General features: G+C 40.1%; 1 protein-coding gene, 1 long non-coding RNA gene and 1 pseudogene across 3 annotated transcripts; 2 read left to right on the top strand and 1 right to left on the bottom strand.

The window, feature by feature from the left end:
- Positions 1–2,743: 2,743 nt before the first annotated feature.
- Positions 2,744–28,047, top strand: PRRC1 (proline rich coiled-coil 1). Of its 2 annotated transcripts, XM_037028483.1 has the most exons (10): positions 2,744–2,898; positions 6,187–6,327; positions 7,574–7,699; positions 8,507–8,893; positions 10,572–10,732; positions 15,499–15,601; positions 18,835–18,998; positions 20,086–20,189; positions 22,360–22,462; positions 25,249–28,047. In XM_037028483.1, the coding sequence occupies exons 3-10, from the start codon at positions 7,594–7,596 to the stop codon at positions 25,456–25,458; spliced, it is 1,338 nt and encodes a 445-aa protein (XP_036884378.1). In that variant the 5' UTR covers positions 2,744–2,898; positions 6,187–6,327; positions 7,574–7,593; the 3' UTR covers positions 25,459–28,047. The 2 variants fall into 2 exon arrangements, with proteins under 2 accessions (XP_036884378.1, XP_036884382.1); XM_037028487.1 differs by lacking the exon at positions 6,187–6,327.
- On the bottom strand, positions 18,960–79,604 carry LOC118974924 (uncharacterized). Its single transcript, XR_005063977.1, has 3 exons — positions 79,580–79,604; positions 61,912–62,004; positions 18,960–19,014 (listed from the first exon to the last, which is right to left on the bottom strand). It is a non-coding gene; the product is annotated as an uncharacterized LOC118974924 (long non-coding RNA).
- On the top strand, positions 79,572–79,724 carry LOC118975448 (uncharacterized; annotated as a pseudogene).
- The last annotated feature ends 42,172 nt before the right edge of the window (positions 79,725–121,896 follow it).

Genomic DNA, 121,896 nt, shown 5'->3' with positions numbered 1-121,896 from the left:
GTTATATATCAGAAACTTCCTGAAGGCAAAACTTCCTAAGTTCTGTCAGCAACAACTAAAACAGACAACTAAACAAAACAATGAAGCCATCTTTGGTCTGTCATTAAGCTGTAACTTTTCCATTGATGCCCTTCATTGCCCTCCATCTAACACATTCTCTTACCTTACCACCCCAAAAGCAGGCAAGAAGTTGGGGTGCAGCTAAAGAATGTTGAGTTCCAGTTCCAGGTTTATGCAGAATTTTCAGAGCCTTAGTTTCCTTAGGAATAATAACTCTTAATATTGGAGTAGTAATAATACCTGCCACATAGAATTCTTTTGAAATTTAAATAAGTGATGAATAAAGCAAAATATTATAAGTGGAAATCAAGGTTAACAACATTGAAAACTATCTTTTTATTTAGTTGATTCTTGCCTCTCATGGCCCATTTGGTGGTGTAGTTCTCTACCCTCCCCCGCTACCCACCCCATACACAAAAAGATATATCCACCTAGAATTTGTGAATGTGCCTCTATTTGGAAATGGGGTCCACCTCCCCAAGGATCTTGAGATGAGACCATTAGGGATTTCAGGTTGGCCCTATATGCAATGACAGGTATTTGTATAAGAGAAAGGCAGAGAGAGCTATGAGACGCAGAGATGCAGGGGAGATGGTCCTGTGAAGACAGAGGCAGCAATTACAGTTATGGCGGCACAAGCCAAGGAAAATTTGGCTCTACCAGAAGTGGGAATTGGCGAAGGATTCTCTCTAGAGCTTTCATTGAGGCCCTCCTAACCCTCAATTTTGGGCCTCTGTCCCCTACAAATGTATTCTGTGAGAGAATACATTTCTGTTGTTTTTAGCCATACAGTATGGTATTGTTTAGGCAGTGTTAGGAAACTAATAAGAGTCCACATCCAATCCATAGTAAGTCATGACGGCTCAACCTTCAAAATGTGTCCAAGGCCATGCACCACCCCCTCCTGCCCCGTTAGCTACTCTGAACCACCATTTTCTCATTCCTGGACATTCTGCTTTAGTCTTTGCATGCCTTAAAGTTATACTTCAATCTGAGTGTAATTTAAAACTGAAGTAAAGTCTTGTCAGTCCTCTGCTCAAATCTTCCACCTGCTTCTCATTTCTCTTAGAATATAACCCAAAGACCTCATCACGGACCACAAGGCTGGATATGATCCGGCTCTGCTATTTCTCTGAGGTGATTTCTTACCACTTTCTTGGTCCCAGTTTCCTTACTGTTCTGCAAATGTGTCAAGCACCCTCCCTCAGAGCTTTTGAGTGCTTTGCTTTCTATCCAGATATCCTCAGGCCTGCTTCCGTGCAGGTCTGTTCTCCCACCTCCCCAGAGAAGTCCCTCACATTCATCTTATGGGAAGTGGCCTACCCCAGTTAGTGTATATTACATCACCCAAATAATTTTCTTCAAAGTGCTCATCACAAACAGTACTTGCTTTGTTATTTTCCTGTTCATAGACTCTCTCTATTAAGAGAATGAAACCTCCCCAGGTGTTAGGACCTTGTCTGTCTTGTTCATTGCTACATTTTTGGTACCAATGCTCAGCACACTGCAGCCACTAGTAAATGTTTGGTGAATGAATGAAGAAACCAACAGACCTTTTAGCTATTAAGGGTGTTAACCAAAGAGGAAAGAGATGATAACTATTTTCGGCACCACCCCAAACAGCTCTTTCGGGAGAGTAACCCAGATAGCCACCTACACACATTCTCAGTGGATAGGATAAGTGTCACCACCAAAGGGAACAACCCACTGTAGTTGCAAAGTGAGATCTGAAGTCAGAGCATAGTTAAATAGTATTAACTCTTCTGTGAGGTATTTTAGAATGTTTAAAACTGTCAAGTCCAAGATGTAAATTAATGCTAAATCTAAGAATGAGTTCCTGAAGGGATTTGGGAACAACAAAAACAATTTTTCATGCATTCAATACTGTTTAAAAAGTGCTCTCATATGGCTTATTTTGATTCTTACCTGCCTGAGTAAGAGATGACAGATAATAATATTATCATCCTACAAATGGGAATATGGAGATTACGTGGCCTATGCAAGATCGTGCAACTGCACAACTGGCATTAGGGTAGTCCCAGACCCAAACCAGGACTTCTGACTTCAGATTTCTTATTTTTCTCCATTGCATACCATTCATCGATTCATTTAATGTACTATATTACTGAGCACAGACTGTTTCGGCACTGTGTTGAGTGGAACATAATGAGGTTAAGAAAGTTGATAATCTTTGTCTTCGGTTTTTCATTTTTTAAAAAAAGTGTAATACATGTACTACTTGCGGGGAAATCGGTACAGTAGCTACTACCTTGTGCCCACCCCTCTCTCTCCTGATGCAACTGATGTTATCTGGAAAGCTTTGAAAATACGTAGGGTAAGTCCACGTTTCTGGAGTGAGGTCCTTCCGGTAGGTGGGGCCTGTCTAAATAACCTTGGCTGGCTTACCTGCATCCCTGAGGGTGGCCAAGGCACAGGATAAGTGAACTACTACTCCTAATAAGAAGGGTGTCATTCTTGCGTGTTGGGGTCGTGGAGGGGAAAGGAGGGCAGTTCTGGGAAATGCTTCTGGAGAAAGGCAGTGTCAAAGCTCAGCAGGCAGGACATTCCGACGCCGGTAACCAGGTTTAACTCGCGGCCTGAGGGCGGGGTTTCCCGCCGGACAGGGCGTGGCAATGGGCGGGGCGGTGCCCGCCGACGTGGCAGCTGCAGGGGCATGCGCGCCTGGTGGCCATCTTGGAGGTGGGGACTCGCCACAGAAGCTCCTGTGTGCATCTTCCTGGTCTCCTCTGAGCCGTAGGCTTAACACCCGTACCTCCAGTACCTCAGTCCGTGTCTCCCACTTTTCAGCTGTTACACATCACTCTCTTGGGTTCACAGGTGAGCGTCAGCTTGGGAGCGACGTGGGTGCATGCAGGTGGGGGCGACAGTGGTAGCCCGGGGTGTGGGCGCCAAGGGGCGCAGTCCCCGCCAGGTAGGCGGGCCAGCAGGCCCCTTGGTGGTCGAGGGTCTTTACTGAGACCCAAACTGTGGTTCATTTCCGGCGCGGCTGTGGGAGCGTTCAGGACGCAGCCCAGGCTCTGGTGCCCTTGGTTAGGCAAGCCTCGGCTTGTACCGTGGGTACGTTTCGGGGGTCTTGTTCTGGCACTTTAGTCTTGTCCAGGCACCGCTGGCTCCACCTTCAGGGCGCTGGCCGGTGTTAGAGACCAGTGGCTAGCACCCGCTGACCTTAGCCCAGCCCAGCCGGGCCTGGAGACGTGGCAGAGCCTGGGGGGAGGCCGCTCCCGACCTGGCTGGGTCAACAGACCAGAGCAGCAGTGGGAAGAGGCTTATTTTCCCGTAGGTTCTCGGGTCAGTGCCTAACACCATTCTAGCGGCTTTTGTAGTCTGCTCTAGTTCATCAGCAGCAATTGCTTTTATGGTTGTTAAAGCTCCGTTATTCCATTTCTTTTCTTGTGTACGTATACTGTGTAACGTTGATACATGTTACTTTTTGTGTCTAGATTTGAGCACTAAAACTTTCACCCACCTTGACATTTCACTGTTGTTTTATCACTGTAGCTTTTCTTCAGTGGAAGGTAGTACATTTATGTATACAAAATTTACCCAATAATGCCAATAAGCCAGTTCTCAAGTAGTAAAGCTTTTAAAGGCTGAAATAAATGAACAAATTATTCCATGTTATGGGTTGTATTCATTGTGCAAAGTTCTTTTGCCAACACACTTGTTACTCTTAGGAATGAGGGTCATCTTTAAATATGACTTCCACTAGCCACTGTAAGAATTTGGTAGCATCTAAAGTAGGAAATGAATGACCAAGAGAAAAATGGGGAGCTGCAGAGATGGCTTTGGGAAAGCATGGTGCATATTTGCCTCACCTCTCACTGTTCAGTGCAATTCAGACTGACTTCTGTCCCCACTCCAGCTCTCACTACATTCATCTCCAGTTAAACAATTCCACTGAATTTTTCAGATGCCATCCTCTTTGGTGTCTCTGCAGATTTGATATGGTTGCCTACTTCTACCCTGGAACACTCTGACTTTGGGACACCACAGTCTTCCTGGTTTTCTTCTTATCTTTCCAGTCATCTCTCATTCTCTGTAGCTTGTTCTACCTGGGTACTCTTCAAGGATTGGTTGGGTCATCCTTTCTTCTCACTCTTTTGAGTAAACTGAGGGAACCCACACTTAAATGTGGTTTCTAGGCTGCAAACCAAGTCATTGTCTTTCTTTGGATGTTTCAAGGGGCTTATTATATTCAGCATGCCCAATATAAACATTGTATAACCTGCACTTCAAAGATGCCAGACAAATACCTTGACCTCTTCATTGTTCCCTAAGTGAACGACACCACCATCTCTGTCCAGTTGTGCCGGTCAGACATCTCCCCATCATTGTCCCATAGCCAGTCTACTCCTGAGTCTTAGTGCCTGAACATCTCTTGAATCTGCTGTTCTTCATCTCCACCATCACCACCATAGTCTAGGCCAGCGATTTTCAACCAGTTTGCTGCACTAATTTTGAAAACATTCAGTACCTGACTATGGTCAGGGGCACAGACCTCTTTTCCCTTAGACTGTCAAATAAAAAAGTGACAACAGCCAACACAACAATAGCCATCTGGTGTGAATGAATCAAAATTATATCTATTTTTTGTCAGATAGGCAAAAATACACTTTTTGGTGTGCTGCAGAATGCTAGCAATTAGTTTGTGTGTGCTGGGAGATGGAAAAAGTCGAAAATCACTGGTGCAGGCCAGAGTTTTTCACCCTTGGCATTACTGATATTTGGGGCCAGATAACTTTTCCCTTAGGGTGGGAAAGGGCAGAATCACCTTCTTCCCCACCTCCCTAGGAGTCTGGGGTGTTATTACTTCTTATTTGAACTACTTCTATATCCTTAATGGTCCCTGCATTTACTCTGACTGTCCCATGGCCCAATCTGCATATTGTCATCAAAATAATCTTTCAGCACAAATATGAATTGTCAAAAGCTAGACTCAGCCTAAATGTTTTTTAACAGATAAGTGGATAAAATTGGCGCAGCTAGAAAGTGGAGTGCTATTCAGCATTAAAAAGAATGAAGTATTGATACATCCACAACTTGATGGATTTGAAGGTACCATATTTTGCCACATAAAACATGTTCCCATGTATCACACACACCCATGTTTTTGGCCCAGACTTTCAGGAAAAAAATCTTTTGTTCTAATTTTTAATTCAGTTTTTTGATTTATTAATATTTAGAAACAAAACTGATTATTGTATTCCAGGGTATTATTTTACACATGAGCATGAATAAAAGCATTAAAAGCATTTACATAGATCACGGGGTTAGTACTGCCTATGTATAATGCACATCCTTATTTTTCCCTCAAAAATTTGAGCAAAGATGTGTGCATTATACACTGCAAAATATGGTAATTATGCTGAGTCAGAAAACCCAGTCTCAGAAAGCTGTATGCTGTGTGTGATTCTATTTGCGTAATGTTCACGAAATGAGAAAATGTTAGAGAACATTTTGTTGCCAGGGCTTATGGTCGGTGGAAGGGTGGGGCAGAGGAGCCGCTTGAGGTGTTCCTTGGGGGAGACAGAACAGTTCTGTGTCCTGATTGCTGGGGTGGTTACGTGAGTCGGTGCATATGATGCAACTTCATACAATGACACGCACAGACATACTCTCACATGTGCACAAACATAAAAATGGGTGACATCCAAATAACATCTACAGTTTAGTTACCAGTGTCGTACCAATGTTAATTTCCTAGCTTTGATCATTGTACTATAGTTATTATAAGATACTGTTATTGGGAGAAGCTGGATTAAAGGTAGTCGTGAACTTTGTTCTATTTTCGCAACCTTATTCTGAATGTAAAATTTTTTCAAAAAGTTAGAATAAAAGACAAGAAATGTCACTCTCAGCTTAAATGCCCCATGGAGACTTTCCATCCTTAAAAAACCTGGTCTGTAAGGCTCAACACGTCCTGGGCTCCTGTTGTGTTCCATTCCTCATTTCTTTTCTGATCTGTGCTAAATGGGCTTTCTTGGATGTATCTTGTTCCTGCTACCTTACTAGGAGGGCCTTTATCTTTCCTGTACATTCACTGTTTTTGAAATTTGCCCCCTTATCTCCTTTCTCTTGCCTAATTAAATTCTGTACCCTCTTCAGATCCTTGGGGAGGGGACCCTTTCCTCACCTTCAAGTCAAAATTGTATTCCTGTCAAACAACTGTTCCTGCTCTCAGCACGTCATTCGGGCTGCATTCGTTGCACACTGGCATTCCTCTTTGATCACCTCCTGGGCTGGTCTGTAAGTATCCTGATTTCGCTTCCCTTGTGTTTCCAGAGGCAGCAAACAGTGCTTGGCAAACAGTTGGCTTTCACTGAATGTTAAATGAATAAAAACATCAAAAAACAACTTTGGTGTATTTAGAAGTTCTGAGTTTACTCTGGTGACAGGCTTGAAAGTTTGTAATTTTTAAGGGAATTTTTCCATATTTTGTAATCATAATCATCTGTTAGGACCCTGGCGTCTGGTGGCATTTTTGCTATTGTAACTTTTCTAAAAGCTGGGACATATCATTTAGCAATTGTTGGGATGTTTTAGAATGTGAGGAAGCAGAAAATTGAGCACGTTTTATTATTATTTTTAATGTTAACATTAAAGGAGTAGCCCACATACGATGCTTTATGGGAAGAGAGGAACTGTTTCAAAAATACTTCAATATTTTTATTTTTAATATAATAGTGACCAGAACCTAGATATCAATCTAATATTCATTAATGTGGCAGAAATCAGTAATTTATTATTTGAAATATATTGGGCAATTAATTACATAGTTTATATAAAAATCATAATGATTTATTATACAGTTAGCATAAAATTATTTCCCAATACTAAGCACATTTATGAAAATATCACAGGTTTTCTGCATATTTGGCATTCTCACTAACTTTTCCCCAAGGTTTATTTACTTGTTTTTAGAGAGAAGGGGAGGGAGGGAGAGGGAGAAAAACATTGATGCACGTGATAAACATTGATCTACACGCTACCAACCAGGGACCAACCCAGGTGTGTACCCTAACTGGAAACAACTGGAGACCTTTTGGTTCACAGAGTGACACCCAACCCACCGAACCACAGCAGTCAGGGTCTGACTGACTTCTTTTTTCAGGAATTTTCACAGACTTTTCATCTGCAAATAAGTGGCATTATGAACATGCCCTAGCTGGTGTGGCTCAGTGGATTGAGTCCTGGACTGTGAACCAAAGTGTCACAGGTTCGAGTCTCAGTCAGGACACATGTCTAGGTGAGGACCAGGTCCCCAGTGAGGGGTGTGTAAGAAGCAACTACACATTGATGTTTCCTTCTCTCTCTTCTTCCCTCTCTTCCCCTCTCTCTAAACATAATAAAAAATCTTTTTTTAAAAGAGTTTAAAAAATAAACATAAAGACATGTCTCTTAATGATTATTTATAAAATTATTTTCTAACTATACAAGCTTTAAAAATAGGCTTTTGACTAAGGTGTAATACTGCATTTTAATATTTTTACAGTATATCATCATTGAAGAAAAATGATGGAAGAGAGTGGGATAGAGACAACACCACCCGGGACCCCTCCACCAAATCCTGTAGGACTGGCTGCCGCCGCTGCGATGTCTCCCACCCCTGTTCCTCTGGGTAAATGGAGTTGTCTGGCATCTCGGAGGGGTGTCCAACCTGCGGCCCACAGGCCACATACAGCCCAGGGTGGCATTGTAAATTTACTTACAACGTTTGGAGACATGTTTGTGGTTATGTCACAGATACGTATTTGTGTATTTCATGTGTGGCCCAAGACAACCCTTTGTCTTCCAGTGTGGCCCAGAGCCGCCCGAAAGGTTGGACACCCTGCTAGTGTATTTTGAGTATAGTAGAGAGACTGTTATTTTTTCTCACTCAAATAACAAAAGAATGCATATATTAAAACTTCTCTGATCTTTGCCAAGATGAAGGGAGACAGCCTTTTTTATTTAAGCCCAAAGACAGAAAACATGAATGTTTTGCTTTACAAAGGTAAACTTTTGTTCTTTTTATTCATATTTACTGTAAATCATCTTTCTTATGACAAAATATTCCAAAAAGTTCTGTCTCATGTTCTGTGACTTTGTGGTCAATAACCTTCTGAAAAAGGTTTTGAGCCTTCAGTATATAGGTTTTTATATTCATAGCAGCTTTATTTTGTTCAAACACATTGAAACAAGCAAAAACACAAAGATCTACTTATGAACAGTACCGTAAGTTAATTTTATGTAGCTGCTTCTTTTACTTATGGGACTTGAAAGTCACTTGTTGTGTATGTTAAACTACACATTTAAAAAATAATTCTTGGGATATGGTCTGTTACTTTTTTCAATAATTTTGCAAGAAGAAAGTAATAAGATACTTTGAAAATTTAGGTGAAAAACATTTCTAATTTTGTGTTTTTTTCTCCCCCGATTTTTCTAGCTACAACCAGTTCTTTTTCTTCTCCAAATGTCCCTTCTATGCAGTCCTTGCCACCACTCGCATACTCCACCCCTCAGCCATCCCTTCCTCCTGTGAGGCCTGCAGCATCGTTGCCTTTTGTGCCTCCTTCATCAGTTCCTTCCCCACCACTTGTGACTGCTGTGACGCCTCCCGTTTCTCCACCAACTGCTGCTGCCTTCAGTAGTCCTCCTTCATCCCTCCTCCCGCCTTCAACTTCTGCCCCAAGTACTCCTCCATCTGCGCCCCCTCCGGGTCCTCCTACCTCTGGGTTTTCGGTTGGTTCAGCATATGACATCACAAGGGGACATGCAGGAAGGGCTCCCCAGACACCCTTGATGCCGTCATTTTCTGCACCTCCAGTAACAGGTAATTTGCTTGTACTGATACTTTGAAACAAATGGCTATAGCTAATATTTTTTTAAGTTACAACTTTATTAAGATATAACTTACACACCACATGATTCTCACATTCAAAGTGTACATTTCATTATTGATGTATTTAGAGTTATGCAATCATCACCACAATTTTTAGAACCTTTTTAAATTCTTTGTTAAGTATGTATATATGTACTTATTGGAGGGAGGGAGAAAGAAGGGGAGAAAAACATTGATGTGAGAGAAACATTGATCATGTGCACCCCGACTGGGGACCGAACTTGCAACCCCCAAAAGAAACCTCTGAGCTTACTAGCAGTCACTCTCTACTTTCTCCTCACAGTCCTAAGCAAACACTAATCTACATTCTCTCTCTATGAATTTGCCTAGTTTGGACATTTCACATAAATGGAATCTTATGTAGCATATACATCATCAGTACTTCATTCCTTTTTGTGGCTGGATAATATTCCATTGAATGGGTGTACCACATTTTGTTTATTCAGCCCATCAATGAATTATTTCTGGTTTTTGGCTACTATGAACACTGCTTTTCTGAACATTTGCATACAAGTTTTTGGGTGGATATATTTTTATTTATCTTGTGTAGCCATGGAATTGCTTACTTGAAAAACCCACAAACCGTTTTCCAAAGCAGCTTTTTTACCAGCAGTGTAAAAGATTCCAGTCCCTCTGCATTAATGTTTTAAACTCATTTCTTTGACTTCTAGAGTTTTCAGTTCTCATGTTTTTGCCATATTAATTATTAAAATAAAGCTGATACAACCTAGTGTATGATTTTTATATGTTGTAAAACTTAGTAGTACATTAGTATGTACTATAAGGAATGTCAAACAAAATTCCAAATTTTGTCCTAACATTTTGTGTACTTAGAGCGAAACATCAAGGTGAAATTTGAGAATTTTTTTTAAAGCTTCACTTAAAAAAATGATCAGGACTGAATAGCCTAAGGAGTAGTTTTATTTAGCCAAGTAGAAATTCAAAACCCAATAAAAGTTCTTGTGTTGCTGTAAGTTGGTGGTATTGGGCCATTTCCTTTTCTAGGTTGGCTGTAGCTGTTACACAGTTGGCCTCTCTGGAATGGTTGTTGGAAACCATTATCAAAACTTCAGCTGAGTCATTTTCTGCCTATTATTTCTCATTATAGGAAAGGAAGCAACTTTATTGTAATTTTTATTGTCAAAGTTTGTGTATCTGCCTTTACCAATAAAAATTTTTTGGCAGAGTATAAGTTTTATACCCATGTTTATCTGTATGGTTGTTTTTAATTAAAATAGGGTATATAGAGTATGTGTACTTACTGCTGTATGCTTTTATATGATGGGCTAGGGTGTTCATATCAATTATTTTTATGCATTAGAGAGATTAGAATTATAGCTGTTATATCAAGGTACTAAATAGAGAAAACATGAAGTATTTTCTGATTGTTATTTTTTTTTCCATTTTCAAGACAGTTGGTGTAAGCCTATGAAACAAAAAAATATCTTTTGGAATTTCGTTTTACTTGTATTTTATAAAATAGTTATAAGAGATTCTTTGAGTTATATTACTTCAGCTAAACTACATGTCTTTTATGTTTCACTTCCTATTTTATAGGAAATAATTTATGGACTAAACTACATAGTTAAATATTTTTGCCATTAACTAGGTATTTTGCCAGCCCCTATTACTCAGCAAGCCAGTTTGACATCTCTAGCCCAGGGAGCTGGGTCCACATCTGCCATCACATTTCCAGAGGAACAAGAAGATCCTAGAATTGTGAGAGGTCAGGATGAAGCATCTGCTGGTGGACTCTGGGGTTTTATTAAGGTAAGCTGCATTTACTTTAAAAACCATGCTTAGTTTTTAGCTTACAGCCAAGATAGAGCTATAGGTAGATACACTTTGCTTTCTAGCACAACCAAAAGGACAACAACCAATTTAAAAACAAAAAAAACAACTAGAACTGCCAGGAAGTTGAACTGTATGAAAGTCTGACAGCAAAGGAGTTAAAGGAGAGACATTCATCTGGACTGTTAGGAGGAGCAGAGACAGGCAGCTGGGGTGGAGGGGTCATGTGGCAAGGCAGCAGCTGGTAGACTGGGAGGTTCCACATTCGCCTGTGGATAAACCAGAAGGAACACCTGGGGAGTGGGACAGACTACACAACCTGGGGTCCCAGTGTGGAAAACTAAAACCTCAAAACCTCTGACTGAAAAAATCTATGGGGGTTGTGGCAGTGGGAGAAATTCCCATTCTCACAGGAGAGTCCATTGGAGGGACCCATGGGGTCCTAGAAGGTATACAAACCCATCCACCTGGGTATCAGCACCAGATGGGCCCGATTTGCTTGTGGGTAGTGGCGGAAGTGACTGAAAGCAGGGTGAGAGCCAAGCAAGGGGCATTGCTCCCTCTCTGACCCCCCCCCCCCAATATGCAGCACCACAGTGCCGCCAAGTGGGTTACCCTGTCCTGGTGAACACCTAAGGCTCTGCCCCTTACAGCATAACAGGTGCACCAAGACAAAGAAATACAGCCCAAATGAAAGAACAGATCAAAACTCCAGAAAAAGAACTAAGTGACGAAATGGTAGCCGGGCAATCAGATGCAGAGTTCAAAACACTGGTAATCAGGATGCTCACAGAAATGGTTGAGTATGGATGCAAAATAAAGGAAGAAGTAAAGGCTACACAAAGTGAAATAAAGAAAAATATACAGGGAAGCAACAGTGAAGGGAAGGAAACTGGAACTTAGATCAATGATTTGGAGCAGAAGGAAGAAATAAACATTCAACTGGATCAGAACGAAAAAACAAAAATTAAGAAAAAATGAGGAGAGGCTGAGGAACCTCTGGGCCAACTTGAAATATTCCAACATCCAAATCCCAGGGTTGCCATAAGGAGATGAGGAAGAGCAATAAATTGAAAAGATAATGAAGGAAAACTTCCCCAATTTGGCAAAGAAAGTGGGCATGCAAGTTCAGGAAGCTCTGAGAGTCCCAAAGAAGTTGGACCTAAGGAGGAACGCACCAAGGCACATCATAATTAAATTACCTGAGATTAAAGATAAGGAGAGAATCTTAAAAGCAGCAAGAGAAAAGGAGAGAGTTACTTATAGAGGAGTTCCATATGGCTATCAGCTAATTTCTCAAAAGAAACCCTACAGACAAGAAGGGGCTGGAAAGAAGTATTCCAAGTCATGAAAGGCAAGGATCTACATCCAAGATTACTCTATCTAGCAAAGCTATAATTTAGAATGGAGGAGCAGATAAAGTGTTTCCCAGATAAGGTCAAGTTAAAAGAGTTCATCATGACCAAGCCCTTACTATTGAAACGTTAAGGGGACTTAGTCTAAGAAATACAAGATCAAAACATTTTACGAATAGTAAAATGACAGCTCACAACTATCAACAACTGAACCCCCCCAAAACAAAAACAAAAACAAACTAAGGAAACAACCAGAACAGAAATAGAATCACAGAAATGGAGATCACATGGAGGGTTGCCAGCAGGGAGGGGGGAAATAGGGGGAAAGGTACAGGGAATAAGAAGCATAATTGGTATGTACAGAATAAACGGGTGGAACTTAAGAATCATATAGGAAATAGAGAAGCCAAAGAACTTACATGTATGAACCATGAACATGAACTAAGAGGGGTGGGGAATCCTGGCAGTGGGCAGATGTAGGGCGGAGAGGGATGAAGGGAATAAAAAAATGGGACGATTATAATAGTATAATCAAAACATGCTTTAAAAAACCTTGCTTAATTTTTAAAAAGATTTTATTTATTTATAGAGAGAGGGGAAGAGAAAGAGAGAGAGAGAAACATCAGTGTGTGGTTGCCTCTCACATGGCCCCCACTGGGGACCTGGCCTGCACCCCAGGCATGTGCCTTGACTGGGAATCGAACCAATGACCCTTGGTTTGCAGGCCAGCACTCAATCCACTGACCTACACCAGCCAGGGGAAGAAAAACACATTTAATTTTTAAATTATGAAACTAATAGATGTGCATTAGAGAAAACTTCGAAAATAAAAGGGCGTAAGGAGAAAATCTGTTCTTTTTACTAGTTTTCTATAGTTCCTCAACCTTTTTGTATGTGCATATCTATGTAGATGTATCACTTTTTAAATAAAAATCAAATTGGGATAGTAACATGTGGACACATACTATTTTGTGTCTTTGTCTTTACCTAGCATATATCCAGAATATCTTCCTAGCTATAAAATATCTTAAGAAATGTTCTCATTTCTGGCTGCTTTGCCCTATATACCATGGCATTTATTTCCCTTATTTTATTTTGCTAATGTGCTTTGACATTTTCTAATTGTGATTCTTATCAGTAAAACTGTGATGACCATTCTTATATGCAGATATTTGTGTTCATCTCTGTTGTATCAGGATTAATTTTTGATGAATGTCAGAGTGAACATTTTAAAAATTACTGTCACATATAAGCTGTCCAGGAAGGTTATACCAGAATACACTGTCACGGTGGTTTTTCCTTTGCTAGCACTGATGAATAAACTTGAAGTACAATATTTTCTAATTTGCTAGGCAAAAGTGATACCTGATTTTTATTTGCATTTCATTGTTACTGAATTTGAACATTTTTCCACATGATTTATTTATCATTTATAGATTTTTTAAAAAATCCTCAGCTGAGGATATATTTCTTGATTTTAGAGAGAGAGTAAGGGAGAAAGAAAAATCAATGTGAAAGAGAAACATCGATTGGTTGCTTCCCATACATACTCTGATACAGTTTTCTTTTATGAAGTCTCTGTTCGTGTTGTTTGCTCAGTGTTGAATTGGGATGATTTTCTTACTGGATTTATATGACCTGTATAGTAAGAATATATTATTATGTACTATTATATATTGTAGTTTTTGTTATAATAAAGATTCTAAATTTTCAGGACTCATTTTTATCAGCCTACTTTCAATTTTTTCATGATAAAAATAACCTTTTCCCACAATATATTATTTTTGTTTGATTTCTTCTAATTCTTTTATTATTTTTACACTTACCAATTTAATGTAGCTGATGCTTTATTATATGAGATAGAAGTGGATTTTAATTTTCTTCCAGCCACTTAATTGACTCTTCCAACATAATATCCCAGTGATTAGATATGTCACCTTTATCTTAGTTACTGAATTGTGGGTTAATGTCCATTTCTGGGCTCTGTATTCTATTCCACTGCTCCACCTATCCTTGCAATAGTACCACCCTACTTTAAGTATTGTCATTATTATATTAATTATCGATAGCCTACTTTGCTGATGTTGGGGTAGGGGAGTATCATCGATGGGTAAGCTAGGTCAGTTCCAAGCTTCCACATTGGTAAAGACACATCAGCATTGGCTTGTGTAAGTCTGATAATTTTTTTCTTTAAAATTTTCCATTGATTGTTTCCTGATGAATTTTGGAATCGCTCTGTCAGGTGACCACCCCCCAACATTCTTTTGATGGTTTGGCAGCAATTTAATTGTATATTAAACATTTTTAGATCAGTAGGTGGTTAAGTGATTTATGGCATTTTTCATGTTGCATGAAGATGGCATTTTTCTAAGCTGTTTTTTTAATATCCCTCTGTTTTTTAAAAGCTTTCTTTATAGTAGGACTGTCACTTCCTTTCCTTGTTAAAAGTGTGTCATTGTGTCCTGTCATTTGAAACACCCAGTTCAACTCAGAGGTCTGTGAATAACTTATCAACGAAAGGTTGGTCGACAGTCCCATGTGTCAGTGTTAACAAACTTAATCTTTTTTCTGAATCACCTTAGCTTAATGGTAGGCAGGGCGAGGCGGAACCCTGGCTGTTAGCCACATGTCTTCTTGGGTCATTCTCCCTCTGATACCCCCAACCATGGGAGGAGTGGAGCACAGCCCACTCCTTCTGCCTCATGGTATGGTTTTACATCAGGTGGGCGCAAGCCAACTGGGGGGTTGCCCTGTAAGTTATGTCAGTGTCTCATCACTGTGCTGTGCACTGGAAACTAATATGTTGAATATTAACTCTAATTGAAAAAAAAGTCCAGAGGAATAGGTCTGTCTTAAAAGGGAGAATTTGCATATGAACAAAACAATCAGGGACCAGGAAAAAGAAGCTTTGATAGGATGTAGATATTTTATATGAAGGGTAATAGGTAACTGTTTTGGGGGGTAAATATGAGGAATGTTTTCACTCTTCATATTTTTATTAGAGAACAAAGTACAGGTCTGTGGAGACATCTGATTACAGTCTTTATTTGTGATCCTGACAGACGAGTTTTTTATGTAAGTAAATAGAAGTGAAATGAAATTATTACATAAAATGAAGTAAATAAATATACATGCACATATATATATGTATATGCAATGTACATACCTCAGAAGAGTGCTACTTGAAGTGTGTTCTGCATACCATTGTGCGTCAATGATGGATAAGCATTTTGAAACTTCATAGGAATTTCATATTGCCATCACCTTGTTTTTCTTACACTTTACAAAAGTGCCAGTCCATGATGCATTGGAAACCTAAAAAAATAATGTCTTTTATTATCAAGTTGTTTGCTTAGAATGGGCGTTTATATGTTAATTTGTTTCATGCAGGGTGTAGCCGGCAATCCTGTGGTGAAGTCTGTGCTTGATAAAACAAAGCATTCCGTAGAAAGCGTGATTACAACGCTGGACCCTGGCATGGCTCCATATATCAGTATGTATGAAACACAGATCAGCACCTGCCATACTTTCTAAGGTGTTAGCCACCGACTGTCATTCCACTGATCACTGGAAATCCTCTTATGTTCTTATATTAAGTTGATTGTGAAGTCGTAGTCTTAGTATTTTTAATTCATCTTTTTCTTAGTCACCATTAAACACACTTTGAAAACTCCTCAGAATGAACTTTGGAGGAGTAAAAAACAATATGAATTATTAGTATACGTCCTTACTGATTCTAGTTGTAAATGTGGTTAGCGTTGCTGCATATGATTTTTACTTTATTCGTCATTGATATTTGAAGTAATGCTTTGTTCATGATTTTGACATTTCTCCAGTTATCCATTTTTAATAAGGCTGGTTATGCTTAACTTACTTGTAATATTTTTAGGGGAAGTTAATCTGTTGATTAACACTATCTGATTATTAGGTTTTTTGGGGGAAAAAAGCTGCTTTTTGAAAAGCTTTCTTTTTGAAAGCTGTTTTAACCACTTTTGAATCCTCATTACCAGGAATCCTCCAGAAAGTTGACCTAGACATGTTGTCTGCCCTTTAATTTCTAATGTGTATATCGAGTATGTGAAAAAAAGACAGTTTAGCAGTATCAGTGATCAATTATTAGTAATTCTGTTGAAGATAACTTACAAGCCAAAGCTGTGTACCAGGTACCTGAATGCAGATTTTCAATGGCAATAAAAGGTCAGTAACCTTTATGAGTCTTGATAACACTTTACTATCTAGTAAATGTCCAGGAGCAAGATCTAACAATGACAGGTACCATTTATTAAGTGCTTGGCTTTGCCAGGCACTGATTCTCACAAGAGCTCTGCAAGGTAGGTATTATTTTCCTCAAGTTTTAGATAAGAAACCTGGGTTCAGAGAGATTTCAGTTATCCTATGTCACACAGCTTGGTGGGGCTAGATTGAACCATGTTCATTTTTTTTTTTACACCTAGCCACTTTGGTTCCCTGGAAGTAGAAAACTGAATCAGTCATTAAATCAGCTGAATTATCCTTGGTGTTTGTAACTGCCAAAGGATTTAGAAATCAGGCCCTATTACTATATTGATTTTATATATTCATAGTAATCAAGTTTGACAACAATGCATCATGTATATTTTCCACAGCTCCTATTTTGAATGAAAGGAAGTATTTTGGCAGCTCTTACTATTTTAATGGGTACTACATTAGACTGTAAAAACAATTATTTTATTTATTGTTAGAGCAAGCCCTGTGAAGAGATAGGTATTTTTCTATGGAACTATCTCATTGACTTCCCCAAGATAACAATGCTAGAAAATGGTAGGTAGGACTCAAATCCAAGACTGCTTCTCACGCTGATAGTCTGCATGACACCAAGAAGCGGGAGCAATACCAAGGCAAGGGCCAGGGGAGGAGAGATACAAAGTGAGGTTTTTGTCATTCTATAATATCATAACAGAAATCTTAATCAGTCAGCTTTAAAGGGTAATAATGAGTGTTGGAAAAGCTGACATTTTCTTGACAGGCAGCAAGACCATTCTTATCTAATAAAACTCAAAGGGAAACATGTTATTTGTAATCAATTATTCTAGAAATGACTTGATATAATACTTCTAAATGTATCAAAATGGCACATGAGTGATTAGAAATGGATTTTAACAGAATTTAACTTTCTGCATTCTTTTCATGCTCCTTTTGTTGTGAGAGGCAGCACTAAGCAGTTTTAGTGGAGTAGTTAGTGCTCAGCAAGGGGCAAGGAAGATGTCCCACATGGAGGAAAAAAATGAGAACAGTATACTTTTTTTCTCTTCTCTCTTATGTGAGCTAATTAGTTTTAGTACCTTCTGAAATTCTGCCAAAGATGGGATCTATGGAACATTATGTCATTCAGGAATAAAAGGTATCCATAATAGAAAACCCAGATACTTGGAAGATATTTACAACTGTTCCACAAGATACTAGGGAAAAACAAAGCATTGCTTTGGGGCAACATGTTTTATAATACAAATGTTAGGTCAGGCTTTTAAAAATAATTAGGCATATTTGATCAAATTAGTGTAGTATACCAGTTTTTAAGCAATTAATTGAAATATTAAAAATGTTTTTAAAATGTTTTAAAATGTTTTAATTTCATACTGCTCTTAATCTTTTTAAATTTCAAGTTTTATGAAAGTTGGTATTTCATTTTTTAATGTATGCTTGCATATTTGTGTTGGGTCGTAATGGGATATGTCATTTATAAATACTCATTTATTTGTGATATATGCCCTATTCTTTCAGTGATGGGGATGTATAATATAAAAGTTTAACTCCCACATTTTAAACTATTTTCTAAATAAAAAGCACATTTCATGGTAGTCCCTGTGCTGAACTTCTGTGCTGCTCTTTGACCAATCATCGTATCAGTAACAGTCATGTCCATTCTCTGTGAATAGAGTCAGAGTATCCTAAATGTATTTCACAAGCCAGAACGTTTAATTTCTATGATTGCTGAAGGACTAGCATCTGTATTTTGTTAGAATTTTGTGTATGATAGATGCCTGTCTTTATTAATTAGCAGCAGAAACAGCATTTAGATTTACAACCTTAAAAATGCAAGAAATTTGTCTATCTAAAATTTAAACTAATCAGAAAATGAAACTTGGCCTAAATTAATAAAGTCCTATTGTAGAAAAACTGTTTTCAGAGTGGCCAATTTTTTTACATTAATATTAGGAGCTGTTATTAGAGGCTAAAAATGTGTTCTGTGAACAGAAGAAACATGGAAAGTACTGGGTTAAAGTCATGATTTTTAATTGTTGGATTTCTTAGAATCTATGCTAATTTGCATTGTAAATTTCCAAGACAGAAATACAGTGAGCATCACCTCCCAAGCTTGTTTGACCACAGCACACTGTTCGCAGGGAGAGCTACTGCTATATTCTGGAATAGTATTTCATAGAATACAGAACAGTGTGGTGCCATATTTGAGACAGATATGTAGTAATCAGAAATGTTAGAAGGTGTGTGCCATCTTCTGCTTGCAAATAGACTCCCTCAGATAATGCATTAAATTCTTATTTTTAAAACTGAGGAAAAGTGCCTACTTCTTGCTTGGCTAAGCTCTTACTGGAATAAGATGCCTATATCTTACATCATTCTTTGAGTTTAGTCATAATTATGTAAATAAAATGTTAGTTTATGGTAGTAATTATGAGAATTTCATTATTTTAACTTGGAATTGAAATTTTCTTCTGGCCTTTGTAGAGTCTGGAGGTGAACTGGATATTGTTGTGACCTCAAATAAAGAAGTAAAAGTTGCCGCTGTGCGGGACGCCTTCCAGGAGGTCTTCGGGCTTGCTGTGGTCGTGGGGGAAGCCGTTCAGCCCAACATTGCCCCCCAGCCAGTGGGCTATGCCGCTGGGTTGAAAGTGCGTAACGGAAGACCTGTGGGGTACAGAAATGGGCAGTTAGTCTCTTCATAGTTCTGGCAGTAATTCTGTGGTCTGGATGGGGCTAACTGGTTTTACGTAATGACCTGGGCACCTTGGTTTTAATTAGATAACTGTGGTATCATGAAGATACAGTGGAGTTTTAAAGAAACCTACAGTGGGTTTGACTATTGGGGAAGGGGAGGAAACACATGCGGGGAGCACAAAAGAAATAAGTAGTTAGTCCAAAAGAGACATTCTTAACCCAGTGTTAACATTCAGATCAATTACTAACCTATAATAACTGGAATCCCATAAGTTTTTTATTAATACTACTATTAATGATGCTTTAAAGTTGAGTATTTTTTTTTCATGGTTAAGTTCCAGTGAGCCTCTAGTCATAGCATTTTTGTCAGCCAGTCAGTGCATAACTTTGTTTTATGTCTACTTCTGTTTAAATCTTCTTTAATGTATATGTATCTGGTTTATTAACATTGAATTCTCACAGCTAACAACGTTATAACTCATGCCCAAATGAGGCTTATCTAACATTCATCCTGTCTCCATAAGGTACATCACGGTCTTCTGTGCTTAACAACGCTAGACAGTACTTCAGCCCTGTACTTGGGAGCTATTTTAAAACAGCAAAGTCACCTAGGAAAAAACAGGACTGAAAAACAGCACTAAACAATTTTACTAAAAAACCAATCATAGTTATGGCCATTGTTGAATAGTTTACATTTAATAAATGTAGGTGTAGTTAATACCTACAATTAAGAAACACATAGTTTCCTTATATTAGCAACAGTCTTTTAGAACATAGAAAATAAAAATAATCCATTTCACAGTAGCAACCAAAACAATAATGCACATTGAAATAATTTGGAAGGTACACTCTACACTTATTACTGAGAGGAACACGATGGGACTTTGTCACTTTTTGTTTTCTGTGTTGCTTGAATGTTTATAATGAGTATATATGCATTTGTGTAAATATATGCATGTATTGCCTGTGTGCCCATAAATTGGTATACTTCATAATGAATAACTTGGAACAGTTTCTAACGTGCGCTGTGGTACGATTCAGGGAGCCCAGGAGCGGATAGACACCTTGCGTCGAACCGGAGCGATCCATGAGAAACAGATTGCTGTGTCAGTGGAAAACTTTATTGCAGAATTGCTACCTGACAAGTAAGAGGCTTGCTTTTGTTTTCAGTTACAGATTTTTCGTGTAATGAGAACTCTTGAGATCTTTGTTAGCAACTTTCAGGTATACAGTATTATTAACTACAGTCAGCATGCTGTGCGTTACATTCCTACCACTTAAGTTAGAGCTGGAAGCTCGTACCTTTTGATCCCCTTCACCCACCTCCAACCATCACAGGTCTGTTTTCTGTGTCTCTTGAATTCCATTTTTAAATTTCTTTAGATTCCATATATAAGTCAGATCATACAATGTTTGTGTTTCTCTGTCTGACTTAGTTCCCTTAGCATTATACTTTGAGGGTCTATTACATATCACCATTAATGGCAAGATTTCCTTCTTTTTTATGGCTGAATAATACTCCAGCCACAGAATGTTACTCATCCATCAGTGGACACTTAGGCTGCTTCCATGTCTTGGCTCTTATACAGAATGCTGCATGGGGGTGCAGATATCTTTTAGTTCGTTTTACAAATGCTCAGAAGTAGAGTTGCTGGATAGGGTTTTCCTATTTTGAATTTTTTGAGGCAGTGTCATACTATTTCCTGTAGTGTCTGTACCAATTTATCTGCCTACCAACAGTGCATAAGGAGTCCCCTTTTTCACCACATTCTTCCTGCCAAAAGGTCTTGCCTTTTTGATAATAGCCATCCTAACAGGTGTGAGGTGGTGTCTCCTGTATTTTGGATTCACATTTTCCTGATGATTAATGGTGATAAAGCATCTTTTCAGGACACCTGGTGGTTTTATGATTCTTGTTAGTTAAAATGCTGGTGGTGTTACAGTTGACTTCACTTAAGTCAATTTAGAAGTATCTTTTAAATGGAAAAAGTTTTTTGATTTCATGGAAAAAGTTTGATTTCATGAAGCTATTTTCATCGAGTGATTCATTGTGAACAATTCAGAAAATGCAATAAGGATTTATTTCCTCTGAGCTTATTTTTTAATTTACTGATAATTCTTCTAGTTGGCTGTATATTAATGAGAGATGGTAATAGAATATTTCCTCAGGTGACATTTAAAATGTATTATGCATGACAGACTGTTTGTATGTTGTTGCATTACTTGACCTTCCTCAGTAAAGGTTGCCCCTCTTCCTTCTCTCTGGGGCAGGCGGTGAGGTGAAGGTGGAAGGAAGTAGTAAGAAGGTAGGGAACCGAACGTTTCCTCAGCCAACGCACTAGTGAAAGAAACAGAAGAGGTTGGGTGGACATGACAGGTATCGCAGTTTTAGACTTGAGGAGAACGTGATATCCAGGTTCAGGAGCATGACAGTATTGGGTTGGCCAGAAAGTCTGTTATGTTTTTCTGTAAAATAGTTTTCATTTTCACCAATAACTTTACTGACTTGGATATTTCGAGTATGTCGGTCGTCTCCCCCTGTTGGCTCTGGTGGGTAGAGGCCAGGGGTGCTGCTCAGCATCTTCCAGTGCATGAGGCAGCCCCTCAGCAAGGCAGTATTTAGCCAGAATGTCACCAGCACCAAGGAACTTCACAAACCACTTGTGACACATTCAATCAGTCATGGCACGTTCTTCATACACTGCACAGATCTTTTTTTTTGCGGTTCAGTTGACTTTTACCTTTCTTGAAATAATGAAGCATTATACACTGAAATGTTGCATATCTTCCATCTTCAATATTAAAATAGCTGTACAAAATACGCCAATTTTGATTTTTTTTTTAATGCACACGGATATGACAGCTGTCACAATACAATCTAACAAACTTGTTTCAAATGAAGTTACAGACAACTAAGTAAACTCTTAGGCCAGTCCGGTATTTTAGAGAACTAAGGAGCCCTTGGTGTTCTCTAAAGTGTAGTCACTGGCATCACTGTGAACACACGTTCAGGGCATTACTCGAGTCCTCCAGTCTCATTCATTCTCCATCTCAGCAAGAAAAGGAACTTGCTGTATTTTTGGTGTAGTGTTCCCCATTCTTTTTCTCCTATTGGAATTAAGCCAAAGAGGGGAATTTTATATATAGTTTTTGTGGATTCTCTTGAAAAATGAATAAAAAAAATTCCTTTTTTGGAATATTTTCTGCAATCTGCTAAGATTTTTGTCTGGATGATATTGCTTGTTATTTTTTTATTTTGTCTGTACATTAAAACTTTTATTTAGCACATAACTTGAAATTTGTATTCTGTCCTAGATGGTTTGATATTGGTTGTGTGATAGTTGAAGATCCTGGTCACGGCATTCATCTAGAAACATTTACACAAGCGACACCTGTGCCTTTGGAATTTGTGCAACAGGTTAGTTTTCTCCCTTTTTTTTCATTATGCCCCAGGGAAACTTGATACTATCTTCAAAATAAGTGTGGTTAGATTTTTTCCACTGGAAATAGTCTTTTAGCATTTTTCGTTTTCCTTCCTTCTTATTTCTTCTATGTTTTAGTACCCCCCTACTTTTGTTTTCCAACTGTCTTTGGAAGGGCAATAAATTATTACATGGTTAATCACTATTTTCCTCATTTTTTAAAATTTTTATGATTGTGTTCCTTATATTATGATGGAAAAGACTATCTCTTCTGCTGTTTTTTTTCCCACCTTTCCTTTAGTTTCAAACCCTTTATCTCAAATTTTATTTCCCTTATTACTTCATTCCCCTTATCTTGATCTTCATTTTGTTCATCTTCGGTAGTAAGTAGAAACCTTAGTGAAAGGCACGTGTCTTTACCTTTCCCCATAGTTACTAGACTATGATTTTGGTTCCTTTTACATTTTTGTACCTTGAATTCTTTTTGGAACAAGGTAGAATGCACTTCTCCATTCATAAAATTTCTATCACACCTGTACTCGTGTACATTGTCAAATGTCATCTCAAAACTTTCTCTTAAAGTTATTTGGGAATTTGAGACTCTGGTCAAGCTGTTGGATTCTCTCCCAAGCAAACACACATATTTACTCACATGTAAATTTGATGTATGTTCCTAGAATCCCTGAAAGCACCCTGTGGCTCTCTTACAGCTTTACACTGTACATGGAAACTAAGAATTCATGCTTAAAATATGGAAGTTTTATTGAACTGTTTACAAATATATATACTATTATACCAGTAAATTAGAAAAATCAGACAAAATGATTGATTTCCTAGAAAATTATAATTGCCACAGGTGATTCAGGAATAAAAGTATTAGGGTCAACCATTTGAAATTGCTGTCTTTTAAGTCAGAAACAGTTACATATGATTCAACCTTAATCACCTCAGTGAAGCTTTCCAAAAGTCATCTTACCAACATAAGACATCTTTGTAGTTTTTATCAGTTAGGAAATTACTAGAGTTTTATTTCTGGCAAAAACTGTTTGAATAGTGGAAAAAACATCTTGATACATGTATTGCATCAAATGGAGAGTACTTTGAAGGTGACTGAAGTTTAAACATGTAAGAATAAATACAAAATTTTTTATAAATTCTGGGCTTTTTGGGTCCCCCCTTGTATGTAGTAAAGTAAAAACTATATATACTAATATCAAAACTTAGGACATATTGCTAAGTAAAGACAAACTACATCTAGTATGGTCCATATGTACACGTGCACATGTACTTTAAAATGTATATAAATGAATAGAAAAAGGCCTGTAAACATACACAACAAACTGTTAATTGGCTAACTCTGAAGAGTGGTATTCAAAGGGTGTCAGAATGTCATTTGCTTTTTACTTGGCCTTTTCTTCCCTGTTTTTGTTGTCAGGAGGGTCAACGTGAAGATACGAAGTGTGCGTGTTGGGGTGCCTTGCTTGTACCCCTGCTGTTCCGTTCTCCCTGTTTTCTCCATCTTGAGAGTTTATTTCTGTGCTTCCTTATAGTTGAAGTTTTTAATTTAAGGAAATAGAAGTCAGCCCTTTAGGGAATTAAAATCAGCATGTAACATTAATAAAAATCTAGACAAATTTTACACAATTTTTATGTATTAAACAAATATAAATGACACCCCACCCCCAATTTAAAACTCAGCTATGCTGGATTTTTGCTGATAGTGTCAGATACCATGTCCCTCAAAAATGTGATTCTAGACCTAGCATCCTAAGTATCACCCGGGAACTTGTTAAAAAAATGCAGACTCTCGGGCCCTAACCCAGAGGTACAGCATTGGAATCTGCTGCTTCACAAAGTCATCGGGTGCTTCGTGTGCGTGTCGCCTTTGAGAAGCACAGTTGTGGTGACGTCTCTGAAGATCTTAGTGATTAATCCGCTGCCTCTCTTCTCTGAAACGTAGTGAAGTACTGATAGTGCAGTGTGCAAGAGAGGACTTAGAGCGGCCCCAGTTGCCGGGCCATTTGCACAAATTTACTGAGAAACTCTAAGTGTTACACACTTTCTCTTGGAACCTCCTGTGGAGTTCCAATTCAGTGATCTTAGGTGGGGCGTAAAAATTCTCTAATTTTCTAAAAATTAAAAAAGTGTCTGAGGTGATCATGATACAGAATGTATTTGGGAATTGCTGTGTAGAAAATTCATTTCTACATGTAGATATACCCCTCTACCTAACACCCTAAAACAGGAAAAATATATCATGAGCGATGCTGTCCTGGACTGAATATTATTTCAAAGCTATTAACTTACATGAAAATGAAGTATTTGGGGATACTCCTCTAGAAATTAATTGACCTTTTCTGAATGGGTTGAAGCCTAGGGTTTAGTTTCCCTCTTTCTGGTAGAAGTGTCCTGACTGTAAAATGATACCATGTTTCCGTTACAGCCTACTCGTATGAACCTGAAGTGACCCTGAATGTAGAAGTGAACTTAAACACTCTGACACCAAACTCTGTTAGAGGGAGTCATTAGATTTAAGACTCAGATTATATTTGAACAACAAAATGAGCTTAATGTGGACATTTTAAACGAGTTAGATGTGTGCAATATTATGTCGATTCGTTCATAGCCTTGTAACTTAATACAGCTGGCAGCATTAGCTCTGTTTCTCAGACTTTGTCATTATATTAAAAGGGACCTGAGAGACTTTGAGATGTCACTTACAGCTATTTTCAATGACATTTTGAATGTATTGTAAATAATAGTAATCTCACTTTTTCCATAGGCTCAAAGTCTGACTCCCCAGGACTACCATCTGAAGTGGTCCGGCCTGTTGGTGACAGTGGGAGAAGTCCTGGAAAAGAGTTTGGTAAACGTCAGCCAGACGGATTGGCACGTGGCTTTCACTGGCATGTCACGTCGACAGATGATCTACAGTGCGGCCAAAGCAATAGCAGGCATGTATAAACAGCGCCTGCCGCCCCGGACCATGTGAGAGAAGGCTTACCTAGGATGCTCAGACGTCCTCACTCTGACCTTGGTGGTAAAGAAGAGATGTTACTTTCTTCAGTTGGATGGCTTCAATGATCCAGCCGTTGTGGTTATTTTATTGTAGGCTGCAGTTTTTCTTTCCCTTTAGGAAGGCATGGTTTTATGTTAGTAGGTGAGACAAATCCTTTTTATGATCATAATTTCATGGAGTATAGTTCTCAAAAGAAGTACACAGTATACATATTTTTGTAGGCCAATTTGATATACCAAATTTATAAGGTGCAAATTCATGTGTTAAGACATTTAACTTAAAGATATGTACTTGATTATTTTTTAAGAAAGTTAATTAAAGGACTTGTTTACTGAATATTCTTTAAAAGCATTTTTCTTTTGATTCAGGATTAATCTCTTCAGTCTGAGGGGTTTCGTGTGTGCCCATGATCTCAGGGCTGGTGCTGAGCAGCTGCTCAACAATTTACCCTAAAGCTCCTACTCGCACGGGGATGGTGCACATTTTTATGCATATTTTTAACATGGGCCAAACTAACAGATTGATCACTTCCTTCTTAGTTATCATGAACACACATAGTCTGAATAATTCTGCATTTATCTTTTTTTTAAAATAAGTTTGGGATATTACAGATTTATACTCTGAACATTAGGGTAATACATTTTATTTTTTCATCGCTGTGTGACAACTAAATGGCAGATGATTTGAGCATTTTTTTAATTGGAAGCATTTGGATTATTAAACTGACAACAGCCATTAATTTCTGTTTCTACTCATATTTTCCCACTATAATAGAAAAAGTTTTGAGAAGGAATTACTTTGTTGTTCATGGGATTATATGTCTCTTATTTTAATTAACATTACTTCTTACTAAGTTTTCTTGAAACATTGCTTTTCTAATTTTGTGGTATTCTGCCTTTATTTTTTATGGAAGTTTTCAAAGAAACTCTTATATTCAGCCTGATTTAGTCCATTATGTTGATACTTAGTGAAAGCTTCTTTTTTTCCCAAATATATTTACCATTTGGGGATTTATATAAATCAAAATTAAATAGTCTTAACACTTTTGAACTCTATATATGCAAATTCAAATAACTTTTCAAGGATAGTTTATCTTCTTAGAAAAATGTAATTTAATTTTTATTTACTCTTCTGTGCAGTTCTTTAAAAGAATTGGCACAGCCTTACTAAGGGTGTTGAAGCTCTAACCGTGCACTCTCATTACACGTAAGGTTGCTTTGTTTCTTTTGTTTTCTGTTTTTATTTTATTATCTGGGGAGGAGATGAATGAGTAGTAATTTTCCAACTATAGTGTATGTTAATTTTCAAACACTACAATGATCGTTCAGTGAAATTCAGACTTGTGTGTCATTAAAAGTAATGAGAAAAAGATGAAGCCAGTTGTTGTGGCCTATTAGGGGCAGAATGCCTTTGTCTCCCTCTTTATTGAAGTTTATGGAACAGTTCATCTGTGTTTTCTCTGTTTTCCATAAATAAGGGAAGCCTTTCTCTACCATTTGTGTTTATCCTTTATTTTCAAAAACTACCCTTTTCTAACAGTATTTTTCATGGCACGGCCCAATGACTGACTAATTATGGATGAAGGAAAGAATTCCTTGTTACAGTATGTTTCTTCCTTCACTTCTGTTACTGGGAAGTTTCACAGATACTAAAAGTAATTCCTTATCTCTCACATGCCACAGCAGCGTTAGCCAAGCAGTCTGCTAGTGTAGATCTTTTGGCTTAAGATGCTGACTTGTCAATCTGAGACCCCGGTTCCCTTTACCGGTAATCCAGCTGGTTCCTTCTGCTCATCCTTTTACAGCTCCCACACTAGCATTTCTTAGAGTCAGACTAGAGGCTATTTGCTTTTTATTCTCCCTCAGGCTTCTTAGGAAGGAGCTCCAGGAACTACATACTGAATTTTATAAGCTTGTACATGTCTTTGTTTCAGTTAAGTAGTGTGAAAGAGAGCAGTAAGAAATGAAGGAAGAGTAATTTAACACCAACATCAGTCGCCAGAGGTCCTCAGATTGCTCAGTGCAAGATCTTCCTGTTACTGCGTCTGTCCAGTAGCCCTGGACCTCAGCTGTGCCCCAGACGTCCGAGTTGGTGCAGCTGTAGGCAGTACTAGTTTTCTCTTGAGTCTCTTACCACTTCTACTTCCCCATTCTTCGTTCCCCTCTCTCTCAAGGATCAATGAGGTAAGAAACTGAGGTGAATGAATATAGATAAAATGGTAGTATGATAGTAAGTCTATGTAGATAAGCCTATAGATGAATGTGGATTATGTACATCTATTAAAATTAGTAATATACTCAGGGTCAACCAAATTAATAAGTTGTTGGGTTTACTTTTTTCCTTGGCTAGAAAAAAATTCTTAACAGGTATCTGTATTCTGTGAAGCCAAACTTTCTATGTTCTAAAAGGTGTTGGGTTATGCATAAATTATTAAGAAATGTGGATTTTTACTCCCAGAATATGGTGTTCATTTTTAAGGTACTATGCAAGATGATATATTAAGTATAACCAATTTTGTAAGTATGTAAATATGTCATAAATAAATAATACCTCTACTTATTTCCCAGAGGTGTATAGTGATTTTATAAATGCATATTAATGTTTTATAAAAAGTACTTTTATTCCCTTTGATGTCTAAACTGGCAATTGGCTACCAAGAATTCTTAAAGAACAGCAACTTCAAACACTGCCCTGGCTGGTGTGGCTCCATGGACTGCCAGCCTGTGAACCAAAGGGTTGCCAGTTCAATTCCCAGTCTAGGGCACATGCCTGAGTTTTAGGCCAGGTCCCCAACAGGGGGAAGGTGAGAGGCAACCACACATTGATGTTTCTCTCTCCTTTCCCCTCTCTAAAAATAATTTTTTTTTAAATTAAAAAAAATTCAAGCACCATCTTTCAGGTGGGAACTATAACATTCAAATATACCAGAGTTACTAACTTTAAGGTCAAAGGACTCAGAATATTTAGGGGAGAAAATAATACACTGGAGGTAATTAATAGGGAAGGAGTTAATTAAAGTCTGTGTTCATGAGGAGACCTCTTGGTTGCTGAATTCCATATACCCCTGACCTCTACAGATGTCTTTAGGGGAAGACAGTGTAGTTGCAAACTATATTTGCTAGTCTGAGCCTATAGTCCCAGGAGGAGAGATTTTTGTTCTGATTTGGCATGGGAAGGGGTACTTATATAAAAGATACTGAAAAATTGATTTTGGGGGGGAGGGTGGGTTGTTTGCTTTCCAAAAACCAACAATATTGTCAGTAGCCCAGAAGAACACAGTTGAGGGCCCAGGAAGGGCCCTGTAAATTTATACTTTTTTTGCAGAATTAACTAGAGGAGGAAATTTTTGGAAAGAAAATTGACAAGGCTGAAATGGTGACTTATAAAATTTACAGATGAAGGAAATCTTATAAATTATCAAAAATTTAAAGAAGAAAAGGGGGAAATTAATATTTGTATAGTAAATACATTTGTTAGGCATTGGAGTAGGTTAGGTCACTAAAACAGATCAAGCTGTTTATCCGCTGTCCACACAACTGCATTTCAGAGATAGAGGTCCAACATTGAGTGACTTAATCTAAACCATTCTCTTCCAAAACTTCCTTAAGTACTTCCTTTAGGAAGTTGTGGGTCCTGATTAATCTTGTAAATGCCTGTCGAACTCAACTAAATTCAGATGATAGCATACGGACTTCGCTCCAGTGTGCTTTTAATTTTACAATATTATGTTTAAGGAAAACTGTTCTTATTCCCTTTTTTTTTTTTGTTTTTGAAAGTGCTGTTTGGGCTTTGCTTCCAGTATGAGAATATATTTGTGATAGTTACTCCCAAATTTGAGAAACCATAAGCTAAGTGTACCTTTGAGAGTCGTTTTTAGGATTAAAGCCAGAAATGTTCTAATTGTTAAACTAGTCTTCAAGCACGTACTGACCACATACATACCTGTAGAATATCTGAGGCTGCTCCAGCGGCCACACTTTGAGAACCACTGCTGTAATATGATTCCTGACGCAGCCTACGTGTCTGAAGATATTTTAGAGAGAGTAATGTCACCATCACCATCCATGTCACCAGGATGGTGACATAAGTCGTTTCTGATTGTTGTCTCCCTCACAAGAAGCGCTAATAACTGTTCAGTTACAAGACACCACCGAGAGAACGAGAGAATCCAATAACATGGGGGTGGGGCTGAAGCACCTTCCTGCACCAGAGACCAAGACACGACCGAATTACAAGGGTAAGAAGAGGGGCAATACGATGACCATATTGGCTAGCATAGCACTGTGCCAAGAAATACAACTTGGGCCTACAGCTTCCTTCAGTGGGAAAAGAGCCCAGGGTGGACCTCCAGCTCCCCCAGGGTTGTGGGTCACTAAGGAGCCTCCGTTTTGGTCTTGCTTCATGGGTATTGCAAAGAAATCTGCAGAGCTTAACCACTAGGCATCTGTGACAGAGAAGTGGCTTGTAGCACCCAGCATTCAGATCTTGGTGTACCAAGCTCCTACCTGCAATACCCAAGTAGTAATCCAAACTAGTGGCTTTGCTTATCTTCAAAACCAGAGTGGTGGTACAGTCTGACCAGGGTACAGGTATGCCTAAATTGGATCCCCAACTGAATAGCCTTACCAGCCTGGAGGCTAGTCTGCCCCCATCCAGGCAGGGAAGCAGAGTCATAGTCCAGCCACTGTTAAGTATAGCTCCTGGCTCCATCTAAATGGAAGAGCAGGCAAGAGTACCTGGAAACTGTGTAGCCTGGTAATGCTACACAGTATAAAATGTGCAACTGATTATGCACAGAACGAAGCCAGTGCTGGGTATGGAGAGTTATTCCCTTCCTCCCAGGCGGGGGAGCTAATTCATAGCCTGGCCCACTTCCCACCAGAAAGCCAGTGTAGTTCCCAACCACTTCCTACCAGAAAGTCTGATTGGGAAAACCTGGGAGGCTGTTTGAAGCTGGCCCTTCCCTCAGGGGAGCTGAGAATATCCCACCCACCATGGAGTGAAGCCCCCCTGACTGTCCAACCAGAAAGCCTGGCTGGACACCTGGAAAGCCAAGTAGCCCATCAACATTTGAGCATAGTTCAGCAGACAAAAGCTTACCGTCTGCAGACCAAAGCCAGCGGCCCTGTTCAGTGAGGGAACTTGAGTCCAGAACTTAAAGAGCCTTACCAGCTTTGGAGCTGGTTCTCTCACTGTCTGGATGGGAAAACTAATTTGTAACCCTACTCATTGCTGAATGCTGCTCTCAGCCTGCCCATCCAGAGAACTTAAACAGCATATGGGAAACAACCCCATCCAACAGTCCTCCTTATAGTCGAGCTTGAGCAGAGAGCATAGCAAAACTGGTGGCCTTGTCTGGCCAGGGAATTTAATGTACACCCTTACCTGATTGAAGTTCTCAGTCAACAAGCTGCTCGTGTTTTGGGCGATACCCTACTGCTCACAAGGGCAGGGTAGCTAGTTTTTAGCCCCATCTACTGCTGAAAATGGTACCTCATTCCGAACACCTAGTAAGCCTGACCAGAGAACCCAGACAACTTGTAGAACCCACTCTACCACGTCATTTGGGCAGAGAACCAAGTCAGTAGTCTTATCCAAGAGTTTTAGGACAATGACATCACCCCCTCCTCTACACCCCTAGCTTAGAGCTCAGAGAGTCAGCTCACTTCATAAATAGACCCTAATAGCAAGCCCTAGCGCCCCACGGATGTTACCAGTAGACACGTCTAGAAATACCCAGCTGAGCGTACAGGTGAAGAACCATCTCTGCCAGAGAAAACTCATGAAGTCTGGAAGAGGAAGGTACTCAAATGCACAAATACCAAAGTAGGGAATGAAGTATCATGAAAAATTAGGTAATGTGGTAGTACCAAAGGAAACTAATAAAAGATGGGGGAGGGGTGTGCAGGGTGGAGGGGAGTGAAGGGGGGAATGGGATAACTGTAATGGCATAATCAATAAAATATATATAAAAAGAAACTAATAAAGCTTCAGTAAGGAATCCAAAAGAAATGGGAATCTATGAACTGTCAGAAAAAAATTCAGAATAATATTCCTAAATGTTTAGTGAACTACAAAGACAGACAACTAAATGAATTAGGAAAATGTATGAATAAAACAAGTTCAACCAAGTAATAAATAGAAACTATCAAAAAAATTCTACAACTGAAAAATACAATGAACTGAAAAGTTCGAGGGAGCTTCAAAAGTGACTTGACAATGTAGAAGAAACAGTCTCACTTAAAAGAGAGGACATTTGAAATGATCCAGTCGGAGGAACAAGAAGAGAGAAAAAGAATCAAGTCTGTGGAAATACTTCAGGCCCAGATGGGATGGGCTTTTTTCTTTCATAATATTGAAAGAAAAAAACCTCAAGAACAGCTTTGCTGGCTATAGAATTTTTTGACTGTATAGAATACACAGTCAAAATTAGATTTTGTAAATGGCAATGGTGCACTAACATAATGCACTTACAACTGTAGTTTGAAATATTTAAACTCTCAGTCAAGATAACAGAGTAGGTAAACGTGGTAGTGGCATCCTCCCACAAACACATCAAACTTACAACTAAACTACAGAAAACCATCATTCAGAACCACCTGCAATCTAGTTGAATAGAAGTTCTGTAACTAAGGATATAAACAAGTTGTCACATAGAGATTTGTAGGATGGGCAGAGACACAGGATGGGCTGGACTCACACCCACATGCAGTGTTTAGAAATTGGGAGGAATATCTCAGCCACAGAAGTACCCCGTGAAGCACGAGGGGCCAGCCCAGGGTTCCAGTGCTGGAAAGATAAGTTCCTGTAACTTCAGGCTGTGAAAATCAGCAGGGATTTTGACTGAGTCGGAGGACTCCCGGAGTCTCAGGTATTCCTTTTATAAGGCCTGTGCACAGACACTCAGACTCGCTCTGAGCTCCATTGCTAGGGCAGCAGCTCAAAAGGTGCTGGGAACAAACAGGGAGAACTGAATTGTCTGGCAACAGGGCGAGAGCTGAGGGACAGATTTCTCCAAGACAGGGTTGCTGGGAAAGGCTCTGGTTCCTTTGCTGAGCCTTCCCTTCACAGAGCCCGTAGACGGGCACTGTACCTCAGTCTCCATAAACCTGGCTAACACTCTTCGCCCCACCCTGGTGATTCCAAGACCTCCTGCCACCCAGCTTGTGGGCCCGCTAAAGCCATTTCCAGGGGATTTTCAGCATAAATTACCTGTCCTAAACCCTCTCAGAGGCCCACAAAACCTAAACAAGCAGCATCTGGCTTCCGTTCTTTCCATACCTCTTGCTAAGAGGCCCCAGGCCCGGCACTAGTGGCAAACAGTCTTGGTTCACAGCTTGCCTTCTCCTGGGAACCTCCAAGCCCAGTACAAGTAGCAGCCATCAGAAGATTGCATTGTAGTTCATCCTGGGTGACCCCTGCATGTCTCTGGAGGCCCCAGAGCCCCTGGTGGACAGCTTCACACCACACCAGAGTACCACCTTCATGAGCATCGCACTCAATGGGTAGACTGATCAGGTGTGAGAACCCTTTTGAAGTGAGTCCTGCCACCGTGGGGTCATCCCCTGCATAGTAATTCTTCCACTGTAGTCATCACCAGTCTTTTTAGCTGATTGTCTTGGAGGTAAACCCTCCCATTGAAGTGCCAGCAACAATAAAGGATCAACTACAAGAGGGTGAGTGCAGCGTATGTGAGGAGGCACATCTGGAGCTCCCAGCTCCATTGACTGGGGAGGCTATACCACTGGGCCATACAGGATACCTGTCACTTCAGGGCCCTTTACCGTGTCTGGGTGACGTATTAGCTCTACCTAACATACAGAAACAAGCACTAGGAGGCAGCCAAAATGAGCCACAGATGTATGTCCCAAATGAAAGAACAGAACAAAAGTCCAGAAACAGAACTAAATGAAATGGAGACAAGCAATTTACTAGATGCAGAGTTACAAAAACTGGTTATAAGGATGCTTAATGAACTTAGAGGAAGAGTAGATGAACTTACAACTTCCACAAAGAGATAGAAAACATGAAAAAGAACCAGTAAGAAATGAATAGAATAACCAAAATGAAGAGTACATTCCCAGGAATCAATAGTAGGGTTGATGAAGCAGAGGAGAAAACCATTATTTTGGAAGATAAGGAAGCGGAAAGCACCCAATCAGAACAGCAAAAGAAATTCCCCCACCCCCATCTCAAAATGAGGACAGTTTAAAGAGCTTATGGGACAACTACAGGTGTATCAACATTTGCATCATAGAGGAGCCAGGAGAAGAGAGAGAGCAAGGAGTCGAAAACCTATTTGAAAAAATAATGATGGAGAACTTCCTAACCTGGTGATGTAAATAGACACACAAGTCCAGGAAGTAGAGTCCCAAACAAGATGAACTCCAAGAGGCTCACATCAAGAGACATAATTAAAATGCCAAAGACTAAAGACAAAGAGCGAACCCTAACGGCATTAAGAGAAAAGCAGTTACCTACAAGGGAGCTCCCATAAGACTTGTTGGTTGATTTCCCAACAGAAACTTTGCAGGCCAGAAGGGACTGGCAAGAAGTATTCAACATGATAAAAAGCAGAGACCTACAACCAAGATTACTCTACCCAGCAAAGCTATGATTTAGAATCGAAGGGCAGATGAAGAGCTCCCCAGGTAAGAAAAAGCTACAAGAATGTCATCAGTACCAAACCAATATTATAAGAAATGTTAAAGGGTCTTCTTGAAGAAGAAAAAGATAAAAAATATGAAAAATAAAGTGGCAAATAAGTATATGTATATCAAAAATTACTTTAAATGCAAACGGATTAAATGTTCCAATCAAAAGCATATTTTGGCTACATGGATAACAAGACCCTTACATATGCTATATGCAAGAGACTTACTTCAGACTGAAAGTAAAGGGATGGAGAAAGATATTTCGTGGGAATAAAAATGGAAAAAAAGCTGGGGTAGCAACACTTATACCAGATAAAATAAACTTTAAAACAGGCTCTTCCAAGAGATAACAGAAGACCCAGCTGTTCCACTTCTGCATAGTTATCTGAAGAAACCCGAAACACTACATATAACAAAGGCACACACGTTCACGTTGGCTGGATGGCTCAGTTGTTTGGAGTGTTGTCCTGAACACCAAAAGGCTGAAGGTTCCATCCCAGGTCAGGGCACATACCCAGGGTCGTGGGTTCGATCTGGCTGGGGTCCGTACAAAAGGCAACGGGGTGATGTTTCTCTCTGACATTGATGTTTCTCTCCCCCCTGCTCCCCTTCCCTCCCTTCTCCATCTAAAATCAAAAACATCCTTGGCTGAAGATAAAAGTAAAAGGTCCATACGTATCTTCAGTACAGCATTATTTACAATAGTCAGATATGGAGGCCACCTAAGTGTCCCTGAGTAGACGAATGGATAAGTGGTACAGATACACAATGAAATGTGACTCAGTCATAAAAAAGAATGAAACATTGCCATCTGCAACAACATTGATTCTGCTGAGTGAAATAAGTCAGACAAAGACAAATGCCATCTGATTTCAGTTATAAGTGGAGTCCAAAAAACAAAATAAATGAACAAGCAGACCAAACAGACTTACAGATACTGAGAAAACACTGAGGGTGGCAGTTGGCAGTTGTATTGGAGATGGTGGGAAAGGTGAACGGAGTAAGAAGTACGAATTGGTAACAGAATTGTCACGGGGATGTAAATTACAGCATAGGAAATAGTCACGAATACTGTAATAACTATGGGTGTTGCCAGGTGAGTATCGGATTTATCACAGCAGTCACTTTGTAAGTTATATAAATGTCTTATCACTGGGTTGTACATCTGAAACTAATAATACCATACACAAACAGTGATTGAAAAATAAAAATAAAAATTTGAAAAAACTTAAAATGTAAAAATAACCATAACTATAGTAATCTTTTATTAGTTATAAAACATTTAATATATGTATACCATGACATGAATAACATAGAATGTGTGTGAAATAAGTATAATTTTAAGTTTAGGAATGCTGTTGACATTATCAGTTTAAAACTGGGTGTTAATAACTTCAAGATATTGTATGTAAGCTTCATGGTAACCAAAAGGGAAAAATGTGTAGTGAGGACACCAAAGAACATGATAAAGAAGTCAAAGCATACTGATACCAAAATACACCAAACCATGAAAAAGGCAGCAAGGCCTGGGCTGGAGTGGCTCAGTGGAGTGAGTGCCATTTTGCAAGCCAAAATGTCACTGTCTCGATTCCCACTGAGGGCACATGCCTGGGTTGCAGGCCAGGTCCCCAGCTGGGGGTGTGCGAGAAGCCATGGATCAATGTCTCTCACACATCAGTGTTTCTATGCCTCTCTTCTTCCTTTCACCTCTAAAAATAAAATCATTAAAAAGTAAATCTAAAAAGACAGCAGGATAAGAAACAAGGAGTAATGGATCTACAAAACAGGAAGGATTAACAAAATAGCAATAGTAAGTCCTTACCTATCAATCATTTCTTTAAATTTAAATTCTCCAGTTAAAAGACATGAAGTGGCTGAATGGCTAAAAAATAAAAATAAGATCCAATAATATGTTGCCTACAAGAGACTCCATAGCCTTAAACACACAAAGTAAAGGGATGAAAAATGCTATTTCAAGCAAATGGTAACAAAAAAAAGTAAGGGTAGCTGTACTTACAGTAGATAAAATAGACTTCAAACAAAAACTGTAGTAAGAGATAGAACACTATGTAATAATAGTCCATTCATCAGAAAGGTATAACAAATATAAGTATGCACCTAAATATATAAAGCAAAACTAATAGAGCTAAAAGGAGAAGTAAACATCAGTATAATAATAATTACACACTTTAGTACTTCACTCAACAATGGGTGGATCATCCACACAGTACCAGTAAGGAATTGGTGGAACTGAGCATCGCTATAGGCTAATGGCCCTGACAGACACACACAGAACATTCTATCCACCAACAGCAAACACACATTCTTCTCCAGGGTCTGCAGAACATTTGCTAGGATAGACCATGTATTGTTAGGATATGAACACATCTTACCAAAATCAAGAAGACTGAAATCACACTAAGTATTTTTGCTGACCCTGATGATATAAATTTAAAAAATAAAATAGGAGAAAAACTCGGAAAGTCACAACTGCATGGAAATTAAGAGAAACTCTCTCCTGAATAAGCAATGGATCAAAGAGGAAATTAAAGGGGAAAATAAAGATGTACCTTGGAACAAACAAAAATGGAAACACACATCTCCAAACTTATGAGCTACTGCAAAAGTCATTCTGAGAAGGAAGTTCATAGTAATTAATGCCTACATTAAAAAAACAGACCTCAAACAACATAACTTTATGGCTTACGGAAGTAAAATAAGAAACTACTGAGGCCAAAGTTAATAGATGAAGGAACGAATAAAGATTAGGTCAGCAATAAATGAAATAGAAAACAGCAAAACAGCCCTGGCCAGTGTGGCTCAGTTGGTTGGGCATTGTTCTGGAAAATGAAAGGTCTCCAGTTCAATTCCTGGTCAGGGCACCAATGCCTGGGGTGCAGGTTGAGGCTCAAGACAGGGCATTGCAAGAGGCAACTGATTTACATTTTTCACATCGCTGTTTCTCTCCCTCTTATTCTTCCTCTCTTTCCCTCTTTCTAGAATCAAAAAAATTAAAAAAAGCAGAAAAGAATAAAGGTTAATCATACTAAAACTTGGTTCTTTGAAAAGAGAAAATTGGCACAACTTTAGCTAGACCAGTGATTGTCAAACTTTGTCTTCTCATGGCACACATAAACTAATTGCTAAAATTCTGCAGCACACTAAAATATATATTCTATTTTTTTCTGATCTGGTAAAAATAGGTATAATTTTGATTGATTCATACCAGATGGCTATTGTGGTATTGGCTGTTGCATTTTTATTTGACAACCTAAGGGAAAATGAGTCAGTGCCCAACTAGTTAGGTATTAACATATTTTAAAACTTCTTGCAGCACGTCAGTGTGCCACTTGCACACCAGTTGTAAATCACTGAGCTGGACTAACCAAGAGCAGAAGAGAGATGACCCAAGTTAACAAAATTATAAATGAAAAAGGAAACATTACAGCTAATACCACAGAAATACACAGGATCCTAAGAGACTAGTTACTATGAACAACTATAAAACAACAAACTGGACAACCTAGATAAAAAAGGAAAAATTCTTAGATGCAACCCACCAAGACTAAATCAGGAAGAAATGGAAAATATAGATAGATCAATATAGTAGAAAGATTGACTCAGTAATCAAAAGTCTCCCAGTGAAGAAAAGCCCAGGACCAGATGGCATCACTGGTAAATTCTACCACATATTTAAAGAAGAATTAATACCAATTCTTCCTAAACTTTTTCAAAAAATCAAAGAGGACCAAACACTCCCAAACTAATTTTATGAGGACAGCATTATCCTGATACCAAAAACCAGAAAAATACACCACCAGAAATGCCAATTTCCCTGATGACTATAGATACAAATATTCTCAATAAAATACATGCAAACATTGGGGTTCATGGATTCTTTTGAATTAGTGTTTAAGGATTCTTCTTTAAAAAGATTACCATGATCAAATGGGATTTCTCTCTGAAATGCAAACATGGTTAACCTATATAAATCAATGTGATAAATCACATTAATAATACGAAAGAAAAATATCCTGATTTTCTCTATGCCCACAGAAAAGGCATTTGAGAAAATTCAACATCAATTCATGATGTTAAAAGTTCTGAACAAAACAGGTATAGAAGGAATGTAACCTAGTAAAGGGCATATATGACAAGCCCACAGTTAACACCATATTCAACAGTAAAAGGTTAAAAGATTTTTCTATTAAGATCAGAAATAAGACAAAGGTGCACATTCTTACCACTATTATTCAACATAGTACTGAAAGCCTTAGAGCAATCAAGCAAAAAGCCAAACAAAAAAACACACAAAAACATTAGAATTAAAAAGGAAGGAGTAAAATTGTCTGTATGTGCAGATGACATGATTATACATACATACTTCTAAAGGCTCCACCAAGAAAACTGTTAGAGCTAATCAGACAATTCAGTACAGCTGCAGGATACAGAATTAACAAACAAAAAATCAGTAGTGGTTCTGTACACTAACAACGAATTGTCTGGAAAAAAAGAACTAAAGAAAACAGGTTCATTTACAATAGCATCAAACACAATGAAAAATTTAGAAATCACAATGAAATACTAAGGAATAAATTTAAACAAGGAGATTAAAGGCTTCTTTTTAAAAGCTACAACATTGATTAAAGCAATTGAAGAACACATAAATAAATGGTAAGATATCCTGTGTTCATGAATTGAAAGAATAAATATAGTCTGAATGTTGATACTGCCAAAAGCCATCTATACACTCAATGCAATGCTGATTAAGATTCCAAGTAGAAAAAACAATCCTAAAATTTGTATGGAATCGCAAAAGTCCCCAAATATCTAAAGCAATCCTGAAAAGGAAGAACAAAGCAGGGGGCATCATACTTTCTGATTTCAAGCTCTATCATAGAGCTAGAGTAATGAAATCAGTGTGGTCTTGACATAAAAATGGACACACAGACCAGTGAAATAATCAAAAGCCCAAAAATAGACCCAGGTGTATACAGTCAATTAATATTTGACAAGGGAGCCAAGAATACTTCATGGAGAAAAGACTGTCTCTCTAATAAATGGTGCTGGGAAAATTGGATATTCATGTGTAAATGAACAAAACTAGACCCCTATCTTACACCACTCACAAAAATTAACGAAATCAAGTAAAACTTAAATGTAAACCTGAAATCATAAAACTCTTGGAAGAAAATATAAGAAAAAGGCTCCTTGACATGGGCCTTGGCAACGTTTTGGGGGACATGACACTGAAAGCACAAGCAATAAAATAAAAAAATGGGGGAACTGCATCAAACTAAAAAGCTCTGAATAGCAAAAGAATGAACAAAATGGAAAGGCAACCTGCTGATTGGGAAAAAATAGTTACAAACCATATACCTGATAAGGGGGTAAATATCCAAAATATATAAAGAATTCATACTACTCCATAGCCAAAAAGATCATCCTATTAAAAGTGAGCAAAGGACCTGATTAGACATTCCACCATGAGATACATGAAAAGATGCTCAACAGCAGGAATCACTAAGGAAATGCACATCAAAACCATGGTGAGAGACCACCTCACCCATTAGAATGACTAGCGTCAAACATGTAGGCGATAACAAATGCTAGGCGAGGATGTGGAGAAAAGGGAACCCTGGTATGTTCTTGGTGGGACTGTGAATTGGTAAAGCCACCTGAAAACAGTATGGAGATTCCTCAAACAATTAAAAAGATTACTACCATACGATCCATCAATTCCACTTCTGAGAATATACCCAAAGGAAATGAAACAGTACGTGGAGAAGATGTCTGCACTCTCATGTTAATAGCAGCATTATTCACCATGGCCAAGACACAGAAACAACCCAACAGTCTAAGTGTCCAGCAATACGTAAATAACTAAAAAAGTTGTATGTGCGTAATATACACGGTGGGATACTATTCAGCTCATAAAAAGGAGCAAATCCTGACATTTGCAGTAATGTACATGGACCTTGAGGGCATTTTGATAAATGAAATTAGAGAAAGATGAATACTATGATCTCATTTACATGTGGAATCTAAAAATAAACACACCAAATACATAGAAAAGGGGTCAGACTTGTCACCAGAGGTGGGTGTGGAAGGAGGCAGGGAGGGGGATTGGATGGAAGTGGTCAAAGGCACAAGCTTTCAGCTGGAAGATAAAGTACTAAGAAGGTGTCTACCCCATGACCACTGTAATTAACACTGCCCTGAGATATACATGAAAGTTGTTATGAGAGTAAGTTCTAAGAGGTTTCATCACCCAAAAAAAAATGTGTTTTTTCTTTTTTGCGGAGGGAGTATCTATACTGAGATGATGAATGTAAACTAAATTTATTGTGGTAACATTTCATCATATATTCAAGTCAAATCATTATGCTACACACCTTAAATTTATATGATGTTGAATGTCCGTTATAATCTCAATAAAACTGGGAGGAAAAGATATTTTATCTCCTTAAATAAAATGTTTGGACTATCAGGTGTTTAATAAAGAGTTTCTATCATTAGTTAATTAACATGGAACAATTTTTTTTGTGGCTGTTACCATAGACCTTTCGCAAGGTGGTTGCTAACATACAGGAGAGCAGGCTACTAAGTAAGGCCCCGAAGTGATTAACGTGAGCCAGTGGTTGGAATGCCACACTGCTGGGTTCAGTATCGACATGGGCCAGTTGGGCACCAGCCTCCAGCCATGATTCTGGTTAGTTACCCCTCAGGAAGGATCTTGAAGGGAACTGAATGACAGTACAAATATTTAAGTGTGAATCCAGTATTAAATTTTTAAAAAGTGACTCAAGCCAGTGAATCACTAACATTTTAATATATGATTGATAACACATTTATACTTAGGTAGGTGGTTGGCATTAATTTTAATATTACTATTACAGAAAACAACCTTATTCATCAGAAGAATTTAGGTATATTTAAAAGTTTTGGTCTAAAGTAGTATGTACCAGAAAGGTTATTTACTTTCATATTCAGAATCAATTTAATCCTGTAGGCATCCTTATAGAAAAATGTAAATGCCTTTTGTTCACTTAACATTGGTACTACTTCTTAAAAGTCATGAGGGACTCAATGCTTCTACGTTAAGATGTTTATTTGATTTTGTTGGTAGACTTATGGACGAAAACTAGACTCCTTGTTGCATTGAAATTCTGTTAACATGGTTTAAAACTACCACCTCCTCACTGAAAACATTTTAATGCTAACTGTCCTTGTTAGTGTGTCCCACAGGGCACAATGTAGAAATTCTTTTCTGGTAACTGCACTTCAGAGAAAATTCTCAGGTTGAATGCTGTCAGGACACAAAGAGCAAATTTAAAATTTTACAATGTAAAAATACTTATTTACCATGATCATTTCATTTCATTTTTCCCTTTATCTTATGTTTTAAATTTAAAAATATGAAAGATTTAAGTAATATTTAGGAAATTGGGAGAGGCATGTATCATTAATGCTGAAAACACAAACTCCAAATGGTTTCACAGCGATGTGCGTGCACGCATCTAATTTTCAAGCCTAGCTACCTGAGAAAATGCACCCCGGTCTGCCGGAAGTAGTGCCATGTGACTCAAGGCCAGGTGTACACCGACCTGGTGCAGAGAGAAATGGCCCGTTTTACCTGGCGCTCCTCAGACACTGTACTGCGCTAATGAGACATTTAACACTGATTCTGCCAGCAGTTTTTTAAATACCCAAGGACAGCACCAGGATTGCAGAAACTAGCCCCTGGATGTATGTTACGTGACCCCCAGGTAGCCCTTAGCTTTAGAGTGGATTCCATAGGCACACACTTAGGCCAACTATAGGATACATAATATTTACTGTCTTCTTACTGCCTAAGATGTTTCTCAACTAATAGAAGTTGGAATTCTACTTATAGGCAGTAATGTAAGTACCTGTACACATGTTTATGATTTCGGTGTCAGATGTGTAGGCAACAGCCACTTGGGAGACAGGAGTCGTGCCTTGGATTCCTTTTGCACGCTCCTCTGTGTCCAGCACAGTGGTGCTCAAGCTATTGTTATATTGATTCAGTGAATGTTTACCAGGACTTCTCAAGGCATTCCATTATGGCATTTTTGTAGAAACAAGACAATTTGGAAAATTTTGCAAGCTTTGGAAACTTGACAAATGAAAGGCACTTGCCATTACTGATCATAACTCAAAAAGGTAGTGTTAAATTTAGGTTAGGGATGGTGATGGTTTCCTATGTCCCCACATGTGTAAATTGGAATCCAAGACACAGAATTAGGAGGACACTCTAGAAAACAGTAAGGGAGGGGTGTGAAGAATAGGCTAGAGTTAAATAAGTTGAAGATATAAAGTAACCTTCATAAAGAGAAAATATTGGGAAAGTGTGTAAAGTGATATTTATTTTTTTATTGTTGTTCACGTAAAGTTGTCTCCATTTTCCCACCACCACTTCCCCTGCCTCTCCCACCCCCACCTCCCACCCTCAATCTTCCTCACTTCGGCTTTGTCCATGGATCCTTTATATATGTTCCCTGACGACCCTTCTCTTTCTTTCCCTTGTTATTTAAAGAAAAAATAAATGAAACTCTTCTACTAAAATACAGCACAATGTTAGTAGGATTTGGGGAAAACTGAAAAATTTTTTACTTTTCCACACACTGTGAATTATAACTAAAAATTATATGCTACTCACAATGATTTGTTAAAATGCAAGAATTTTTTTTATTTTTTGAGGCTCAACAACTAGAAACTAAAAGATCATATCCTTAGACTTATATACTTAATTTTCTTACAAAGATAAGTTTAGTTACTATGGTAATATTTATCAGCAAAAGGTTTGGGATAACTATAGTATTCTTATGAGTGAAACAAGCTCACAAAATTATTTTTAAGTTTTAATCATGAAAAGATTGGAAAAAAGTGAAAAACCATAAGTATGATAAAGAAAAGGCAAATGTAAATAAAATTTACATGTCAAAACAGAGAAAGCCCCTAAGGCAAAAAAATAAGTATTTTTTGTATTAGAAAGTATTAGAAAGTATTAGAAAGATGCTCCAAAAATCAGCTACTGTCACAGGGAAAATTTTTATGAAAGCAATTCAAAAAATAAGCACATCTTTCTTTAAAATACACAGCACTGAATACTGACTCTGGGATACAGAAGTCCATCCTTATCCACAGGGGATACATCGAAACACCCTCCAGGATGCCTGAAGCCACAGATAGTACCACACTGTACATATACTATTTTTTTCTATACATATACACATATCTTTTCACTTAAGGGAGGTATTTACTGCTTGTCTTTGGTATGTCCACATTGCCAGCATCACTACTCGTGTTTTGGGGCCAGTAAGTAAAATGATGCGATCACTGGGGTGGCCACTAAGTGACTAGTGGGTGCGGGGTTGTGCACAGCATGGAAACACTGGGGAAAGATAACTCAGCATGGAAATGCTGGCCAGGGAAGTGACATGAGATTTCATCATGTCACTCGGGAAAAGGCACAATTCAAAGCTTAGGAACGGTTTACTTCTGGAATTTTTAATTTAACATTTTCAGACCTCAGTGGATGGCTGGTAACTGAAACCATGGAAAGCAAAGACCACTGGGTAAAGGGTAACTGCACTCCACGATGCCCAGTTAATCGTTATCAATAGTTTTCATTGTTTTTTTCTGAATGTTGTAGAAATCTATGATTTCTGTCCTTCCTATTGCAAAACAATTTTCTTAATTGTGAAAAATTAAAGGCAACCTTTAAAAAGGGAGAAATAAAGTAAAGAGACTCTTCACTGTACTATGAAAATAGAACATCTGTTTATTTTGCCACATCACATTAAAAAAATTTTACTGACATGTACTAGAGAAAAGTACACAAATAACAAACAAATTGGTGTGTTGTCCCAACCTAGATATAACTACTGCTCTGACCAACAAACAGACCTGCAAATAAGCTCTTAGGCCTCCTTGAAATCACAGTCCTTTACCTTTTTCCCAGTGGTAACCGCTATCTGGAGTTCTAACACCATAGACAGTTTTTTGCCTGTTGTTAAATTTTATGTAAGTAGAAACAGAAAATATGTACTTTAGTTCCTGACTCAATTTTTCAACATTATACTTGCTTAAATCATTTGTGTCATAGTTTATAGCTGCATTTGTTCATTTACATTGTGGCTGTCTGCATGTACCATGATTCATGCACATTCTTTTTTTTTAAGATTTTATTTATTTATCTTCAGAGGGGAAGGGAAGGAGAGAAGGAGAGAAATATCAATGTATGGTTGCCTCTCGTGAGTCCCCTGCTGGGAACTGGCCTGCAACCCAGGCATGTGCCCTGACTGGGAATCGAACCGCAATCGTGTGGTTCACAGGCCCGTGCTCAATCCACTGAGCTCCACCAGCCAGGGCCATGCACATTCTTTTTTGTTGAACTGCTGGGCTGCTTCCAGTGAGGTTTTTTTTTTTCTTATAATGAATAACACAGCTGAAGACATCTCCTACAACTATGTTGGTACACATACTTGGAGTGTTTCAGTTGTAAATAAACGTAAGAGTGGAATTGCTGGGTTGTAATATAGGCAACTGTTCAACTGTAGTCGGTATTGCTGAAACACGTTCCGCGTGATCGTTCCTATTTACAATACCTTCCCACCATCAATATCCAGCGTCCAGGAGAAGAAATGCCTGCTTGAGTGTGGTTGGGGGTGTAATAATATGGGTATAATAATCTATAGTTTCAATTTGAACATTTTACCTAAAATGTCAGAGTGTGCTTGAGTGTGATATTGTTGTTACAGAGCTACATGCTTATGATTCTGTAATAAAAGATTTTGTAATAAAAAAGGGGCGTTATTTGTGCTGGACCCTGTGTATATTTTACTTGTTCTCTACAGCCTGGCCAACACATGATACGCCTTTTTAGGTTTATTGTGGTTATAATTTGCTTTCCTCTGACATGGAAGATACAGTTGAGCAGCTTTTCTTGTATTTGCCATTTGGATGTCCTCCTTTAAGAGGTGCGAAGTCTCCTGCCTACTTTTCCATTGATCTTCCTCTATTTCTTAACAGATTGTTAGAAGTTCTTTGTACACCCTAAAAGTAGTCCATGTTGCAATTATCTTCCACTTGTCTTTTCATTTCCTTAATGGTATCTTTCAACAAAGAAGAGTTTAAATTGTAACACAAGACATGGTTGACACTTTCTTCCTTTATGGTTAGTACAATTTGTGTCCTTTTTAAAAAAATAAAGTCTTTTCTTTACCCAAGTTCTTAAACACATGTTGAATCCGTTAACTGTTTAATTTTCATGTCGGACGTTGACCACCCTGCAATCACTGTGTGTGAGAGAGAGAGAAGGGTGTACAGTAAGTGTTAAACGCACACCTGGCCTCCCCCCACCCATCCAGTTTTTCTGACACTTTATAAAAAGTTTATAAAAAGACCATTCTACATTTGTTGAGTTCAGAGCACATTAACTGGATTGGCATTCTTCTGCCATGTGTGTTTTCCTTTCCTTTGAAAAATTCTACATATATTTAAAATCTCCATATACATCATCAGTTTTATTTATAGTGTGAACATTCATTTCCATTTACCTCTGACGGACCCTTTCCTATTGTTCTCTATTCCTGTCTGTGTTCATGAGCTTCCTTCTCTGATTCTTCTTCTTCTTTACCTTGAAGACAACCCTTTTATAATGTGCTTTTTATTGTGAATTTCCTGGTGACATTCTTTTTGTTTTCAAATGCCTTTATTTCACACTTATTTTTGAAGGATACCTTCCGTTAACATAGAATTCTAGTTTGTCATTTATTTTCTTTCAGTGCTTTTAGGATAACATCTCCACATCCTCTGGCTTCTACTGTTCATATTGATAAGCCGATTGGCATTCTTATTGCTTCTTTGAAGGCAAATGAAATACCTTTCCCTCTGGTTGCATTTTAAAAATAGTTAATTTTTATTGTATTTTTCCCATTACCATTTATCCCCCTTATACTCTCTTCCACCTCTGCACCCCCCACAGCCATCACATTGGTCTCTGTTTCCATGGGCCTTGTTCTTTTCTGCTCACCCCCTGTGTCCTCCACCCCAACCCCCAGCCCAGAGCTGTCAGCCTGCTCTCTGTGAATCTGTCTCTGTTCTGCTGGTTAGTTCCCTCTGTGCATTAGATTCCACATATCAGTGAATCATATGGTGTTTGTCTTTCTCTGACTGGCTTATTTCACTTAGCATAAAGTTCTCCAGGTCCATCCACACTGTTGCAAAGGGTAGAATTTTCTTCTTTTTTACTGCTGAATAGTAAATATTCTATTGTGTAAATGTCCCCTAGCTGTTTTATCCACTCACCTACTGAGGGACACTTGGGCTGCTTTCAAATCTTGGCTATTGTATATAATGCTGCAATGAACATAGGGGTGCTTGTCTTTTTTCAAATTAATGTCTCAGGTTTCTTTGAATAAATCCCCAGAAGTGGGATCACTGGATCATAAGGCAGTTCCATTTTTAATTTTTTGAAGTAACTCCATACTGCTTTCCACAGTGGCTGCACAAATCTGCATTCCCGTCAAGAGTGCACACGGGTTCCCCTCTGTCCTCTTCTTGGCCAGCACTTATTGCTTGTGGATTTACTGATTATATCCATTCTGACAGGTATGAAGTGATATCTCACTGTGCTTTTAATTTGCATTTCTCTCATGATGAGTGACATTGAGCATCTTTTCATAGGTCTGTTGGCCATCTGTATGTCCTCTTTGGAGAAGTGTCTATTCAGGTCCTGTGCCCATTTTTTAATTGAATTGTTTAAAGGTTGGTTTTTTTTTTTTGGTGTTCAGTTCTATAACTTCCTATAAATTTTGCACATTAACCCGTCATCAGATGTATCAGCGAATGTGTTCTCCCATTCAGTGGGTTGTGTTTTTATTCTGTTGATGTTCTTTGCTGTGCAAAACCTTTGGCTGTGTTCAATATTTTTTCTTTGCCTTTGGGTATCAGCAACAGTAGTATGATGTGTGTAGACTACGTTGCTGCCAAATTCAGTGTCCCCTTTATCATAGGGCTGTAATTAAAAGTGTACTGACATTGTTACTGTGTCCCCTATGTCTCTTCTCTATTTCTGTTCCTGTGACTCTGAACTTCAGGTATTTTCTTTCAATTATCTGTTCCTTGACTAATTCTCTCCTCACCTGTGTCCACCCAGCTACTAAACTCATCTATTGACTTGATATGCTATTTTTCAGACTTAGAATTTTCATTTAATTATTTTGATAGTTTCTATTCTTTGCTAAAGTTCTCCACTTTGCCACAGGAATTGCACAGCAAAGGAAATGCTGGTTTGGGTTATTTTAATGATCATATTTGATAGTTCTATTTTTTGAAGCTCCTGTGGGTGAGTGTCTATTACCGGTCCTTTTTTTTTTATTTCTGGCAAAAACTTGTCTTCTTGTAATAGCAGGGTTTTTTTTTTTTTTTACTAAGGGCCAAATATATGAAAACTATTGTATATGAAAACTGCTGAGGGAATTTGAAACTCCAACTTCATTTTCCATCACAGAGAATGCATTTTTGCTTCTGGTGAGCAACTAGGTTGGGGGCACATCAGCTTAATCCGGTCAGACACTGAAGTCGCCAAGGTGCCTTCGGTCCTTTTGAGGCCTGGGCTGCTCTACTTCCGGTTCACTCTTCCTCTGCGGTTGTGCCTAGAACCCCCAGCAGGCCCTGCCTTCTCGTTTCTCTCTCCCTAGTCCCAATAGTCCGTCCAAAGCTCGGCTCAGTCTCCCACCTCAGCCAGTGCTTTTACACTTCACAATACACCTGGAGGGTAAAATGGTTGCCAGGCTGCGCCTGTCTCCACGTACATGGGAATGTACGTTCTCCCCTTACTCCTGGATATCGGTCCCACAAATTTTCTCTTCTTTGGTAGATTTCTGATGGTTTTGAACAAATGTTTTTCTTTTTTTAAAAAAATATTTTATTTATTTATCTTTAGAAGGGAAGGGAAGGAGAGAGGGAGAGAAATATCAATGTATGGTTACCTCTGCCAAGGACACACAATGTATCGTGTGTCCCCTGCCGCGAACTGGCCTGCAACCCAGGCATGTGCCCTGACTGGGAATCGAACCGCGATACTCTGGTTCGCAGGCCCGTGCTCAATCCACTGAGCTACAAATGTTTTTCATATAATATTTTGTCTGGCTTTTCCAATTGTTCTCAGTGGGTATGTTGGATCTAAAAACCTAGGTTGCTATTGCTAGAAGTGAAATGTACCTAGATATTGAAATGAAAGCTATTATTGGGTCTTTAAGCACAGAGACTGAGAAACTAAAGAATTTATGATTTAATAGAACTTTTCAAATACAATGTTCTTTGTAGACATTTGTTACATTCTAAGCAATTTCATTTCCAATGCGATGTATCAGAACAATAGAACTGTAAGGGAGTTAGGTTTTGTACACAGTCAGGACACACCTCCTCAGCCTGACTCCTCCAGGGGCTTCGCCTGTCGTTTGGGGAGGAAACAGTACTTGTGCAGCTTTGACTGGAGATGGGGATGGAGGCATTTGCTCTGGGCGGCCACTCTTCCGAGTGCAAAGTAAACTTCATGAACATAACGTGGTGACTGCTCATTATTCTGCCTCTTGTTCTGTTTAATTAGTATTATTATTCATCAATTTAATAATAACTACTAATAACCAAATAGTTTCTATGTGTTGGCCCTTTCTAGATGAAAAGTTCCAAATTTTTATTGCATCCTTGCAAAAATACGTGATAACACTTCCATTTCACATATTTTGTAAAGGTTACATCACTAGATCATAGTCCCTCTGAGCAATAGAAGCATGGCTGTCATGCACACCACATAACTCGGTGTCTGGTACAGTGATAAACACTCAGGAATTGAAGGTTAAGTATTTGGTGAATAAAAGAACTGAAGTCTAGCCTCATATGCTGAATTTTCTGTATCAGGCAGCATTATTGTTTAACGGATATTTTTTCTTCTCATTGAAAACACTTTGAAAATATCCAATGTAAGTCTGATTTTAAAACGGAAGTTAATCACTTCCAAAAGAAGCTACTGAAAATTTAGAATTGAATGACTGAGAATTGAATAGTTAAAATGAACTATTGAGGAATAGGAGAACTCAAGGTTAGACACTCTGAATTGAATAAATGTACACAGTTTTTTGATCCACTCATTTTGATGGGCACTTAGGTTTCTTCTAGCACTTTGATATTGTAAATTGTGCTGCTATGGGCATTGGGGTGCATAGGTTCTTCTGGATTGGTGCAGCAGAAAGGAAGGAGGAGCTCCTACCCTTTACAACAGCATGGATGGAACTAGAAAGCATTATGCTAAATGAAATAAGCCAGGTGGTGAAAGACAAATACCATATGATCTCACCTATAAGTGGAACCTAATCAACAAAACTAACAAGCAAGCAAAATATAATCAGAGACATTGAAATAAAGAACAGACTGACAGTACCAGAGAGGAGGGAGGAGAGTGGTAATAAGGGAAAGTCCATCAAGGAACATGTATGAAGGACACATGGACAAAACCAAAGCAGTTAGGTTTGAAGGCGAGAGGTGGGGATGGATGAGGTGAAAATGGAGACAACTATCCTTGAACAACAATAAAAAAAAAGAAGAAACTCTCAATTGAAACCTGTGTTTACCAGTTGGTAGCAGGGCAATTTCAAGCACATTTTTCATATCTTTGAGCCTCAATTTCTTCATCAGTAAAATAAAAGCTGTGGCTATCAAAGGCATAAGAGCATCATGAGAAGTACAAGAAGTGACATATACTCAATTCCTGTGAGCCTATTTATCATGAACATCTTCTCTTATTGACTATGTTTCTGATGTTTAAAAATGGGATTTTTTTATAAAATGTAACCCATAAAAGCTAGCCACTTCCCCGTAAAAGCTAGCCAATCTCCTCCAGGGGTCTTTCTGAAGTGATTTTACAAGGGTGGGTTTGACTACACAGGAATTTCTATTATAATTTGAAATATGTATTCCTGAAAACCTTTGTTTTGTGTATACTTATGTGGAAGAGTAACAGAAGTTATGGGAAAAGATGGAATTGGAACAGACTGTTAAAAACCTATGCAACTTTGAAACATAAAAAAAAACAAATGGAAACCTAAACTATAATATTAACACAATTTAAAAACATGTCACATTCTAATATATAAGTAAAACAAGAAAATTTTACTTTAATTTTTAACAATTGCTTCTACCAATGAATGCATGCATAAGTAAAACAACAAATTGATGTTTTTCTCTCCTTCTTCTTCTCTAAAATCAGTAAATAAAAAATTTAAAAAAATAAAAATGGGGGTCCAGACTTCCAGTCAAAATGGTGAAGCAGATAAATGCACTGCTTGTGTCCTCCTGTGATCATATCAAAATCACAACTAACTTACAGAACTACCATCATTGAGAACTGCCTGAAGACTAGCTGAACGGAAGTCCTGTAACTAAGGATACAGAGAAGAAGAAGAAGAAAAAACCTTGATGAGACTGGTGGGAGGGACCTGCAAAATGGGCAGGTCCCAACCCACAGTGTGGCAATTAAGAACTGGGCTATCTTGGCTGTGGAGGTTCCCCCCACCACCAGGAGAGGGGGGAATCCCCATAACTTCTGACTGTGAAAAGCAGTGAGGGCTGTGTCTGAGTGAGACAGAAGGATGCTGTCGTCCCAGGCATTCCACTGCACAGGGACACACTCACTTGCTCTGGGCTCCAGTGCAGAGGCAGCTGCTTGAAAAGCACCAGGGAAAGACAGGGAAATACTGAATTGACTAGCTTCAGGGTGAGGGCTGGTGGGTCAGGGGTCAGGGCAGCTTCCTCCAGGAAGGAAGCACTGTCAGGCACTGTTGTTCCTTCCCTCCCCCTAAACCAGCTGGCAGGCAAGGGTGGGTGCCAAATGTCTGCTGTCTCCTAACCAGGAAAACACGGTTTGTCCTACTCTGCTGATTCCCTGAGACCCCACCTCACCCAACTCACGTGCCCAGCCTGAACCACTTCTAGCAGATTTTCCACACATGTGTCCTGCCTTGGCTCATCATGAAATCGCTCAAAGGTTCCCAAAACCCAAACAAGCAGTGGCTGGCCTCCTCATGCCATATACCGCTTGCTAAGTGGCCCCAGGCCTGGCCGTAAACAGTGACATAAGCAGTCTCAACTTGTGTTGTAACTTCCACCAGGTGGCCCCAAACTTGGCATAAGCTGCATCCAGTGTTGGTTTGAAATGTAGCTTTAGTCAAGTGGCCACAAGCCCAGCACAAGTAGTGGATGAACTCAGCTCACATCATGGTGCTCACCAGAGAGTCCCAGGCCTGGCACTAGTGGCAGCCAGCCTTGGTTCAGAGCACAGCCTCTCCCAAGTACCTCTAAACCCTGCGCAAGGGCAACCAACCACAGATCATTTAGTAGCTCCAACTAGGTATCCCCCAGGCCTGGCACCAATGTTGGCTGACCTTGGCCTATTGTGCAGGCCCTCCTAAGAGGCTCCATAACTAACGCTTGGTGGCTGTCTTCAGACCACACCAGAGCACCACCCAAGCAGCTCCCCAAACAACACACCCAAAGGATGGACGTGGCTGGTACCAGAGCCATGTGAAAGTGACTCCTATTCCATGGGGTAGCTCCTACACAACAGCTTGTCTGCTGTAGTCATAATCAACCCTTATAGTCAATCAACCTTAGGGTCAACATCACCTACTCATGTGCCAACTCCAATCAAGGCTTAGCTACAAAAGGAGGACACACAACTACCACAAAGCAAACCCCTGGAGCACCTGAGTTGGGTAAACGGAACACTGTGCCACTAGCCTCTCAGGACACCTACTACAGAAGACCACCCTTCCAAGACTTGGAGCTGTTGCAGATCTACCTAACACACAGAAACAAGCACAGGGAGGCAGTCAGTAATGAGGACACAAAGAAACAAATTCCAAATGAAATAACAGAACAATTCCAGGAAAAGTGTAAACTAAATGGAAACAAGCAACCTACCAGATGCAGAGTCCAAAACACTGGTTACAAGTATGCTCAACGAACTTAGGGGAAGAACAGATGAACTTAGTGAGAACCTCAACAAATAGATAGAAACCATAAAAAATAACCATTGAAAAATGAAGAATACAATTATTGATATGAGGAATACATTGTAGGGAATCAATATCACAGATGAAGCAGAGGATTGAATTGGTTTGGAAACCAAGGTAGCAAAAATACCCAACTGGAATAGCAAAATGACAAAGGATATTAAATGTAAAGATAGTTTAAGGAACTTCTGGGACAATACCAAGATGCCAACATTCACTTTATAGTGGTACCAGAAGGAAAAGAGAGAGAGGAAGGAATTAAAAATCAATTGAAGAAAAAATGACTAAAAGCTTCCCTAACCTGGCAAAGGAAATAGACATACAAGTTCGGGAAGCACAGAGTCCCAAACAAGAGAAGCCCAAATAGGCTCACACCAAGACATGTCATAATGAAATTGCCAACAATTAAAGACAAAGATAGAATTTTCAAAGTAACAAGAGAAAAGCAGTTAGTTATGTACAAGGACATTCCCATAAGACTATCAGCTGATTCCTCAACAGAAACTTTGCAGGCCAGAAGAGATTGGCATGAAATATTTAAGGTGATGAAAAGCAAAGATTTACAACCAAGATTACCCTACCCAGGAAGGCAATTACTTAGAATCAAAGGACAGATAAAGAGTTCCCAGACAACAAAAAGCTAAAGGAGTTCATCATGACTAAACCAGTATTACAAGAAATGTTATGGGGACTTCATTAAGTTAAAAAAATTAATAATATGAATAAAACAATACAGAAAAAAATTGTTCACTGACAAAGGTAAAACAGTAGTGGATTAACCAACTATAAAGCTAGTATAAAAGTTAAAAGGCAAAAGTAGGAAGGTCATGTTTACATTTACAGGAAGAAAACTGAAAACTCAGAAACACGTGGAAGCTAAATAACATGTTACTAAACAATAAATGGGTTAACAATAAGATCAAGAAATGCATCAACATACCTTGAGAAAAATGAAAATAAAAATACAATGATCCCAAATCCATAAGACACAGCCAAAGCAGTTTTAAGAGGAAAACTTATAGCAATATAGGCCTACCTGAAGTAACAAGAAAAATCTCAAAGAAACAGTCTAATGTTACATCTAAAGGAACTAGAAAGAAAAGAACAAAACCCAAAGTAAGTAGAGGGAAGGAAAATAGTAAAGAACAGAGTGAAAATAAATTAAATAGAGTCTTAAATAAGCAATACAAAAGGCCAATGAAACCAAGAGCTGGTTCTTTGAAAATATAAACAAAATTAATAAATCATTACCCAGACTAATCAAGAAAAAAAGAGATACAGCCTCAATAATAAACTCAGAAATGAAAGAAGTAACAACTGACAGCACAGAAATAGAAAGTATTATATAGAAATACTATGAACAATTAAATGCTAACAAATTAGGTAATGTGGAAGAAATAGGTATATTCCTAGAAACATATAATCTTTTAAGGCTGAATCAGGAAAATATAAAAAAATCTGAAGAGATAACAGAAATTGAATCAGTATTCGACACCCCCCCCCCCCCGCCAAACAATCCCTGGACCAGACATCTTTACAGGTGAATTTTAGCAAATATGCAAAGAAAAATTACTTAATACCTATCCTTCTCAAACTATTCCCCCAAATTTAAGAGGAGACAGAACTACCCAAATTCATTTCACAAGGCCAGCATCACCCTGATATCAAAAACAAAGATACTACAAGAAAGAAAATTATAGACCAATACCCCTGATGCTAAAATAGATGACATAGATGCTAAAATTCTCAACAAAATATTAGAAAACTGAATTCAGCAAGACATTAAAAAGATCTTACACCATGATCAAGTTGGATTTATTCCCTGGGTGGAAGGTTGGTTAATATCCACAAACTGATTAATGATACAACACAAACAAGATGAAGGATAAAAATTCTATAATCATATAAATAGATGCAGAAAAAGTATTTGACAAAACCCAACATCCATTTATAATAAAAATTCTCAGCAAAGTGGGAAAAGAGATAACATGTCTCAACATAATAAAGGCCAAAATGACACACAGCCAACATTATACTCAATGGACATTTCCCTTAAGATCAAGAACAAAGTAGGGACGTCCACTTTCACCATTTTACTCAACATAGTATTGGAAGTCCTAGCCACATCCATCATACAAGAAAATCAAAGTTATACAAATTGAAAGGGAAAAAGTAAAACTGTCATTGTTTGCTGATGACATGATACTATACAGAGAGAGCACTAAATATTTCATTTAAAAAACTGTTAAAACTAATAAATGAATTCAGCAAAATGGCAAGATACAAAATTAATATTTGGAAATTTGTTGCATTTTATGCAGTAATGATGAACTCTCAGAAAGAGAAATTAAGAAAACAATCTCATCTACAATTGCATCAAAAAATTAAATTACCTAGGAATAAATTAAAGAAGTTAAATGGACTGAGAAAACTATAAGACACTAAAGAAAGAAATAGAATAAGAAACAGATAAATTGAAGACTATACGATGCTCATGGTTAGGAAAAATTAATATTATTAAAGTATTCTCCATACCCAAAGATTCAATGTGATCCCTATCAAAATATCAATGGCATTTTTCACAAAAGTGTAATGGATAATCCAAAAATGAATATGAAGCCACAAAAGACCCTGAATAGCTAAAGCAATCTTGAGAAAGAGGAATAAATATGGAGGCATCATGCTGATGCTGCCTGATATCAAACTATTCAAGGCTACAACAATCAAAAGTACTGTATAATAAGCAAAGCACTGGAATAAGAGCAGACACATAGATCAATGGAACAGAATAGAGAACACGGCAAAAATAAACCATGCTCGTATGGTCAGTTAATCTGTGACAAAGGATGCAAGAATACAGAGTGTGGTAAAGATAGTCTCCTCAATAAATGGTGTTGGAAAAACTGAACAGACATATGGAAAGAATGAAAGCAGATCGTTTTCTTACACAATGTACAAGAATAAACTCAAAAGTGAATTAAAGACTTAAATAATGTAATACTTGAAAGTATAAAAATCTTACAGGAAAACCTAAGCAGTAAACTCTTTGACATCACTCTTAGTTATATATATATAATTATGTATGTGTATATATATACAACTATATATAGTTATATAGTTATACATATTATATATTATATATAACTAATATATAATATATTACAAATATATATTATTTGGTTATGTCTCCTAAAGGAAATGAAAGAAAAATAAATAAATAAAACTACCACAAATTAAAAAGTTTCTGCATAGCAAAAAACCATCAACCAAACAAAAATACAATCTACCAAATGGGAGGAGATATTAATCAATGATACATCTAATAAGGAGTTAGTTTCTAAAATATTTAAGAAACTTGTACAACTTAAAACCAAAAACATCCACAAGATATGATTAAAAAATAAAGACAGGACCTGGATCAACACTTCTCCAAAGAGGACATAAAGATGGCCAACAAATACATGAAAAGATGCTCAGCATCACTAATCATCAGGCAAATGCAAATTAAAACCACAATGAGATACCACCTCCCACCTGTCAGAATGACCATCATGAATAAATCAACAAACAACAAGTATTGGTGAGCATGTGGAGAAAAGGGAGCCCTCATGCATTCATTGTTGGTGAGATTGCAAATTGGTGTAGACACTATGGAAAACAGTATGAAGAAATTAAAAATATAACAACCATATGACCCAGCAATTCCACTTCTGAGTATTTGGCCAAAGAAATCCAAAACAATAATTCCCCAAGTTGTATGCATCCCTATGCTCACTGCAGCACCACTTGCAGGAACCCAAATTGGAATCCACCTAAGTGCCCATCAGTAGATGAGTGGAGAAAGAAGTGGTACGGACACATACACAGTGAACTATTTCTCAGCCATATAAAAGAATGAAATCTTGCCATTTGTGGCAACATGGATGGACCTAGAGGGAACTATGTTAAATAAGTCAGAGAAAGACAAATGCCATTTGTATGTGGTATGATTATTTTCACTTATATGTGGAATCTGAAAAACAAAATAAAAAAGCAAAACAGAAACAAACTTATTGATGAAGAGAACAAATTGATGGCTGCCAGATGGGAGGGGCATGGGAGCCGGAGTAGGTAAAAGTTGAAGGGATTAAGGAGTACAAATTTCCTGTTATAAAACAGTCACCATGATGGAAAATACAACAGAAGGAATATAGTCAGCGGCACTGTAATAACTGTGGATGGTACCAGGTGGGTGCTAGGCTTATCTGGGTGATCATAAGTTATATAGATATCTAATCACTATATTGTGCACCTGAAACTAATACAGTATTGTATGTCACCTGTAATTGAAAAAACGGGGTTCCAGTTCGAGATGTCGACATAGACCCTGAACTGACCTTTTGCCAGACACATCAAAGTACAGCCACATATGGAGCAATGTCCTCTGAGGAAAAGACCCAAAACTAGTTGACTGGCTCCTACACGTGGACAGAAGCGGAAAAATCACCTCCCACTGAAGCTGGTAGGAAAGGCTTCTGCCTTTCAATCTGCCCTTCAATCTCGTCCCCAATGCAGGGACCCATATCTGGGAGGGGACTCACAACCTCCAGCTTCTCCCTGAGAAATGAAAAGCCTGAACCCCACTTGTGACATCCCAACTTTTAAGACTCGTGATGAGAGGAGAGCTCCCCAAACATTTGGCTCTGAAAGCCAATAGGGCTTGTGTCCGTGTGACCCACAAGGCTAGGTAACAAACCCAAAAACAGTTCTTACTGGGCTCGCATGAGCAGGCCCACCCCAGAGCCCAGAGCTGGGGAGCCGACTGTGCCTGTCACTTAGGGGCCCTATTGTTCCCTTTCGTTTTCCTATTACTGGGCTGTTTCATTCCCCCAAAGAGTATAAAGACGAGTCTGCTCAAGCCCTTGCAGAGTTGGTACACCAGGAGAGATTCCAATACTTTGTGGTATGTTAGGTCTTCATGCAATAGCTTCAAAGTTTTCCTCTAGTTTTAATCCTTATCACTACTTTATTTCACCAGAAAATGGGTGGAATAAAATTCCAAGTGTTTCTAAAAACAGAAGTAATTGGATTCTTCAGCTTCTTGGGCAACATAAAACCTGACGTAGTTTTGAAATCTGAAGCACCAATTAACAGGCTTGCTATGGAAAGAACACTCACAGAGCAAAACTTAATACCCCGTTTGCAGATTTGCTTAATGGTGTGTTGGCAAGCCAGGCCTTTTTCCCCTGCTTTGTTGCCTGTGTTAAATGCTTTCAAAGGGTGTGGGCAAGTGTTCTTGTCAGCAGGGACTTGGCAACCTATGTCCTCTTCCTGGACCCCCTGTGCTCAGCCTCAAGAGAGTGAGCCGGCCGGCCACCTGGGTGGTGATCCGTGCACCCAGGGCTGTGGGAGGGAGGGCAGTGAGTCGGGGGTGCTGGGGTTCATCTGTCTCCTTCAGGACCCCCACTTGGGGTCTATGAAATATATGTGGCAGCAGGAGTTTCTGAGACAAGAGGATGAAGTCGAGGCCTGATTATGTGATTTTATTTTTTCAGCTGACTTGGCTCCAGTGGAGGATATATAGGAGGTGAGAGGGGGGATTAAATTGCCTCACAGTGAAAAACACACTCCCCCTGCTTCTTAGTATGGAACTAAGGAATAGTAGAGAAATATTTTCATGAAGTAATAATTGCCCCTTGAAGAAGCTTCCATTAGTTAAAAAAAACAATCATTCTAAGCCGAATGCAAGGGAAAATGTGCATGGAATCAGAGTGGAAAGTATATATTCAGCATGAGATGGGAGAGACAATGAACTTGATTTTCTGAGTTTTCACTGTTGCTACAGGAATATCAAATCCACTCCGTCACGTCTATATGCATATTGGGTATCAGACGGATAGAGACAAAACTCCACTCACAGAGCGCTTACTGCCAGGTACCCCTAGGCACTTCACATACCCTACCTTCGTCGTCGTTTCACATAAAACGTGCTATTAGCCTCATTTTATGGTGAAAAACTGAGGCTCGAAAAGATTAACTACTTGTCTCAGGGTAGACAGCTAGTAGGAAGTGGCAGGAAGACTCAAACCTTGCCCTGTCAGGGGCTGGATTTTATGTTGCTTTTATTTTGACTGCTGAGATATAGATAAAACGAAGCTGTTGTTCAAACTGTATGAAATTCTTTCTTTCTTCCTTCCTTCCCTTCCCTTCCTGTGTAAGCATGTTGCTATGTGCTGGGCAAATCTGGGACATGTGAAAAGAACAAACCTGATTACACTTAGTGAAATAAGTCAGAGAAATACAAGTAACATATGATCTCACTTATACATGGAATCTTTAAAAAAAAGAAAGAAAGAAAAACCCTTAGAAGCCAAGCTCAGAGATTCAGAGAACAACAGATTGGTGGTTGCCAGAGGCAGGAAACAAGATGGATGACACGAGCAAAGGTGGGTGAAATGAGCAAAGGTGGGCAAAGGCACAAACTTCCAGTTATGAAATAATAAGTCACAGAGATGTAATGTACAGCATGGGAGCAGTTCACCATGTTGCATTACATGCATGTGAAAGTAACTAAAAGGGTGATCTTAAAAGTTCTCATCACAAGAAAATAACTATGTATAGTAATGAACGTTAACTAGAACTGTTGTGGGGATTATTTCACAATAAATATGACTATCAAATCATTATGTTGTACACGAGAAACTGTTATATGTCAAGACAATCTCAAAAATTTAAAAACATCTTCAGTTACAATGCTCTATTTTTAGTAAATGTTGTGCACAGTATTTTTGCATGTAGTATTTTATGGTATTGCATTAATAAAGAACAAGCCTGGGTTTTTGCTCTGGTGGGAGTCACGGTGGAGACAAATGCATACATAAGTGGTAGCGAGACTCCTAGGACTTGCACTGCTGGTGATGCAGGTGCTGTGGCTTGTGGGTGGGGGCCATTAGGTTGCTGGGATATTCCCTGGAGGAGATGACCTTCGCTGGTCAGGAAGGGTGGCTGGGGCTCTGTGACATCCCACGTAAAGGGCAAAGCATGTTTGAGCCCAGGAAGATGAGTGTGTGGGAAATAGAAGAGACTGAAGAAGCTGGGGTCATTTCATGCTATTGGAGTTTTCCATGAGATCACTAGATCATAAAGTTGTATATGTGTGTGTGTGTGTGTGTTTAGAAAAACAGCTAGTAGCAGTGTAAAGATGGATCCGCAGGGGAGAGAGAACCCAACTTGGAAGACAAAACCATTCTCAATCAGAATTGACCAAGGCCTGCCTGATTAGTGAAGGCAGCAGTAACCGGGACAGATGAATGGAAGATGTCCCAAAGCTAAGTGATGATGTCAGCTCAGAATGACTGTGGTCTCTGCCCTGCAGACTAGGTGGCACCATAATAAGCAGAGACGGTCCTTCAGGCCCAGGAGCCATTTTGACTGGAAGAAAAGGCTTTGGACAATGGATATGCATATAATATTCTTAGGTGGAGACTTCTGGTCCTCTGCTGGGGTAAAGGAATTTCAGCTCACGAGAGGGCCATGTTCTATCTATTCTGGCTAGAAATTGTGAAACATTTGAATTCTGCCTTATTATTCTAGTCTCTCTCAGAGCCAAGAGGAATTGTGCCATTTTGGGGCCACATCTACATTATCAGAAGCGGCCTGGAAAGAACTCATTGTCCGGGCTTAGGGAGGTTCCCAGAAATACCTGGCAGATGAGTGTCCCTGTCTCTGGGGGAACCGTGATACCTCTTAGGCATTTAAGACTCGTATTTTACAAACCCAAGTATGCCTTTTGGGACTCGTGTTGTGAACTAAAAAGGCACCCCCAAACCCTTTCTTCCCTTCCAGCTTCTCCCTTTTCTCTCCCTTCTGTGTACATCTGGAGTAGGATAAATTACAAAGAGTGGGATTCTTGAGCTTTAAAATGAAACAACACATGGCTAGAGACGTCCCCTGTCACTAGAGGGCGCCAGTTGCACATGAAATGTCTAGGATTCAACGTTCTTACACATTCTTCAAATACAGCAAAACGTCTCATGGAAATGGCTTGTAATAAAGTAGCTTACCCCCTATCCTGTTCATAGTAATGCCATTTCTGCACCTGAGAAAAAGGAACATGCTACCTCTGACTTTATAGTGTTTTTGGAATTTTTTTCAATGCTCACTCGAGGATATGTTTATTGATTTCAGAGAAAGAGGAAAGGAGATAGGAGAAGGAGAGGAAGAGGGAGATTTGAGAGAGAAACATCAATGGATTGTGTTCCATAGGTGTCCTGACGGGGGCTTGAACCCACAACTTTTTGGCATATAGCACCGTGCTTCAACTAAGCCACGAGGCCAGGGCCAGAATTTTCTTTTAATTCAGAAAACTAGTGAGTTGGAGTTAAAAAAGAACATACATTCTCCACAAAATCACATGACTACATTGTCTTTGCTCCCACTTATCTGGCTCTTACCATGTGTACCCAATGTGTGAAACCTTCTGTGAATTTTGCACACAGTTTTACTCCAGATTCTGCAACAACTCAGAATGATTGGTACGGGCAGAATGTCTGCTCTGGATAGCAAAACTCCCAGATAAAAGTCACCACTCCACTCTGTACAGTATAGGTGTCTATAAAACCTAGATGTTAACCACCTTCTGTTGAAAGTTTAGAAAGAACTGCCTAGACATTTGTTTTTTGTGGTCCTGCATGGGAATGCACAGAAACAGAATGTCATGGAGAAGCTGCCAACGGTCCAGTTTCCATCAGCTTTGCCTCAGGGGGCTGACCCCCTGTGCCAAGACCTGGCTGGAATTTATACAAGCAAAACTGGGCTCATTGTTTCTCATCTAGGATGTTTTTCCTAACCCATCGTCTTGTGCTTCGGAAAAAAAAGTGACCATTCACCACAGAACTATTTGATTCTGTTGAGTGCTGACAGGCACTCTGTACCGAATAGAATTACAGGGACTCTGCCTACCCTGGTGTCAGGTCAGCTATAATTAGCACCCGTGAGAGGGCACGAAATTCAGGCTGAGGGAGCGAGTGCATTATAAGCCCTGTGAGCACATTAGTGGCCGTGCATGTCTGAGTAATGTCAGGAAGGATCTTCAATCACAGTGTGCTTTGTGCTCCATGCTCTAAAAATGGAAATTCAGCCACTGGCTCCTCCCCAGGGTGTGTGAGGCTAGGTGAATAACCTTAGCAAACACAGGAGAAAGGAATTAACTTGAGTAGAAGATAAAAGAAGGGTTAAACAGTGTGAGACTTTCTTGCCCCTGGAATCTATGCATTTTTTCCAGGACCGGGAGGGGACCAAGGCAAACAGGTTGAAGGGGCGTACCCAGGGTGAGGGCAGGGCCCCTGGCGGGGGGTGGGGGGAGGGGGTGTTTACATCGCAGATTGAAAAACCACTGAGTGCTAGTCAGTGGGTGAGGTTTTATATCAGCTCAGTGGTTTTAGGGGGAGGAACACTATTGCTGTTTTACAGAGGAAGGAATGATTGGGCTACAATGATTTAAAAAACATACCCAAGGTGAGATGGCCCCTTTTAAGGGGTTAACAGATAACAAGTAACAGCTGCCACTGACCACAAGCACCCCCATACCAAACACTAGTCTCCTCTCTGACCCTACAACACTGCAAGGCAAATGGTATCATACCCATTTTGTAGATCAGAAACCTGAGGCTGGGAGAAGTTAAATCACTCACCCACTCGCATCACTTCCCCTGAACCCTCTCAGGCCTGTCGGCAGTCTTCAGGCGGCCTCCGCGAGACCACATCCCCAGAGGTGCTGCTTCTTCCTAGGGGGGAAAAAGCCTGGTAAGTAGCTCATATGCACACCTGGGTTCACATCATATCGCCCGAACCAGCACTCCCAGGACTCTAGCAGAGGCATGACCCTGTGCTTCTAGCCCGAAAAGAGGCCCCGTGGCCAAGCACACTTAGGAAATTTTACGTGTTGTATCTCCCTCTTAGAGATTCCTAACCTTACCTGGAAAAGAGAAGACGCTTTCTTGATCAAGGACAGAGTTTGCGCAGACCACTTATACCTCAGTTGCGCGACCCCTCCCTCAGCCTCCTCACCCCTGAAATGAGTTGACACACGTGAAACCGGCGATGGCAATTTCCCTACGAGCAGGGAGCTCATCGCCTGCCAGGATCCCACCTGTGAACAGGCTCCCCCAGCACGCGGGGCGTGCGCACTGCCGGCGGCGTGCGAGGGGGTGGGTCAACCCCTCAGAGGCCCCTCTGCACAAGCGAAAGCATGGCTGGGAAAAGGTGGACTTTCGACTGGTTGTGGTCTGCACTTCACTCAACCTTCGTGTGCCTCGGTTTCCTAATCTTAAGGATAAGATAGCCCCTCTTTTTATTTTTGTGAGCAAATGCATGTGAGTTGTTGTTGCCCTTAGAAGGTCCAGGGAGAACACTGAACCCACCCAGGGGAAAAAACGAACTTTCCCAAATGCATCTTACAAGTCATTTTGGTAAAAAGTAAAACTTTCCTCGCTTTAAAGTTTATTTGGGCAAAGCATACTTGAAGCCTAATCTTTTCATTCTTTCTCGGGGGAGGAAATACAATGAAGCAGTAGAGAAAGGAAGTGGCTGGTATGGAAAACACAGAGAAGAGTAAACTAAATCTCTGGGAAATAATGCAGACCGCTGCCTTTCCCTAGGACTAGCAGGTCTGTGAAGCGACGTCAGATCCCGTCGGTTGGAAGTCCACAAGGCTGCTGGGGAAGGTGTGCAGGGGACATCCGCCAAGTTCAGGTGAAAATGGGTGCATAAAGGAACACTCTTAATTTCTCAAGATTCCACATAATCCTTTAAACAAATTCAACATGTTTCCATTCAAGTAACTGTCTAATTCCACAGATGTTTAATCCGAAAGAAAAATAAATATTCCTCCGGAAAAGCACTGAGCAGTTACAGGCGCTTTCCTCCGCCCCTGCCGATAGGAGACGGAACACAAAGGTTTCAGACCTGGAGCCAGGGAAGCTGAGTTGGACAGGGGATGAGGGCAAGGAGGTGGCAGAGAAAGGTCAGAGAATGCACTCGGGATAGAGAGCTTCTTTTCAAAGCTGCTTAAGCTGCACCTGATTCCCTGAGGCTAATGAAGCCCTACAGAGAGAACAAAAATCAATAAAACTTTGCATGCAAATTGCAGAATGAAAAGAAAGCACATGGCATTTTGTGTATGTGTGTGTGTGTGTGTGTGTGCATTTTAGTATCAAAAACAAAATGGTATGCACGTCACTGAGCTGGGGCCACTTTTTTTTGAGATGTTATTTTTTAGAGAGAGGGAAAGGGAGGGAGAAAGAGAGGGAGAGAACATCAAGGCAAGAGAGAAACAACCATTGGCTGCTTCTCCAGTGGGCCCTGATTGGGGACCAACCCTACAACCCAGGCTTGTACCCTGACAATTGAACTTGATGTTTTTTTGCTTTGCAGAATGACGCCCAACCAACCAAACCACACAGGCCAGGGCTGGGGCACGTTTTTAGATACCATTGGACCTCTTAAGCCATTCAGAGGACTCTGACGTCTTAAAACACGTGATAAAAAATGAGTTTGCTGGAAGCTTGGCAGGATTTTTCAGATCAAGCCAAGGGAGGGAATCCTTACAGTTGATAATAACTCATGGGAAACACTTGTCATCTAAGTAGGTAATACATGTTAGCATCTTTCTATCTCCCTTTCTTTCATAAAAAATGGATAAAAAAACACAAAGACACATAGGAGAGAGAATGAATAGGGAAAGAGAGAAAAGAAAAGAAAAAAGAAAGAAGAAGCTAAAGAAAAAATAAACAAAATCCCCCCCACCCCACGAGACATGGAAGAAACGTGTGGATTTAAATATTATAGATATCTGTCGACAGGTCAGGCAGTTTTCCACAGTGAGTGCTCTGAGTAAAATCCTGCAATGTAGGTGGCTTTTTAAAAAATTAGACTTTACAGTCAATTTACTATATGACACCAAATTGCATACCTTAAAGAGATATGAGCACCAATCAGATGGGACTTGTCCTCAAATACTTGTTTCTTATCTCTGAGTATTTGTTTTAGAGGTTAAAAAATATCGTTAGTAGCAGTTGTGAGCTATAACTTTAAAAAGCAATATTTGAAATCAGACCAAGACCATCTTGTTGACCTTGGTTGGACCGTATGATTCTCTTCAAGTCCAGAGGCGTGAATGGATCTCTTTGTGTGCTTAGCTCTCATCCAAGCCAAGCCAGCCTGGGTTTTGTTTTGGAATCTCTGTGAGTATGGCATATACAAGTCAGTTTTGATTTACAAATACACATAAATAGATATGACTTCCTTTCCAGGAAAAGGCATGGTGGCTGATGTGCTTGAATTTACACACTTGCTGCTCTTTCAGAATTCTGCGTTGCAGCTGGGGCCTGGTCAAGGTGGGCCCTTTGGCAGGAAGCCTCCCTCCCGCTCCCCCCCGCCCCTGAATGCTCGTTGTTAGACAAGTTGCTCTGGAAAAGGATCCAGACAAGGCAGTGGCAAGGAGGAGACTGGGGCAAAAGAAGAATTTTGGGGGTAGGAATCTAAACATCTGTAAAGATTTCACAAGCAGCCAAACTTTATTTCTCTGGATCTGGCTTTCTTTGTTTTAGTTATTTCCTGTTTTTCAGGCATGGGTGGTCCTTTGGCTGGGAAACATTGCTATACTTTTTCCAACATGTGGTTTTCTGTCCGACGAGATTTGTATAATAGATGAGGTTGATTTGGTCCGGTCAGCGGGTGTCGATTTTTCAATTGTGTATGTGGTTCCTTTTCATCACATAAGCAAAACCTAGAACTTAACCATCCATCCCCGAAGCTCAAGAACACTTACGGGGGGGTGGGGGGGTGGGCAGAACAATGGCTTTTGGGTTAAGTACACGTGAGTAAGTATAGCAAAGAGATAAATAGGTAGTGCCCTTTTCAGCGCCAGGAATCTCCCCGGTTAGGAGGCCACCCAGTCAGTTCGGTGAGAGCGCTGAAGAGGTCACGGCTGCCTCGCTTTCCAGGCCGGCTAACCTCGCACAGAGAGATTGTTGCGCGGCCCCAGGCTGAGCCCCTGCCCCTGGAGAAACAAATGTCTCTCTTGCGCAGAGTGGGCAGTCAAGAAAAGCGCCCTCTGCAGCCTCTGCGGCCCTACCTACACACTCGCCTTCTGTTCCCACACCACCCCGAGGGACAAAGGACGCCTCTGTCCTCTGTCTGGTCGGCCTCTCCTCTGCGGAGCGTTCTGCTTCCTTTCAGATCCTACCTTCATCTACACTGTTCCTGTGACTGGAAGGAGGTAAAAGAAACACATTTCGGAGAGTAGAAACAAGTGTCCAGGAAGGATCCTGTCATGGGGCTCAAACAAATGAAAAAGCCACGCCTTTAGTTTCCCCATCCGAATCTGGGAAGGCTGAGTGAGAGAGAGCCGCGAGGCTCGGAGCAGCTGTCAGCAGGCACGGCAGGCCCACCACGCTGCCAGCACTGCGGGGGCGGCACTGGGCGGCAAGCAGACATTTCGGGGGCAGCTGCTCTGTCCACAATCTGGACAACGCTTGCTCCCCTTTGTCCCAAGTCAATTTCTTGTCCCTCGTCCCCTTTTTATATTGTCTCTCACTGTCCCTTTTCTTTTTACTTGTCTAGTTGTCATTTTTGTTTATTTTTAATTCTCATCAGAGGATATGTTTTTTTTTTATCTTAGAGAGAGAGGAGGGGTAGAGGGAGAGAAGAAAAGAGATAAAGAGAGAAACATTGATGTGAGAGAAAAACATTGATCAGTTTCCTTCCAGTAGTGACCGGACTGGATATCGAACCCACAATGGAGGTAAGTGCTCTGACCAGGGATAGATCCTCGCAACATTTTGATTTATGGGATGGCGCTCCAACCAACTGAACCACTCAGCCAGGGCTTTACTTGTCATATTTTACCCTCTGCTCACGACTCTAGACTCCTCTCGCCTTCCACCCACCTAGCAAATTGCCTCAAGTCCCTGGCTCTATAGCGTGCCCCATCTACCATGACAATGATCATAGTAATAGTGGCTATCAGTTACTGAGACCATATCACATGCTTTTAATCTCACTACAGTGTTCCAACAACCTTTGGGGTGGTGTGCTACCGAGGATAGACCAATTATTGCAATAAGCAGGCCCAGAATTGCTGCAAGACTGTTTTTTGATCTTACACAGAATCTGGAGCACATGTTCCCAGCTGGCCAGCTCACCTTCCATCAGGGAGTGCAGAGTTACCAGCCCCTTTCACATCTGCCTCAACCATGTGGAGGTTTTGCAGAGAACAGAGAAAGAGCATGAAGGATTGCAAGGATTGCAAGGATTGCAAGGATTGCAGGGATGTTTGGGGGCCAGGCTTCCGGGGTGCAGCCCACCACTTTCCTCACATTCTATTGGCCACAGTCAGACAGGTGGCCCCTCCTAGCTGCAGGAGAACCAGGAAGTGCGGGATGAAGACAACACGATGTAGTGTATGCAGCATGCTCCCTTTCACAAGTGGGTGCTGTCAGACCCCCCCACGTAAGGCACTGAGGCTCTTAATTTATTTGGAGTCATCAGTTAGTAAACAGTAGAATCCAGATTCCAACCTGGGAAATCTGACTCCAGAACTATCCTCTTAACCTTGTGTTCTCCCTTCCCTGACTGTCTGCCATAAAAGGTTATTTCTTTTTTTATACTAACACTTCACCTTTTACAAAACTTGACTCCCCTGCTTATCACACTATGCTGCACCTGTTGTACCAGACTGGGGATGCCCCAGGGAGAGGGAAACCTCACTTGCACGTCTGCGTCAGCAGCAGGAGTCACAGCGCCCGGACAGAGCAGGGCCCAGGACAAGTTTTTGAGTGAAGGTTAAGTGTGGTTTGTGTAGGGGTTCACCGAAGGGCAGCCGGCTTACTCCATGTGATTGAAATACTCTACTCGTTTCTGAGATGACCGTCAAGGAGTCTGGACTATTGCAACAACCCCCCATCCCCCATGTAGGTATTTTCAATCCAGCCATACAATCGATCCTTTAAAAACTGTAAGTCGGAGCATATCTCTCCCTGCCCAAATCTCTCCAAAGACACCTCTGCACCCAAATCTTGGTGTCTTAACACCGTGAAAGGAACCAGGGCTCCTGAGAGAAATGGCTGATTCTAGGGCTGGGACAGGGAAAATACAGGATGAGCCTGGAGCACTTCCTCATGCCAGGAAATGAGGGTATGCTAAAAGAAAATAGAATGAAACAAACAAAAAAAAAACAATGGGAACTGGGGCATGTCAAACGGTGCAGGAGCCACCCTGGAAAAGCTCCTCATGTCCCAGCCCAGAATGACTGGAGAAATGAAACGAAGGTAGAATTGAATTACAATCCCAAGAACAAAAATATTTAGCCATGGGTCCATACTCAGATAAGCAAATGAACACATAAATAGGGGAGAAGGACAAACCTGCCTTACAGAGCAATTCAGATATGAAACAGAGGAGGAAATAAGAAACCGCCATGCGAACACCACTTGCTGCTGCCAAGATCCAGTGGCAGGTGCTCATCGTATGCGGACAAAACTTTCAGGAGAAGCGGGATATATTCATAGCTTCATAGTACCTCTTCCCAAACACTCATTAATTACTGTGGTGGCTTTAACACAGGTCCACAGATTCTTCAATATTCCTCATCCAGGAGGTGGAACCTGCTTCTCCTCCCCTTGACTGTGGGTTCATCTCTATGGAAGACTGTGGAAAGGAGGAACCAGTGACTTCACAGTGGAGAAACCCAGTGTTTGTGATCCAGTTAGCATCATTGGGAGCAAACCTGTGGTATAACGTACCCTGCGATGTGATGGGATGAGACGGGCACTTCACCTCTGTGGACTTCTTCCTCGAAACCCATAACTCCAGTCTAAATCACAAGAAAACATCCGATAAGGCCCAATTAAGGGACATTTTTCAGATATCTGACCAGTAGTCTTTGAAAGTGTCAAGGTCATGAAAAGCAAGGCAAGGATAAGAAACTGTCACAGATTGGAGGAGATGAAGGACGCATGATGACCGAGTCCAACATGGAATCCAGCTTGGGATCCTGAGACAGAAAGGACATGAATGGGAAAACTGGTGAAATATGAAGGAAGTCCATAGTTTGCCAAACAGTTCTGTACCAGTGTTAATTACTTAGTTTTGATAAATGCACCTTTGGTTATATAACATGTGAACATTAGGGGAAGTGGGGTAAAAAGTGTGGGAACTTTCTGGATTGTCTCTGCAATTCTTCTATACATCTAAATTATTTCTACATGGCTGGCATGGCTCAGTAGATTGAGTGCCAGCCTGCAAAGCAAAGGGTTGCTGGTTCAATTCCCAGTCGGGGCACATGCTTGAGTTGCGGGTCAGGTCCCCAGTAGGGGGTGCTCAACAGGCAACCACACATTCCTGTTTTTCTCCCTCTCTTTCTACCTCCCTTCCCCTCTTTATAAATAAATAAAATCTTAAAAAATAAAAATATTTTTAAATGTTTCTGAAAATACTGAAGAAACAAACCCCTCCTTACAAAGCTGGAGGTGACCCTCACTGTTGCCTCTCTGGCCGTGTCATCTGCTCTCATTCCCTCCCTGCCTCACTGCACAGTTTTCCTTCCTGGCTCTCCGCCATGTGTTCCTACATGTGGGTCTTGACATTTAGTATTCCCTTTGCCTGGAAATCTTCCCCAAAGATCGCTGTATGGCTAGTTCCTCTACCTCTTAGAGATCTTTACTAAGATGTCTCCTAATCACGAGACCCTCTCTGATCAACCTATATAAAAAAATATATGTGTGGCACACCTGCCACGTTCTCCTGCTTTACTTTTCTCCATTGCTTTTATCATTATCTGTCATTCCATTATGTTTCATTTGCTTATTTTTCCTTATCTATACTCCTTGTGATAGGCAAACTAATGGCCCCCACAGATGTCCATGGTCTAATCCCTGAAATTTATGAATGTGTTTGGGTAACACTGCAAAGGGAAGTTGAGAGTATAGATGAAATTAAGGTCGCTACTCATCAAGGTTGCTGCCTCGGGGTTGCTGGCGATGAAATGGGGAGATTATCTTGGAGTCTCTGGGTGGGCCAATATCATCTATGAGGCCCTCAGAAGTGGAAGAGGGAGGCAGAAAATAAGTGGGGGTGACTTGATGTGAGAATGACTCAATTGCCCATTACTGGTTTTGAAGAAGGAAAGAACCCATGACCCACAAACTGTGGGAAGCTTCTAGAAGCTCTAAAAGATGAGGAAATGCTTCCACAGAGACTCCAGAAGAATGCAGCCCTGCTGACATCTTGATGTTAGGACAGTGAGACCCTCATCAGACATCTGCTTTACAGGACGGTAAGATAAAATATCTGTGTTGTTTTAGGTGACTAAATCAATGAAAACTTGTTTCAGCAGCATAGAAAATTGACTCATGGCACCACGTGATTGATCATCCATGTGGGATCTGGGATCTGAAGAGTGCTGGCGTTCAGCCAGCGTGGGAACGAATGTGTGAGGTGAAGACTGTTCTCTCACAAAGTCTCCAGTGGTGACACAAAGTCAGTGGGATTCCACGTGCACAGGGCATGTCTGGGAGTGTCTGGGAGTGTGTGTGAGGAAGAACCCTGTCCGTTGGGTTGAGTTCATGTCATACCCTATGAGACCTCACAGGCACAAGCTCTCCCTGGGATAAATGCTAAGAGTAAGGCCTTCACCACTACTTGTGTTGAAGATTCAGAGATTCTAGGAGGACTCGGACAACACTCCCAGACACTGCCTGAGTGCCCTGCACTGTGCTGTCTGCCCTGGACAAGAGAGAATGGTGGCCACAGTGTCCTGGAGCTTTATGTTCGGGGGTGACTTGAGGCATTGAAGAAATCTTACAAGAAGTTGATTTACGAAGGCAGTGCAAATACTTCTCCTGTTTTTACATAAGAATCTTTCTCGAGTTCTGGATGAGATGGAGGAGTAGGTAGAGACCCTTCACTTCCTTGCACAACCAAAAGGATGATAATGACCAATCTAAAATCAATAAACAACCATAAATGCCAGAAAGTCAAAATGCATAGAACTCTGACAACCAAGGAATTAAGAAAAATCAACCAGAACAATCAGATTGGTAAGGCAGACTGCACAGGCCGACTCAGAAAAACTGAGGCAAATTGGCTGAGGGGCGGGGCTGACTGCCAAGCTCCGGGGAGCTGCTCAGGAGGGACTGGCTTGAAGGGGAAACCAAGACTCGGAGCTGACTGTGGGCTAGGGCTAGGGTTGCCATGGTGGGAGATGCTTCCAGTCTGACTCCAGAGTCTGTTGGAAAGTGTGCCAGAGATGAGCAGGTGAGCTGCATTGCTCCCTCTCTGGCCCCTCCCCCACAGGCAGTGCAGCAAAGAGAGTTGCCCTGCCTGGGTGAATACCTAAGGCCCTACCCCCTTACAACCTATCAGGGAAGCCAAGACAAAGAAATATGGCCCAAGTGAAAGAACACAGCAAAACCTCAGAAAGAGAAATAAGTGATGAAAGGATTGCCAACCTATCTGATAGACAGTTTAAAGCCCTGGTAATCAAATTGCTCACAGAACTGATTGAGCTTGGTGGAAAATGAAAGAACAAATGAAAGATAACCAAAATAAAATAAAGCAACATATTCAGGGAACCAACAGTGACAAGAAGGAAACCAGGATTCCAAGCAACAATTTGGAACAAAAGGAAGAAATAAGCATCCAACTGGATCAGAAAGAAGAAACAAGAATCAAAAAATAAATAAAGAGAGGCTAAGGATTCTCTGGGACAACCTGAAACATTCCAATATCTAAATTATACGGGTGCCAGAAGGAGAAGCACAGCAGAAAGAAATTGAAAACTTATTTGAACAAATAATAAAGGAAAACTTCCCCAATCTGGCAAAGGAAATAGACTTCCAGGAAGTCCAGGAGGCCCAGAGAGTCCCAAAGAAGTTGGACCCAAAGAGGAGCACACCAAGGCACATCATCATCAAAATACCCAAGATTAAAGACAAAGAGAAAATCCTAAAAGCAGCGAGAGAAAAGGAGATAGTTACCTACAAAGGAGTTCCTACAAGGCTATCAGCTGATTTCTCAAAAGAAACCTTATAGGCAAGAAGGGGTTGGAAAGAAGTATCTGAAATCATGAAAGGCAAGGACCTACATCCAAGATGAATTTATCCAGCAAAGCTCTCATTTAGAATGGAAGAGCAGATAAAGTGCTTCCCAGATAAGGTCAAGTTAAAGGAGTTCATCATCACCAAACCCTTATTATATGAAATGTTAAAGGGACTTATCTAAGAAAAAGAAGATAAAAAATATGAACAGTAAAATGACAATGAACTCACGACTATCAACAAATGAACCTAAAAGAAAAAAAAACAATGTAAATAAAAACTAAGCAAACAACCAGAACATGAACAGAATCAGAGAAATAGACATCACACAGAGGGAGTTCAGTGGGGACAGGGAAGGGAGGAATGGAGGGGGAAAGGTACAGGGAAGAAGCAGCATAAGTGGTAGGCATAAAATAGGTGGGGGGAGGTCAAAAATGGTATAGCAAAGAGAATTCAAAGAACTGATATCTACAACCCATGGACATGAACTAAGGGCAGGGAATGCTGGAGGGTTGGGAGTGGGCAGGGTAGAGGAGGGATAAAGGGGGAAAATTGGGAAAACTGTAATAGCATGATTAATATAAAATACTTAAAAATACAAACTAAAATAGACTCTCAACTCGAACAAGAACTTTGAGGGATTATAGACTGATGGGTGAATTTGTGGTTTTTATTATGTAAAATAACAAAAGACTGAAAGGCAATATAATCATGATACTAGAGAGCTTTATAAATAAAATAGGAATAATAGATACTTGAAAGATAATGTCCCCAAGCACTTTATAATGACAAAAGCATCCTACAAAATTTTAGATGAATGGCTCAGACTTCATTTCGAAATGGGCTTTGGTTGTTAAATTTCCTTTTCTGAGTAAGTCAGCAAGAGTTTTAACTAAATATAAAACACAAACTGAACACCAACAGCACACAGCAGAAAGTGTTCATTGATGTATTTAATGTAGCTACAATTATGCTGTATCAGTAAAAGATTTTGGTTTGCACATGACTGAACTTGGCTTAAATGATAATGGGAATTTACTGGCTTGTAAAACCATAAAATCCTGAAGTAGGGCAGGCTTTGGCAACGTTCATTCAGAAGTTTACAGCATCACCAGGACAGTTTTGTCCCCTGTGGTCTCTATTTTCCTAAGTTTGTTGACTTCTTCCTTGGACTGGCTTCTCTCAGCATGTTTGGCTCCCGGAAGGGGCCACTTCTCACTCACAGCTGGTGAGCGGAGCCACCCTGGAGCCTCTCCTGAAATCACTGGGCTGGGAAGTCCAGGGTTGATGGTAGGAGACTAGAGGTCACAGAACAAGGGCTATGAGTGCAATTCAGCCGGGTTTCTGATTTTGTAAGTCACGTTGTGCTGGAACATAGCCGTGCCCATGTGTTTGCACATTGCTTAAGACTGCTTCCACACCACAGAGACCTTCTATCACGCAAAGCTTAAAATGTTCCTATCAGGCCCTTGACAGAAAACATTCACTGATCCTTGGTGTGGAGTAATTAATAGGGAATAATTCTTGGAGGTAACCCTCGGCCCAGAAGCTGTTCTCTTCCCGACAACAGTGGTTGATTCATTCTTGCTACGTCTCTTCTTTCTTTCTCCCAGCAAAGCACAGACAGATTTTTCTCAGGCCAGTACAGCAAGCAGCACTCAAAAGTCCTGAGTCAGACTTCCTGATGCTTTAGGATCTATGTGGAACGGCACGACTGCTAATGACAACAGCAATAGCTGAGAACTGGGAGCAGTGACGGATGAGCTGTAAATTAATACTAATAGCACGCACTGGAGGCCAGGTCCTGTATGAGCACAAAGTCTTAGGAAGTGTGTTCCATTGTTGTTTCTGTTGTATCGAGGAGGCACTGAGAGTTTAAGAAATGCTCCAGTTTACATAACCGGTAAGTGGTACAGCTCTCATCGAAAGCCAGGCTGTGGGACTCCAGAGTCTCAGTACACAGGCTGCCTCTAAATCGGAATTCAAACCAAGCAAATGCAGAAAGAGGCTTAGACTTACCTGAGGTTTGTGATGTGGTTTAAAATTGAACATAAAAAGTGTGAGACGTGCAGAGAACAAAAACAAAACAAAGGCAGGCCTTCCAAAAAAAGCAGAAGACCTAGCCTGCACACGGCAAGACCAGGAAACAAAACACGGAGGAAGTCAGGAACAGAAAATAAACATTCCCTTTGGCCTTCCCTTGCGAAAGTCTCAAGCAAGATCCTGATGAAGGAGGATTTGGAAAGGAACCAGAATGAGCTTCATAGAAAAATGGTCCTGTGGTCAACTCAGTCGTGGAAACATAGCAAACACTTACCCACTCGGAGATCCTCAGTGCTAATGTTACAAGAAATGCTAGGGTAAGGAAAGCAGTTCGCCTCCCCTAGCGTTTACTGGATTTATTTGACCACTGAACATGTGGCTATGGATGATACCCATAAACATGTCAGAACAAATTTTTGATCCATTTGTTGTATAATTTGCATCATTAAATGCTTAGCAATATGATTTATTGCACAGCTCAAAAAGTAAAACCATTGTTTCTTTTTTTTTCCCTCATCTTTTTATAGTCTTAGTAAAAGAGCCCTTCCAAGGCAACTAAAATAGGAATCTCTGACGGCTATGGACTGACCTTGGAACAGGTGAGCTTCCTTGCCAAAAGGTGCTCTGTGAGGCCCTCTAGTGGGAGGACCTGCCATTGTAGGTTCACCGATCATAATAGCAGCATCATAAATAGTGTAGTATTATCATAATATACTGATATAGTAAAGGGCTAAATTGTGCAAGACAACGAAGTAGGAAATCAGACTCCAAAAAAACAAAGCAAAACAAAATTACAATTACTACAAATATTAATTCAAAGGAAGTTGAAGACTGAAGCTACCAGCATGGCATAGAGTATTGCCAACAGGAAGGGTGCATAAAAGAATGGGACACCTGAGCTGGACCTTAAAGGGCCTTGTGGGCATGGGCAGTGAGGAGAAGGTAGGAGATGAGGAGTCAGACTAGCAGAAGCAGAGGAAGCCTGGATGTACTCAAGGCTGAGGGGTTGGAATGGGTGGAGGGTGGTGGCTGTGGTTGGTGAGATCTGAGAAGTGAGGTACTGGGGTAGAGGAGACTCTGAAAACCTAGCAAGGAGCATGTTTTTAATTCAACTGATAATAGGGAAACATTGTAGGTTTTTGAACATGGCCAAAGCATGTGCTGTTTGGTATAGATCGTTTGGCTGCAGCATGAAAATAGAGTGTGAGGAAGGAAGTTATAGGAGGAGGCAGAATTCTCCTGCTACAGAGGAGGAAGAGACTGTTAAAGACTCTTCAGGCTTGTAAGAGGGCTAAGTTCCAAATCGCCAATGTCAAAGTCATTGATTTTATTTTCTGGTAATATCAGTAGACATTGATTGTCGATTGTAATTGACTCAACCCATTGAATCACCAATATAATTAGGAAGATGGTCTGCTTGCTTTAAAAATAACAATAATGTGTATGTGTCAATGGACTAAATATATTATTTGTTTCCATAGCATATTTGGGAAATATAGAAAAATTCATGGAAGAAAACAAATCAGCCTCAATGTCAGAAATGTCTGTACATGTTGGGAATACTTCCTCCTGCAAACAAGATGGGGGGGCCTGTGTGAGGTGGTGGGGGTGTCAGCAGACATGGCTGTGCTCAGTGGTCATGGCAGTGATGCCCAGTGGGAGCCCTGACATCCAATAGAGGGGAGAGGAGCAGGAAAAGGGCACGTGGAGGTCATGTAGGCGCTCATCAGTCTTGTTCCTGATGGGCCATTTCAGTGACTTTTCATTCTCCAGGGTAGAGCCTCCAATGCCACCATCTCATTTTGTGACCCTTTCTCATGCTGCCCAAATGTGGCCATCGATTCCTGCGTTAAGGTTTAGTCCAAGTCAATAATATATATATAAAGGAAATACTTCTGTTTACCACAAGTCTTAAAACAGTGTGAGTCTGTGGTGGAGCTGTTTGAAGGGGGACTGCATCGTGTAACCCAGAACTGAACTGCCTTGGAACCTCTTCACTCACTCAGCCCTGTGAAGCCCAACACTGCTCAGCAGCTGCTCCTCCTAATCTCTCCCAACAGTCTCTGTCCCCCTCCAGGACCTGTCGGCTTTCACGTCATTGGTCTTGATTCTCAGCCTTGCTTCCTCCTCTCCCTGCTGCTCCTGGAAGTTTTCCTTGTCAGAAGGCTCCAACTTTTTTTTCATTCTCCCTTCCCCCGTCCCTCCCTTGTAAATAAATGTAGTATCTCCAAGGTTTTTTTTTTTTTAATTTACTTACTACTCTGTCTATGGGAAAAAGGGCAGGAAATTGAGCAGCTCCCCTAATGAATCTTGCTTAGAAAGCTGAAGAGGGTAGAAGATGGTAAATAACTATGTTTTCATATTATACCTGCCATGCAAACTGGGCAGGGGGGCGGGTAACCCCATATTGTTAAAGCTGGAACACCTTCATCCAGATTATCTACGGATTAACTCCAGGCAAAGTGATCTCTGGAAACTAGAAAGCTGATTACTGCTAGTAAATAAACTGACTCTGAATTCAAGTAGGTACCTAAAGAACACTCTGACTTCAAGTTAGTTGGCTCCTTTTGTCATATTTTCTGCCACTTGGACGCAAGGGTTCAGATACACTGATTTACAGGATGGAAAGGCTTGCTCTGGGCCCAAGGGCCCTGTGTGTTGAGCGAGGCCACCCTGCTTCATATGATCATAATTTATGCAAAAGATTTCAGAAACTTCTGAATGTTCTTTGAGGGCTGAAATGATGACTTCCCAAGCCTCCGGTTCTCTTAGTGGTTAACATGATCAAACACAAAGTAGTACTATACCAGGTCCCTGTGTTGGTGTTGTCAGGGTTTAAGATGCCTGGATGTGGCCTCACTTTTGATAACATCTGTGAATCTTTCTTGGGGTTTTCAGGCATCTGTAGGCATATCTTTCTCTCCTACTGTGCCTTGGGTCTGTGGATCTGCCCCTGTCCACACCTCTGCCTTCCCTCCATCTGTCTTGCAGTTGTCTTTGTGGTTTCTCTCGGGATCCCTTGAGTACGGACTTTCGCCCCTCCCTTCTACCATTGAAATGGCCTGTAAGGTTGGTCAGGGAATTCTACAAAAAGACTTTCAGCAGCTTATGATAAAATATTTAAATAACAAGAACCAACTAATGGGAAGGAGGGATTCAATTATACATGAAAATTATTCTCAGGTGCCAGAGAGATTAGGTTAAGGACATATTATAATTGAAAGTCAATAATGGTGACCAGTAAGGAGGTAGTCCCTTCCTATTTTCACCAATAATGTGAATTTAGGAAAAAGACAAATTATATAAGGAGGTAAATATTTTAAAGAGAAGTGCGCTATTACAGTTAGAAGAAACTTTAAATTACGTAGGGAAGCTCCATGATTCTCAGGTAAAAACCAAGGCCTAGAGCAGAGGAGTAATTTGTTCAAGGCTGCTCAGTGGTTAAAACTCCTTCTGCTGGGTATCTACCAGGTGCCAGATGTCATTCTAGCTCTCAGATAAGCAGCCACGACTAGGTCAAGGTCCCTGTCCGGTTGGGATTTAAACATCAGTGGGGGAGGCAGGTAAGCAAGCAAACCAATAACAAACAAACAGGGTCATTGAAACACTGTTGGATTCTTTGATAGGAGGAAGGTGATAGAGGGGTGGAGGGAGGTTCTGGAGAGAAGTCCCGGTCCTGTGAAGGTGGCGTGTGTCTGAGCGCGTGAGCACTGCCACACTGCAAACTGCCTCCAAAGAAAACGCCTATGATGTCTTCACCAGTGTCACGGAGGTGAGGCGAGGCACATATTAATGACACGGAGTAAATAAGCATGGTGTAGAGGCAAAGTTATCGTAGGCAGCTCGGTATGCGAGGGCTTTTAAAAAGAAACTTACGCAGCAGCCAGTCTCTGCGCTGGGGGAGCTCGCCGCCCAGTGGATAGCTTCTCAGTCACAAAGGCGGCCTCTTGAACCCTGACAACTGCTCTGAGATCCACCAGGTGGAAGTGCAGGAGGCAGCTAACGTGCCTCAGACAGGATTCTGGTCGAGATCCTATCTTCTTCTGAAAGGAGCGTTTGGCCACAGTATCCTTGGCTCGGGCTTTCTGTCTTGCCTCACCCACACGTTGGGTTTAATGATATTATTGTGCTTCCACAGTAAAGCAAAAGAGTCACTGTGCACGTTCACGACCCTGACTCTGGCTGATATTGACCACTGAAAATGAACGAGAAGGGCCAGTGAGCGACGGCCAACGTGCAAAGCACTGTTGTCGTTTCAAATTTAGCTAAATATATTGGTATTGAACTTGGAGAGTTCAGGCTATAATTCAATCACTATTCTTTAGCCTGGGATTACCTAAGGGAACACTGTGAGATGGACCAATTTGTATTTAGTATTGATAATAACGGGGAAAATACATTTGGCCAAAGATATTATCTCCATGCGAGCTCTCAGAGAAAATTTCCCCCAGATTATAGGAGCCTCTCTCATCAATGAAGAGAGAAAAATAGAAGCCTTGGGTTGTCATATCGAAAGTTTGGAGAGGAAGGCTAGACCAGGACAGGGAGGGTTTTTGTTTTTTGTTTTTTTAAAGCACACTTGATGGAGATCCTAAGATCCTTTAAGACATTTTAAGATTATCTTTTAAATGATTATAAAAATTATTTTCAGTGTTACTGTGATAACATTCTAGAAACTGTTGAGGGTAATGGAGTGACTATAAAAATGTAGAAAAGTTACATAGGTTAAAAAGGTGGAAAATCCATGTGGCCTAACTGTCCCCTGGGAAGTGGGGTTTGTGCCCAGTTGTGAGATGTGAGAGCCAGAGCGGCTCACTGTTCATTACTCAAGAGCCTGACCGCCAATACAAAGAGTGCTGACTGTTGCAAAGTCCACAATTTCTCAGGTGTCAGTGTCGGAGGAAAAGCATGAGAAGGTCAAAGTGGACCCTTACTGGAGTGTCACAGAACTTCAAAAGCTTCTCTGAGCCTCCAACCTGAGAATGAAACATCAGGTGTCAAAGATACTGTTTCCCAGCTGCCAGGCGCGCTAAGGAGAGGGCTGAGGCTCTGGGGTTCTAGATGTTTTCTTTGCAGGCAGTTTGGAGTGCTGTGCTATTTCTGTTCTCCTTTTCTCTGTTACTCCAAGTCTTACTAAAGGTGGTGGAGAGTGTTAGCGCTTAAGGCAAGTGAGAGGATCTTAAGGCACCATGGAGACCGTTTAGCCTTGTGCCGGGCACCCCATCCCCAGGCTGGAAGCTGCAGCCAGGTCAGGTAGGACTTCACAGAGTGAAGGGAGAAGGCATCTCCCTGGGAGGGAACAAGATGGCAGGCAGAAGCAGTTGTTTTCCGCTGATCAGATGTGGCCCTCACAGGAGAGAGCAAGCCTGTCCATGAGGAGAGTCTGGAGGGATAATGGCCAGCTAGAAACGAGGCATTGCCTCAGTTCAAGGGCGCTGTGGCCAGAGGCCACAGCTGGGTTCTCTGAGGAATCTGCCCACACGCTGCACGATAATAAAAGTCACCCTCAGACATTTCCGCACACCCAAAAATTGCTGACACCAATTTACCTCTGCTACCTTTCCCTCTGAACCCTACCCCTGGGCTGAGTCACAGAGCGGTCAGAAGCAACCGGTGTGGAGAGAAGAGAGGAAGCGAGGGAAGAAGCTATGGTTTCTCCTCTCCTTCCTCACAACAGAATTCCAAGGTGGAGCAGATCCAAATGGGGTGACAGGGAGAGAAGTTTTGAGTTCAAAAGAATTTGGAGTTTTGTTACTCTATTAGAACAGACTGAATTCTGTAATTTTCAGCTGGACCGGACTCAATAAAATTTGAACTTTTATTATCTAAGCATTCCTAGAAACCAAAGTCATCCCTAAGATTTCATTTTAGGGTCAGGAGAGAAGAGGTGAGGGAGTTCAATAGGCAGAGAAGAATGAAATGAAATCGGTCTCTAGATCAGTTAATAAGCTACTTCTGTGACCTGAGCGCACTCAGACTGTGTGGTGCTTCGGTTCCAAAGGTCAAATGCGTGACCAGTGCTGGCGTTTGCTTAACTTGCATTCTCACTGACAGGGTCTGCAAAGTGCTTAGCACAGTGTCGGGCAGTACAGGTCCTCAGTGATGTATTAATAGCTAGTTATCTTTAATTATTATTACAGGGCATCTGACTTAGGACATAACCAACTAGACTCTCAGCTTCTCTCAACCAGCAGGGTAAAGAGCAGGGACACACACTTACCTGGCAGGGGAGGTACCATGATCACAAAGGTGGCTTTCCCAGGGCTTACCCATTGCACTCTGGATGTGCTGACCCCTGCAAAAAAAGATAAGAAGAGAAAAACAGGGACAGCTCTGTAGAGGGAGCTCTGAAACCATGCCTCCCGAGGAGAAGGGGTGGTGGGGCCTCTACCAACTGCGCCTTCCCTGGCAAAATGAGGCAGTGGTGGGTCAGACTCCAGGGAGGTAGCATAGCAAAGGGATCAGGCCATCCTGACTGGGGATGTGGGCTCCACAGCCAGTGGTGGGACAACGGTTATCTTCTCTAACTTCAGTTTTCTCGTGTTTAAGATTCCAAAAATAATATGTGCTTACTTGGGGGGGGGGGTGCAGAATGCATCCTCACTGAATTGGGTTGTTATGGTACGTAATAGATATTCCATTTGTTCCTTCTTTCCAGTTCATCTAGTTGTGTTCCTCTCCTTTTAATTCTTAACACCTCTCTATGAAAGCCCAGGGTTCTTTTTTTTTTATTTTGTTTTAAATCCTCACCCAAGGATATATTTTTAATTGATTTTAGAGAGAGAGAAAGGGGGAGGCAGGGAGGGAAAGAGAGAGAGAATGAGAGAGACAGACAGACAGACATCAAGGTGAGAGAGAAACATCGATCACTTTCCTCCCATACATGCTCCAACTGGGGACCAAAACCACCACCTAGGGATGTAGTGCCCTGACTGGGGGTGGAACGAACATGTAGGTGCTCAGGGTGATGCTCCAACCAACTGAGCCACTCAGCCAGGGTCTGAAGCCCAGCATTCTTAAACTTTCCTGCTCTGTACCCTGTTTCCCTTACTTACCTGGGAAAGTACTTTAATAAACTAATCTCTAATCATTCGTTTAGAAACGAATGATAATTGCTTAGACTTGAGATTACCTTTTCACAGAGGAATCTGGAAAAGAGAAAGGAGAGAAGAAATCTCAGGCCCTGAACTTTCACATTTGTGTTGACCTGGTGGAAAATGCTTAGGGTTAGGGGACCCCAGTGAGCAGTCCCACTAGACTGGTACTGTACTGATGGCAAAACTACCTTTTTTCCAGTGTGGGCATCCCACTCTTACGGCCACTCTTACTCTGTACTCCTCTGTGTCCAGCTCTAAACCAGGAGCTTTGCAACTGAATCACACTGAGTTTTTGCAGCCTCTGTAAGGGAAGATATGGTGAACTTAGAGAGGTGGTTACTCCAACCAGACAGACTTCAAAGTGGTCATTGGTCCCAGACACATGCCCACAAAAAGATGGTACTGAAGCAGTTCAAGAAATGCATGTGTGGGTGAAAAAAAGATGAAAACTTTGCAAAGAGAAATAGAAGGAACAAAGAAGTCTGAAAAGTCACAAATTTTAAATGCTTGAGATTGTCCTTGAATTCTTTACCTTCTTTCCTTGTGAGTTAATACCCATTTCTGGGGGATCAGCACACAAGCCACTTTCACAAATCTGCCAGGTACTCAGCTGGCGACAAGAGGTCAAGTCGTTAATGCGTGCCCACATCCCTTAATCTGGAGCTGGTGCTTGGCAGTGTTTGTGGGGACTTAACTTTAATTGACTCCTTAGGAATAGAGCTGACAGTTTCCCTTTCATGGATTTTAGAAAGTTAGGTAGTTCTCCCTCACAGAATCTTGCAGTGCTCTACATCCCTGCGACTGTGGAGGAAGCTGTCATAAAACAGACATCTCTCACGGACAGTCCCTCCTTTCACACCACAAGCGCGATAGTATTCATTGCTGAGGAAAAATGTAGGCCCTACAGGCTAATCAAAGGGATGCTTAGGGATGAAACTGGGGAGAAATAAAAATATTATAACTCAGTGGCAGCCTTTAAGCCTCCCTCCTTCTCTTCAGGGAGCGGTCTAATGGTCTTCCATCTCATTACGTTGAACTTTAGTCATAATGTAGTCCTGCGGAAGAAGCCTTGGCACTCCCTCCTGATCTTGACCTCTCTCCAGAGGTTCTGCACCCATAGCCATTAGTCATCCCTAATCCATAAAGCAAGTGTGGCCTCATGCTGCTAGCAGAAGTTGCAGAGGTAGGCTGGGCTGTGCTCGCCCCAGGGTTCAGGCGTGTGTGAACTTGTCTGGAGAACCAGCAGACAGGCCTGCAGGCTCATTGCCCTGTAAGAACAGGGCCCTGCTAGACCAGAAGACACCCTGAAAGCAAACTGAGTTACGCTGCCTGTGTGGCACAAAGGGAGCTCTGAAGAAGCACAGAGTGGATGGGTAATTGTCCTCTCTCTCAGGGATAGTGGCTGTGTCTGAGAAAGGGGCTGGAGTGAGATGAGGCAAAAGCTAAAAAACTCTTGGAGATGAGGGGCCAGCAATCCAGGCCTCCAGAGTCAGCATGGATGGAAGACAACTCCCTTTGCATGCCCAGCACTTTGTCTTGATGTAGCTTTGCTGGGAACACCCAGTGGCCTGGTCATATGTAAGTGTCCTGGCCAGGTAGGATCCATGGGGGTAGCAGAGCCCACAGTGCCAGGTCTCTAGCAGGCATTGACAGCCATAAGTGATGATGGGTTACAGTTGAAAGTAATGGGGTCATCCATGACAAGAGAGAGTTCCCTGGTGAGCCACAGTCATAGCTGTGAATACTATGAGAAGTGAAAAGTGAATACTGAAAGAAGTGCGTCATGGAGCCCGTGAAAATTCCCAGGCGCATCAAGCTGTATTTTGAGGGGAGGAGTAAGAGATCTGCCCCCTGCTCCTCCAGGCTCAGTGGAGCCTGGAATCAGAGGAATACCATATAATGATATTATTTAATACTCTGGCTACCTGTGGCTGATATATGTAATGGGAAGTTAAGCAAGCATGTGTGTGTTGGGACCATGCATCTATATTTTGATTGTTGATGGTGGGCTATGGAGATGAGACCGTCAGAGTGCTGAGAATCATGCTAGGGCAGGAACTTGCTGGCCCCTGGAGCTGGAGGAAGGAGAGACCCACTGTTGTGTTGACCTTCCTTCCCTTGGCCTTGAGGGGGCTAGGCTACATCAGCAGCACCAATGATTCTGTGGATCCTGAGCTATGGCACTAGTGAGGCAGAACCAGGGGCTCATTTTCCAAGGAGACTGGATGAATCGAGCCATGGCAGTAAGTGGTTGGGTGGAGGAATGCAATTCTGGGAAGAACATGTGCTGGATGATTGGACACCTCTGACCCAGCTATTAGCATCTTGAGTGACTTTGGGATAGGGCCCAAGTTTGTATGTAGGATAGAGAGCCAAGCATGTCTCTAGGGAGCTGTAGGGTTGAGAGCAGTCTTGAACAAGGTGTCAATGCTGCCCTCCTGAATTGGGAGAAACTCGTATTAGGTCAGCATCAGCAGGTGTGCTGTGGTCTCTCCAGCAGGCAAGGACTGCATTGCATAGTGGCAAGAACAACCACTACAACTGAAGAGCACCTGCTACTCCAGCTGACTGCAGTAGACTGAATGTTTGTACCTACCCAAGTCTTATGTTGGAACTCTAATTTCCAATGTGATAGTTGGAAAGGGGAGGGTGATTAGATGCTAAAGGTGGCACCCTTATAAAATAGGATTAGTGCTCTTATAAAAAAAATCCCTGGGAGGTCTGTCAAAATCTCTACCATGTAAGGATGCAGTGAAAAGGTAGCCATCTATGAAGGCCAAATAAAGAGTTTCCAAGACAAAAGAAGTCTAAAAGAATATACCTCCACCAAACCAGCTCTGCAAGAGATGATAAAAGGACTGCTTTAAGGAAAGGAAGGAAAAGAGAGAGACAGAGAGGAACTCAGGTACAAAAATGGCAATGAATAAGTACCTATCAATAATAACCTTAAATGAAAATGGATTAAATACTCCAATCAAAAGTCATAGAATAGCTGAATGGATAAGAAAGCATGACCCACACATATGCTACCTACAAGAGACCCACCTTAGGACAAAAGACCTACACAGACTAAAAGTGAAGGGCTAAAAACAAATTTTCCAAGCAAACAGAAAAGAAAAAATAGCTGGGGTAGCAATACTTATATCAGACATAATAGACTTCAAAAAAGGGCCATAAAGAGAGACCCAGAAAGTCACTTCATAATATTCAAGGTAAGAATCCACCAAGAAGACATAAACATTGTAAATATATACGCACCCAATATAGGAGCACCCAAATATATAAAGAAAATCTTAGAGGACTTCAAGAAAGATATTGACAGGGACAAAATTATAGTAGGGGATTTTAATACCCCACTGTCAAAAATGAACAAATCTTCCAAACAAAATATCAACAAAGATATTGTGGCATTGAACAATGCCCTAGATAAAATGGACTTAACTGATATATAGAGAGTCCTTCATCCCAAAGAAGCTAAATACACATTCTTTTCAAATGCACATGGGTTTTTTCAAAGATAGACTACATGATAATACACCAAAAAAAGCCTCAACAAATTCAGGAAAATTGAAATCATACCAAGCATTTTCTCCAACCACAAGGGACTGAAACTGGAAACCAACCCAAAGGAAAAAAACCCAAACACACAAAATCATGGAGACTGAATAGCATGCTATTGAACAACAAATGGGTCAAGAATGAAATTAGGGAAGAAATCAAAAAGTTTCTGGAAACAAATGAAAATGAACTCATGTCAACCTCAAATTTATGAGACACAGTGAAGGCAGTCCTGAGAGAGAAGTTCATAGCAATATAGGCCTACCTAAAAAAGATAGAAACATTTCAAACAAACAACCTAACCCTATACCTACAAGAACTTTAGGAACAACACCAAAGACAGCCCAGAGCAAGTAGAAGGAAGGAAATAACCAAGATCAGAGCAGAATTAAATAACATAGAGACTAAAAGCACAATTCTAAGGATCAATGAATCCAGAAGCTGTTTTTTAAAAAACATAAACAAAATTGACAAGCCTTTAAGTAGGCTCATTAAAAAAAGAAGAGAGAGGACCCAAATAAACACAATCAGAAATGAAAGAGGAGAGATTACAACTGACACCACAGAAATACAAGGGATTGTAAGAAATTACTATGAAGAACTGTATGCCAAGAAATTTGAAGACCTAGGTGAAATGGACAAATTTCTAGAAAAATGTAATCTTCCAAAACTCAATGAAGAAGAAGCAGAAAGCCTGAACAGACCAATAACAGCAGATAAAATTGAAGCAGTAATCAAAAAACTTCTGACACACAAAAGCCCTGGACCAGATGGTTTCACAGGAGAATTCTACAAAGCATTTAAGGAAGAGCTAACCCCTATTCTTCACAGACTATTCCAAAAAATCCAAAATGATGGAAGACTCCCCAACTCTTTTTATGAAGCCAGCATCATCCTAATTCCAAAACCAGATAGAGACACAACAAAGAGAGAAAACTTCAGGCCAATATCGCTGATGAACATAGGCGCTAAAATCCTCAACAAAATATTGGCAAATCGCTCCAACAATACATTAACAAGATCATACACCATGACCAAGTGGGATTCATCCCAGGGATGCAAGGATGGTTCAATATTTGAAAGTCATTAAATGTAATATATCACATAAACAAAAGCAAACACAAAAAATCACATGATCATATCAATAGATGCGGGAAAACCTTTTGATAAGGTGCGACACCCATTTATGGTAAAAACACTCAGCAAAGTGGGAATAGAGGGAGCATTCCTCAATATAATAAAGGCCATATATGAGAGACCTAAAGCTAACATCATACTCAATGGGCAAAAACTAAAATCTTTTCCACTAAGATCACGAGCAAGGCAAGGTTGTCCACTTTGACCACTTCTATTCAATATAGTATTGGAAGTTTTAGCCACAGTGATCAGACAAGAAAAGGAAATAAAAGGCATCCAAATCAAAAAGGAGGAAACAAAACTGTCATTATTTGCAGATGACATGATAGTGTACATGGAAAATCCTATAGACTCTACCCCAAAACTGCTCAATGTAATAAATGAATTTGGCAAGACAGCAGGATTTAAATCAATATCCAAAAATCAAAGGCATTTTTGTATACTAACAATGAAAAAGCAGAAGCTGAAATCAAGAAAAAAATCTTATTTGATATAGCAAAAAGAAAAACAAAATACTTTGGAATAAACCTAACCAAGGAGGTAAAAGACCTGTATGCATAAAACTACACAACACTGAAGAAAGAAATTAAGGAAGACACAAACAAATGGAAACATATACCATGTTCATGGATTGGAAAAATTAACATCATCAAAATGTCCGTACTACCCAAAGTAATTTACAGATTCAATGCAACATCTATTAAAGTACCAATGGCATATTTCACAGACATAGAACAAACACTTCAAAAATTCATATGGAACCCAAAAAGCAGCTGCAATTTTGAGAAAGAAGAACAAAGTAGGAGGGGTCACAATATCTGATACCAAACCGTATTACAAGGCCACTGTAATCAGAACAGCCTGGTACTGGCATAAAAATAGGCACATAGACCAGTGGAATAGAACAAAGAGCCCAGAAATAAACCCTAGTCTCTATGGGCAATTAATATTTGACAAAAAGGGAAGTAACATAAAATGGAGTAAAAATAGCCTCTTTAACAAATGGCATTGGGAGAACTGGACAGCTACGTGCAAAAAAAAATGAAACTTGAGCACCAACTTACACCATACACCAAAATAAATTCAAGGTGGATAAAAGACTTAAATACAAGATGTGACACCATTAAAGTTCTAGAGGAGAATATTGGTAAGAAAATCTCAGATATTTCATGCAGCAACATTTTTACTGACATGTTCCCTAGAGCAAGGAACATAAAAGAAAGAATAAACAAGTGGGATCTCATCAAAATAAAAAGCTTCTGCGTGGCTAAAGAAAACAGTATTAAAATCAAAAGACAACCAACTGTATGGGAAAACATATTTGCCAATGAGTCCTCAGACAAAGGTTTAATCTCCAAAATATACAAAGAACTTACATGACTCCACTCTAAGAGGACAAGCAACCCAATTAAAAAGTGGGCAAAAAACTTGAACAGACACTTCTCCAAAGAGGACATACAGAGGATCCAGAGATGCATGAAAAGATGCTCGATATTGCTAGCTATCAGAGAGGTGCAAATTAAAACCACAATGAGATGCCACTTTACACCAGTCAGAATGGCCATCATAAACAAAGCAACAAACAACAAGTGGTGGAGAGGTTGTGGCGAAAAGGGGACCCTAGTCCACTGTTGGTGGGATTGCAGACTGGTACAACCACTATGGAAAACAGTATGGAATTTTCTAAGAAAACTAAAAATGAACATGTCTTTTGACCCAGCAATTCCACTGCTAGGGATATATCCTAAAAACCCTGAAACACCAATCCACAAGAACCTATGCCCCCAAATGTTCATAGCAGCACAATTTACAATAGCCAAGAGTTGGAAGCAACCTAGGTGCCCATTAGTAAATGAATGGATCAAAAAACTATGGTACATTTACACAGTGGAATTCTATGCAGCAGAAAGAAGGAGCTCCTACCCTTTGCAACAGCATCGATGGAGCTGGAGGGCATTGTGCTGAGTGGAGTAGGCCAGGCGGTGAGGGACAGATGCCATGTGATCTCACCTTTAACAGGAACCTAAACACAAAAACAAACAAGCAAGCAAAATATAACCAAAGATACTGAAATAGAGAACAGGCTGACAGGGACCAGAGGGGAGAGGGGAGGGAATTTCAAGGGAAAAGGGGAAGGATTCACAAGAAAAGGGATAAAGGACACATGGACAACAACTAAGGGGGGTGGAAATGGGAGGGCAGTGGGGAGCACTGGGGGCGGGGTGGGCTGGGATGGGAGTAAAAGACAGAAAACTGTACTTGAACAATAACTAAATAAATGGAACAAAAAGAAAAGGACTTAGTCATTCCAGAAATGTTTTTATATCAAGGATCTATTATTTATTCTGTATTTTTATACAAAGTGTTTTTTTGTGTTATAAATTATATAGTTATATTTGTAACCAATGTACATCATGGTGACTATAGTTAAAATACTGTTTTGAAAAATAAAAGAAGCTGTATGGCCCATAATTTTACCAATGTGAACATTTAATTTGAGGCCCAATGAATATTAAATGTAGACTAAAATTCTAAAAGAATTCAGTAGCCCCCAGTGAAAACTCTTTTGCCTTTTTCAAGCAGAAAAGAAAATAATGTACTTCAGACATTTATTAGACTGAAAGTTTGGGGTCATTCAATGTTTGGAAGCATTACTAAGTATAATATTCCTGAGTCTTTTAGCATAGATTTTTGGAGGAGAAATGGGGAATAATATAAATAGTATTTTACATGATCCAGTTTGGGGTGGGATCATGTGGTGTTTGTCCCTCACTGCCTGGCTTATTTTGCTTAGCACGGTACTCCCCAGTTCCAAGGGGGAGGGTGGAAGCAAGGGAGGGAGGTGGGTTTGGAGGGGGTGGGGGGGAGGGATGGGGAGCAAATACAGACAACTATAATTGAACAACAATAAAATAATTTAAAAAAATAAAAAAATATGGCCATCTGTGGACTAGGAAGTGGGCCCTCGCTAGACACCAGATAGTCCAGGGCCTTGGTCTTGGACTTCCCAGCCTCCAGTACTGTGAGAAATAAATGTTTCTTGTTTAAGCCATATAGTCTATGGTATTTTTGTTACAGCAGTTTGAATGAACTAATTTCTGACCAAGGAGCATGTTCCATTTTCTCTTCTAAAGAGTTGGCCATCGAAACTGACCCACTGGATTGAGTAAACACCTCTGAGTCTTAGCACCTCTTTGGGAATGAAGACCCCAGGAATAAAAGAAAAACTTTCCCCCACAGGTGGGGTCGGGGATAGAGTAACTCAATTTGAATATTAAAAAGAAGGGTGCCCCCTTTTGCTTCCTAAGCTGGCAGAGTGCTGCAGAAGAATTCCATGTGACACTGTGCCCATCGGGTTTAGTGCTGATGTCATGGCCTCGGAGGGCGTGGAAAAAAATGGAGAAATCAGTAGGTCCTGTTGGCAACTGGGTTCGTGCAAAGATGTGAAAAAGCCTGCAGACCTGGGGCAGTCAAGTGAGAAAACAAGCATGAAGCTGTCTTCACGAATTTACTATGAAATGCCGAAAGTAGAAGATAGGACCTGGTTTGAAAAATAACGCCCTGGGCCTTAAGTCAGCGCATTGTCCCCATACCATCTGCCTCCAGTGAGGACCTCTGAAATCAGTCTATCTTTTCACAGTCCTTGGGAAGAAACCTCTGGAAGATGACTGGTGGCTAGAATAAGAGATGAAACAACAAATAAAACAATGAAACATCCTTCGTTCTGGAAAAATGGAAGTAGGCATCTTCATATCTCATAAGCTTTGCTGGAAAAAGTCTTTTTTTTTTTCTTAAAATAAGCAGATATCCACTTAATGTCTGCTGCATAGCCAGGACTAAGATTTAGGAACAGGTTGTGGTCTTGTTTCTGGTGTTTCATTGCTAATGTGGATTCATGATACAGTGGTTTTATTTTAGACTCTCTTCTGAAGCATCATGTCAAAACCTCCTAAGCCCAAAATAGTTTTGGTCAGGCAACTTAGATCATTTCCAGCAAGTGTCAGAAGGAGTAAAGGGTGCTGTCAAGACTGTCAGGGAAACCAGCTCGGACTACGAGTAAAAATCAACTAATTAGACATGTTGTTCGTGTGGTTGCCAGAATCAATGTATCTTTAATGGATACTGCTGTCTGCTGGGAACACCAGTGAATTGTAACAGTATCTTAGAGCCTGTCTCCCCTTCTTTCCCAAAGGCAATTAACCTTTGATTGAAGCCTGTCCAGGTTAACTGGAAACTGCCCTTGAAACAGAGATGTGTGTGCAGTAGGCTATTGAGGTGGACACTCTATCTGTAAGGGAGTAAGGGAAGCAAGACTGAGGGATTTAGAGGAACAAATATAAAGGATACATGGACAACAACTAAGAAGGGTGGAAATGGGAGGGAGGGGGGAACATGGGAGGGTGGGATGGGATGGGAGTAATAGGCAGAAAACTGTACTCGAACAATAATTAGATAAATTTAAAAATAAAAATAAATAAATATAACATTAAAGAGAGAGACAGAGACAGAGACACAGAGAGAGAGACAGAGAGAGAAGACTGAGCAGAGGAAGATGAGCTGATACTGTGGCGACCACAGCCTTAGCCTATCTCACCAAGAGCTCTGGAGCTGTGGTGATCCTTCTGTGTTCCCTGAACCAAGGCAAGGAGACCAGGTCTTAATATGTATTCTGCATCAGCCACTATCGCATGCAGACTGTCCTCAGGGAGGGGCTTACTTCCCACTGAGGGCAATGTCCGAAAAGGAACACAGCTATGAACCCTCAGTGTCCAACTTTCCTCCCACTTGGGAGAACCAGTTCCTTGGCCATCCTGACCTGGGTGGAGAGAGCAATAAAGGGAGGACCTAGGCAACACACTACAGGTCCACAGCAAGGCCCCTTACGGAACAGGTCCCTTAATGGAGGAAGAGGGTAGAAGTTCTTTTCTGTTGTCTAATATATTGTAACATATTCCCCCAAAACTTTGTGGCTTAAAACAACAAAAATAATTTATCATTGCTTCTGGATTCTATGGGTCAGGAATCCACAAATAACTTGGCTGGGGGGGTCCTCCTTGCAGGTGTCTTGGGTGGATGCAGTCAGGTGGTGGGGGCTGACTGGGCTTCTCTCTCCCCACGCAGTATTGGGGCTCTCCACGTGGTCTCCTTGTGTGGGCACCTGGCACTTCTTACTGACCTGAAGGTGTGGGGCTCCACAAGCGAGTGTCCCGAGAGAGACTAGAAGACTCTGCGTGGTGTTTTCTAGTTTAGCCTCAGAAGGCGTGTGGTATCCGTCTTGTACTTCCTGTTTGTCAGGGGTTCACACAGTTTCAAGGGGAAGAGACATGGGTTCCACTGCTTGATAGGGAGCCTCAGGGTCTGTGAGAACGTGTGAGACAGGACATTTCTGGCAACACAAAGGCTGTAAAGCTTATATTTTCTGATGATAATAAATCCAACAAAAAGGGTTAAAACTAATGGCATGCCTCAGATCCTTTGATTTTTGTACACCTTCAATGCATAAATTCAGTCCAGAACATGCCAGCAGTTGTAAGGAACTAGACGCAGACTGATACCACATCCAGCATCCCTGTCTCCCCGTTAAGCACTGCATCTGAGAGTTCAGGAGACACTCACTTTTGTGTCACACAAGCGAACTGAATCAAGTTTGCATTCATTTTCCTTCATTAGCAGCCTGAACTTTCACACATCATGTTGCATAGACCTCAAGGGTCGATGCTCTTTTCTGCAGTGGTATTGGGAAATTATGAAACCAGCGCCTGTGTTTTCAATATTCTGAACCTCAATTTTAGATCCCAGAAATACTGTTGGCTCTGTTCTTACTTGGCTGAAGAAATGTGGTTACCTCCATGAAAATTTGGACCTCAAATTCAATTTTAAAACTGACATAAACTTTGATATTAGGAAAATTACGTTACCTCTGACTAGGAGAGACCTCTGGGTTACTTTGGTCAACACTAATCAGTTTGTCTCTCTGAAGTGTATTTGTTTTTTCTCAGGAGGAAAACACAAATACTTCAGTGTGATGCAATGCAAGAAACAAAACAACACTTCTTTTGCCTCAGAGTTTTGCTTTTCGGTGATGAAATTCAGAGTCTTTTGCATCCTTGTCACTCGCGGAGTCTCTCTCAGGGTCATTCCAGGTGTCTGTGTTGGACAAAATTATTGAGTCTGGAACACAATCTGCATTTGTCTGGGGAAAGCCAAAAAGATTTATTTTAGATGAGCAATCCACCAACACGTGTTTTTCAGAAACCTTCTGAATTGTTTTATTCTAATATCTATGGGTCTGGATGGGAAAGGCTGTTTAGCTCACGATATATTACTGTCAAGGGTATGAGGTACAAGTTAGATGATGATAAGTGAGGACCCAAATCCTTTCATGATGCAGAGGACTGTTTTGCGGCACTTGGAGTGCAATCAATGTTTTTACAACTTAAAGTAAAAAGCATTTGACGGAAAACTGCTGTTGCAGAATGACATTGGATTTTAGTGCTTTCCCCAAATGTGAATGTTTCTACAAAACCTTTTAAAGGAAATGATTAAAACCCCAAAGATACAAAGTTATCTTAAAGTCATTAAATGATGAACATCTGTATATTTTATATGTCCCCAATTTGGAGATATTTAAAGCAAAGAATATGCATTGTTGGACAGAGAGTACATGTTTTATACCCTGAAGAGAAGCCTTTCAACTCTATCCCTTTGAGGTTAGAGTAACTAGTCGGGAGATTGGTTTGCATATTTATTGGAAAAACATTCAGAACTATTCTCAGTTCATTCCATTTGGTAGCAAACTAAGGGCTCTCTGACTAGAGCTGGTGCATTGTTTCTCAAAGTGCTGAGAAACACTGTAAAGAGTGAGGCTTGAGAACCTACCCATGGTGCAAATAAATGTTTTGGACGCTCCCCCTAATACCTTTAAGCCTCACTGAGGGATGCAGATAAATGGAAGGAAAAGCAGAAGATGGGGAAAAGAGGAGAGAACGGATTCCTTGCCAGCGACACGGCCAGTTGCCATCCATTGGGAAATGGCTTATTAGCACTTTCTTGTGTGTGTGCATGCATGAGTGTGTGTATCTGTGGATCTGTGTCTGTCATCTGTGCCTTGAGAGTGTAGATTTAAGCTCACCTATTATTGCTCAGGAGATCCTCATGAAGCACATTAGTATGAGTTTAATGCTGAAGAAAAGTCCCCAAGAGCATGCCTGGTAAGGCTGGAGCGCTAGGCTGCTAGCTCAGAGAATCCAGACCTCTGTCTTCTCAGCTTCATCTCTGTCAGGAGGCCCCTCTTCCTGATGAACAGTAATCCGGGACAAGGACCTCCCCTTTAGGGGAGGACTCCTAGGGGATCCTGGGAGATGACCTTGAATGTTGTCTCAGAGGAAGAAGGTTCTATTCTATGCTCTTCAACCTCTGTCCTTTGTTCGCAAACTCTCTGAAATTTGTCATTTTTGTTGTCATTTTCCTTTTAAGAAAGTGACAGTTCTTTGGAGATTTCTCACCCTACATCATCTCTTGACCTTTCTCTGAGAGGTTGTTTCTCATTTCACTGCCCGCTTGCTGAGTGGCCCTTCTTTTATTTGCAAGTTTTTAGGATGAATACTCTCATGAGAACTCTCTGCACCTCCGGCTTATTTTACACTGGGGCCAACTCGCACTTGAAAAAGAGAAACCTACAGCCGGGATAAGATGAAACAGTAACCTCAGATATTTTGTTGTAAGCTCTTGAACTCTATAATTCAAAATTTTATATTTCAGATCTCATGCAAATTGGACTTTACAGGGTTTTTCTTTATGATTTTTTTTGAGAGCTTTCACTGAACCTAAAGAAATATCTACCTCATTGAGATTACTGAAGAAATATCAAACCCTAGAGAATTTGATCTTCCTGTTCCTTGTAAATATGTTTTTAGGGGACATGAAAGTCCAACATTAATAGATGACCAATACTATGTTGCATTTCTATTTTAACCTTCCTAGTTTGAAGCACCACTAATAGAGGTGAATACGATGCTAAAAGGGGGTCTTATATAGTGATAAATTCTAAAATAAGAGGGAAGAAATAGAATTTAGAGAATAAGTGTGTGTGTGACAGCACAGATTTGTTTTTGATGTTTTAATGATGGAAAAATATTTTACCAGTTTTGATTTAAAGTAGCTGAATTACCTTATTTGTTCAAATGAGGTTGGTTCAGACTTCAGTTGAATCGGCTGATTCTGTCAAAATAGGTAGTAAAATATAATCCAATATGGAGGATTGCAGCACAGATATAAAAAAGAGAAATCCATCTCTCTTGGTTTTGCCTGTTTTGAAAACTTCTGTGTGAACCAAGGTAAGCAAAGATGAGTCTGAGAAATCCTAGAAATTAAGATAGCATTCATGGAAGCCTGATTGCTCTATAAAATTTCAGTAGTTTTCACATGTTCTAGTAAATGTAGTACCTGTACTTCTCTAGTTTGTTATCTATTTCTAAAGTTTGACTTTTCCTGAGATGTTGTGATGGGAAATTTTTTATCATGAAATCTTTCAGATTATTTAGGTAAGAAAATTTTGCCCACTCCATTTCCTGCTATTAAATGGGTTCCAACCAATGGGGGGGGGGGATCCTGTAGCTGTCCTAAGAATCACACACACTCTCCCCAAAGTGAACGTGGTGGAAAGGACCTCCCTTCTTTATTTTCCTTTTCCTTTTTTTAGGAGCTTGGTACATTTATTAGTTCCCTATTGCTGCTGCAAATACCACAGACCTAGTGACTAAAACAGCATAGATTTATTCTCTTACTCTTTAGGAGGTTGAGTTAGAAATCAGTCTTACGGGGCTCAACTTGAGGTGCTGGCCAGGCTGTTTCCAATGGAGGCTTTAAGGGGAGGGGATCCCTATCCTTGCCTGTTTTAGATTCTACAAGTTTACCTGCACTCTTTGGCTCCTAGCCCCTCCCTCCACCTTCAGAGCCAGCAGAAAAACACCTCTCCTCTCTGACTCTGATTTTGTCCTCGTGTCTTCTCTCTCTGACTTTGACTCCTCCAGTGACCCTTGTGATTGGCTGGGGCCACCTAGGTGATCCGGATAATCTTCCCATCTCAAGGTTCTTAACTTAATCATATCTGCAACACTTGTTTTGCTATGCAAAATTACATATTCATGGGTTCTAGAGAATGGGATGTAGACATCTTTGGGGGCCATTATTCTGTATACCACAGTAAACAAATGCCCTGTAGGTCTCAAGCTGGGTTTTCCTTCAGATGCCTGAACACCAGGATGCCCTACAGTTAGGAGACCCTATTCCCATATCTGAGGAGATCATATGAAAGGGTAGTATAAAAGTTTAAGCTGCAATTACTGTTACGATTTTAATATTTATACCATCTTCTCTCAGGATCTCTCTGGTGAAGGCTTATTTACAGAGTTCAGGCTTAGGAACTTAGCTTTTAAACTTATATCACTGTTTGCAAGAGGGAATGAGAGCAGGGACCATCTAGATGCTGTGGAATACATTTTAGGAATGGTTTACTTTGTTGGACTCCCTCCCAGCAGAAACATTTTTCATTTTCCTTTTGTAGTCTGTGTCATTTTGAAACAGCTTGGCAAGGTTTCTAGAGGCTGGCCAATGAGTTTCAAATATTTTTGTTAATGGACAAGATTAATTTTTAAACCAAGACTTTTTCCAAAAGCATTAAATCAAGATGCGGATATTCCTGTCAACTGTACACTCCTTACTCAGGCACCACATTCTACGCCAACTCTCTGCTTTTTTAAAAAAGGGTGACATTCAACAAAAGGGTTCCCTGGTATGAGATAGGGACAAATGACTTCCCCAAATGCTGGTAAACAAAAATTAATGATAGGCTGGTTAGCAAAGGGCAAAATGGGCTGAATGGTCACAGTCAGACACTGTATCCAAGGCTGGCACAGGTGATGACCCCCAAGACACAGGTGGTTTCAGAAGGCTGGGGGTCATCTCAGTGGGTCTCAAGAAACACCCTTGGTTGTGGGTGCCCTAGAGTATCCCTAGGGTAAATCTAAACATGCAATGTCTTAGGTTCTTCATTTAGTCCCAGAGCAGCCCCCAAGCTAAAATCTTTTTCTACTGGTGTAGACTTCCATAGGACACTAAAGCTGCTCCCCTCCATGGCCTGCTTCTCTGTGGAATCATAGCACAGGCCACTGCTGAAGGTCCCAGAGCATGGGTAACGGCCAGGTCAGCATCCGTCAGTACTGCCTTCGACAACCCCCATCAAGATGCCAAAGGTGTCATCCCTCCCACTTAGGATTCACCATGGTTTTTGTCATAATAAAATAAGCCCTGGAAAAGCCTCTTTTAAGGTTTTTAAATCCCAACTAATCTGTCTGCATTTTACTTTAGCAAAAATGTTTAAGTTAGTCACCCAGTCATCATATATCCTAGTTTAAAAGCTTAAGAAAGTACCATTATTTTTTCCACTCTTCAGCTTATAAAGCAAGTTAGGGATTGGCTTTCCAAGAAGTCAGAAACATACTTTTTCCGCAGTAGACTATCTGTTTTTCTTGAGAAACATTAATAAATAATGGTGGGATTTTTTCAGTTAATTGAAGAATTATGTTTTATTTGTTACCATGGGTGACTGCTAATTGTTTATGAAAGTGTAAATATTAAATCCACAACTTTTTTATTGCAGTTCATAGTAAGGATATTTTATAGTGCAGCCTAGCGCCTAGAAAGACTATAGAAACACAGTTAAATATTTCGGAAGTAAAAGTTTTAGAAGAAAATAATTTTCTATTCTATAGCTATACTCTGATATTTTCGGCCTATATTATTCTATTTCATTTTATTAAGAAGCTACTTGTTATGACCCACTAAACTGATTTCATGACCAGCAGTATGAAAAACACGATGTTATTAAATGGTACAAAAACTCATTTAAGTTGGAGAGAGAAACATGATCATGCGCAACCGAAATTCATTGACTGAGTGTAGCCTATTATAAAAAGGTAAAAAGTGAAATCCTTGAGTCATGAAGATCATGGTTCATGGTTTGTTAAGCTTATGCTTCTTAGATTTATGATATTTAGAACAGTGGTACTGAGTAATCCAGACTATCAGAAAAAATAAGATTTTTAAAAAAGCTGTGGAGGTAGTTCAGCCCCACAGTATGGATATAATTCCACTGAAGCCTGTTGTGCTGTATAAACAGCTGCGGTTATATTTCACCACACAGAGAACCCATCAAGAGTAATGTGCACATCTAAGGGAGTCCAATGTTAGCACGTTTTCTTTACATGTGTGACCACCCCCCTAAGGGAAAAGTTATGAGAGCTGAGTAGTTTTATTCGTGAATAACATCAGGATTCTATCCAGCTGGCAGAAGCGTCAAGATGCTCTAAAGGGGGTCTATCGGGTCAGAGGAGAAGATATTACTGAGGATGGTAAGGTTTTGTCCAGTGGAGGATGGTGTTTACATTTGCAGATGAGCTGAATGGTTGTCCAGAAAAGGGAAAAATGACTAACTCGAGACATTGAGGCCCAGAAAAGATTAAGATGTTTCATTATTCCATAATTCAAATTTAAACAAGACTGAACTGTAAAGTAAGAATAGCAAACCAAGTGAATATTTACTTTTCCATTGCTTTTAATACTGCAATTAACCATTGATATATAATTGTAAGTATATATAATTGTTTATATATAGTTATATGTAATATATAATGAGGTATGTGTGTATGCACATATATGTGTGTGTACACACACACACACACACACATATACACAGGCAGGATATATAGGCACACACATATAGGTGTATATATACCTATATGTGCATATATATATGCACATATAGGCAGGATAATGAGGTGTGTGTGTGTGTGTGTGTGTGTGTGTGTGTGTGTGTATCATTATCCTGCCTAATGTCTGGCCAGCCACTTCTGGGAAGAAGTGAGGTTGTAATCTTGATTGGTGGTTGATGACCCATGGGTATTTATTTCTTAACCACATATAAAGCGATCCTGCAGGAGAGACACATTTTTCTTACCACTGAAGCCTGGTAAGAAAACCTACTCCTCTAACACATTTTTACTGAATATAAATAACTTCAATTCATCTTCACTGTTATATTGCCTTAGATGCTACTTCTAAATGCATTTTGCATCAACTGAAGAGTTTTCAAAGTGAGTGACTTTCACATCTTGTATGGGAGAAAGTACAAAATGAGACCTGGGATTACCATTTTAGATGGAAGAGCTATAGTCAGAAGAAAAATAGCTCCTCATGGCTCTTGCAGCAGAGTTAATCAGTCACAAAGGTCTTGAGGGCAGAACACCTCTCTTTGCACTATTTTTGAAGAATTTCTTGACTGACTTTTAGGTTGTGGGCTTTAAAAGGGAAATCTCTACATGTAAAGACAGTGAGTGAGGAATGAGACATAATATTTGCACAGGAGGGGCTTCACTTCTGTGCTTGTTCGACTGGCCCGATGATACGAGTAATTCCTTCATTCATTGACTGGTCATTGAGCATTTCCTATGTGCCATGTACACACACACACACACACACACACACCATCAGTATTTTATATAGGCATCTACGCATCTTCCCATAAGTGCTAGAGAAAACAACAATATATCAAAGTAAGAGGAGGAAGGAGTACGGTAGGGAGGCAAGATCTCTCAATAATGGTGATCTCTGACCAGAATCTTAAAGTAAGTGATGAGAAAGGGCCCCCTAAGTATATGCAAAGGCCCGAGGTGAGAGCTGCTTGCCTCTCTAAGGAACGGCAGGCAGGTCCATGTCTCAGGAGCAGAGACAGTGAGTAGTACAAGATGAGGCCATAGAGACCAGGAAGGAAGAGGTAGTGGATGGGGATATATACACAGGACATATTCATACTAAAAAGTTACTTGTTATTTATCTGAGCGTCCTTTTCCTTCTTGCTATATCTGACAACCCTTTCCCTCCCATTCTTTGTTTACATCCTTCCCTTCTGCGTGGTATCATTTGTCCTACAATACGATTTGCCTGTTTCTGTTTGCTTTCAGTGTCACTTTTATTTCTGTCTAATTTAATTTTCAAAAATGCTTTCAAAAACCAACACCATACAAAAGAATGTTTGTGGAGAAGTGCCATCCCGTCCTCCGTCCCTTCCACATGCTACTCTTGCTGGCTACCGACGTCATTCTCCTCTGGGTATATTGTTCTTGTGTGTTATCTTTGATGTTTTTGTGATATGAAAACATGCATATTTTTTATTTTCTCCTCTTTATTATGAAAATTTTGGCATTTGATACATGGTATTTTGTGCTTTGCTTTTTCCACTATAAAATAGCTCTTGGAAATCACTCTGTATCCGTTCTTAGAGATCTTTGTTATCTCCTTTTATAGCCATTCAGTGCTCCACTAGGTGTCACATGAAAAATAACCCCCCCAAATCTCCCATGCTTAAACACTTAGGAAGTTTCCAATGTTTTACACTTACAAACAATGATGCAAATGAATAACTGTGCATATGTATTTTCTTACTGATGAATATGTATCTTCAGGATACATTCCTAGAGATGAGATGCTGGATCATCAGTGAATTCATATGTAATTTGTTACTTAATGCCAATCTACCCTTTAGAGGTGATATCTTTTTTCATTCTGAACAGCAATTAGGAGAGTGCCTGTTTCCTTACAACTCCACCAAAAGACTGCATTGTCAAGCTTTTGAATTTTTGCCAATCTGGTGAGTGAGAAATAGTATCCCAGTATAGTTTGAATTTGCACTCTACTTATTATGAAGTGCAACATCTTTTCATATGTTTAAGAGATATTTTGAGATTCTTTTTATGAATCATCTGTTCATACCTCCTGCCCAATTTTATATAAGATTTTTACTCTAAAAAATTCATTGTATATTAGGAATAACAGCCCTTTATCTGTTGCAAATATTGTCTTGAAGTTTTTCATTTGCTCTTTGTTTTCATTGTGGGTTTTTTTGTTCTAAAATAGATCAATGCTTTACATTCAAGTTCATTGATCTTTCTCTCAATTCATGAAAGTGGATATGTTTTGAAGGCAGAAAGAGCTGTCAGGGTTTGGTGATAGATTTGATGTGGAACATGAGAAAAAGAAGTCAGGTAGGACTCCAAGAATTTGACCTGAGCAAATAGAAGGTAGAGTTTCCTCTTACTGAGCAGAATTCAGTTTTTCTGGAGAACACCAGGAGTTCTGTTTTGGCCACATTAAATCTGAGATGTCTGTTAGATGTGAGGCAGCAGATGACTTTGAATATAGATTTAGGGAAAGGGCAGGAGATATTTAGAATGAGCCATGTAGTGAGAGAATTAAAAACCATAAAACTGTTCATAGGTTTTGATGCAAGCATTATGTCAATTTTGGGGGAAATATATCCTGATATTCTCAGGATTTAAGTCACTTGTTCAAGTCAAGTGCAGAGCTGGGTCATGAATCTAAGTCTTACCCTCTGTATTCGTCTGCTAAAGCTGCATAACAAAGTACCAGAGGCTGGGTGGCTTAAACAACAAAAACTCAATTTCTCCTAATTCCATAAGCTAGAAGTTTGAGATCATGGGGTTGGCAGGATTACTTTCTTCTGACTCTCTCTCCTTGACTTGAAGATGGTTGTTTTCTTCTCCCTGGTATTCACATGGTATTTCTCCTGTAATTTGTCTGAATCCTCATCTCTTCCTATAAGGGCAGTAGGCATATGGGATTGGATTTATTGTCACTGCCTCATTACTTAATTACCTCTCTTTTAACTCAATCTGTATTGTAGTTTTCCATTACCATTTAGTCCCTTTAATTACCTCTTTAAAGACCTTCTTTCCACGTATAGTCATATTCTGAGGTACTAGGTATAAAGTAGGCCTTCAACATGTGAATTTTTGGTATACAATTTAGCATGTAACACTCCTCTTCCTATGACACCAGTCTGCTATGTGTTTGAGAAAAAAAAAACCCAGGGATTTAGAGTCTGAAAGACCATATTGTTTCATAAAGAATTTTAAATGATGACTACTTTGATACTTGGGAGTTAATATTTCTCCTTTATTTGAAGGACACTTATGTGGATGATATAAACGTGAATAATATTTAATATGAGCCACAGCCCTCAGTTCTATTCTCAGGAAAAGTCCTGGTCCTCTCTGGGAAACATGGAATCTAGAAGAGCCCTGGACAAGAAAGTTCCAGCAGTAAATCTGGGTCTTATCAGGGCTAGAGGACAGTAGGGTGAACATATTTCAGAACCAGGGTCAATGTTCATCTCAGAGAAGTTGTTCTTTGACCATTAACAAATGTGGATTGATATAAGTCAGAGATACATATATGCCAGCTAACAAAATTTCCCAAACTCCATCAATATATTTTCAGTTAGAAGTAACCCAAAGGAAATTTCTTTTTTTAGATATGGGCTTTAGCTATATATGGAAATGAGTCAAGACACAAATTAGTGTTGTTAATTCATTAAGTAATTGTAAGTACCTTGAAAACAAAAGGACAAAACTCTCTGGGCTTCATGGTATGATTCCATGATTTCTCCAAGACACCTTTACTTGAAAAGTTTCTAAAAGTTCTTTTATTGCACTATTTTGTAACCTGTTTTTCAATATTCTTGGTACTTGGTTATTATTCACTAGACTACAACATCCTGGTGCACAAAAACATCTTCATAAATTACTAACTACAACTCATCAAGATTTTATGGGAGAAAAATTACTTTGAGTTTTCCATCTAAGAATTTATAGTCATTTTCTAGTAACTTTGTCACTGACATCTGTGATAAATTTTTTTTTCTTATTTAGAATGTTATCTAGCATCTCTACTTCTCAGAATAAATGATCTGGCCTCAGCAAAATTTGCCTAAAGACATTATTAGGCTAGAATAGAGGTTGAAGCAACTACGATTTTTAGCTATAATATTTTAACAGCATTTTTTGAAGTGTAAGATTAGACGGATAGTCAGACAGAACATTTCAATTGCCTTGGGTTGCTCAGGAAGGTGACACAGGGCTGTTGTGATTAGGGAAGCTGGAAAGTCGCATCTGTGGTGGCTAAAGACACACACACACCGTGAAATGCAACAAACAAAAATCATTAAAAAATGTAAAGGGTGATTTTGCCAGTACACCAATCAACTAAGGTGATTCATCCTTAACAATAAGAAAATCTACACTACTTAGAGCAAAATGTGGAAAAGAAATAATTCCTAAATGTGATCCCATCCTCTCTTTTCAATGGGGCCTCATCTCCAAGAGCCTTTGGCTGTCTCATCCTCCTCGGGCCCAGGCTTTGTCCACAAAAACAGGTTATTAGGTGGTCACAGAGGTAAACAGGCGAGACTGGGCATTGTAAACGTTGACATTTCATGCTCTGCTTTTGCATTTCTTCTTTTTCAATAAACACAAGTGGCCCAGGTCTCTCTAGACCTCTGAGAATTGTAGCAGATACTTTTTACTTAAAAACACTACCAATGAAACATCAGCCTCAGGATACCGCTTACGTGCTGCAGTCTTCAAACGACATGTTTTCGAGAGGTAACAGACTTCGCAGGCCTGAGTCCCTCTCTTCTGTGGTCCTGATTCTGCTTCCTGTCCTCTTGTCACTGTGTTTTGAGGGAAAGTCATCCTGGACTTCAGTCTGCAGTTGTTTTCAGTGCACTTGATTTTGGCTGCTCCCGCTCAGTGAGCATTACAACCTGGCACGTTTTGAAAACATACTAAACCCAACCCAACCCAACCCAACCCAACCCAACCCAACAAAAAGCCCCAAGAGATTAAATACAGTTCCCTCTGGAGCTGTAGTCATTAGCTTTCCCTGACTTACTTGTTTTTAAGACCGGCATTGACTATCTGGCTCAGCTTGTCGGCTGCTTTACAGAGTGTAAAAGGACCAGAGAAGTGAGTCCACTGAGTCACAGAGTCACAGCTGGTGGACCTGTTATTCCACTGGATCACACACACACACACACACACACACAGAAACTCTGAGATACTGCCTTATGGCCTAAACCATAGTTTTGAGTCCCTTACTTTTGTTAGAAATCTATAGGATCCCCCGGATGCAGGGCATCCTATGTCATTGGTTAGGGGTGTGCATTCGGCTTTCTCCTGTTGGTCTAAATCGGGGAGCAGGGAAAAAAGTAGGAAAGCTGTCAGTTAACAATCAGATCTTGGCTGTTTTGGACCAATTGCTACAGGGTCATTGTTTGGCCTCCTGGGCTGGTTGCTGCAGGTTGTGCGTCAGACCTCTGTTTTTACAAATGGCCTGGTCTTTCAATCTGTATAGTGAATCTCTCACTGTATTTATTCATTGGCACTCCTTATATATTCTAAATAGGATTCTATTGTCTGTTGCATATGTTAAACAAATTTGTCCCTTGTTGTTTTTCATGTTTTTAAAAATATAAATAAATCCAATTTATTTATGATTTAATAAATAAGTCATTTTTATGACTGGGAATTTGTAGCTACCTAAGAAGGCCATCCCCTTTATAATATTACAACATATATCTCCTAAATTTCTTTTAATGTTATGATAGCCTAAAAATAGCTTTGTAAGCCCTGGCCAGTAGCTCAGTTGGTTAGAGCATCGTTCCGATACACCAGGGTTTCAGGTTTGATCCCTGGTCAGGGCACATGCAAGAATCAACCAGTGAATGCAGGAGCAAAGTGGAACAACCAATTAGTGTTTCTCACTCTCTCTCCCTCAGTCTTCCCTCTCTAAAATTAATAAACAAAAAAATTAAGTAAAAATAGCTTTGTAATCCAAATAAACTTTACTTTTACACAGAGCATTAAAGGTACTACAGCTTTATTTTCTTTTCCAAATGGATAGTCACTTGGAATTTTACATTCTCCCCCTACTGGCTCAAAAACCCAGCCCTAATGAATTCTAAATCCTGATATATTCCTGTGTTTATTTTGGGACTTTATTCTGCTCTTTGGATCTATCTTCTTGCTATAATTTCTAGAGCATCACAGTTTATTTTGAGGGTAATAGTCAGTCTCTTTATTTGTTTAATTTCTTTCTTTAACTATATATTAAGGAAAGCATTTTAAAAAATTTTAATAATTGTAAGCTTTTTTCTTTTACAGTAGCTATAATTTTATAGTTACTGCCTCATAGTACAAGAATGTTGTCTGTATAATTTCTGTTTATTAAATATTGAGGATTATTTTGGTCAAACATGTCAATTTTTATAAAGTCCTTATAAGATTTTTGAAACAATGTATATTCTCTATTTCTTAGATTAAAAATATATATTCTGTTGTGTTATGATAAGCCTCACATCCTCAGTGCCCTTACTGTCTTAAACAGTTTCTAAGTTAGTTATGTTAAATTCTCTCTGTATGATTTTGGATTTGCCGATTTCCTCCTTGAATATCTAACACCTTTTGGTTTCTGTGAAAACAGTGTGTTTAATTGGATAAATACTCGTGACTAGTATGTCTTCGTAGATGTCACACCTACTATATAGAACGCTTCTTTCCCAGTATCATAAAGCCATCCAGAAGTGGAAGGTAATTAGAAATCAAAGTGGGAAATGAGTGGACTTGAATAATATTTACCCGAACACAACTGGGACTCACGGTCCCTTCAAAAGAAAACATCCGTGACAGAGTCCGTCTCTGGCTTAGAAGCAACGGCCCTCTTCCTGGGGCTGCACTGAATCACTACAGCCACAGCGTGGCCCCGGGCGCCCCCTCCACACCCAGCAGTGCTTCCATTTCCACACAGTCCCCTGCCCACTTATTTACAGTGGTACCTCAGTACTTGTTGGCTCCAGAACTTTTCAAACTAAGGCCTTTCATTGGGAAACTGCGAAGTTTGATTGGCTTTTTTTTGACTCGGCAGTGTTCTTCCTTGTATGCTCTTACTGTTATGTTTTGCTTTTATAGGTCAGGCTCTTCAATCCTGAGTGCCTTTGGCTGCGCATCCTTTGTACTATCTTTAGCTGAAAAGGCTGGGTAGGCAAAACAGTGGATATCTAATTGCTATGAGACTGGTCTTTGAGTCGAGATTTCAAATATTCCGTGAAATGGAGCATTTTTCACCAGCCTAGAGGTCTATTTTGTAACCATCAGGTCTGGAAATGCCCCCCTTTAATTCCCAAACTGTAAATTCTAGGTGAAAGCGAGCAGTATGGAGAGCCCAGCACTGTACCGCAGACTTACAGGGCCAGAACCATACGCTGGGACATCCTGGGACAGACTCGTTTTCACGGATCTTGTTTCTTTTCAATAGAGCCAATGAATGAAAAATATAACTGATAAAATTAAATTTGTGTAATGTCAGCAGGTTTTATAAGTAAATTAATGAATTCTAGAAAGCCATTGGTCAGGCTTCGTGTCCCAGATTTTTATTCAAAAGATATGGTAACTGTAAACCACTATAAAGGGCAGAGGACACAAAAGAGCCTGAGGAATATTCCTTTAAATAGTAACAAATATCTTAGGGAGAAAACCTCCCATGAAGATCATTAGAAAATAGTAGAAAACAGTGTAGGGTCAACTGCTAACTTAAATAGCAATGGCTACAACATTCTGGAAGTTTAGGGAAATTTTGTTTATTCATATAGATAGACCTTGGTTACCCTAGACATAGCTGTTTCAGACAAGATGCCTCTTCCCAGCTTTATAATTTGGAGTAGGCCAGGTAAATTTAAAGAGTTTGGGAGCAAGCAACATTCCTGTCTCAGTCTTGGAGTTAACCTCTTCCACCCACACATAGGAAGAAGGTAAGCCCATGGGTGCTGGGGGCCAGCCATTCGCCAGGTGCCTTTATATATTCTCTGTCACGTCACCTTCATCACAGACCCGCAGTGTGAGAGTGAGAATTCCTGTTTTACAGATGACAAAACTGCTACTCAGATTAAGTTTCACACCTAAAATGGAATCTAAGGGATTAGTTGCTTAAAGTATATTCTATCCAATACTGTGGACAGGGAAGCATCCTAGCTGAGAACAGGCACTGGAGCCATGAATACTCAGTTCTACACTTTTCCAGCCATGTGGCCTGGGGTGCATGATTACTCTAGGACCCAGTTTTCCTGCTTGTAAATTATGCAGAGTAATTACAAATATCTCACAGAAAATTGAAACGATGAATTACGATAATGTACATTCTTTGTACACTGCATGGCTTGTAGTGAATGTTCAATAGATGGCTATTACCAAGCTGCCTTCAGTATTAAAGTTATGTCTGGTCTGATTACATTTAAAAGGGAAATTCGACAGATAAACAACAGAAGCTCAAACCTAAATCTTGCCAGCATGTTATTTTTGTTTGCTAATGATTTAACAGGATCAGAATGACTTCTACTTATCTAGACAAGCTCACAGACAAGCCAGAGACACCCGTGAACTTGGAAGTTGTGGAATGCTCATCACCCCTAACAATGTCAATGTCAGGGGCACAGTGCCAGCTGGAGGAAGTTTAATTAGTGGAAGTAATATAAAAATGTGGAAGTTTACATTTTCCACATTTTTATATTACATTTTGTGTACATTTACCATAACTGGCTTGCACAGAGAAGCCTTGCACTCATAGGACGTGCATGAAAGTAACTTCTTACACAGCTCATGCTTTATTTCCTGGGTTTATTCATTCTTCCCTCTCTCCCCTCTCCCACCCCTCCTGCCCACATGCATACACACATACACACACTTAATCTACTCTGAAAATCATTTGTTGGTTGCTTTCTTGGTAATTGCGAAGCTTGGTAATCAGTGACATCGGCTAGCAGATGTCACTGATCATGGATAAGTAGTAGAAAAAAGGAAAATAAAGAACATTAATAGAAATTCCAAATAGAAGTGAAACTCATAATAAACAAAAATATGGAAACTAGGGGAAGTCATAAAAAATGATTATTTGTTAGGTATGAAAAAATAAATGATTCAAGGACAAACTGTGTAAGAATGTCTGAAGACTGTCACCAACACTTATATTGTATCTTTTTCCTCCTGGTTAATTTCTTTAACAAAAAAGAGGTTATTGTTAAGTAACAGCACAGGAAGGAAGTGAAGATTTAGCTTGTAGTTACCTAAAACACTTACTAGGAGCCTTATGTGCCTCCTGTTTACAAGTACTTGCTTAATTTCCATTTGCTGGCTTTACATCCTTGGCACTGGAACTTGAAAAAAGGTTACATGTTGAGAAATAAGTTGATTATTAAGGTGCTCAGGTAAATAGGGGGGCTTACTGCTTAGAAGACCCTGTGCCATCACTGAGGGAGTTTTCCCATCTGTATACAAAAACCATATGGTGTATTCTTCCAACATACCTGAGCAATAAATAAATCAATGACTAGGTCTGGTCAGTGAGATTGAAATACACTCATATTTAATACTTGGAGGCAGCAAATTCCCAATGGATTCCACAAAAAAATGGGGAGATCAGGGAGGAAGCAGTGATGAGAACTTAGACCACTAGTCCCCAGATAGGGGATACACTGAGCATCCTGAAATCAACAGGCTTAGCTGAATTTATGCACATCGGATGCTGAGTGCTTCGATGGCCCACTGTACTCCCATTGCTTGGAGAGGACACAGGAAGATGCTCCTCTGGGGGGTCTGAGCAGCCCAAGAAGAAAGATCTCAGGTCACTGGTATCATAGTTTTCTGATATCACTGAGACACATGGTAAGGTCAAAGTTATCAAACCTCATGCATGTGTTCAAGATTCCAATCAGGGAAGACCTCCAGGATGGAAGATAAAACCAGAACATACAAGAAACAAAAACAACTTGCTGAAAAAGAAATCGATAAGGAAGAAGAAATCTTCCAAAGGCTTATTACAAATATTCCAAAGTTAAGAGAAGATAGTACAGGAACTGAGAACAAGATGTTAGGAAAAAAAGCTTCCACAAAACAAAACAAAACAAAACAAAACAAAACAGAGAGGGAGAGTTTTCCTGAAGATTAAAAACGATGTTGGCAGAAATGAAAAACTCATGGGAAGAGTTAAAAATAAACTTAGAGAAATAGCTCAGAAAATACAACAAACAGATAGGAAGGAGATAAGAAATTTAAAAAACCGTCCAGAAAAGCTAATATACAATACAATCACGGAAGTTCAAAAAGAGCAAGCACGGAGAAAACTGAATATAGGAAATCGTCAAGAAAATAATTGAAGACATTTCCCCAGGACTCAAGGTCATGCATTGCTAGATTAATAGGGCTCATAGGAGGCCTAACCAATGAATAAAAATAGGCCTATATAAGGCACATCATTGTGAAATTTCAAATCTGGGCACAGGGAAGATTCTCAAAGACTTCAGATGGAAAAACAAGTCATACACAAAGCATCAAAAAGTCATATAAACAGTAAGTTAAAAAAATGAAGAGTTCCTTTTAACTTCAGAAAGAATATTATTTCCTCTATATCATTTAATTCAGAGCTAAAATATCAATGAAATGAGACAATAGAATACAGCTGGAAAACACAAGAGACATTCTTTTCCAGAAAATTACTGGAAGATGTGAGCCAACAAACAGAGTGAGTAAATTAAGAAGGAGTAAAACGTGGAGCACAGGAAATAGGAAATCCAGCAGAGAAGAGATACAGAGGAAACCCTACGAAAACAGCAAGGAAGAGATTCCATGAAGGCTGCTCTGTGCCCATCATGCAGGACAAATGGTCCAGTGTTACGAGGAAAATTTGTAGCCAAGGACAGTGAAGGTCCTTTTCCATATTGGCAGCCTTCCCTCCGAAGAGGGAAGAGATAGGTATAGTGAAAGTTAATGAAACCACTGCATTTATTGATGAAATTCATGATGGCATATGACTAAGAATAAATAAGGAGATAATAAAAAATTATGATTTACACTAAAGGTTGGTATCTCTCTTTTAATCAACATCTTGGTAAGAGCCTATGGTTCCAACAGACAAGAATGAAGCAAACACAATTCTGCCTTAATGAGAATAAATCTCCTTTGTAACCAATTTTTCAGACTGTATTTTATTTTTCTAGTAATGAAGGTTAAGTATCCTTCTGGTAATGTGTGGGTGGCCACCTTGGCAAGCGGTCACAGTAATTAGACACCATGGAAGCAGGGCTTGTATCAGAAGCACTCTTAGCAGGGAACCTGGAAGGCTGGGAGCCTTCCCCCCCCCCCCACCGATGGGTCAGTTGGTGAGATCAGGGTTCTTTATAATATAGGACAAGGTCTGTAGCTCAGTTTTCCTTTAAGGAATTCCCTGCTCTTTATATGGAGAACTAGGTTGAAGAATATAGAACCTTTGTTTTTATACCTGAGGCAACAGGCTTTCTATATTAATCTGTGACTCAGTTCAAGATACTCGGGGAATTGCCTGATTGAGTCATTCCTTACATGGACTAAAAAGCATGCCCCTACATGTATTAATTTTAAGACCCAGAGCTGGAGTGATTTTACATAAGAAATACATAGCCCTGGCCAGTGTGGCTCGGCTGGTTGGAGCATCATCCCATCACTGAAAGGTTCTTGGTTCAATTCCTGGTCAGGGCACATACGATACCTGGTCTGGGTCAGTTTGGGAGACAACCTACCGATGTTCTTCTCTCACATTGATATTCCTCTCTCACATCAATGTTTCTCTCTCTCCCTTCCTCTCTAACAGCAATGAAAAAGTGTCCTTGGGTGAGGAAAAAATAGCAATATGCAGTTATTAGATTGTTTTGGTATATTTTATTTTGTATAAATGAATACTACTCAGTTTAACTATACCAGTTGTTTAGAATATATGTTTATTTGTTAAAGGTTTTATTTATTTATTTATTTTTGGAGAGAGGGGAAGGGAGGGACAAAAACATTGATTGGTTGCCTCCAGTGCATGCTTTTACCAGGGACTGAATCCACAACCCAGGCACGTGCCCTGGCCGGGAGTCTAACCAGCTACTTCCGGCTTTGCCGACAATGCCCAGCCAGCTGAGCCACACCAGTCAGGGCCTGGAATGTGTGTTCAGAATGATACAAGCATTAGGGAATGTCTTAGAATTTCATAGGTGAGATATTGGGCTTTTCTCCTCTGTCTCTGCACGTCAGGAGGACACGTCACGTTCTCCTCGGTGACAATGACTGTCGGTAAGCAGGACACGCCTGCACACGCAGGCCAGTGGTACACTTTCTTCTCAGTTGGTTTGAGTCCATGTCCCTCTGAACATTCCTGTCAAAGTCAATCTATTCGATTTATTCAAGTTTTTTCTCTTTAATTTTTGTACTGGATTTGATAGATAAAACAACGATATCTAATTGTTGAAGATAAAGTGACTTTCTTTGCTCCTGTTTGTAAAAGTTACTAATAAAGTCCAAAGACAATTTTTGTTTTCTGAGAGAAAAAATCATTTTAAGTTTATTTTAATGTCTGGAAAAGATCAGAAATATTTTCATTGCATTTGACCTGAATTAATTGCTTACGTATAGAATCTGCATTTTTCTCTATGACAAACTAATTCCTGTGTTTATGTTTTATTTCCCAAATCCTAACATCAGATTTAAAAGATGTATTTCTTCCCTAATATCTCTTGTGATTTATTGTCAAGAAAATATTATTTGACATGAGTGATTCTGCACTGTCTCTTTGGTTTCTCAAGAAAATATTCCCTCTAATCCATTTACTTACCTATAAATAAATAAACGAGGAGAAGACCATTATTATACCATCAGACAGTAACTTTCACAAGCATATGAATTAAAATATGTATCAAATTTTTGTTCTAGAGATGTAAGAGGTTTTTGTTCAGTATGCTTTCCTCCATCCAGCAAAATTCCTACCTTATGCACAGCTCAAAAAGTATTTTGACTCAGTCAGGGCACATGCCTGGGTTGCAGGCCAGTTCCCTGCAGGCCAACTCCCAGCAGGGGATGCACGAAAGGCAACCATACATTGATATTTCTCTCCCTCTCTCCTTCCCTTCCCCTCTAAAGATAAATAAATAAAATTTTAAAAAAATATTTTGAATACCACTTGGTATTCTCAAAGTTTCTGAATACTAGTTTTGAATCTTATATTGTGAAGTTAAAAATCACACAGTTGTTTATGTAACATATTACAAACCTGGGATATGCAAAATAAATTCAACGTTATTGTTAAATTTTGAACTTAGGATAGAATGGTTTCTCATTCTGGGTCATCAAAGAAAACCTCTACCTAATTACTTCTAGGTCATCTGTGTCACTTGTAGTTTTGTTTTCATTCTCCTGGGTAAATCCTCAGTCAGATCCAGGGTACCCTGCACCTCTTTGTCCCTCTTCTTCCCCCCATTGTTGAGCTATGTTTGTGTTGGGACTGAGGGGGGCAAATGTGCTCATTCCCAATGTGCAAAGACACTCCAGCATCTCACTAAGCTGTGTGTGTCTGTGTGTCTGTACTCAGGGAACAGAATATCCCTGTTTAATATGAGGTCTGTCCAGAAAGTACTCAGCCATGTAATAAGAAAAACAGAGACATTTATTAGAGAAGATACAAGAAACATTGTACCTAGGACAATGATGCCTTAGGCCCCTTCCAAGTAGGCACCTCGAGACCTCACACAGTTCTCCCAATCGCCATCAGCTTCCCAGTCATATTTTCCTGACTCATCCATGGTCTGAAATCTCTTCCCCTGCAAAGGTGCTTTTAGTTTGAGAAAAGCAGAAGTTGCAGGGTGCCAAGTCAGGGCTATATGGGGGCTCAGTCACCTGGGTGATTTTACAAAAAAACTCTCCATGAGATGTGATGCATGGGTGGGCATGTTGTGATGAAGCTGCCAATCACCAGCTGTAGCCTTCTGAATCACTCTAATAGTTTCTGTGGAAGAATGTTCAAGCTTAATGCTTAATGAATCTTGATACAGATTCATTGCTCTACCTGCTCAGTCATTTTGAATGCAATGGCCACGCAGTACACATGCTCACTCAATGGCATCTACTTCCCCCTCTGACTAGTTCAGTGAAGTCATCATTGTTCACACATGTGCATTCCAGTCCATTCTCCTTGGCTGCCAGGTTACATCAATGTCACACAAACCATTCTCAGTATACTAACAATAGCTGGACTTTTTCCAGACAGACCTTGTATGACTCTCTTATTGTTAATAGTACCACTTTGGACTGGATTATCAAAGATGAATTGATGAAATGCTATATTTTGGAGTATACATTGTGAGTCCAATTTAAAACTCCCTGAGTAGGTAAGGTGATCTAGGAGATTTCAAGTTCCTGGTTGCTCTTCGGTTGGGAAGTTTTAGGTTAGCCATGGAGAGAAAGGGACTGATGATAGAAGCTGAATGTCTCTATCAACTTTAAGATAAGGTGATTTGAACAACCAGGATCATCTATGGCCACAGCACCCTGAACATGCCTGATCTCGTCTGAATAACCAGGGTACACATACACATATTCTACATGTAATATACATTTACATATTGATATATACACTATATTTTTATTATTTGAATACATACATTTTTCTTTGTATCTCTATATATGTTTAAAATTTTCTGAGATGATATAAGGTGAATCTATATCATACACTCACACAAGGCAATTAAAAGCTATCCATTCTAACAGTTTCACCATTTTGAAGATATTGAGGTGAAATATGTTCTTGGATTACAACTAGCCTAAAAGAAAACTTATGTGAGACTCCTGTGCATAATCTTCTCGCTTTCCCACTGCGGTGCTGTGAAAGCCACCAACAAAGTGTTACAGAGTTCGCGCCCCTCATTCGCACTGGGGCACGTGCGCCCACTCAGCCAGCAGTGTTTGCGACGAAAGCTGTGGTGAGTGTGACACAGCCTCCTGGGCCCCTCACGGCTGCTGTCAGCACCACCTCCCCGCGGGCCTTCAGAATCGGCTGAGGATCTAGGGTCAGGCTCAACCACCCGCGCAGCCGGTGGCTTTCCCTGCTGTTGTGCCAGTGAGGGCAGAGGTACCAGTGCACCGGGACCCTCAATAACAGCATCGCACTGCCAGTGTGCCGCCAGCTGGCCGCAGCGGAAATGCCCCGAGGAGGCGCTGCAGCCTCATTCCCTAACCTACGCAGTACCCCTCGCCCCAATGTTTCATGCTTTCAGGCTTCCTTGCCAGGTTCTACACCAGGAGAAAAGGTGGACTATGAACACCATCTTGCCTTAATGGACCTTTTAAAAATCAAATCATAGAGAAAGGCAGGGCTGCATGGACGCCTCGGGGCAACAGAGAATTTCCCCTTGTCTTCCTGTTGAAATAGAAACTTCAGAAATAACATAGTTTTTTTTTTCGAAAATGTTAATTTTGCTTTCCTGGCAGGACAATATAAATCATTAATACTCTGTGTAAAAAGGACCTTTTTATTCCCCGCCATCAAGAGTCTAAAAGGTTTATTTGTTGTTATTGAACGAGTGTGGATTTTGGCGTTTGATGATGCACCCCAGCACTCACACCTCTTAGGACCTTTAGAACGATCGCATCGACTAGCTGGCAGGGCTGTTGCAAGAATTACTTGACAGAATTAATATCTGTGCAGGCGCCGGGGGCCCTTTACCCTAGGAAGCTGAGCTATGCTTGGATACAGTGAATCTCCAGGATAGATCCATTCCTGGTGTTCTGAATAAAATGTCCAGGGACATCTCTGGGACACAACAGAGGTTGAACCCAGTCTTTATACTACCCTGAATTCCAATCTAAGTCATAAATTTCTATACAGATAGACATATTAAGGATTTCACAGTTCAATTGAGTAAATAAGTATTTTACATTATGTCATTAAAAGGCTGATATAATCTCTCTGCTCTGGTAGACATTAATTTACTCAAGTAAGTAAACTGAAAATTGTGGGAATATATATTTAGAGAAAACAGATTTGGGGAGAGACTCTCCCATTTTTTCAGGGGTAACAGGCAAGGTTTTAGGTAATGTGTGCTGTTGAAGAAGCTATTTGTTTGAAGAGAGAAGCGTGCTTGGCTTAGGGGAAAGGAAAGAAGAGTTTGTGTTGTGAGCTGGTCGAAAATGAGCTTATATTGTGCCTAACAAAAACCTACAGATACAAAATTGACTGCTGCTCAGTGACATTAAACATACTAAATTTATTTTTCACTTCAATTCAATTTCTAGACTAGAGGAACGCTCTAAGAACACACTTTTTATTGGCTTTTTAAGAGTCAGCTTCATAACCTGCCTTTCCTGTAATATCCCCTCACTCCTGTCAATCACCAATGTAGAGGGAGAACTGAAACACACACAATTTTTACAAACTTGTCAAAATTGTCCGAGTTCTTTTCTCTGAAGTTGGTATTGTGGACTCAGTGAGTTGTCTGAAGAACGGGTCTAGCAGATACACTGCCTCACAGGGTGTAAATTAGGCACAACGATAATGTCTGGTGTGGGGTTGGGGGATAATAAATATTGCCACAGGAGTTCTAATGTCTATGGAAGGTACTTGGTATTTCTTCCATCTGAAATGACCTAAGCATTGTTTTGATAAATGTTGCGGAGTGCTACATGATATCCAAAGTTTATTCCAACCTGTTAGTTCTAAGATTTTTCCTCCTAGAATGAACGTAGTCTAGAGTTTCTATCTCTTTGGTGTTGCTCATGATTCAGTGGCTCTAAGACTTGGAGATAGGCACTCATTTGTATTAATAATTTTTAGCTGCAGTAGTGGGGTTTAGTTTTAAAGGCTGTACATCTCAACAAAAATGACTTGGTCTTATGGCTTGCATTAGGTCTCCTAGGGGTCTTGCTATTCATTTGGAAAGAATGTGTCCATAGTCATAAGGACAGCCACAAGTGGGGAACTTTCTGAACTGGCCCTAAACCAATCTCTCCCCTGGGTACCAGGTACAACTCACCATAAGTTATCAGCAGAGTCCAGTTCAGATGCCCATTTGAAACCTAAAAACACCATGCAACTCTGAAGACACCTCTTCCTCTCAAGACTTTTCCTAGGTTCAGAAAAATATAGCCTTTTTTGAATTATTCTGAGAATGCTCTTCAACACTAAGGTTATCATCAAAACATCATAACAGGCTTGAGATCTTTTTCTTTATATTTGGATTTGTTTCTTCTCTTCCTGCCATGCTGAATGATAACGGAATGAAGCCATTGCTCCCATTGATAATCATGGCTCGCATCCAGCTCCTCAGTTCTGATCTAATCACTGCAAAGCCCCAGCAGCCTCTTGAAGCACTGCTGAGCAATCTACGCTCCACTGTGACCTGAATTCCAAACAGACAAAATAAAGGCGATATTTCTAAATAACTGACCAAGAAGTGTTCTCACAGACAGTACAGTTCAATTTCAGCAACTCTTAAGGATGTGACATTTTAGTTATTTATTTTCCTGTTCTCCTTTTCTTCTTCCTTGTACTGGTTTGCAAACTCTTGTGATTCTGAGCTTTTAGATTCATTGTTGGTATCAAGCATCTGACTACCATTCATTTAGATGAATAAAATATGGTTGTTGACCTCAAAGTGCTTATAAATAAATTAAAACAAGGGCAGGAGACCTATGGCCTCTGAGTCAAAAGCATACTCCTGCTTTTGTATGGCCTGTGAGCTCTGGGTGGTTTTACATTTTTAAATGTTTTTGGGGGGCAATAGCAAATCAAATAAAAAATTGTATTTTGTGACACATTTAAAAATTATATACAATTCAAATTTTGGTGTCCATAAGTACAGTTTTATTGGAACATAGACATATTCTTTAGTTTGTGCATTATCTTTGGTGTTTAGGCTACAACAGAATTGAGTAGTAAATACCAAGACTGCCTGGCCTGCAAAACTGAAAATATTTTCTCTCTGTCCCTTTATGGGAAGTTTGCTGACCCTTGATTAGAATACAAAATAGGGAATTCTAAATACAGACAGGAAGTAAGTGCTGCTTGAAGGGGGAAGTGAGCTACTTCCACGATCAGTTACCAGTGCTTAACATATTGAAGACACCTCATATTTTGGGAGGTTTTTTCATCCATAGTATTTAACCATCACAAGTAAAGCAAACTAAGGTGACCCTGCAATTACAATGAATCAGAAGGAAATGGCTCTTCCTACAGTGAATGAAGCTGAATCAGAAAACTGAATCCATAGGAGAGGGAAAACTTGCTTTATATCTAGAATCTTCTCCTAAATTCCAGTCCTGGCTAGTGTGGCTCAGTTTGTTGGAGTGTTGTCCCATAAATGGAAAGGTCACGGGTTTGATTCCCGGTCAGGGCACAAGCCTAGGTAGCAGGTTCAGTTCTGGTGGGGGTGTGTGTGAAAGGCAACAGACCAAAGTTTCTCATATCCATGTTTCTCTTCCTCTCTGCTCCCCTTTGCCTCTCTCTAAAACCAGTAAGCATGTATTCAGGTGAGGGTAAAAAATAAATAAAAATAAAATAAAATCTCCTCTTAAATGTCAGTAAACAACTGTGCATTGATAGTAGAGTTAGAGAAGAATTTTCCACTGTCCCAAGTGGAGCCTTGGCAGTTTTGTGGCTGAAGAAGAGTCTAGGTCTAGAGTTTCACATTTGAGAGGATCAGGGGCCAAAAGGAGATGCTTCCCCAAGATTCTCCCACATGGCTGACTTCTAAATTCTCAGCTGCTGCCCCTCGGCCTATTCAGCCACTTTGGGTTTCTCATGCCTGGCCTTTGAGGTTGAGGAGACTAACAGTGCTTAACCCCATTGCATGTGGTTTTCAGGTAACAGGTCCTACTCATCCTTTAGCAGGGCATATGTTTATTTGATGGGCATTTTCAATGCTCCACTCTTTCATAAAGTTTCTGAGTATTCTGTCTACTAGTTAATGTCTGAAATAGGGGATAAAATGGGGGAGAAAGGGAAGAAAAAGCTGGCTTTCAAGGATGATGATCCTCATCCTTCATTATCTTTTTATACCGTTTGCCTTTTAAAAGGGGTACCTAGCTGTTAAAGTGTGCTCCGGATTACGGGAAAAGCAAGAACATACTCTTGTACAGCATAGGGAAGGTTATCGCATCTATCCTCATTTTACAACTGAGAAAACTGAGGCCCAGCAAGGTTAGTAGTGAACTACCCAAATTTATAGAGCATGTGAAGTGGAAAAATTGGAATTGGAACAATTGAGTAGAAATTTGGGGCACCTGGGCTATATCACAGCTACCTTCCTATTGTAGAATGTAACGAAAGCTACATGTTTAGATACAGCTGTCTCCATTAGATACAGTTTAAGTATATTAACTTAATGCACTGTATCTCTGCAAGGCAGTTTCCCTGAGACCCATGACTAGCCATGCTACCCCACCCAAGGATTCCTGGAATTTCCTGAAGCCCTGCAACAGACAGCTTCAACTCTTAAGCCGCCATTGTTGGGAGAGTCCCATATTCACATCAAGAGCTGAGTGATGCTCCTTTTAAAGCAAGAAAGAAAAGTACATGGCTCTACGAGGCAGGGGGAGCCCTCCTGCTAACTAAGTGCAGACTTGACCAGATGTATGGCATAGGGAGGAAGTACCAGCAGGGGAAATCAGTCCTAGATCAGAAGCAGAAAAATCACCTCATTTAAACTGAATTTCGTGATGCTTACAATCAGAAGGCGTCACATTGAGTCAAATATTTAGGGCCTTCTACATACCCTAATCTATACTGGACTTTCTGGAGGACCTAAGGCTCCTCCTGAGGGTTAAAGTATGATTAGAGACAGGGCACACTGTATATTATGTAACACTTTGCTCATTAAACAAAATTGTGCCCCGTGTAAAGAATCTAAACTTGGGCAATTCTGCTGAGTTACAGAGGGCAATAGTTGTCCATTGTTGCACAATGACAGCGTTAGCACAGGAATTGAAATGAGGAGTTCTGCATCCATATTAAGAAGCAGTGTGGTCTCTGCAGGCTAAACAGGTGGTCTCTGCAGGCCAGCTGCCTGCCTGAATCCTTCGTTCCTCAGTCCCTGCCTGTGTAATATTGGGCAAGTCATGTAACCAGCCTGTGTCTCAGCAGCAAAATTAGGATAACAATACCTAATTTATAAGGATTAAATAAATTATAAAATGTAAAGCACATTTTTAGAAACATATTGATTTTAGAGAGAGAGAGGAAGAGAAAGAAAGAGAAGTATTGATTTGCTGTTCCACTGATTTATGCATCCATTGGTTGCATTTTGTATGTGCCCTGACGAAAGATGGAACACACAACCTCGGGTATGAGGATGACACTCTAACCAACTGCACCACCTGGCCAGGGCCCACATAAAGCACATTTAAGGTGTTTGACACACAGTGAAAATTCAATTTAAAAAAACTGTGATATATACATTAATGACCCAGAATAGAGCTCAGTGTTTCTTTAGCACCCAATTTCAATTTAAACATAAGCAGGAGGTTTTAAAATTATACTTGCATTTAATTTGCTAGACTTATGCTGAAATGGAAAATTATAATGTTCTTTGTAATTGGGAACTTCATGGGAAGGTGTGCTATTGATATTATCATTGGTGCAATCAGAAAAAAAATATATAAAAGTAATATTTATCATAAAATGCTTATATTTTTATCACATATACTTCTATGTTCCAGGAACTGCTTTAAGCTGTTTTATATAAATTTAATTAATCTTCTTAGAAAACCCTAGGAAATAGGTAAATACTATTATTATCCTTATGTTACATATGCAAGAATATAGGCACAGAGAAATTGAGAGAACAGTATGATTATTTGAATTGCTTTCTGTCTTTGTTGATGATAATGATGACCTCTTGGATACCCATTAGATGTCATTTTTATGTGTTTACAATCTATTGGTTTAATTTTTAAGCAAAGTGTTATCTCCGTTATTTATATTAAGAGTTTGCTTATTGTGTGTTCCATGGAGGGTCATTTGGGGACAGGGCCAAGCTGACTGAGGAATGGACTACAGCGGTTGCGTGGCTTCTGGAAATCATGGAGAGATGGGTCAGCAAACTGGAGAAACCAAGTGACAATTGCTAGTAGAAAAAAATGTAAATATATAATTTTATTATATTTCCCCATTACCATTCAGCCCCCTTGTACCCCTCTCTCCCCAACCATCACCACCCTGTTGTCCATGTCTGTGAGTCCTTTTCCTTTCTTGCTCAATCCCTCCACCCCTCTAACCTCCTCCTGCACTAGCTGTCATCTTCTTTCCATCTATGAGTTTGTCTCTGTTTTTCTTGTTAGTCTCTGTTTCGGCTTGTTCATTAGATTCCACGTATGAGTGAAATCATAGAGTATTTGTCTTTCTCTGACTGGCTTATTTCACTTAGCATGATGTTCTCTAGGTCCTATCATACTGTTGCAAAAAAGTAAAATTTTCTTTCTTTCTTTTTTTTTTTAAATTTTATTTATTTATTTATCTTTAGAGGGGAAGGAGAGAGGGAGAGAGACATCAATGTATGGTTGCCTTTTGTGCGTCCCCTGCTGGGAGTTGGCCTGCAGGGAACTGGCCTGCAACCCAAGCATGTGCCCTGACTGGGAATCGAACCGCGATCCTCTGGTTCGCAGGCCTGTGCTCAATCCACTGAGCTACGCCAGCCAGGGCTTCTTTCTTTCTTTCCTTCCTTCCTTCCTTCCTTCCTTCCTTCCTTCCTTCCTTCCTTCCTTCCTTCCTTCCTTCTTTTTTTTACTGCTGAATAGAATTCCGTTATGTAAATGTCCCATAGTTGTTTTATCCACACATCTATTGATGAACACTTGGGCTGTTTCCATATCTTGGCAATTGTAAATAACACCCCAGTGAAAACAATCCCATTCATGATTGCTTCAAAAAGAATAAAATACCTAGGAATAAACCTAAACAAAGATGTAAAAGACCTGTATGCAAAAAATTATAACACACTGAAGAAAGAAATTGAAGAAGATACAAATAAGTTGAAGCACATACCATGTTCATGGATAGGAAAAATTAGCATCATTAAAATGTTCGTACTATCCAAAGTAATCCATAGATTCAATGCAATTCCTATCGAGATTCCAATGGCTTAATTCACAACACTAGAATAAATATTTCAAAAATGTATAGGAAACTACAAAAGGCCCTGCATAACAACACAAATCCTGAAAAAAAAAGAACAAAGTTGGAGGAATCATGCTAACTAATGTCAAACTATACCACAAGACCATAGTAATCAAAACAGCCTAGTACTGGCATAAAAACAGACACATAGATCAATGGAACAGAATAGAGAACCCAGAAATAAACTCATACCTTTATAGACAATTAATACTCAACAGAGGAAGCAAACACATAAAATGGGCTAAAGATACTTTACTCAATAAATGGTGTGGGGAAAATTGGACAGCTATGCACAGAAAAATGAAACTAGACCACCGTGTTACACCACACACAAGAAATAAATTTGAAATGGATCAAAGACTTAAGTGTTAGACTTGAAACCATAAAAATCCTAGAATAAAACCTAGGTGGTAAAAATCTCAGACATTGTAGAAAATTTTTATTGGCTATATCTCCCCCTGCAAGTGAAACAAAAGAAAAAAATAAACAAATGGGAATTCATCAAACTAAAAAGGTTTTGCATAGAAATAATTTTGAAATTACATTATTTAGTGTGACTAGATTTTAAAATGGTGAGGATGCTCGAATATAGGTAGTGTATTGTTTTATGAGGAAATCTTAATGGTAAAATTCATTTATCAAAGCATCACAAGGAACTTTTCATTAGACGTACTGATTTAGGCACCACAATTTCCAATTACTGAAATGACTATGTATTTAGGTATTCACAGACTATGCTTCTTCTTGAAATTCATTGAATTTATTTTCATTTTAGAAATACTAACCTTTGAAAGGAACACAGCCAGTGCTATTAGCAGCCACTAAGTTTGAATTGAACCAATTATTCAAATCATGATGGATTTGAATTGGTTTTCTTTCTGTTTATGACAACAGGTTTGTGGAATTGAATTTTTCTTCCCCATCATTGAATAGTAAGAAGAAAGCTCGAGAATTTTAGAATAATAATATAATTCCCAGTGATTAGTTTAAAGCTAACAATGAACTATTTTGATGCTCAAATGGATTATGGAAAATACTTCTGGATAGATGATGTTTTCCAACTGTGTACAGAAGTTGTTCTCATGCCTCATTCACAACAGATCTGACTCTCTCACCCCCAGAGAGTGGCACGAATACACGTTAAAACTGCATAGGAATTCCTACAAAGGAAAATATCTCTCACCAGTTCTCACTACACTTCAGAGCCTTCACTCAGACCTAAATGGCTGACTCCTGACTCTGCAGGCAAATAGAAACAAAGAGTTACCCCTATACCTTCTATCTATCTTTGATGGGATCAGTCCATAAGGTAATACTGCAAAATATGTTTTTGAAAAACATCCAAAAAAACCCTGAAGGAATCTTTCTTATCCTCAGATGAAAATTTTCTTGTAATTTACCTCCTGACATGCTGGTGAGACCATTTGGCCTTGGACAGGTGACATCCTTGAAGGGCTTGCACGACCTCTAATTATCCTGATGGAGATGGTGAATGAGTGTTCTGGTAGGCTCATGCAAGCGTAGGAAAACAGTGATGTGTCTCCTTTCTTATGGCCATATGGTAGAGTCACAGAATTCCAGGGCTAGTTATAACCTCCTTAATTTAATACATAGGGGAAGTGGGACCCAAGAGGTAGCTTGCCCAGGCTAACTTTGTCCCACAGCCTCCGTAAGAATGTAGATCTTGAGGATCTTTGCACTACCTTGCCTCCCACAGGTCACAGTGTAAAGGGTTCAGGAGTCTTCACGTAACTCTCAGTCCTCTTTTCTCCATAATAGATTTTACTGTTTTGAGTGAATGATCATGTCCAAAATTATGTAAGCTTTCCTCTAAACTGCAGCTTATTTGCATTCTGCTTATAATGTGTAGCCTGGGACTTAAAAATAGCCTCTGTGAAATAAAGAAACTTAACATTCTTAAAGCAGCAAAACACTGAGTGCCTTATTTATTGATACCTTCTATAGTAGGTATCAATACCTACCGAAATGGTAGGCATTGAACATCACTGAAATGAAGCATGGAGCTCTCTCTCGGTTCCAAGCTATTTACAGCATGGTTTTGAGAAGTGATTTTAAAGTATAAAATTTGAGCACCAAAATATCAGTGGAAATTTCTTCTTTAAATCAATTCATAATAATTTTTGTGGGCTTATAAATTAGATAATCTATTGCCCCAACCAGCCCTTGACTCAGTTGGAAGCCACCTCTAGGGCAATATTTTGACTCAAGAGCACATCCGACTGACTCAATGTAAGAGCTGGGGGCAGGTGGTCAAGGACCAAAGGAACTCAGCAGCTCAGTAGTGGTCTTGCCACACAGTGGCCACTTCTAGACCCATATGAACCTCCAAACTCTTAAGTGTGCATGGGAAGGGGCAGCAGCCAGGCCCTACCACAAACACTGACTGTAGGCATGAGGGTGTTTTGTTTTATTTTATTTTGTTTGTTTGTTTGTTTGTTGCTCTGAGGAGCTTTCTGCCTCTGCACTCAGAAAGTCATCAGGCTCAAGTTCCCCTCTGAGGACAGCAAAGGAACAAAACACTTAAACACTGTTTATGCTCTGTGGAGTCACCAGTAGTTCAAATCAACACTAATACCTAACTATAAATGTTGCAGCTCTTTTAAAATTCTTACCCCACATTCATCTAGAAAATGGGTTGGCCAAGGTCAGCTGGTTACAAGCATTTCAGAAGTGCTGTTCACTTAGGGGAAACAAGAAAGTCAAACAATAAAAGATGGCACAAAAGAACAAGGAGGACAAAAAATCCCTGATCAACAAAATGGGGGCGCCTAAGTGACTTTTCTCTAAGGATCTCAAACACAAGAATTAG

Source organism: Sturnira hondurensis, unplaced genomic scaffold (genome assembly GCF_014824575.4).
Source record: "Sturnira hondurensis isolate 20B ecotype Veracruz unplaced genomic scaffold, ASM1482457v3 Scaffold0001509, whole genome shotgun sequence".
Lineage (NCBI taxonomy): Eukaryota > Metazoa > Chordata > Mammalia > Chiroptera > Phyllostomidae > Sturnira > Sturnira hondurensis.
This window is presented reverse-complemented; position numbering and strand designations above follow the sequence as displayed.

Excerpts from the sequence above, each read along its gene's own strand:
- PRRC1 (XM_037028487.1), top strand. The coding sequence starts at position 7,594 with ATGATGGAAGAGAGTGGGATAGAGACAACACCACCCGGGACCCCTCCA. Across the intron at positions 7,700-8,506 it reads TCCCACCCCTGTTCCTCTGG|CTACAACCAGTTCTTTTTCT; the intron begins GTAAATGGAGTT and ends CGATTTTTCTAG. Across the intron at positions 8,894-10,571 it reads TTCTGCACCTCCAGTAACAG|GTATTTTGCCAGCCCCTATT; the intron begins GTAATTTGCTTG and ends GCCATTAACTAG.